Source organism: Coregonus lavaretus (assembly GCF_964263955.1).
Source record: "Coregonus lavaretus genome assembly, chromosome: 24".
In the NCBI taxonomy this organism is placed as follows: domain Eukaryota; kingdom Metazoa; phylum Chordata; class Actinopteri; order Salmoniformes; family Salmonidae; genus Coregonus; species Coregonus lavaretus.
This window is the reverse complement of record NC_140011.1, coordinates 7,107,841-7,252,019: the sequence shown is the minus strand read 5'-3', so window position 1 is coordinate 7,252,019 and position 144,179 is coordinate 7,107,841. Positions and strand designations below refer to the sequence as shown.

The window sequence follows — 144,179 nt, the reverse complement described above, 5'->3', positions numbered from 1 at the left end:
GAATGATTTGTCCCAAATACAATGCTTTTAGTATGTACATATGAAGTGGGTAAAACAGTATGTAAACATTATTAAAGTGACCAGTGTTCAATGACTATGTACATAGGGCAGCAGTCTCTTAAGGTGCAGGGTAAAGTACAGGTTGGTAGCCAGCTAGTAACAGTGACTAAATTCAGGTCAGGGTACTGGGCGGAGGTCGGTTAATAGTGACTATTTAACAGTCTGATGGCCTGGAGATATAAGCTGCTTTTCAGTCTCTCGGTCCCAGCTTTGATACACCTGTACTGTCTCCGCCTTCTAGATCAGGGCTCTCCAACCTTGTTCCCAGAGAGGTTTTCACTCCAACCCTAATCTAGCACACCTGATTCTAATAATCAGCTGGTTGATAAGCTGATTGGAATTGGAGCGAAAACCTACAGGAGGGTAGCTCTCCATGAACAGGGTGGGAGACCCCTAGATGGTAGTGGGGCGAACAGGCCGTGGCACGGGGGGGCTGAGGTCCTTGATGATATTCTTGGCCTTTGTGACACCAGGTGCTGTAGGTGTCCTGGAGGGCAGGCATTGTGCCCCCGGTAATGCGTTGGGCTGACCGCCCCACCCTCTTGAGAGCCCTGCAGTTGTGGACGGTGCAATTGCCGTACCAGACGGTGATACAGCCCGACAGGATGCTCTCAATGGTGCATCTGTATAGGTTTGTGAGGGTCTTAGGGGCCATGCCGGATTTCTTCAGCCTCTTGAGGTTGAAAATACGCTGTTAGGCCTTTTTAACCACGCTGTCTGTGTAGCTGGACCATTTCAGGTTGTCAGTGATGTGCACGCTGAGGAAATTGAAGCTTTTCACTCTCTCCACTGCGTCCCCATTGATGTGGATAGGGGCGTGCTCTCTCTGCTGTCTCCTGAAGTCCATGATCAGCTCTTTCACTTTGTTGACATTGAGAGAGAAGTTATTTTCCTGGCACCACTCCGCCAGGGTCTCTTCGTTGTTTGTAGTCAGGCCTACTACTGTTGTGTAATCTGCAAACTTGATGATTGAGTTGGAGACGTGCGTGACCACACAGTCATGGGTGAACAGGGAGTACAGGAGGGGGCTAAGCACGCACCCTTGTGGGGCCCCTGTGTTGAGGATCAGCGTAGCGGAGGTGTTGTTGCCTACCTTTACCACCTGGAGTCGGCCCATCAGGAAGTGATGCAAAAAAATGTTAAAAAAACAAATCCATGTCCGCGTGATCAAAACAATCTTGAAACATAGATTCCGATTGGTCAGACCAACATTGAACAGTCCTTACCACGGGTAAGGTGAGCTTTTGACCACTGAAGTCGGTTATGACCCTAGTGAGGACGACGAGCACACAGATGACCTTCCCTGAGACAGTTTCTTTGGTTGTGCAAACTCAGTTTCATCAGCTGTCTGGGTGGCTGGTCTCAGACAATCCCGCAGGTGAAGAAGCCAGATGTGGAGGTCCTGGGCTGGCGTGGTTACACGTGGTCAGCGTTTGTGAGGCTGGTTGGACGTACTGCCAAATTCTCTAAAACGGCTTATTGTAGAGAAATTAACATTCAACAATCTGGCAACAGCTCTGGTGGATATTCCTGCTGTCAGCATGCCAATTGCACGCTCCCTCAAAAGTTGAGACATTTGTGGCATTGTGTTGTGTGACAAAACTGAACATTTTAAAGTGGCCTTTTATTGTCCCATCACAAGGTGCACCTGTGTAATGATCATGCTGTTTAATCAGCTTGCCATGCCTGTCAGGTGGATGGATTATCTTGGCAAAGGACAAATGCTCAGTAACAGGGATGTAAACAAATTTGTGCACACATTTTGAGAAATAAACTTTTTGTGTGAATGGAACATTTCTGGGATCTTTTATTTCAGCTCATGAAACCAACACTTTACTTGTTGCGTTTATATTTTTGTTGAAATAAAGCGATTACAAATAAGCGATTAAATTTTTTGTTGACCAAATTAAACACACTCATTGACCTCCATGCAAAAACTACTCACTTCGTGTGCTTATTTTCGTGGACATATTTTGGGCGGAGTAAAACCTCGCTTCGCCTTTTCCTCTCTGGCTTTAACAACTTCAGTGGAATAACGAAAGGACAAAGGGGATACGATCTAGACAAACCTTCTTTATAACCAGAAGAATCGTTAAACAGTTGGAAGGGCGAAGCCAGAATCATGAATCTTCCGGTAATGACAAAGAAAATGGCTTGTTGACTGTGAATAATCATTGGCTAGCTAGCTAAATGTAGCAAGCTAATTTAGCTAGCTATTAGCTAAAATAATGTAATCTAGCTGCCCTCCACATTTTATGATATTCACGGATGATGCAGGATAATGATGATTTGATAGTACCTCTCGAGAACCCAAGGGGGGTTAGCCCATTCAATACTAAACGGTACAGCATGTCCCATTACTGTTTAGTATTGAATGGGCTAACTTGATAACAGATAAGCTATTGATGAATCTGGTGATATAATGTGTCAGCTAATAATGGTAATGTCAGCAGCCAGGAAGTCGTCGAACTGTCTATGCATGCTAGATAGCTAATTTATGTCGATTAGTTTCCTGTAACTAGTGGTTAGGATTAGCTAGCTAACGTTAGCTAAATAACATTAGCGAACTAACTAGCTAACGTTAATTAGCTACTAGCTAACTAGCTAGCTAGTGAACAACTGGAAGTTGAATCATTATTAGATTTACTTTCATGAAGAAGAAAAAATATTCATCGAAAACCATGTGTTTTAGTCTTAGTTATATATTACCACGTTCTGGTCTTCATTTTGACAGTTCGTTGCAAAAGTGATATATTTTGGTATTTAAGTAGTAAATCGAACTATTTTTTGCCCCTAGCGGTTAAATTATACCATTGAAATCGTGATGTAGAGTCACAAGGGAGGGGGTCGATTGTTGGTACTTTCAATAATAATAATATATGCCATTTAGCAGACGCTTTTATACAAAGCGATTTACAGTCATGCGTGCATACATTTTTGTGTATGGGTGGTCCCGGGGATCGAACCCACTACCTTGGCGTTACAAGCTTTCAAGACATTTACATCATTTAGCACAACTGGGAACATGTAAAATCATGACGTGGGTGATCTTCAAGGAAGGAAAGTCGGATCTTTTAGAAAGAGCCCGAGTTCCCGACTTGGAATTCCGAGTTGGATTACCTTTATAAACTGTTTTTCCCCTGTCGGAGTTTTCCGAGTTCCCAGTTGTCTTGAACGCAACATCTGGAATACCGTTTTAATTCGTTCTTTGAGTGTCAGAAAGATACGTCACATTTTAATTTTATTTAACTAGGCAAGTCAGTTAAGAACAAATTCTTATTTACAATGACGAACAAATTCTTATTTACAATGACGGCCAACACCGGCCAAACCCGGACGACGCTGTGCCAATTGTGCGCCGCCCTACGGGACTCCCAATCACGGCCGGTTGTGATACAGCCTGGAATCGAATGCAGTGGCTTAGACCGCTGCGCCACTCGGGAGCCCTATCTGAAGCGTTAAATAAACTTGTTGACCAATGAGGACCTAACTATGACTGACTGTACGTAACATAGTAATTTAACACGTTCATAATTTTATTATGACATTGATTACACTATCACTCGTATTTCAAATGTCACAGCGATTAACCGAACATATGCTATCATGCTGTTAAAGTTGTCTCTAGCACCTGCAGCACGAGGCAGAGACACTTCCCAAAGCTCTGGGACAGTGCTGGTCAGAAAAAAGCTAACTAGCTGATGATGCAAACAATCTTCTCCCCCACAAACATAGCAAAACGACACCATCTGTTTTAGTAGCTATAGTTAGCTAGCTAATTATCTAACTAGGTGTCATCTAAAATACCCCTAATTTATTAGACCGTTTTTGTATTTTGTTGATAATGGTTGGACCCACCTATGTGGATCTAGCCACAATAAGGATTAGCCACATTAGTGGAATTTGCTGTTCAAAATAGCAGTCCCGAATTGAAAGTGATGCAAATGGTTAGAAATAGTGGAAGCATGCCATATTTGGACTAGATAATGCTGAACAAGTTTGAAATATATAAATTCAACAAAATACAATAATTAGTTAATTTGACAATCTGTTGAAATCACACTGTGGATAGACTTCAGAATTTACACATATTAGCATCGTAGCACTTATTGCGGGACTGAAACCATTGTGAAAGGAGCCATATTAAGCTTACCAGGCTCTACAGTGAAATAAGTATGCCCCCAGTGCAATTCTGAGGCGTATACATCCACAGTGTGTGCAAATCTGTCGTCAAGGCAAAGGGTGGCTATTTGAAGAATCTCAAATATAAAATATATTTTGATTTGTTTAACACTTTTTTGGTTACTACATGATTCCATATGCATTATTTCATAGTTTTGATGTTTTCACTATTATTTACATTTTAGTCATTTAGCAGACACTCTTATCCAGAGCTACATACAGTTAGTGAGGGCATACATGTTTCATACTGGCCCCCCGTGGGAATCAAACCCACAATCCTGGCGTTGCAAGCGCCATGCTCTACCAACTGAGCAACAGGAGGCCTACAATGTAGAAAATAGTAAAAAATCAAGAAAAACCCTTGAATGAGTAGGTGTGTCCAAACTTTTGAATGGTACTGTATATATATATTCCAGACTCTGACATTGCTCTTCTGATTTGTACTTTTTTTTTTTTTTTAACAAAACTTGTCTTATGTTGCATTTATATATCAACATTCCAACCTTGATTAGCATTTTCTAGTCCAAATATGACATGATTCCACTATTTGTGTCCATTTGTATCACTTTCCAAGTGAAGCTAGCTGGCTGCTTATAATGTTAGCTTGGGGCAACAGGGCTAGGTAGGTGGCTAGCTTGTTTAGTTTGTTATTTTAGTTATTTTAAAGGTGCACTATATGCAGGAATTGCTCCGCCATTTCCTGGTTGCTAAAATTCTAATAGTTCGCCTAATTTCAGTTTGTGACAAAACAAGCAAGTGTAGTGTAGAGAATCATTGTACCATCTAAACCACTGTGAAATATATTTTCCATGACCAAAAATATTGTATTTTCAGTTGTTTGAAGCTGGTGTACAAAACTGAAAGTAAAAGACGAAAAAACTAAACTTAAGCACGGGAAGCATAGAAATACCACACATAAAACAGATCTAAAGCTTCTTAGACTTGCTTTCAATGAGAATGACAAATCTATAATTTATATTTATTTGTGAATTTGGTCGGGTTGCCGAAAAAGTTACATATTGCAGCTTTAATGAACTGAAGTTCGATTTCAATAGGAGAACAACAAGTGGCTGCCTAATTAATACTTGTCACATGGATTCCTAAATCATCATTGCTATGATAAATGATTGCAGTTTCTGGTCATTGTTTTCAGGCTGGTTGCATTGGTGCTAGCTAGATACCACGCCTACCCCAGAAGTTGCTAACAACATCTGTATCAAAGATATTTGTGACTAACTTTGTCGTACTGCAATCCGAAGTCAATGTATTAGGGAGACTGCCTACCTCCAGTTTCCAAACTATCATCAATGTTCACAAAATGCTTGATTATTATTCTGTATTTTGACTAGCTAGGATGAATCAGGTGCATCTGCTTGGGATGTGGCTGGCTGGCAGGCAGAAGCAGTAGGATCATCTCCCCTGCCTCTGGGATGGTTGCATGTCGGACAGAATGTTGGACTGCCTAGCTAAAATCTTTGATCCTGCTCGTTTGATCCTGATCTTATTTCAAATGCTCACAGAGGTTTTCCCATTCGGTCGAACAAATAATGACTTATTACCAACGTGGTATTGAAATCACAATGTATAAAATTAAAAGCTTATTTGACGTGTCAAATAGTGTTATTTGACGTTTATCTTTTATGACACGCAAAGACCCAAACGGCGTTCCACCTCAAGGCTTACTATAAAAGCAGGTGACAGCGTGGCTTATTTTGCAATGGTCTTGGTAAGTGGAGTCTGGCAATATATTTTGCATGATTCTTCCTTGACTAGACTACTGACATTACACAAAATTCAAAAGGCAGTAATGGTACGTTCAAGACAACTGGGATCTCGGGGAAAAAAACAAGGTCAAATCATGACATCAGTGATCTTCAGGTCGGAAAGTCAGAGCTTTAGAAAGAGGCCCGAGTTCCCGACTTGGAATTCTGAGTTGGATGATCGTTCAAAACAATTTTTCCCAGTCGGAGCTCATTTTTTTCCCAGTGTCCAGTTTTCTTGAACGCACTAAAGTCGGAAGTCTGAGTTTTCCGAGTTCCCAGGTTTTTTGAACGCGCCATTAGGCACATTGCCGCATATGACGAAATTTAAAGTTTTTGCTTACTGTTTCATACACATATATGTGCTTTTATGAATAAAAAACCCAACACGTAGGCTTTGAGGATTATACATTTATATTCGTAGCTACATCCATCGTAACAAGAAATAGATTACATTGGTGGTGAATTCAACTCGTTGTATTATTTCCCATCCGCTGTGATTGGTGGCGCAGTCCGCTAAAACAGTTGGCTTGTAGCTCAATGGTTGTGAGTTGTAGTCCCTCATGTATATGTTTTTCTTCAAATCCTTTATTTAGAATATTCATTCTGTTGCCACACACTTCTCATTCTGAAAAGTGAAAACATACCTGTGAGAGGGGTCTCCCTGGTACTAGGTGTAGGTTTCTAATACAGTACCCAAGACCAATCTGTGAGTGAGTTTTTTTTACCGCTTTGGTACCATTTTCACAAGTATGTGGTACATTTTCACAACTCTTAGTATTAAACTCCAAACAGGTCATACTTGTAACACAGCCAGTCTTTCATTCAAAACCTGTCATTGTGTATTCATTTGGATTGTAAACATCTCTCACCACACAACCATTGATTCATAATATAAGTTTATTGTGAAATGTAATGAGAACATTGGTTTAATCACCAAAACACAACATAATGATATCTTTTCAATTTAGTCGTTTTAACTACCAGTTAATCCAATAGCAAACAGTGCAAGATAGGTCTTTCAAATCGCCCTTACTTGCTACCCAGGCCACATGCGCGCAAGTTGATTAATTAATCCACAGATAAAAGGGTAAAAGTTTGTTTTCTAGTAATCTCTCCTCCTTCAGACTTCTTCTTCTTTGGACTTTATATGGCGGTTGGCAACCAATTTTATGGTGCATTACCACAACCAACTAGACTTGAACGTATACCTCAGTTCATCTTTCAATCACCCACGTGGGTAGATGCTCCTAAAAACCAATGATGCATATCGGACAGAGTTCTATTTTAGCGCCTGGCCACGCAGACGCGTGCGAGCAGTGTGCGAGCAGTGTGCGAGCAGTGTGCGAGCAATGACTGAATAACATGTACAGTGGGGAAAAAAAGTATTTAGCCAGCCACCAATTGTGCAAGTTCTCCCACTTAAAAAGATGAGAGGTCTGTAATTTTCATAATAGGTACACGTCAACTATGAATCCAGAAAATCACATTGTAGGATTTTTTATTAATTTATTTGCAAATTATGGTGGAAAATAAGTATTTGGTCACCTACAAACAGCAAGATTTCTGGCTCTCACAGACCTGTAACTTTTTCTTTAAGAGGCTCCTCTGTCCTCCACTCGTTACCTGTATTAATGGCACCTGTTTGAACTTGTTATCAGTATAAAAGACACCTGTCCACAACCTCAAACAGTCACACTCCAAACTCCACTATGGCCAAGACCAAAGAGCTGTCAAAGGACACCAGAAACAAAATTGTAGACCTGCACCAGGCTGGGAAGACTGAATCTGCAATAGGTAAGCAGCTTGGTTTGAAGAAATCAACTGTGGGAGCAATTATTAGGAAATGGAAGACATACAAGACCACTGATAATCTCCCTCGATCTGGGGTTCCACGCAAGATCTCACCCCGTGGGGTCAAAATGATCTCAAGAATGGTGAGCAAAAATCCCAGAACCACACGGGGGGACCTAGTGAATGACCTGCAGAGAGCTGGGACCAAAGTAACAAAGCCTACCATCAGTAACACACTACGCCGCCAGGGACTCAAATCCTGCAGTGCCAGACGTGTCCCCCTGCTTAAGCCAGTACATGTCCAGGCCCATCTGAAGTTTGCTAAAATGCATTTGGATGATCCAGAAGAGGATTGGGAGAATGTCAGATGAAACCAAAATATAACTTTTTGGTAAAAACTCAACTCGTCGTGTTTGGAGGACAAAGAATGCTGAGTTGCATCCAAAGAACACCATACCTACTGTGAAGCATGGGGGTGGAAACATCATGCTTTGGAGCTGTTTTTCTGCAAAGGGACCAGGATGACTGATCCGTGTAAAGGAAAGAATGAATGGGGCCATGTATCGTGAGATTTTGAGTGAAAACCTCCTTCCATCAGCAAGGGCATTGAAGATGAAACGTGGCTGGGTCTTTCAGCATGACAATGATCCCAAACACACCGCCCGGGCAACGAAGGAGTGGCTTCGTAAGAAGCATTTCAAGGTCCTGGAGTGGCCTAGCCAGTCTCCAGATCTCAACCCCATAGAAAATCTTTGGAGGGAGTTGAAAGTCTGTGTTGCCCAGCGACAGCCCCAAAACATCACTGCTCTAGAGGAGATCTGCATGGAGGAATGGGCCAAAATACCAGCAACAGTGTGTGAAAACCTTGTGAAGACTTACAGAAAACGTTTGACCTGTGTCATTGCCAACAAAGGGTATATAACAAAGTATTGAGAAACTTTTGTTATTGACCAAATACTTATTTTCCACCATAAATTGCAAATAAATTCATTAAAAATCCTACAATGTGATTTTTCTGGATTTTTTTTCTCATTTTGTCTGTCATAGTTGACGTGTACCTATGATGAAAATTACAGGCCTCTCTCATCTTTTTAAGTGGGAGAACTTGCACAATTGGTGGCTGACTAAATACTTTTTTTCCCCACTGTATGTGTACATTTATTTTGCAACGCACGCGACGCGTGCGGTGTGGTCATCATGTTAGAAGTGCTGAAAGTAATATGCTACAACAGTACTGTAAATTACACTTACATTACCCAACAACATTTACAGAAAATCTATTATTTCCATAATATCTAGCCAATGTGTAATCAAAAGGGTGATCAATGAAGACATCTTCTACAATCATTCATGCAAAAAACATTTTATTTCTCAGATATAATTGCAAAATAGGTGTACTGTCTGTAATGAAATGTAAGAACTGAAATGAAACAAATGAAATTAATGAAAAAAAAAAAAACGTTTAGCATGCATTAACTTACCACTGAGCTAACTGTTCAGAAGTGTATATGTTTGCGATATACATCATTGTATTGTCAGAGCATGCCAGTGGACTTCTAGTAAGTATGCTTTAGTGAGAAAGTGTTGGGATCAGGTAAAACTACGTTTACCCACCTCCAAAATTAATATTTATGAGCATTTCCCCCCACCCACAACTTCTCACCTGAATTCATTTTTTTGTTAATTTGAAGGAGTTGGGCAAAGGCTGAAATTGGGTTTGAGAGTTACCCTTTAATCCTAATTAAACAAATACCTAGCTAATGTTAGCCATTTCACCTCTAGTTATAACCTACTGCTAGCGAACTAATATTAGACTTACCATGGCCTTGATTAGGAAATATTGGTCACCATGGATGCTAGCAGTATAATTAGCTAGCTAATAGTAAGCTAGCTGATCATACATCAGCCTGGTCTCATAGACTAGACGTAACATAGTAAACGTAAATCCAGGACAGTAAAATTAGTATGATATGTTACGTTTGGTATGGTTACATAAGACAGCTGGTTAAAGGTAGAGTGGTTGGTTGGGGTGGGTATAACACGAACGTCTAGCAAGTTCAAATCTCTTCACTGACAACTTTAGCATTTTAGCTAATTAGCAACTACTTGCTGCTTTGCAACTACTTAGCATGTTAACTAACCCTAAACTTAACCTTTTTAGCTAACCCTAACCCTTTTAGCTAACCCTTCCCCTGACCTTAAGCCTTTAGCCTAACTCCTAAACTTAACCCTAACCCCTAGCCTAACTAGTAAAATTAGTCACCACTGACATAAGCTAGGCCCATAGTTAGCTGACCAGTTTTATTTGATTGTATTATTAGCCCAGCTGCTAATATTGGCTCCTGGCAAGCTACGCTACCTAGCTGGGCCTGGTGTGTAGTCTTTAACCAATGCAAGGTGATTCAGGTCATACAGGTGGAGTATCACAATATAAATTGTGATGCCAGTTGACATGTCATAATAAAGTTATTACACTGAAACTGGAGAAATGCTCTCTAGTAGATCTTTAATTAGATTTCTCCACAGACATGGAGAGCAGGGGTCAGAGTCTGAAGTACACAATCACGCATAGCTGGAGAAAGTTTGAGGTGATGCACTAACTGTTTGGTCAACAATTGATATGTTATTCATTCTTCAACTTGTCTGGGGATTGGGGACTGTGGATGAAAGCTTCATAGCCAATAACTACAGCATTTTTACACTGATGTGGAAACTGAAATGTCGATCAAAATGCATTCATCCTGTCCACATAAGACCAATAGATAAAGATGACAGATAACAATACAGCCTCTTGTTTCTCTTCTCCAGCTGGCAAAAGCGTGAGTGGAGCCGGTCTCCCACGGACAGCCCAGCATGGACAGCTTCTTTAAGGCTGCTGTGTGTGACCTGGACAAGCTGCTGGATGATTTTGAGCTCAATACAGGTTGGACACGGGTTACTACAGTCTGAAACAATGTATTCGGGTAGCATGTTTGTCTTTTCTGTATGTGGGGGGGAAGGTCTGAGGGGTGTAGTGTTAAGTGAAAATAAATATATTTTAAAAACTAGTTGAAACTTGTGGTGTACTTTGTAGTTGCTGACTTAAAACTTGTTGCTCACTTGTTATGCTGAGATATTAACAACAGAACTGATTAACGGATACTTATCTCTTCCCTTCCCCACAAGATGAGCATGAGTGCAGATCAGTCTCCCTGTCGCCTCCCTCGTATCCCGGCCACTCTCTGGGCGCCCAGGGTTTCCTTCCGGAACCCTCCAAAGTTCCAGTTCTACACTCTCTCCCTGACCTCAACTCCCTGCACTATGGCTCTGCATCCAGCTGCACCGACCATCCTAGCCCCAGCCCCAGCCCCAGTCCTGGGGAGCGCGAGACCAAGGGCCGGCCCCTCACTGGGGTGGACCTGCTCTCCTCTGTAGACGGCCGGGGGTCAGCTAAGAGCTCTGCACCGCCCTGCCCAGACCGGGCCCTGAAGCCTGTGTGTGATCTGGTCAGTGACACAGGCTCAGCCCACCTCCTCCTCCGGGCCAACAGCCACAACGCCTTCAGTAAGCTGGACGTGGCAGAGAGGCAGCTGGAGGAGGAGGAGTTGCTGGTGGACTTCACCATCCCCGTGGTGGCTCTGCCTAGGGATGCCTCAGCAGGCCTGGGTCTGGGTCCCGGACATGGGAGGACTGAGGGGAGGGAGACTCTCGCCGGGGGAGGGGAGGTGCTGCTGGGGCTGGACTCTGGTGGTTACGCTGCCTCTCTCAGGCTGCTCGATGTGATTCTGCCCGCTGCTGTGGAGAGAGCCTGTGAGCCCACGGATCACCCCTCGCTGAGAAACTCTGAGTCTGGAGAGACGGAGGGAGAGATAGACAGAGAGGAGGCAGGCATAGAGGTGGCCCTCATCAACTATCAACTGGAGAACTCACCTGATCACCAGGACCAGCCTGTAGTCCTGCCTGTTGCCATGGACACCAAGACAGAGGACACTCCCATGTATGATATCGCCACAGATGTCAGGGATGAGGGTGAGGGGTCTTTGGAACGCTCTGAGCTGGCTGAAGCAGAGAGCTCTGGGAGCTGCACTGGACAGGAACCTAACTCTGAGGACTGCAGTGGTGGTGTGTCCGAGAGCCCCTCAGCCCTGTCCTGCCTGCCCATGGCCGTGTCCATGTGCAGGGCCTTGGTGGCCTCCAAGAACCCTGAGGAGGCCATTGGAGGAGGGGTAGAGGAGAAGGCTGAGGCTGTCCCAACTGAGACCTTAGCGGCAGAGTCCCTGTCTGCCTCCAAGGTGCAGGAGGAAGTGAGTCTCCCAGAGAACCCTGGGACTGTTGAGGACTGTACCAGCCCTGATTCTGTCCCTGAAGACCACTCTGTCCAGTCACCTAATCCAGAGAGCCAAGAGATGATGACCATGCCTTTCCACCTGGCTGTCTCAGCTCCCCCCGTCTCCCAGCGGTCATTTCCCCCCGTCTCCCAGGTCAGCTTCTCCCCAGTGGAGGTCCAGCCGGCCCCCATGGCTGCATCCCCTCCCTCAGAGCCCAGCCTAAGCCCAGTGGACCCCCCTGAGTTTGGCTTTGAGTACCTGCCGGAGAGCGACCAGGCTGGGCTGCTGGTGACGGATGAAGAGCTGGATGCTTTCCTCCGGGGGGAAGCCCAGGGCCAGGAGCACCAGGGGGTCCCTCACTGCGAGAGGCCCGGGGAGAACCTCCAGGACGAGGGCTTCTCTGAGCTCAATGGGGACCTGGAGGAGCGGCTGGTGGAGGAGGAGCTGGAGAGCTACAGCCGGAGCCGAGGGGAGGGGCTGGCCTCCCCGGAGAGCGACAGGACCTTGTCCGCTTCTGCAGAGGGGAGTGTGAGCCCAGCCCTCTCCATGCCCTCCCAGGACCCCAGTAGTCCCAGTAACCTCCCACCACCCTACTTCGGAGGGGCCCGACCCAAACAGCTGCACTGCCAAGTACCCAGGGCACCTCCAGCAGTAGGGGAGGACCAGGGTCCCAGTAGCCCCACAGACAGCACCGACCCTGGGGAGGAGGTCGACCAGAGCCCCTCTCCTCCCAGCCCCATCCCTGCTCAGGACCCCGCTAAACTGGGTGTGCCCTGCCCAGGGTACTCCCCACCGGAGCGCTATGAGAGCAGTGTGGGGTACAACGAGCTGTCGGAGCCCCCACCCTACCCTGCTGAGGAGGGGTCCGGGTCCTCAGAGGGTAAGGAGGTGGAGGATGAGAATGGGCTGGGGTGCAAGCAGCCCCCCTGGGTGCCAGATTCAGAGGCTCCCAACTGTATGAACTGCTGGCAGAAGTTCACGTTCACCAGGAGGAGGCATCACTGCCGGGCCTGTGGGAAGGTAAGTAGCTAGATCCGTCCATGAAGGGACTTTTCTTTACCCTAATTTCTAGGGTCATATTTTGCCCTATTGATAACATTTGTGGTGTTTTGACGATACAGTGGGGAAAAAAAGTATTTAGTCAGCCACCAATTGTGCAAGTTCTCCCACTTAAAAAGATGAGAGAGGCCTGTAATTTTCATCATAGGTACACGTCAACTATGACAGACAAATTGAGAAAAAAAATCCAGAAAATCACATTGTAGGATTTTTAATGAATTTATTTGCAAATTATGGTGGAAAATAAGGATTTGGTCACCTACAAACAAGCAAGATTTCTGGCTCTCACAGACCTGTAACTTCTTCTTTAAGAGGCTCCTCTGTCCTCCACTCGTTACCTGTATTAATGGCACCTGTTTGAACTTGTTATCAGTATAAAAGACACCTGTCCACAACCTCAAACAGTCACACTCCAAACTCCACTATGGCCAAGACCAAAGAGCTGTCAAAGGACACCAGAAACAAAATTGTAGACCTGCACCAGGCTGGGAAGACTGAATCTGCAATAGGTAAGCAGCTTGGTTTGAAGAAATCAACTGTGGGAGCAATTATTAGGAAATGGAAGACATACAAGACCACTGATAATCTCCCTCGATCTGGGGCTCCACGCAAGATCTCACCCCGTGGGGTCAAAATGATCACAAGAACGGTGAGCAAACATCCCAGAACCACACGGGGGGACCTAGTGAATGACCTGCAGAGAGCTGGGACCAAAGTAACAAAGCCTACCATCAGTAACACACTACGCCGCCAGGGACTCAAATCCTGCAGTGCCAGACGTGTCCCCCTGCTTAAGCCAGTACATGTCCAGGCCCGTCTGAAGTTTGCTAGAGTGCATTTGGATGATCCAGAAGAGGATTGGGAGAATGTCATATGGTCAGATGAAACCAAAATATAACTTTTTGGTAAAAACTCAACTCGTCGTGTTTGGAGGACAAAGAATGCTGAGTTGCATCCAAAGAACACCATACCTACTGTGAAGCATGGGGGTGGAAACATCATGCTTTGGGGCTGTTTTTCTGCAAAGGGACCAGGACGACTGATCCGTGTAAAGGAAAGAATGAATGGGGCCATGTATCGTGAGATTTTGAGTGAAAACCTCCTTCCATCAGCAAGGGCATTGAAGATGAAACGTGGCTGGGTCTTTCAGCATGACAATGATCCCAAACACACCGCCCGGGAAACGAAGGAGTGGCTTCGTAAGAAGCATTTCAAGGTCCTGGAGTGGCCTAGCCAGTCTCCAGATCTCAACCCCATAGAAAATCTTTGGAGGGAGTTGAAAGTCCGTGTTGCCCAGTGACAGCCCCAAAACATCACTGCTCTAGAGGAGATCTGCATGGAGGAATGGGCCAAAATACCAGCAACAGTGTGTGAAAACCTTGTGAAGACTTATAGAAAACGTTTGACCTGTGTCATTGCCAACAAAGGGTATATAACAAAGTATTGAGAAACTTTTGTTATTGACCAAATACTTATTTTCCACCATAATTTGCAAATAAATTCATAAAAAATCCTACAATGTGATTTTCTGGAAAAGAAATTCTCATTTTGTCTGTCATAGTTGACGTGTACCTATGATGAAAATTACAGGCCTCTCTCATCTTTTTAAGTGGGAGAACTTGCACAATTGGTGGCTGACTAAATACTTTTTTCCCCCACTGTATATATATATATATATATATATATATATATATATATATATTTTTTTTTTTACATTAGGTCCAATTAAATATAATATATATATTTTACATAGCAACACATAATAAGGAGGTCTAACTAAACTTAAATGAGTGACGCAGTCACAAAGACCCTGAATATGAATGGAAACGGAAGAAATGCAATGATAAAGGGGGCAATATCTTGCCCGGATAATTGCACATTCTGGGGGCATTACCTTACTACTACCCACTCAGTGAACTTCAATAAAGCAGCCTTACTGCGGTTTCCAATGCAGCACATTTCTGTATTGACTTAATCAGAGGATTCAAATGTAAATGTGGATTCAAATGTGGAGCAGTGACCTAGCTGTGTTTCAGCTAATCCACGACTCTTATCTGACTTCGACCTATCGTTCTCCTTGTAGAGAACACTGAGCAACACAGAGAGCTCCCGCTCACATACGTCACACTTGAACACATAGTATGGCATGATATAGCCTATATGCCCCCCCCCCCCCCCCCCTCCTCTGCTGCTATATATAGCTAGCTCAAAACGAGAGCTATGAGTCAGCGATTCAGGTTCCAGCTCCTCTACAGATCTCCACCTCTCTGAAGTATGAGCCAGGGGCAAAAACCAGAGCTAAGACCTTAACAGCCCAGTGATTAAAGCAGTCCCAGGGGCTTTGACTCTATAGTCTACTTACTGGAGCCCAACGGGATACAGAAGAGTAGTGTAATGTACTTTACAACCTGCTTTGATTTCTCTTATTAATTGCTGCAGAATTGAATGTATCGATTTCCCTTGTATTTTCCTGCTCTTCTTTATGCTTGGGCAAGATGTGGGTCAGACACTTAACATGGCATGAATCACTTAATGTACAGTGTATTCGGAAAGTATTCAGACCCCTTCACTTTTTCCACATTTTGTTACATTACATACTTGTTCTAAAATTGATTAAATCGTTTTTTCCCCCTCATCAACACAATACCCCATAATGACAAAGCAAAAACAGTTTTTTTGAAATTTTAGCAAACGCATATAAAAAAAAACTGATATCAAATTAACGTAAGTATTCAGACCCTTTACTCAGTACTTTGTGAAGCACCTTTGGCAGCGATTACAGCCTCAAGTCTTCTTGGGTATGACTCAAGCTTGGCACACCTGTATTTTGGGGAGTTTCTCCCATTGTTCTCTGCAGATCTTCTCAAGCTCTGTCAGGTTGGATGAGGATCGTTGCTGCACAGCTATTTTCAGGTCTCTCCAGAGATGTTCGATCGGATTCAAGTCCGGCCTCTGGCTGGGCCACTCAAGGACATTCAGAGACTAGTCCTGAAGCCACTCCAGCGTTGTCTTGGCTGTGTGCTTAGGGTCGTTGTCCTGTTGGAAGGTGAACCTTCGCTCCAGTCTAAGGTCCTGAGTGCTCTGGAGCAGGTTTTCATCTGTACTTTGCTGATTGGTGGAGTGCTGCAGAGATGGTTGTCCTTCTGGAAGAGGAACTCTGGAGCTCTGTCAGTGAACATCAGGTTCTTGGTCACCTCCCTGACCAAGGCCCTTCTCCCCCAATTGCTCAGTTTGGCCGGGCGGCCAGCTCTAGGAAGAGTCTTGGTGATTCCAAACTTCTTCCATTTAAGAATGATGGATGCCACTGTGTTCTTGGGGACCTTCAATGCTGCAGACATTTTTTGTTACCCTTCCCCAGATCTGTGCCTCGACACAATCATGTCTCGGAGCTCTACGGACAATTCCTTCGACCTCATGGCTTGGTTTTTGCTCCGACATGCAGTCAATTGTGGGACCTTATATAGACAGGTGTGTGCCTTTTTCAAATCATGTCCAATCAATTGAATTTACCACAGGTGGACTCCAATCAAGTTGTAGAAACATCTCATGGAGGGTCTCCTATCAAAGGGTCTGAACACTTATGTAAATAAAATTTACCTGTTTTTGCTTTGCCATTATGGGGTATTGTGTGTAGATTGATAAGGCCAATTCTTTTAAAAATCCATTTTAGAATAAGTCTGTAACGTAACAAAATGTGGAAAAGGGGAAGGGGTCTGAATACTTTGCGAATGCACTGTAGATTGTCAACGTATAGTGTAGAGTGCTGTGTTGCAGTATAGTGTGTGTCTCTTGCCTGACGGTTGTCCTCTCACCCGTGGCACAGGTGTACTGTGCCGTGTGCTGCAACAGGAGATGCAAGCTAAAGTACCTGGACAAGGAGTCCCGGGTGTGTGTCATCTGCTTCGAGACCATACACAGAAGTAAGACCCAGGGGGTGTGTGTCAGGGTTTTCGATAAATACAATTGTTGCTGGCCAAAGTGTCCGGGAGGAGAAAAAAGTCCCATTGCAAAATAATGCTTATTATTAATTGATGGAAATACTGTACCAGTCGATGTGCTCAATTTTCAAAGCCAAATATGATTATCCCTGTTTCCAGTGTGCCCGCCAAGAGGGGATTCTCTCTCTAAAACAGAGTAAAGACGGCTTCAAGATCACGCCTTCTTGACACTAGAAAAGCCTGGCCTTTACGTACTCCCCTTCGAGCCAAATACCAATGACGCGTCTTCTGGACGTCAACATTCTAACAGTCTAGTAAATACATATCATATATGCTATCGGAAGAATAATAATTTGGTTGTGTTTTATGAAGGTCTTACGTAACATTAGAATACATTAGAACATAATAGCTTATTCATTAGTTTGTTACTGTAGCTGTATGTAGAAACAAGAAGTGAGTTTGTGTTAAATTCATCATAAAGAAATACATTCTAATTTCGTTTTGGCAGGTCTTTAAATATATTTTTAAAGTTGTATTATCTTACTGATCTTTGCTTAGTACCCTGAGCAATGCTGCTGTGAGTGCTCAGACATTGTACGCATGGAACAGCACGGTTATTCTTGGAAAAAGTAATATTTTGAAATAGAGCTCACCTCTTGAATTTTGAGTAATTTGACAAAGGTAAGTGTTTTAGAAGAGCAGAATCTGCTCTTTCTAATTCTATATAGACATCAAATGTCTGTATAGGAGGATTTGAAAAAGTTATACTCCTTTCCTCTGTGTAAATTCCAAGCTGTACAATTTGACAATTTATAATATTGTCACCTATCAGACTATTGTCAATTGAATCTGGTCTTTAGGCTAACTAGAATGAACAAAAATATAAACGCAACATGCAGAAATTTCAAAGATTTTACTAAGTTACAGTTCATATAAGGAAATAAGTCAATTTAAATAAATAAATTAGGCCCTAATCTATGGATTTCACATGACTGGGCAGGGGCGCAGCCATGGGTGGGCCTGGGAGGGCATAGGCCCAACCACTTGGGAGACTGACCCACCCACAGGGGAGCAAGGCCCAGCCAATCAAAATTATTTTTCCCCCACAAAATGACTTTATTACAGACAGAAATACTCCTCAGTTTCATCAGCTGTCCAGGTGGCTGGTCTCAGACGATCCCGCAGGTGAAGAAGCCGGATGTGGAGGTCCTGGGCTGGCGTGGTTACACGTGGTCTGCGGTTGTGAGGCCGGTTGGAAGCACTGCCAAATTCTCTAAAACAACGTTGGAGGCGGCTTATTGTAGAGAAATGAACATTCAATTCTCTGGCAACAGCTCTGGTGGACATTCCTGCAGTCAGCATGCCAATTGCACGCTCCCTCAAAACTTGAGACATCTGTGGCATTGTGTTATGTGTGAAATTAGTTTCGATATAGTTTAGGTGTAGTTTTGATGGGCCATCAGCTGCGCTGGTTGACTGGCAGTGAATAAAGGACACAAGAAGAAAAAAAGAAAAACAGTTTGTTAAGATTCTAACTTCTATAAGTGTTTTCTTCCTAGATGTCATACACCCATGTCACAGATGTAAGAGTATGTTATCTGCTATGCTACAAGACCACCATCAGATGTGTGTAGCTCAGCTGACTGCTCTGTATGGCTCGGAACCACCATTGTCTGGCTCCTCTTCCCAGAAGAACATGAAAGAAGCCTTTGATGTCTGAAGAACACACTAGAGTATTCACAGCCTGGTGTTTGTTGCTGTTGTGTAGTTGGTAGACGTCAGCCTAACTCAGACCTGGGGGCATATTGAGCTCTGTGGTGAATGATGCTTGGAAGGTATCCCAGTTTATGTTCACTCTGAACTTTAAGGTCACTTAGAAAGAATGTCAGACAAGGTCTCTAAACTATTTCAACTTGGAGTGCTTACTGAACCGAAGTAATATGCATTTAGAGAACAACTCTGAAGAAGAAGCAAGACGGAGGGTGTGTTACAAAAGTTGCCGTCAATGTTCCCTCAAAAAATTGCCACTGAGCAAATGTCAGGTCTGCTGAGCGCAAATTGTAATGTTGTGAAAATTCTGTGCAACTTCCTACTGTGAACACTGAGGCTGTACCCACTTTAAGTTACAGTTTTAACAGTGGCCAAGTAGGCTACAGTGGCGATTTGATCATAATGTAGGCCTACCAGAGTGGCCTACCATAAAAAACAATGGTGATAATGCATCCCATAACATGTTTACATAGACATAGCTGTTCTATTATTCAGCCTACAGCAGCAGCCAATATGTGGTGTTCCATGTAGGACTACATTCCATGAGACCTTTGAAAAAAACATGCAGCGCTTAACATTAACCTGTTTATCCACTTGTCCTTCAGACAAGGAGGTGACTGAAAATGTTGTTGTTGTTTGATGCAAGAAACCCCTTTACCAATAAAATGCATTATTATTCTCATACGATTTACAGAGAATCAGACAAATTATGCTACCCTCTACCTATTAGCTACTTAGTTTATTCAAGCCTGTCTCAAAACACAACACTGCCCCTTTTAAGACAAAGCTCTTTACCTGTCTTGCTTTTCAAAGATGTCTAGAAATGTACACGTTTTGTGCTCTTGTAGGAAGCAATCACTCCCCATTGCTGACTACAAATTATCTATAACTGGGCTAATAACTCACTAACTAGCAGAGGATATGAACAAAATGTGCACACGTGGCTACATGCAGCTCTCGCTTTGATCTCAAAACAAGCGCATCTACTCACGACCGCTCATGCTGTTAACACAGTCCAGATCAAAGTAAAAGGCACAGATCCATATATGGCAATGGTCTATTTGCATATACAGTTGAAGTCGGAGGTTTACATACACCTTAGCCAAATACATTTAAACTCAGTTTTTTGCAATTCCTGACATTTAATCCTAGTAAAAATTCCCTGTCTTAGGTCAGTCACCACTTTATTTTAAGAATGTGAAATGTCAGAATAATAGTAGAGAGATATTTATTTCAGCTTTTATTTCTTTCATCACATTCCCAGTGGGTCAGAAGTTTACATACACACAATTAGTATTTGGTAGCATTGCCTTTAAATTGTTTAACCTGGGTCAAACGTTTCGGGTAGCCTTCCCACAATAAGTTGGGTGAATTTTGGCCCAGTCCTCCTGACAGAGCTGGTGTAACTGAGTCAGGTTTGTAGGCCTCCTTGCTCGCACACGCTTTTTCAGTTCTGCCCACAAATGTTCTATAGGATTGAGGTCAGGGCTTTGTGATGGCCACTCCAATACCTTGACTTTGTTGTCCTTAAGCCATTTTGCCACAACTTTGGAAGTATGCTTGGGGTCATTGTCCATTTGGAAGACCCATTTGCGACCAAGCTTTATATTCCTGACTGATGTCTTGAGATGTTGCTTCAATATATCCACATAATTTTCCTTCCTCATGATGCCATCTATTTTGTGAAGTGCACCAGTCCCTCCTGCAGCAAAGCACCCCCACAGCATGATGCTGCCACCCCCGTGCTTCACGGTTGGGATGGTGTTCTTCGGCTTGCAAGCGACCCCCCCCCCCCCCCTTTTTCCTCCAAACATAACAATGGTCATTATGGGCAAACAGTTATGTTTTTGTTTCATCAGACCAGAGGACATTTCTCCAAAAAGTACGATCTTTGTCCCCATGTGCAGTTGCAAATCGGTCTGGCATTTAAATGGCGGTTTTTGAGCAGTGGCTTCATCCTTGCTGAGCGGTCTTTCAGGTTATGTCGATATAGGACTTGTTTTACTGTAGATATAGATACTTTTGTACCTGTTTCATCCAGCATCTTCATGAGGTCCTTTGCTGTTGTTCTGGAAGGAGACAGAATGCGTCTCCTTCCTGAGCGGTATGACGGCTGCGTGCTCCCATGGTGTTTATACTTGCGTACTATTGTTTGTACAGATGAACGTGGTACCTTCAGGCGTTTGGAAATTGCTCCCAAGGATTAACCAGTCTACAATTCTTTTTCTGGGGTCTTGGCTGATTTCTTTTAATTTTCCCATGATGTCAAGCAAAGAGGCACTGAGTTTGAAGGTAGGCCTTGAAATACATCCACAGGTACACCTCCAATTTACTCAAATTATGTCAGTTAGCCTATCAGAAGCTTCTAAAGCCATGACATCACTTGCTGGAATTTTCCAAGCTGTTTAAAGGCACAGTCAACTTAGTGTAAGTAAACTTCTGACCCACTGTAATTGTGATACAGTGAATTATAAGTGAAATAATCTGTCTGTAAACAATTGTTTGAAAAATTACTTGTCACCAACTTGCCAAAACTATAGTTTGTTAACAAGACATTTGTGGAGTGGTTGAAAAACAAGTTTTAATGACTCCAACCTAAGTGTATGTCAACTTCCGACTTCAACTGTATACTGAACGAAATATATAAACGCAACATGCAACAGTTTCAAAGATTTGACTGAATAACAGTTAATATCAGAAAATCTGTCAATTGAAATAAATTAATTAGGCCCTAATCTATGGATTTGCATCTGTTGGTCACAGATACTGTACCTTTAAAAAAAGGTGGGGTGTGGATCAGAAAACCAGTCGGTATCTGGTGTGACCACCATTTGCCTCATGCAGCGCAACACATCTCCTTCGCATAAGGTTGATCAGGTTGTTTATAGTGGCCTGTGGAATGTAGTCACACTCCTCTTCTACTGGCTGTGCAAAGTTGCTTGATATTGACGGGAACTGGAACACGCTGTCGTATACGTAGATCCAGAGAATCCTAAACATGCTCAATGGGTGACATGTCTGGTGAGTATGCAGGCCATTGAAGAACTGGGACATTTTCAGCTTCCAGGAATCGTGTACAGATCCTTGCGACATGGGGCCGTGCATTATCATGATGAAACATGAGCTGATGGCGGTGGATGAATGGCACAACAATGGAAAGTGGCTAATACTGCGTTGATTTCGATCACAATTGCCACAGTAAAGGGAAACGTTGATAGTGTTAACTAACAGGGAAAACTCTAGAAAGTTGAGTGAAGTTCAATCTCGTGCTTCTCTCCATGGACTGATATGTCTTCTGCTTGGCAGTCCTAGGGTAACTTCCGCGGCAGTCTCGGGGCTACTGCGCACCTGCTCAGCTTAGAAGGAACATTGGTTGCAGTCCTCTAGGCTCCATCCCAATGGGCCCTGGTCAAAAGTAGTGCAGTGTAGTGAATGGGGTGCCATTTGGGACAGAGCCTTAGACTATCTAGAGCAGCACATGACCGATGAATAGCACTTTGTTAACTGGTAGTTGTGCTTGCTTGTGGCTTGGTCACGGTGTAGGCTAATGAGTTGCATAAGGTTGTCTGAAAATGTCACTAGTTGTCAAATCCTTGTTTCCTCAGTTCCTCTCAAAAACTCATTGGAGGAGAGAATCCAAGGTCCCTCCCTCGGACGTCATCTAATTGACCTTCCGAGGAATTGAGGAAACGAGGACGGAGGAAGCAAGGACTTGACAGCTAGTGAAGTTTTTAGACACCGCCTGAGGGGGCTCTTTTTAAGTTAGCCAATTTAGCCTTGAGATCTATCTTATGTTAGTGTATAGTGCCTAAAGTGCTTTCTTTCACAGCCTGCGTGAAAGTGTCTCATTTGTTTTAGTGTGTGGTGGACTGTGTAAAAGCAGAAGACCAGCTTGTGTAACTGTGTGTAATACACCGGTTTCTGTGCTTTTCCCCGTGCTCCTGCTGTTTTTCACAGATAGAGGTCTACCTGTGCCCGAGCACCTGCCCCTTTGCCCTCCCAGTTGCCAAGTGCACTTTTGGATGGTGATATATATTTTGTATTTTTTGTGTCCAGTTTTTGCAATTGTTGTTCTGAAACCACGGCCCCCAAGTTGTCGTAACGTCGTAAAGTTCGTCACCCCCCACCTGTTGTGCGCCTGGTTGTGCCTTTTTGCCAGTCCCTGTACAGAGATTGCGCGTGCCCGGGATCCAAACATGCATGGCTTGAAATGCGGTCACTAGTTGAGTGTGTGTAGCAAGCTACCTAGATTAAATATCAACAGTACTGCCACAGCAGCATAACTCTTGATTTACATCATCAATATTTGGTCTGGTTGGCTGATAGCCTACGGGCAGCAGCACTTCATCATGTATTTCCTTATTGAATCATAGCCGTGGGAAAGGTGCTGGAGGTGCTGCAGTACCTCTGATAAATTGAAATACATTTGCTGAAGTTATTGAACAGGCAGCAGTAATTCTATAATTCAGAATAGCCTACTACACCATACGTAGGCCTATACTTTAGCCACAGAGGATCGATAGCTTCTTTAAACAAATAGCCGAGCTGTGGATTGTGTGTAGCCCAATAACAAGGCATAGGTACAGTCGGGAACGTGCGGTTAACTCTGTCAGTGAACAGCATGCAGACAAAACAGGCCTTTCGCAATATTTCAAATACAATCACGGTAAAACACAGGTTGGAAAGCAAATGGCTCCCGCTAAAAAGAGAAGACTAATCTGTCTGCTGTAGACTACCGAAATATTCTATCAACTTCCAAATAGGCCTATTGAGTGAACATTGTTTTACAAAGTAGAACAAGAGAAAGGTAGGCTTATGGCACGAGCGCAACGGCCATCGCCAACGAGTGAGCAGCGCATCATTGGGTGAATCAGTGAAATTGGAAAGCTTTCTTAGGAATATAATCTCCTCCTCATATTGTGCAATATGTGGGTCAAGGGGGGGATGCCTTTTTTTTCATTTTGAGCACCTGCCCCCTGAAAGGTCTGTGCAAGGCCCTGTGTTTCGCCCTTCTGCTCGCCCTTCTGCTCTCCTGAACAACGACTTTGGCCTTCCACTGAGCTGCACATAGAAACACAATGACTAGAGCATCCATCCCCATTGAAAACAATGCTTTCTTATTTGCTCGCCGATGGTGTTGTTGCTAGGAGGCCAGGGTATCCTGTCTTGCTTAGTGCCGCTATAGGCAACTAACCAGTGATTTATGTTGCTTTACAATGTTATTGGTGAGTGGTGATAAATGAGGTGGAAGGAGAAGCGTTTCTGTTCTATGTATTCCATTTCTATGGTTCTGCTTCCCTGGTCAGGCGATGGATTTTCTCCTCTCTAGAGACAGAGCTGAGGTTAGAGTCAGGACAATATGACTGGTGCAGAGAGAGAGGGGGAGATAGAGGTATGTAGTTATGGCTGGGATGAGTCAGGATGTTAGTGTGTGTCCTTGACTGTGTGTGTGGGACGGGAGCCACCTGACGCAGTGAGCACGTGATGCACACACACACACACACTGCACATTGACTCCCTCTCTGGCACGGACACACGCACTGAGAGCATCTCTGCGGTCCAGGGACAGGCTGGTGTGACTATTCTCGGCTCCTTGTCTGCTGTGTGTGTGTGTGTGTGTGGGAGAGATGGTGTGTGTGTGAAGGAGAGCGGGAGAGAAAGAAAGGGGGCCATCCACTTTGATTGGGACTGAGGGCTGGAGCAGAGTGATGCGATGCTCCATCCTTCCCTCCCTCGCCCTCCATTATTCTCTCCATCACTCTCATCAGTATGGGGAGCAGCCTGTGAGGCTCACAGTACACCCCCCTGCCTGCCTGGAGTCTGCAGCTAACACCAGCGGGGCGAACAGAGCTAGCTTTAGTCAGGTTAGCATAGGCTAGCATCTACTGTAATAAGGCTAATATACTTTGCTTCAGTTAGGCTAATACAGCCCATTTACATTCAGCCAACAAGGGCTAACGTCAGTAAGGCTAAGTAGGTTAGCGTGACTAAGGGGACCTACAGAGCTCAGAGTTTGGAGGATTGAAGGCAAGGTAAGATGGGACGCCTTTTTGAATTTTTAAAAGAGAAGAACAAGAAGCCTGGTGCTTCTAGCTCACACAGGTTTATCTGTTACGATCTGATTCTGTGTTTATGTTGTTGTGGTGCGCAACACACACACTGGATTCATTTCCGTTGATTTCTCTGTTGATCTGTATTGGCTTGTTGAGTGCTCCTAGAGGACACAGACTGCTGGGCTTTTCATGCCATGTCATTCTCTCCTCTCAGATCAAGGTGAAACTATTTCCTCAGTCTCTCTCGCTCTTTGTTGTACTATTGATCTGTTGTTGTGAGTAGTGCTCTTAACCCATGCTAATAGCCTAACTAGTGTGTGTCTGTGTGTCTGCGCTCGTGTGGCTTCGTTCACGTGTTTGTATATTCCACTGTGTGTGTGTGTGTTGTTCCAGCGTGTGTTGTGCTTTATGTTTGTGTTCCAGTGTGTGTGTGTGTGTCCCTCTGTGCGTGTCATGCAGGTAGTCTGACAGACTGTGCTGGCTCGGGCCAGTCCAACCAGGCCAATAAATATGACATAATGTTTAATCAATATAATGCAGGCCAGTGCCCAGTCAGCTCGCTCTCGCTCTTGCTCTCTCAGCTAGCGGACGACGCACGGCATCGGGTGTCCAGTTAGGTTAGGGGTGTCAAACTCATTTTACACCTAGGGCCACATTCGGTCTGCAGGGCTGCACTGGAAATGTGTTCTATTTCCTTGTCGTCAAAATTTGCTAAAGATAGTCCTCTATCCATTGTTTTGGGAATGTTTGATATTCCCTGATTGTCTGGCTTTAAAGGGATACTTCACGATTTTGGCAATGAGGCCCTTTACCTACTTCCCCAGAGTCCGACGAAATCGTGGATACCATTTTTATGTCTCTGTGTCCCGTATGAAGGAAGTTAGAGGTAGTTTCGTTAGCCAATGCTAACTAGCCTGGCCTGGCCGGATCTGCGTTAGGTCATCACTCGCTTTCCTGGAATCAGCTCCTCCACTCTTTCTCTCTCGCTCTCTCCATATCTCACTCTCTCGTTCCCTCACTCTCTTGATCTCTCCATCATTTTCTCACTCACTCTTGCCTGATTTACAATAACAGAGCCAAACTGAACCATACTGTGCTGGCTCTGATGTTTTCATTTCACATTGTCTTTTCCAGCACAGTTCCAGTAACTATGATGGATGCATAACCAGGCCAGCGCAGTACAGCTTGCCTTGGTTTTTCTCTGTAGTGTGAAAAGGGTAGCTCACATTTAAATGTGTTTTTGGGCCTCCATCTGTCCACGGTAGATTTCTGTATAGATATTGGAGTGTCTGTTAACTTGGCCAAGAGAGGTGGTGAAACGGTTGTTTTGATTACTTTTCACCATTATGTTTACATAGGCTATTTACAATAAATGTTGTGTATGCATCTGTGTGTACAGTAAACAATGTCCAGATCTAGATCTATGTGTACATATACAAATAGTGTGTACTCTTTAATAGCAGGAACCGGGTTACCGAGATTTACAGAGATATCCCGCCCAAACCCACTCCTGTTTCCCGGGATAAATACCAGCGAGAAACCGGTATATTATAATACATTATTTATATGAACAGCATGACGTGAAATGGAGCATTTACGTGCAATGTCTCAGTGTGTGTTTGTGGGTGTCTGCGCTGTTGTAATATTCTATCATATTTACTGTAGTCTATTGTTTATGCAGATTGTTTGTGTTGAAACTGTACACGCGACCTTGAAATGCAGTTAGTAGGCCTACGGTAACAAAAGTGGCTCCCAACTTTTGAGCTACCGGTATGGTAGGCCTACCTACTTTTATTCATCAAATAAATGTCGGCTGTGTAGCAGAGCTTCACTAAAACGAATGCCAGAGAGGGGGCTTCAGCAAATGCGTACGGGGGGGGCTTTAGCAGCAAAACATCCTAGAATGATGCAATCTTACCTCAAGCCGACGCAAGCACTGGATGAAATTCTAGCAGAAATGGCTGCGAGCAACGGTTCTCCTACCATTGCAAACAGCATTGTGCTACACACCAGGGGCGGTGTGTTCAATAGGGCGATATGGGCGACGCACTGCCAAACGGGAAAAGGAAGGGATTTTTTTTCTAATCAATTATATCACGGCAACAGTAGTTATCAGTGTTCTAATCTAGACGTCTGATCTGCCACAGTGCCACACTGCCACTAAATGTCCAATCAGGCTAAAGTCGTGCTTCAAATGGCTCCCCCCCCTTTTGGGGCGATTTCAGTCAGGTTGAAAATCGCCCAGAAGTCTGTCATAGACTCCCATGTAAAATCTATTTTTTTCAAATTTCAGAGCTTTCAATACAATCTCTATGGGTGTCTGAGGGCTTGCACTTACGCGCTTTCGTCATACGTAACGTAACCATGAACGTAACTAAGAAAATAGCGGGTAGCAGCGTCAATCAATTCACTATTACTGTCAAAATGGCTAGGCTTCAGTGCAACTCGATTGTGTCTTTGAAAGAAGTTCCTTTTTGTCGGTGAACAAATGAAGATAAATTGGCAACGAAACAATTAGGACCTCCCAGACCAAATTTAATAATTCAACAGGTTTCTACTAAAGGCGGAAAGTCCTACACCCGAGGATTTTCCAAAAATTGGTACGAACGAAAAAATAACATTGCCACTCAACTGGATGAGGGATACAGGCTAGCTGTCCGCCGCCACAACGATGAGGTTAGTGTTGATAATTACAAGTTTACTGGAGAACTGAGACCAAGTAGAGACTTTGGACAGGGTGGATATGGTATAATAAATGCAGTTTATTCAGAGGTAAAGATATCTGGAATCGCGTGCACGGACCCGTTCGTCAAACTCTTAGGGAGCTATACATTAAGCCCCATTACTTACCATATCAGATAAGAGAAATTGCTGCAGCTACATATATTTTACATCCTGGCCCTACATAGTTCACTATTTGCATCACTTACCAAAATATTACATGTGGTCATATATGCTTGGAAAGTGGAGATGCCATAGAACGTCAAAAAAGTAAACATTGCTGGAGACACATTGCCGTTTTGGAGAAGACATCGCGTTTGCTAGCGAAGAGATTTGTTGTGGCAAATGAACTTGGGCTGGGAATTGCCAGGAACCTCACGATAAGATATATGCATTGCGAGTCTCATGATTCTATACGTATTGCGATTCGATACTGTGATTTTATTGCGCACCATATGTCTGTTGCAGAGGGATCAGAAAGCCATGAGAACGAGTTTTGATCAGTCATGGAAATAAAAGTGCTGAAAACAAATTGGCTCCCAATGTGAAAAGATTGAGAACAAGCTATGAAGGAACAATAATGGTGTTTTGGTGCAGGTACAGCCAACTAGCGCTAAAATATTGCGATATTGTCAATACAGTATATCGTAAAGTATCACTATGTAACTCGATTTCTTTCACCCCAATCCCTCAAATTAACGGTAAATAACTGAATTGTTTGCCCCACATTTAGCTAAGATGATTAGCTAGCCAGCTAAAATGTTTTATTTAGTTAGCAGTCGCATCTACAATAGTTTACTGTCAATAACATGTCTCCAAAAATGACGTGGTGTCTCCAATTGTGTTGACATTTTACAATTGCGATGCGCATCCATGAGTATCCACTTTCTGTAGCTCAGCTGGTAGAGCACGGCGCTTGTAACGCCAAGGTAGTGGGTTCGATCCCCGGGACCACCCATACACAAAAATGTATGCACGCATGACTGTAAGTCGCTTTGGATAAAAGCGTCTGCTAAATGGCATATTATTATTATTATTATTATTATCTGAAGAGAGCCCCGAAACATTGTGTGCAGACATTTTATGCAATAAATGAAGTAGGTTGAATCTAGTAGTTCTGATCTTCTGATTGGTCCTGATGAGTTGGGCGAGGTCCCCTCCAGGCTACTGTCACTGTTGCATTGGCTCTGAGTCGGGTTCTCTGTCTTCAAATGTTCAGCCTAAGAGAGGGGATTTTTGTGTGTGTGTGTGTGTGTGTGTGTGTTTAACAGTGATGATGTGTGTGTGTGTGTGTTTGTGTGTGTGTGTGTGTGTGTGTCCTCAGAGCAAGAACTCGTGAGTTGGAAGAACTGAGAGGCCTATGGCGTGGGTGTTGTCCTTGGCCACCTGCTGACAAGGCTGACAAGATAGGACCCTTTTGTCCATTGTTATTGGATAGGAACAGAACTTATAAGCAGCTCCTGACCTAAATAGATCTTAGCACAACATTTTACTCAACATATCATATTCCATATTCACTATAACAAATATATTTACTACGACATTAGCAAGAACCGCCACATCCTCAGCCGGCTAATCCAGTGTGTGAAGTTTTGCGGAGTGTTTGAGTTAGCTTTGCGAGGCAAAGATGAAACTGAGGGCTCCACCAACCCTGGTAAGCCAACACTTTTGAGATCAGTCAATAAATGCTTCTGGTATTGACTTATATGCTGCCCCTGTCTTCATGTTGTTGCTGGACATATCTTTTTTTAAATGTGTGTAGGTCACCTAAATCATCAGAAAAATTGCCCCCCCTGAGAATTTTTTCAGGAGCCGCCACTGCTACACACCATCTACAGATCTGCTAGACTGTTCCACCGCGTGCGGCAGTCCAATTTCTTTTTGAGCTCTTTCCCAAACTGTTGCTTCACGTAGTCTACCCCTGTAGCTTGTCATCACTGTCCCCTGACTTGCGAAAGTGACACACAATCTTCTTTACACTTTGATCACACCGACAACGTCATTGCGCAAAATGGTACGCAGCATCATCTGAATATGTGTGCAACAAATGTTCAAAATTCACCTTCTGCTACCATTTCTGTCAAGTCGTCAACGCATACAGTTTGACACATACGTTAGATACAGTGCATTCGGAAAGTATTCAGACCCCTTGACTTTTTCCAAAAACAATTGCGTTACAGCCTTATTCTAAAATTGATTAAATCGTTTTTTTCAATCTACACACAATACCCCATAATGACAAAGCAAAAACAGGTTTTTAGAAATTTTAGCACGTTTATTAAAAATAAAAAACGGAATATCACATTTACATACAGTACCAGTCAAATGTTTGGACACACATAATAGTACAGACATCAAAACTATGAAATAACACATGGAATCATGTAGTAACCAAAAAAGTGTTAAACAAATCTAAATATGTTATATTTGAGATTCTTCAAAGTAGCCACCCTTTGCCTTGATGACAGCTTTGCACACTGTTGGCATTCTCTCAACCAGCTTCATGAGGTAATCACCTGGAATGCATTTCAATGAACGGGTGTGCCTTGTTAAAAGTTAATTTGTGGAATTTCTTTCCTTCTTGATGGGTTTGTGCCAATCAGTTTTGTTGTGACAACATTTACATTTTAGTCATTTAGCAGACGCTCTTATCCAGAGCGACTTACAGGAGCAATTAGGGTTAAGTGCCTTGCTCAAGGGCACATTTACGTAATTTAGCAGACGCTCTTATCCAGAGCGACTCACAAATTGGTGCATTCACCCTATAGCCAGTGGGATAACCACTTTACACATTTTTTTGGGGTGGGGGGGTAGAAGGATTACTTTATCGTATCCCAGGTATTCCTTAAAGAGGTGGGGTTTCAAATGTCTCCGGAAGGTGGTGAGTGACTCCGCTGTCCTGGTGTCGTGAGGGAGCTTGTTCCACCATTGGGGTGCCAGAGCAGCGAACAGTTTTGACTGGGCTGAGCGGGAACTGTGCTTCCGCAGAGGAAGGGGAGCCAGCAGGCCAGAGGTGGATGAATGCAATGCCCTCGTTTGGGTGTAGGGACTGATCAGAGCCCGAAGGTACAGAGGTGCCGTTCCCCTCACTGCTCCATAGGCAAGCACCAGGGTCTTGTAACGGATGCGAGCTTCAACTGGAAGCCAGTGGAGTGTGCGGAGGAGGGGGGTGACGTGAGAGAACTTGGGAAGGTTGAACACCAGACGGGCTGCGGCGTTCTGGATGAGTTGTAGGGGTTTAATGGCACAGGCAGGGAGGCCAGCCAACAGCGAGTTGCAGTAATCCAGACGGGAGATGACAAGTGCCTGGATTAGGACCTGTGCCGCTTCCTGTGTAAGGCAGGGTCGTACTCTCCGAATGTTGTAGAGCATGAACCTGCAGGAGCGGGTCACCGCCTTGATGTTAGCGGAGAACGACAGGGTGTTGTCCAGGGTCACGCCAAGGCTCTTCGCACTATGGGAGGAGGACACAACGGAGTTGTCAACCGTGATGGCGAGATCATGGAACGGGCAGTCCTTCCCCGGGAGGAAGAGCAGCTCCGTCTTGCCAGGGTTCAGCTTGAGGTGGTGATCCGCCATCCATACTGATATGTCTGCCAGACATGCAGAGATGCGATTCGCCACCTGGTTATTAGAAGGGGGAAAGGAGAAGATTAGTTGTGTATCGTCAGCGTAGCAATGATAGGAGAGGCCATGTGAGGATATGACAGAGCCAAGTGACTTGGTGTATAGGGAGAAAAGGAGAGGGCCTAGAACTGAGCCCTGGGGGACACCAGTGGTGAGAGCACGTGGTGCAGAGACAGCTTCTCGCCCCACGCCACTTGGTAGGAGCGACCGGTCAGGTAGGACGCAATCCAGGAGTGAGCCGCGCCGGAGATGCCCAGCTCGGAGAGGGTGGAGAGGAGGATCTGATGGTTCACAGTATCAAAGGCAGCAGACAGGTCTAGAAGGACAAGAGCAGAGGAGAGAGAGTTAGCTTTAGCAGTGCGGAGAGCCTCCGTGACACAGAGAAGAGCAGTCTCAGTTGAATGACCAGTCCTGAAACCTGACTGGTTTGGATCAAGAAGGTCATTCTGAGAGAGATAGCAAGAGAGTTGGCTAAAGACGGCACGCTCAATAGTTTTGGAAAGAAAAGAAAGAAGGGATACTGGTCTGTAGTTGTTGACATCAGTGGGATCGAGTGTTGGTTTTTTGAGAAGGGGAGCAACTCTCGCTCTCTTGAAGACGGAAGGGACATGGCCAGCGGTCAAGGATGAGTTGATCAGCGAGGTGAGGTAGGGGAGAAGGTCACCGGAGATGGTCTGGAGAAGAGAGGAGGGGATGGGGTCAAGCGGGCAGGTTGTTGGGCGGCCTGCAGTCACAAGTCGCAGGATTTTATCTGGAGAGAGAGGGGAGAAAGAAGTCAAAGCATAGGGTAGGGCAGTGTGAGTAGGACCAGCAGTGTCATTAGACTTAACAAACGAGGATCGGATGTCGTCAACCTTCTTTTCAAAGTGGTTGACAAGGAAGGGTTAGTATACAGAAGATAGCCCTATTTGGTAAAAGACCAAGTCCATATTATGGCAAGAACAGCTCAAATAAGCAAAGACAAACAACAGTCCATTATTACTTTAAGACATGAAGGTCAGTCAATCCGGAAAATTTCAAGAACTTTGAACGTTTCTTCAAGTGCAGTCACAAAAACCATGAAGTGCTATGATGAAACTGGCTCTCATGAGGACCACCACAGGAATGGAAGACCCAGAGTTACCTCTGCTGCAAAGGATAAGTTCATTAGAGTTGCCAGCCTCAGAAATTGCAGCCCAAATAAATGCTTCACAGAGTTCAAGTCACAGACACATCTCAACATTAACTGTTCAGAGGAGACTGCGTGAATCAGGCCTTCATGGTCGAATTGCTGCAAAGAAACCACTACTAAAGGACACCAATAAGAAGAAGAGACTTGCTTGGGCCAAGAAACATGAGCAATGGACATTAGACCGGTGGAAATATGTCCTTTGGTCTGATGAGTCCAAATTTGAGGTTTTTGGTTCCAACCAGCGTGTCTTTGTGAGTCGCAGAGTAGGTGAACAGATGATCTCTGCATGTGTGGTTCCCACCGTGAAGCATGGAGGAGGAGGTGTGATGGTGTGGGGGGGCTTTGCTGGTGACACTGTCTGTGATTCAATTGCCATACCAGGTGGTGATGCAACCAGTCAGGATGCTTTCGATGGTGCAGCTGTATAACTTTTTGAGGATCTGAGGACTCATGCCAAATCCTTTCAGTCTCCTTAGGGGGAATAGGTTTTGTCGTGCCCTCTTCACGACTGTCTAGTTGTGCTTGGACCATGTTAGTTTGTTGGTGTTGTGGACACCAAGAAATTTGAAACTCTCAACCTGCTCAAATACAGCCCTGTCGATGAGAATGGGGGCGTGCTCGGTCCTCTTCTTTTTCCTGTAGTCCACAATCATCTCCTTTGTCTTGATCACGTTGAGGGAGAGGTTGTTGTCCTGGCACCACACGGCCAGGTCTCTGACCTCCTCCCTATAGGCTGTCTCGTCATTGTCGGTGATCAGGCCTACCACTGTTGTGTCATCGGCAAAGTTAATGATGGTGTTGGAGTCGTGCCTGGCCATGCAGTCATGAGTGAACAGGGAGTACAGGAAGGGACTGAGCACGCACCCCTGAGGGGTCCCCGTGTTGAGGATCAGCATGGCGGATGTGTTGTTACCTACCCTTACCACCTGGGGGCTGTCCATCAGGAAGTCCAGGATCCAGTTGCAGAGGGAGGTGTTTCGTCCTAGGGTCCTTAGTGATGAGCTTTGAGGGCACTATGGTGTTGAACGCTGAGCTGTAGTCAATGAATAGCATTCTCACATAGGTGTTCCTTTTGTCCAGGTGTGAAAGGGCAGAGTGGAGCGCAATAGAGATTGCATCGTCTGTGGCTCTGTTGGGGCGATATGCAAATTGATGTGGGTCTAGGTTTTCTGGGATAATGGTGTTGATGTGAGCCATGACCAGCCTTTCAAAGCACTTCATAGCTACAGACGTTAGTGCTACAGGTCGGTAGTCATTTAGGCAGGTTACCTTATTGTTCTTGCACACAGGGACTATGGTGGTCTGCTTGAAACATGTTGGTATTACAGACTCAGACAGGGAGAGGTTGTAAATGTCAGTGAAGACACTTGCCAGTTGGTCAGCGCATGCTCGGAGTACACGTCCTGGTAATCCGCCTTGTGAATTTGACTAGTTTAAAGGTCTTACTCACATCGGCTACGGAGAGAGTGATCGCTCAGTCGTCCGGAACAGCTGATCCTCTCATGCATGTTTCAGTGTTACTTGCCTTGAAGCGAGCATAGAAGTAATTTAGCTTGTCTGGTAGGCTCGTGTCACTGGGCAGCTCGCGGCTGTGCTTCCCTTTGTAGTCTGTAATAGTTTGCAATCCCTACCACATCTGACAAGAGACAGAGCCGGTGTAGTACGATTCGATCTTAGTCCTGTATTGACGCTTTGCCTTTTTGATGGTTCGTCGGAGGGAATAGGGGGATTTCTTATAAGCTTCCGGGTTAGAGTCCCGCTCCTTGAAAGCGGCAGCTCTACCCTTTAGCTCAGTGCGGATGTTGCCTGTAATCCATGGCTTCTGGTTGGGGTATGTACGTACAGTCACTGTAGGGACGACGTCATCGATGCACTTATTGATGAAGCCAGTGACTGATGTGGTGTACTCCTCAATGCCATCTGAAGAATCCCGGAACATATTCCAGTCTGTGCTAGCAATACAGTCCTGTAGCTTAGCATCTGCTTCATCTGACCACTTTTTTATTGACAGAGTCACTGGTGCTTCCTGCTTTAGTTTTTGCTTGTAAGCAGGAATCAGGAGGATATAGTTTTGGTCAGATTTGACAAATGGAGGGCGAGGGAGAGCTTTGTACGCGTCTCTGTGTGTGGAGTAAAGGTGGTCTAGAGTTTTTTTCCTCTGGTTGCACATTTAACATGCTGGTAAAACGGATTTAAGTTTCCCTGCATTAAAGTCCCTGGCCGCTAGGAGCACTGCCTCTGGATGAGCGTTTTCCTGTTTGCTTATGGCCGTATACAGTTCATTGAGTGCGGTCTTAGTGCCAGCATCGGTTTGTGGTGGTAAATAGACAGCTACGAAGAATATAGATGAAAACTCTTGGTAGATAGTGTGGTCTACAGCTTATCATGAAATACTCTACCTCAGGTGAACATAACCTTCCTTAGATATCGTGCACCAGCTGTTGTTTACAAATACACATAGACCGCCACTCCTTGTCTTACCAGAGGCTGCTGTTCTATCCTGCCGATACAGTGTATAACCCGCCAGCTGTATGTTATTCATGTCTTTGTTCAGCCACGACTCAGTGAAACATAAGATATTACAGTTTTTAATGTCCCGTTGGTAGGATATTCGTGCCTGTAGTTCGTGCCTGTAGTTTGTCTTCTTGGGTATGACGCTACAAGCTTGGCACACCTGTATTTGGGGAGTTTCTCCCATTCTTCGCTGCAGATCCTCTCAAGCTCTGTCAGCTTGGATGGGGAGTGTTGCTGCACAGCAATTTTCAGGCCTCTCCAGAGATGTTAGATCGGGTTCAAGTCAGAGCTCTGGCTGGACCCTCAAGGACATTCAGAGTCTTGTCCCGAAGCCACTCCTGCATTGTCTTGGCTGTGTGCTTAGGGTCATTGTCCTGTTGAAAGGTGAACCTTCACCCCAGTCTGAGGTCCTGAGCGCTCTGGAGCAGGTTTTCATCAAGGACATCTCTGTACTTTGCTCCCTTCATCTTTGCCTCGATCCTGACTAGTCTCTCAGTCACTGCCGCTGAAAAACATCTCCACAGCATGATGCTGCCACCACCATGCATCACCGTAGGAATGGTGCCAGGTTTCCTCTAGACTTGACGCTTGGCATTCAGGCCAAAGAGTTCAATCTTGGTTTCATCAGACCAGAGAATCTTGTTTCTCATGGTCTGAGAGTCCTTTAGGTAACTTTTGGCAAACTCCAAGCGGGCTGTCATGTGCCTTTTACTGAGGAGTGGCTTCCGTCTGGCCACTCTACCATAAAGGCCTGATTGGTGGAGTGTCTCAGAGATGGTTGTCCTTCTGGAAGATTCTCCCATCTCCACAGAGGAACTCTAGAGCTCTGTCAGAGTGACCATCGGGTTCTTGGTCACCTCCCTGACCAAGGCCCTTCTCCCCCGATTGCTCAGTTTGGCTGGGTGGCCAGCTCTAGGAAGAGTCTTGGTGGTTCCAAACTTCTTCCATTTAAGAATGATGGAGGCCACTGTGTTCTTGGGGACCTTCAATGCTGCAGAAATGTTTTGCTACCCTTCCCCAGATCTGTGCCACGACACAATCCTGTCTCGGAGCTCTACGGACAATTCCTTCGACCTCATGGCTTGGTTTTTGCTCTGACACACGCTGTCAACTGTGGGACCTTATATAGACAGGTGTGTGCCTTTTTCAAATCATGTCCAATCAATTGAATTTACCACAGGTGGACTCCAAGTTGTAGAAACATCTCAAGGATGATCAATGGAAACAGGATGCACCTGAGCTCAATTTCAAGTCTCAAAGCAAAGGGTCTGAATACTTATGTAAATAAGGTATTTCTGTTTTTTATTTTCAATACATTTGCTAAAATAAAATAAAAAAACACTGTGTTCACTTTATCATTATGGGTTATTGTGTTTAGATTGATAAGGAAAACATTTGATTTAATCAATTTTAGAATAAGGCAGTAATGTAACAAAATGTGTAAAAAGGGAAGGAGTCTGAATACTTACGAATGCACTGTAAATCCAATGTATGCACAACACAGAACTCACTGCAACTGCCTCTCCAACACAATGCTGCAAGGCAAACGCATCGTTCCATTGTAAATGAATGTACTTCTGGTGTACCAAAATCCAATGACGCTGTCGGTGTGATCGAGACGTTACTTTTTCCGTTGTGCTCCGCAGCTACCCACTCATCTCGTAGCCTACTGGGTGTCTGTTTCTTCACGCTCCCCATCTTCTTCAGCGTCAACACCAAGTTTATGTAGCCAGAAGGCTCACGTTTCATTTATATTATGATGTGGGTATATTTGAATACGATGTAGGCTACCCATGTGTTGTTCCCAACATTTTATTTTGTGAAAAGCCAGATTTATTCTTGTCCTACTGTATGTCAGCTGTTGATTTTATTTATTTAACTATCATAACATTCCTATGAATAGCCTATGCCTACGTTAACAAATAAGGCCTAGATGTACCCTAAATAGAGTGGTTTGTTCATTTGAACCTGTTATATTTTTGCCTCGGTTATTCAGGCTATTTCAAACCCCTACAACACAAATACACATTTTAAAACAAGACCTTGTGAGATGATCAATGACTTTATATTGCTTTAGAATTATTATTATATGTTTATGCCAACGAATGATAATGAATGCAATAAGAATATATTAAATGTTATGGATAATACACCTTAGAAAGGCACATTATTCTGTCCGATGGTTTTATATGCTTTATTATAAACTGGGTGGGTCGAGCCCTAATGCTGATTGGCTGAAAGCCATGGTATATCAGACCGTATACCACGGGTATGACAAAACATTTATTTTTACTGCTCTAATTACATTGGTAACCAGTTTATATTAGCAGTAAGGCACCTCGGGGGTTTGTGCTATATGGCCAATATACCACGGCTAAGGTCTGTTTCCAGGCACTCCGCGTTGCGTCGTACGTAAGAACAGCCCTTAGCTGTGGTATATTGGCCATATACCACACCCGCTCAGGCCTTATTGGTTAAAAATGACACTTTAAAGAAAAATCGGGTTACCTGGGAGAAAAGTGATTTATTCTCGGGATGGAACATTTTGTAAAATACCGATGTTAATATGCCAACTCTCCCCCTCTCACTGACTTACTCTTTAGCTGCCGCACCTCTTCCTCTAACTCTCTCTCTCTCTCCCTGCCTCCCCCCCCTCTAGCCCAGGCGCTGGAGCGTATGATGAGTCCGACAGGTCCGAGCCCCAACCCCAACGTCCCGTCAGAGTACTGCAGCACAATCCCCCCCCTACAGCAGGCCCGGGCTGCAGGCACCCTCAACTCCCCCCCGCCCACCGTCATGGTGCCCGTCTCCGTGCTCAAAACCCCCTACAGCGACGGTACTTATGCACCCCTTGAACTCGTATCAAGGGTTGCTGTTGTATAATGGTGGTCCCAAAAGCGATAAACATCTGGTTGCTCTCCATTGGATAGCCTAGCCAGCCACAGTTTGGCTATAATGAAAGATTGTGATTTCTTTTTTACCATATCCATTTCCCTTGATTCTCATTTGTATTCAGTGTTTCCCCTAGGCTTTCTTTCAGCAGTGGCGGTAAAGATTGTGTGTTTGGTAAGGGAGGGGGGTTGCAGTTTTAAAGCGAATTTCCTGCAATTCTACACATTTTGCCATGGCTTATGCCGCCGTCTTATGCTATCTGAGTGACTCTAACATTATAACAAAATCAATGGGAATTTTAGATTCTCCCTGACTCAAGTTTTTATTTTGGTGGTTGTTAGTTCTCAAAGATCTTATTTAAAAAATATAGCTCCGTTATCTTTTCTACATACTTTAAATTTGGTTTAAGTTAACACTGAAAACGTTTTAAAATCCCTAAAATGATTTCCCCCAAAATGTGTATTATATATATTTTTTATCATATTTTTGGGAAGTGGCCCAACGATTTAGCAGCGGAGGCTAAATTTAAATAGGGAAACACTGGTATTAATTTAGCGCTCTAAACAACACTTTAAATTGGGAAATGGGGAAAATGACAGAAGTCCCTGTCCCTGTGTGGTGGATGTGTCAGGTTGTCCTCGTGAGCAGAAGCGTGTGTGGTTTGCAGATGGCATCTTGCCCAACGGCGAGGTGGCCGACACCACCAGGCTATCTGTGACCGGCAGGAGGAGTTCCCAGGAGTCCAGCCCTGTCACACCAGACCCCCCTACGGTAAGAGGAGGAGCTATATACACACATATATAGACACACACACAATGTGAGGGACACACACCCACGGTAAGAGGCACTGTATACATATACATATACATACATGGCAAGATACACACACACACATACAGACTGCACACACAACCACACATAGTGAGACCACATATACACACACAGACATGGTAAATCATCTCTCTTTTATCCCATCCATTTCTCATCCGTCGGTCTCCTCCAGGCTGGCAGCAGAGTATCCCCTGGCTCTGCAGCGGTGTCTGAGGGTGGTGTTTCGGCCCCTGTGGTCCCAGCAGAGTTGGAGGTGGTGGGCCCCACAGTGTCGGGGCCCTGGGACTACAGCCTGCTGTGTGGGCTAGGGAGCTGCGTAGAGAGGAGCCCCAGTCTGCTGCCTGAGGATGATGAGGGCCTGCCACCTCTACTCATCACCACCGGAGAGGAAGAGGGGGGAGGAGATCTATTGGTGGAGGAGCGCCCAGCCCCCTGCCAGATCCTGCTCCTGTTGGAGGAGGGAGGCCCGCGACCTTTAACCTTTGTCCTCAACGCCAACCTGCTGGTCAACGTCAAACTGGTCACCTGTGAGTAGAACACCCATCTCTACCCTCCTGTAAAATGGCTTCCTCACCTCTCCGTTCCTTCATCTGTACTGATCTGAAAAGATGGGACTGGTGAAAGCAATATGGTGGATGCCTACTTGGAACATTCCCTGTCCACTTCAGTTCAGATGATGGGAAGGTGAAAAAGAGATCAAATTCAAACCTCCTTATTCCTAGTCCCAGTCCCAAACGAATGTGTTTCCTCACTGTGTGTGTCTCTACTCTCCTGTAGACTGCAGTAGGAAGTGTTGGTGTTTGGGCTCCAGTGGTCTACAGACTGTAGGGCAGAGGGAGATAGTGTTCATCCTGGAGTGTCTGCCTGAGGAGCGATCTCTGCCCAAAGACCTGTTCACACTGTACCTCTCCATCTACCAGGACGCACAGAGAGGTAGACGCACACACACACACACACACACACATCCTGTACCTCTCCATCTACCAGGACTCACAGAGGTAGGCGGAAAAAAAACACACACACACACACAGGCCTGCCAACCTGCAAGCATTTTGCGTACCATTCATGCAATTTGAGGTCAAAGTACGCTGGTACGAAAAATGACCCTAAAATAGGCTTCTAGTTGGCACATTGTGGTTTTTGACTCAGCCATCTGAAATTGGAGCTGAGCCAATCAGAGGACTTGGCTGAGGAGAAAAAATCTCTAGCGCTCTGCTCCAGGCCAGCCCCCAAATTATTTTTGATGTGATATGAAAGTAGAGGGCTGTATGTTTCTAGAACTGTACCGCAATTGAGAATAGATTCACGTTTAGATGGAGTATTTGGCTGTTTTGGTTTCCAGAGCCAATTTGCCTCTTAACAGAACATGTAACGTCCTTGGACTATAAGGAGTAACATTAGGCTCCTTTAGTCCATTATTGGGCTACATTACCCCTCAAGTTAACCTAGAAAAATGTGAAAGTGTCATTGAGGCCACCTCCAATATCCTTTAGGATCACACAGAAGACTTCTGTGTTGGCTACATTGTTTGTAATCATTTAAGACTCAAGGGGCTCTATTTTAACAAACCTAACGAAATGGTAAATCTAAGCGCAGGCGGTAGCGCTATAGGTTCAGGGGTGTGTCAGAAATATTTTGGCTATTTTCACTATCACAGTTATCCCCGCACTTGCTGGCGTTGGCGCGAAAGGGCTGGGTTTTGATGAATAAACAAGTTGTGGGTGTGTCAAGGCTTGGCCCCTCACTGGCCAATCAGAACGTGCTCCATGGCAAAATAATATGGTTGCTTCAAGTTGTGTATTTACGATCTTTTATGTAGTGCCTTGGAATCAACTCCAATTCCAATTTTAGTTCGTTAAAGGGCTTACAGAAATGAAATAACAAAATGTAGACCTATCTTTGCTAAATATGTTAACTTGAACCCATTTGCAGTCCACAAAACAGGACCTGCATGGCTAAAATAATGTGGGCCTGCCTACAATATATAGATAAAAAGGGAACGTCAGCTCACTGTTTTACTCCTCTCAAACGTGATATTTTAATAAAGCTTTGGTGATTTTACGATTTATTTCCAAGTGGTCTCAGGAGCCAAACCCTTTATCGACAGTCTCGACTACTTTGCGATTGCATTGGCAGACAAAAAAAAAAGGCTTCATTGAGAGGAGGTGAGGCTATGCTTGGTTTTTAATCAAATAAAACGCTATGGGAATGTTTTTTTAGGTTTCTAAATATTAGGCTACTCTTGTTCCATGCGCATATGGGCAGTGTGCGTCACGGCTGGATAGGCTGCGTTTCGGCTGTCAAAAATCATGCCATAACTAACTGCGTTATCGCTAAAACCAGCTTTTGGTTGGTCTTAAATATTCCTATCAGCGCTGATTGAAATTAGCACTTTGGATCGTGTTTTTAAGGACACGCCTAAAATAATTCCACCCCGCCCATCTGAGCGCAAGCGAGTTGATATAAGACAGGTAAATTGCCGAACCTGCCATTAGGGCTGGAAAATGGCAGTGCCAGTTTTTACATAACGAAATTGCAAACTAACGTGCTTTTGACACTAGCGCAGCCTTAACTCCAGCCAAAAATAGAGCCCTAGGTTTCAGGAAATGGCAGTTACAGGTTCTTCAAAAATACAAAATGCTCCAGCTTCCTGATGGTGGAAGTTGACTGACCCCCTTGGTACCTCCCCCCTACCCAACTAAGGCCTACATCAACACCACCTGGTCAGAAAATCCTGATTGTACACTACCAGTCAAAAGTTTGGACACACCTACTCATTGAAGGGTTTTTCTTTATTTCTACTATTGTTTACATTGTAGAATAATAGTGAAGACATCAAAACTATTAAATAACACATATTGAATCATGTAGTAACCAAAAAAGTGTTTATATTTGAGGTTCTTCAAATAGCCACCCTTTGCCTTGATGACAGCTTTGCACATTCTTGGCATTCTCTCAACCAGCTTCATGAGGTAGTCACCTGGAATGCATTTCAATTAACAGGTGTGCCTTCTTACATTTACATTTTAGTCATTTAGCAGACGCTCTTATCCATATGAGCCAATCAGTTGTGTTGTGACAAGGTAGGAGGGGTATACAGAAAATAGCCCTATTTGGTCCATATTATAGCAAGAACAGCTCAAATAAGCAAAGAGAAACGACAGACCATCATTACTTTTAAGACATGAAGGTCAGTCAATACGGAACATTTGAAGTCGCAAAAACCATCAAGCGCTATAATGAAACTGGCTCTCATGAGGACCGCCACAGGAATGGAAGACCCAAAGTTACCTCTGCTGCAGGGGATAAGTTCATTAGCGTTACCAGCCTCAGAAATTGCAGCCCAAATAAATGCTTCACAGAGTTCAAGTCACAGACACTTCTCAACATCAACTGTTCAGAGGGGACTGTGTGAATCAGGACTTCATGGTTGAATTGCTGCAAAGAAATCACTACTAAAGGACACCAATAAGAAGAAGAGACCTGGTTGGGCCAAGAAACACAAGCAATGGACATTAGACCGGTGGAAATTTGTCCTTTGGTCTGGAGTCCAAATTTGAGATTTTTAGTTCCAACTGCCATGTCTTTGTGAGACACGGGGTGGATGAATGGATGATCTCTGCATGTGTAGTTCCCACCGTAAAGCATGGAGGAGGAGGTGTTATGTTGTGGAGGTGCTTTGCTGGTGACACTGTCTGTGATTTATTTAGAATTCAATGCACACTTAACCAGCATGGCTACCACAGCATTCTGCAGCGATACGCCATCCCATCTGGTTTGGGCTTAGTAGGACTATAATTTGTTTTTCAACAGGACAATGACCTAACACACCTCCAGGCTGTGTAAGGGCTATTTGACCAAGAAGGAGAGTGATGGAGTGCTGCATCAGATGACCTGGCCTCCACAATCCCCCGAGACTGTTGGAAAAGCATTCCAGGTGAAGCTGGTTGAGAGAATGCCAAGAGTGTGCAAAGCTGTGGCTATTTGAGAAAATAGGGTGGCTATTTGAAGAATTTCAAATATGAAAAATATTTTGATTTAACACTTACTACTTGATTCCATATGTTATACAATTTAGAAAATAGTAAAAATAAAGAAAAACCCTTGAATGAGTAGGTGTGTCCAAACTTTTGACTGGTACTGTACATTTTAAACGTATTTCTAGTTATCTACTGAAAAGCAACCAATTTAAGTACCCAGAACAGTCTATAGCCTACCATTCCTACTGAGGCGGTCTTCTGACAACATCGTTATTAGGCAAAAAACTGTGCATATGCCTATGATTTGAGCCGTGTGGGTGTTGCACACGTGCCGTCGTGGGGGCTGGGGGTGCTGCCGCCGCGCTGAAGTGGTACTCTGCACACACTGACCTCTGTCTCTCCCTCCTCAGGAAAGTTTGTGGAGGAGCTGGGCAACGTGGCGTTCACAGGTAGTTTCCTGGGTAGTAAGGAGCACGGCGGGGTGCTGTTCTTCTCCCCTACCTTTCAGCCCCTGGAGGGCCTCTGTCTGCCTCCACAGCCCTTCCTCTGTGGCCTGCTCATCCAGAGGCTGGAGGTGCCCTGGGCCAAGGTCTTCCCCCTTAGGCTGCTGCTACGGCTGGGAGCAGAACACGGTGGTGAGCCCCCAACAGTTACTAGCCTTGTCTGGGTTCAGTGGTAATAAATGCATGGTAAATAGTTTCAGAAGGATTTACACTTTGACTGGTTTTCAAAGCTAAAGGGTAGGTAGCATAAACTTAACATATGGATTTTCATTAATATCCACATCAAAAGTCCCAGTGCAAAATTACACCACTTTTCTATTTTTCCAGTTATTACATACAGTGGCTTGTGAAAGTATTCACCCCCCTTGGCATTCTTCCTATTTTGTTGCCTTACAACCTGGAATTTAAATTGATTTTTTTTTGGTTTGTATCATTTGATTTATACAACATGCCTACCACCTTGAAGATGCAAAATATGTTTTATTGTGAAACAAACAAGAAATAAGACAAAAAAACAGAACTTGAGCGTGCATAACTATTCACCCCCCAATGTCAATACTTTGTAGAGCCACCTTTTGCAGCAATTACAGCTGCAAGTCTCTTGGGGTATGTCTCTATAAGCTTGTCACATCTAGCCACTGGGATTTTTGCCCATTCTTCAAGGCAAAACTGCTCCAGCTCCTTCAAGTTGGATGGGTTCCGCTGGTGTACAGCGATCTTTAAGTCATACCACAGATTTTCAATTGGTTTTAAGTCGGGGCTTTGACTAGGCCGTTCCAAGACATTTCAATGTTTCCCCTTAAACCACCCGAGTGTTGCTTTAGCAGTATGTTTAGGGTCATTGTCCTGCTGGAAGGTGAACCTCCGTCCCAGTCTCAAATCTCTGGAAGACTGAAACAGGGTTCCCTCAAGAATTTCCCTCTATTTAGCGCCATCCATCTTTCCTTCAATTCTGACCAGTTTCCTAGTCCCTGCCGATGGAAAAACATCCCCACAGCATGATGCTGTTACCACCATGCTTCACTGTGGGGATGGTGTTCTCGGGGTGATGAGAGGTGTTGGGTTTGCGCCAGACATAGCAATTTCCTTGATGGCCAAAAAGGTACCAGAGTACCTTCTTCCATATGTTTGGGGAGTTTCCCACATGCCTTTTGGCAAACACCAAACGTGTTTGCTTATTTTTTTCTTTAAGCAATGGCATTTTTTTCTGGCCACTCTTCCGTAAAGCCCAGCTCTGTGGAGTGTACGGCTTAAAGTGGTCCTATGGACAGATACTCCAATCTCTGCTGTGGAGCTTTGCAGCTCCTTCAGAGTTATCTTTGGTTTCTTTGTTGCCTCTCTGATTAATGCCCTCCTTGTCTGGTCCTTGAGTTTTGGTGGGCGGCCCTGTCTTGGCAGGTTTGTTGTGGTGCCATATTCTTTCAATTTTTTTATATTGGATTTAATGGTGCTCCGTGGGATTTTCAAAGTTTCAGATATTTTTTTTATAACCCAACCCTGATCTGTACTTCTCCATAACTTTGTCCCTGACCTGTTTGGAGAGCTCCTTGGTCTTCATGGTGCTGCTTGCTTGGTGGTGCCCCTTGCTTAGTGGTGTTGCAGACTCTGGGGCCTTTCAGAACAGGTGTATATATATATACTGAGATCATGTGACACTTAGATTGCACACAGGTGGACTTTATTTAACTAATTATGTGACTTCTGAAGGTAATTATTTAGGGGCTTCATAGCAAAGGGTGGGAATACATATGCACGCACCACTTTTCCGTTATTTATTTTTTAGAATTTTTGAAACAAGTTATTTTTTTCATTTCACTTCACCAATTTGGACTATTTTGTGTATGTTCATTACATGAAATCCAAATAAAAATATATTTTAAATTACAGGTTGTAATGCAACAAAATAGGAAAAACGCCAAGGAGGATGAATACTTTTGCAAGGCACTGTAAAACCAATCAGAATGAAGTCATGCCGGAAAATGTTTTTGCAGGGTGTGACGTTATATGGAGGACCCGGCAAGCCAGCCTGTGCCCTATAATGTAATCTCCAACAGAAATAACTTCAAATGTATAACTTCAAATTAAACCAAATCATTTACACTCATGACTACTGGTTTCAATGTAATTTCCAACCAATGTACGAGCAAATACTCTATGAATTTATTGTTACAAATCAGCTTGCAAGGTTGCTAGCCAAGTAGCCTGCTAACATTAGCCCTACCAGCCTGCTAATGTTACGTTAGCACTGCATGAGTCAGCCAGTTGCTATCAACACCAAGCTTACAGCTACATTAAAGTAAACCAAAGTTTTGGAAATACATAGTGCCATCTAACCATCTAATAATGTTACCAATATATGTAGTTATCTAAAGTAGAGAGAGCGGAGACTTACCGATTGACGGCTGAGTTAGCTACCAAAGAAGAGCCGAGGAGAGAGGCGCTTCAGAGGGAGAGGCCGTTTCACCGGCCGAGGGAGAGTCAGCTAATCCAATAGCGATATAGTGAGGTAAATCCAAAGTAGATAGATTCCAGAGTCAATCATCCAGAGGTGGCGTTGGGCACAGGAGACGAGGGGAAGAGTCAACAATAAGACGGCGATCGGAGGAAGGCTCCAGGCAGATGGAAATGATCACAACAGGACAGTCAGTCAGCTACTGTAGCGTGCTAGTACTAAGCCCAGGTTGAAAAACTCTGGTAGCCTACTTCACGGAGATCATTCGGCCCCCACTTGTGGGGAATCTGATTGCTTGTTTACATCACACCTCCTCGTGATTGGTGGATTGTAGCTCACCACTGCCAACATTCGGTCTGCATGGCTAGTGGCTAACGTTAGCCAGCTCGAGCTAGCTAAGGCAGAGTAGATTCTCAATATGACGTTGAGAAATTGTATATTGTGGGTAGTTTTAAAAGATATCTGGAAATAAGTTAATAAATATGTAAAAAACCCAAAACATAACTATGTTTGTAGGTAATCAGATCGTGACCTCAACTAAGTTACTAAGCCTTTGACAACACTGTGTTGTTACTTTGAGTAAATCTCATACTTCCTACCCTTTTAAATCAGTTTTTCTGATAGCCGTTTCAAACTTTTGAACTCGGCCAAGACCTAGATATGTGCTTTAGCCTGTAGGCTATTGAGATCACTTCTACTTTGACTCTACTTTACAAACATGGCCGTAGTTTACAGTAATGACATGATGAAATAATAATGAAATGATTACAACAAGTGTTTAGACGGATGTCGAGCCTGATTCTAGTGACATTTGACCCTATGTGTGTTGTGTTACAGTGTACCCCATTACGCTGGTCAGCGTCCGCTTCAGAGAGACTGTGTTCAGAGAGACAGGACACACCATCATGAACCTGCTGGCTGTAAGTACACACACACAAAAATTATTTTATTGTAAATTTCAGAGTATTTTTTTCTTTTTACAATTTGATCAATCAAAACTTTGGATATAACAATTCACATCAAACCGAAGCAAAGCAGTAAAAGTAGGTCTCCAGCCCTGATTTAAAGCAGAGTTAAGAGATATCTCCCTGATCCTCTGTGATGATCACTGAGCCAGCATATGCTGTGCAGTGCTGCTGAGTTCAGCTGAGGGCCAGCCGACAGAGGACTGAGATGACACACACAGAGCTAGATCAGGACTCCTGTGGGAGAGACACTGCAGTAGTTTGGTTCCCTGCCAGCTGTTCACTGCTGGGAGAGAGGATCCTGTGAGGGCAGGTCTGACTGGGTTATCATACACTGTCTGTTACAGCTCTGAAACCTCTAAGATACTGTGTGTGTTAGTCTTTGCAAAAAGGATTGTCTATGAGGCATGTCATATGTCAATGAGAGAATGTAGTAGGTCACACACTATGTGTGTGTTCTGTGTTGTGTTTTTGTCTCCAGGACCTGAGGAACTACCAGTACAGTCTGCCTGCCGTGGAGGGCCTGAGGATCCACATGGAAATGGGCCACAGCTACATAGACATTCCCAAGAGTAGCTTTACTGAGGTAAGACACATAGCATTACAGGACTTTGGAGTTTTTGATGGTATTTGTCTATCTGTACCTACTGGTCATGTTCCAGGACAATCTGTTTTCTTCTGGCTCGAAGGACAAGTTCAAGTTTCAACTTTATTGTCCCAGAGGGCAATTGGTTTAGCAGCAAATGAGCATAAAAAACAACGTTGAACATATAAAATCCACATGGATCACAATGACACACAGTGAATACAATGAGCTAGTACATCAAGTCATAGGGCTGACAGCCATCAATACAAATATACAGTGCATTCAGAAAGTATTCATACCCCTTGATTTATTCCACATTTTGTTGTTACAGCCTGAATTCAAAATGGATTAAATGATTTAATTTTTCTCACCCATCAACACACAATACCTCATAATGACAAAATGAAAACCTATTTTTGGAAATGTTTGCACATTTTTGGAAAATGAAATACTGAAATATCTCATTTACATAAGTACTTACACCCCTGAGTCAATACTTTGTAGAAGCACCTTTGGCAGTGTTTACAGCTGTGCGTCTTTATGGGTAAGTCTCTTAAGCGCTTTCCACACCTGGATTGTGCAACATTTGCCCATTATTCTTTTCAAAATTCTTCAAGCACTGTCAAGCACTGTCAAATTGGTTGTTGATCATTGCTAGACAACCATTTTCAGGTGTTGCCATAGATTTTCAAACAGATTTAAGTAAAAACTGTAATTCTTTTGCCACATCTTTTACAGTATTACTTTTGTGCCTTGTTGCAAACAGGATGCATGTTTTGGAATATTGTTTTATTCTGTACAGGCTTCCTTTTCACTCTGTCAATTAGGTTAGTGTTGTGGAGTAACTACAATGTTGTTGATCCATCCTCAGTTCTCTCCTATCACAGCCATTAAACTCTATAACTGTTTTAAAGTCACCATTGGCCTCATGGTGAAATCCCTGAGTGGTTTCCTTCCTCTCCAGCAACTGAGTTGCCTGGATGCCTGTATCTTTGTAGTGACTGTGTGTATTGATACACCATCCTAAGTTTAATAGCTTCACCATGCTCAAAGGGATATTCAATGTCTGCTTTTTTTTATTTTTATAATAGGTGCCATTCTTTGCGAGGCATTAAAAAACGTCCCTGGTCTTTGTGGTTGAATCTGTGTTTGAAATTCACTGCTCGACTGAGGGACCTTACAGATAATTGTATGTGTGGGGTACAGAGAAGAGGAAGTCATTCAAAAATCATGTTAAACACTATTATTGCACACAGAGTCCATGCAATTTATTATGTGACTTGTTCAGCAAATTGTTACACCCGATCTTATTTAGGCTTGCCATAACAAAGGGGTTAAATACTTATTGACTCAAGACATTTCAGCTTTCATTTTTAATTAATTAAAAAATAAATCGAAAAACATAATTCCACTTTCACATTATTGTGTGTAGGCCAGTGACAAAATAATCTCAATTTAATCAATTTTAAATTCAGGCTGTAAAACAACAAAATGTGGAAAAGTCAATGGGTGTGAATACTTTCTGAAGGCACTGTATGCAGTAGGCCTGTGATCGACATTAGCAGCAGCAGAAAAGTATAGCAAGCCAAAGTTGCCTAATAAGTAAAGTGCTGTGTGCATTCTTAGTTCATCTCGTCAACAACATATCAACAATGTGCTGACGAAAACATCAACATCACCTTAATCATCAACAACATTACCATCGTCAACATCATCCTCATCCCTAGCCTATCAACTCCTCTTCCCTGTATTCAGAAGGGCAATGGCCATTGGGGTGAAGGAGTGCTTGTACCCGTTCGTCTTAACAGTGGGTAAATCTAAACCGGGAGCCAGAGAGTAGGACCTTGAACTGGTGGTGTAGAGGGTGGGCACAGTCAGACAGGATGGATTCTGTCAGACAGGATAGATTCTGCCAGACAGGATGGATTCTGCCTTCCTCACCTCTTGTCTGTTGTACTTGTCTGCTGGACTCCTGTGATCATACTGCCCACTTTCACTATTCTAGTTAGTGTATTTTTAGCTTTTACACCAAGGTTGCAGTACCAGCAAATAAAATACAATTTTAAGACAAACTCTATGTACGACTTATAAAAGAGAGTCAATCATCAAGGTCCTGTCTACCTGGAACTTTGCCAGTTTCCTGACAAAAAAGGCATTGCTGGCCTTTCTTACACAACATGTCAGTGTTACTCAAAGTTCAATTTATTATCAATCATTGTGCCAAGATACTTGTAGTTGTCTACAGTGTCTACCACCTGGCCCTTGATGATAGTGTTCTGAGGGGTAGGGGGTTGACGCCTGAAATTCATACAAAACATATATTTGTTTTTTGTCACATTCAATTGTAAGAATTCACTGTCACACCAAATGTACAAAATCATCAACGACAGGGTCATGGGCAGTTTCGTCGGCATGAAGGAGACTGACTATTAGTTGTCCGCAAACTTCAGGACCAGTAGCATTAGCGCTAACTAGCATGGTTATGCTAATGCTAGGTTATGCTAATATGCTAAGCCAGGTTGCTATATGCCATTTGCTTTGGATTATAAATTCACTACCTGAATCTGGGGATGGGCGTATAAAAGCCCACCAATTCGCCATTAGTAGGTGTTAGAAATAGTTATTTGTCTTTCGATGCGAGTATCACCTTTTGTGTGTTTTCTAGATGCTGAAGGTGGTGAATGCGTCTAACGAGCATGTGATCAGTGTGGGTGCTGGCTTCAGCTCGGAGGCTGACTCCCACCTGGTCTGTTTCCAGAACGACGAGGGCAACTACCAGAGCCAGGCCAACAGCCAGCCTGGCAAGACACGCACAGGTCAGTACTAAACCAGATTGCCCACTAGAGGTCAGAAGAGACTGTGTTTTTTGTTTTCAAATAACAGGGTTGTATTCAATAGGGCACAACAAGTTTAGTTGTGGACAAGTTCAGGTAGTCCCTCCCTGTTTCAGTCCATTTTCTTCCTTTTCGTGCCTAATGAATATGACTCCGATAAGAAGCAGGTGTGTCATGACCTTAGATCCTAGAGGTCACAGGCCAGTGACTCGAGCCAGTGCCTCCATGTAACCTGAATAGAACTGAACTGTTTATATACATGCTGTGTTACTCAGTCTGTGATCTTATTGTCTAGTTACGGGGGCCAGCTTCGTGGTATTCAACGGTGCTCTGAAGGCCTCGTCGGGCTTCATCGCCAAGTCGAGCATTGTGGAGGACGGCCTGATGGTGCAGATCCCCCCAGAGACCATGGAGGCCCTGCGCGCCGCCCTGAGGGGGCAGACGGACTTCCACATCCCCTGCGGCAAGGCCGACGGAAGGGAGCTCCGGGACAACATCACCGTGCGCTGGGTCAACTGGAGTGCTCCCGTCAACGCTGGGTAAGGGTGATGCACACAAACACACACACACTGTTGATCTTCTCCCTGGTGCATGATTGGTGAATGAATTTGTGTGTACGTTTTGTGTGTCCTTACAGTGTGACCAGTGGTGTGGACGGGAAACCTCTGGAGGGGGTCCACAGTGTGAGGATGCAGCAGAACACAGAGTTTGAGTTGGACGGACGCACCATCAGGTGTACTGAGGTAGGAGACGCACAGTTCATACCATACGCTAGTGTTATTGTCCATTTGCATGGACATTCATTTTCTGGGGTCAACAATATATTACAATAACAATTGACCTACATGTAAAGACATCGAGTTCTGTTCACCTTCTCTCGATGATCACTACTCTCTGAAACATTGTTTCACTTACACTGGTCTGTCTGTCTGTCTGACTGCCTGTCCCTCCCTCCAGGTGTTCTACGTGTTGAAGACTCCAGACATGTCCCTGTCTGCGGTGCTGCCGTCCTGCAGTGTGTTCCAGAGGGAGATGGCTGTGGCCAGCTGTAGTGCTCTGACCCCTCACCTCTCGGTCCTCTCAGCCAGCGGCATCAACTCCCTCGCCCTCCGAGTCTCCACACAAACAGACATGGTAAGTAACATACTATAAAGGGTCAAGCAATACACTATGAAAGGGACTGGGCAGTGCCCCTCTTCTTACCAGGCACTTGCTAACAAATGTGTTTATGAAAATATCTATATATATTTTATTGATTGCTGTATAAATAAACTATTGTACTAGTCTGTGTTACTGTTCCATCTCTAAAACTTAGCGATCGTATGCCCGTTGTACAGTACATTCCAGTCATACTGCCTTAATGTATTATATCACTATAACTGTCTGTGTGTGTGTGTATGTGTGTCTCAGGTGGAGTACCAGGCTGGTTCGGGAGGCAGGCTCCTACCCCAGCGCTATATGAACGAGCTAGACAGCGCTCTGATCCCCGTCATCCACGGAGGCTCGGCCAGTGTTCCACAGACAGCCATGGACATGGAGTTCCTCTTCTACATCACACACACCATCTAACACACACGCACACACACACAGATGGAAACACACAAACTTTTTAAACACACACAGTACGTGCAAATACAAACACGCACATAAACACACAAGTTCAGTTGCACACATGCAAACTTTTACACACACGCAGCCTGGATGTCTTTGCACAGAGAAAAACGCTGGAGCTCAGAGGACCTTGGACAAGCTGACAGGACCTGAGGACACAAACAGCCAATAAGACACGGCTTGTGACCGGGCGACACGCACAGCCAATCAGGCGTAGCTAACGACTGAACTAAAGACACACGCCTCCAATGGCAGGACATTCCCACATAATCTCCTACTGAAGGCCTTGGAGGCCAGAGGTGTAGGCCTTTGTTCCTGGACGGACAGTGGAGAAACTGGAACGCTGACGCGACTTTCTGTCTGAGAAATGTCACCAACGCTGCTTTAACCCACAAGGCCAAACACTAAACACACAACAACAACGACAACAACCAAAAAAACAAACCAAATTATCAAACTGACTATTCTCTTCTCATCTCTTCCTGCTCTGCCTTCTTGGCTCCTTGCTGGTATCTGTCTGTCAGCCAGCCAAGGAGCACCTCGATGAATGTTTCCAACAAACAAATCTGTATTTACTGTATATTAAGAAATTATGAATTATAATGAAGTATGTTACTTGATTGACCGCTGTATACCAAGCTTGAGAAGAGCAGCACGAGATGCTGTTGATGTGAAACGTTTATCGTAATTTGAGGATGTGAATGCTATTTAAGAATGAGGAAATAGCATATGTGGCAATTTTGAAGTAGCTTCTTGTAAGCCTGCCATTCTAGAATGACTTTTCGAACTTCCTCTCTCTTCAACAGCAGAGTGTGCAGCCGCGTCTTGCATGTGGCAGACCAGTGGTCTCTATGGATGTGGGAAGTTCCCTGACACAATTCTCACTGTCCCGTCTTGTCCAAATGTATAGAAGGTATACGTCGCATATAGAAATTATATAGAGATTTTTTTTAAGCTTAAAGTACTATTTTTGGAACAGTTCCTTAAATGGAATCAAAGTTCATATTTTTGATAGGACGTTGGCTAGCTGAGTCACTTTCGCAGGTGTAGTACCGATAAATTCAGAGGAGCACAGAGAAAAGATTAGTGAAAAGAGTTTCCTTTAGTCCCCCTGATGTCAACTGAAATGTAACATACCAGTGGGATTAGTCCACCAAGTCAAACCAAATACTGCTGCAAAATATGAAAAGGTGCAAAATAAAATGTAAAATTGCATTGATTAACTAAGGTTGATGCCCACGCCCTCTGCGGAAATCATTTTTAAATCTGTCAGTTTAAGCTAGATTTTCCTCTATGGAAAGATGCAACTCTCACGAACACGATGGTGTTCTCCGTTTTGCTCTACGACCCCCACAAGCGTCTTGGGACTCGTCTGAAGTCTGTACTGCCGATCTGCCAACTTCTGTCTGTAGCGTCCGAACAATTTGGGCTACACACTAATATGACCCCTATGTGTAAAGGTGAGACTCTCACGAACACGTACATGTCAGTTGTTTTGCTCTAGGATGTCTGAAGGTCCCCCGGTACCAGTCCAAAACAATTATGGGGGTATATATGGAGACTGTTTAGTGACAAAAATAAGGGGTTAAATACAAAAGTTTCCGGATCTTTCTTATATCTCTCAGACATAGGATAGACACTTCAGAACAAGCTTCCTTTTGGGGGGGGGACTATCTGTTGTTCCATGTAGTGAATCTGTTATTCAATGCATTTGTATAGGCTAATAAGTCCAAATACATTTTTTATATATATTTTTTGGATACTCCAAGGGTATCCAAAAAAAAAACTCAAAATCAAATAGTAAAAGGATCCTTGCTATGACCTTCTTAAAACAATTCCATATAGCTTAGTAGAACCCCCTCCCCTGGCTTAGACGGGGCTTAGACTGTTTAGTGCCAAAAATAAGCGGTTAAATACAGATATATGAAAAATACAGAAAAATCACAGATATGACAGACACTTCAGAACAAACTTCCTTTCGATTTATTTTTGGGACTATCTGTTCCATGTAGTGAATATTTTATTCAAAAGGAAACACTGTAAAGGTATTTAGAAAACGACCCTACACATTCCGTCTGGCCTTAGTTACTAGCCTGCCAATATTGCTGATATTGACTGGTGTTATTGATATGGTCCAATCTTATCTTATTGATGAAGGTTAGTGTTAATGTTGTTACAATGATCTATATAAATTCCAGTTGATACAGTTAAGGCATTGATGTATATGACTGACGTTGATTGAGCATACCTTCATTTCTCCTGCTGTTGTGTTGCACTGCTCTATAGGGGTTGGAAACACTAAATGACACAAAGATGCATTTTGGGGGCTAATATGTCACAACATTTTAAAGGCACTCTTCAAATTAGAAAAGCAATTGAAAGCTTTAATTGGCATCACCACAAGGAACACATTAAAGACATGGTACAGCTTTGATCTTTCATACATACAGTAACATCTCCCACACACACACATTGCGTCACCTCAATGCTTCCATATATGGTAGTGTTATATGTTCTAGTGCTCCTATCCTGTCCAGCAGTAACAGGATGTGCTGCATAAATGACAGGTTAAAGGTGGCTGCTGTATCCTCACTAGCACATTGCTTACCTTACCTGATAGTTTCTGTCCTCTTTGATTCTACATTTCCTATTGCGAGGACTGTGCCCTGTCTTGTTGAAATGTCCGTCACTTACAGAATCTTATGTACAGTATTTAGGCCCCAGACCTGGCAGAAATGGGTAGTTCACCTAAGAGTGATTTCATAAGAAAACGTTGCCATTAACCACCAGGGTAAGGTACTGTTTAATCTTCTAGTGGTTAAGATTGGGGTTTGGGTTTGGTAATCTTATCTGTGGTTAAGGGCAACTGCTCCCATGACTCATGTATGTGCTACAAGCTGACTGTGAATCGGGGGCTAGTCAACATATTTTGATTTGATATGCAACAACTGAGGGCTCTGAGGTCATGTTAGGGGCTCCAAATGTTGGCTAAAGCAAACGCTCCATTTATGTGAACTTCCACATGAGAGATGGAGAGTGTGAGAATAGTTTCCAAGAAATGTACATGATGATAGATTTTCTCTCATTTGTATCAGGAGTAAATGTATTGTTTTTGGAATAAATTTGTTCTTCTCACTATTAGTGATATAAGAGAACTTTCCAATTTAAAAACCTTCCAATTCAAAAAATTATAATCAAATTCCAAAGTATATTTTTGCGCTTTTTTTTTTTTTTACTTTAAAATGTATTGTTTTGTGTAATTCACCTGTATTTATTCATTAACACCAGCTTTATTTGGTAAACCTGGTATCTGGGTCTCATTGAGCTCTTCAAACAATATTCATTTATAAATATTTCACCTTTACTAAATAAAATCATAGCTTTTATGTAAACTGATTTTTGTATTTATGATTTTGTTTTGTTAACTGATGGATTGATTGCTGGAATTCCGTTGCAGTAGGCTACAGCCATCGGAGATGGTAGTAATGCTGTTAGTACTACAGCATCCTGATACATCTATGAAGTTCTGATAATACTTATGACAGAGGTTCCCAACCTTTTTTGACCCGTGATCCCATTTTGATATAAAAAATGTTTTGCGACCCCACCATGTAAGAAAACTTGATGTAATCCACAGCCAATTTTATGTTTTTTATTTGGGTCCCTGACAGTTGTCATGACTTGCCCTCATGGGTTGAGGATCAAACATTCCTGCTAGGCTAAGGTTTGAACACCCCCTTTCCTGGGGGGCAGTTTTATGACTTAACAGCCGATCATAAATAGTTTGCAGAAAAGTACTCCTTTTTGTCTCTAGTATGGGAAGAAAGAATTTCCCTGTGAGACAAAGGAAGTCTTCCCGCCAAGACTCCAACATCCAAAAGTGGATAATGAAACAATATTCCTACTTAAAAGAATGTGGGAAATGGTCAGTGGGGATCTAAAGAATAATCATGTCATATTGTTTATTATTTTGTGATGTCATTAAGGATGTTATCAAGTAATAACTGTAACTCGGAAAGTGTACAAATTATATCTATCAAGTTTACATCTAAATGTTGTATAAAATATATGGTTAAGTATGAGAGTATTTTGGTGAAGATAGGAATGTGATTTTAGTCTTCTAATGAGATAATAGTTTTTCATATAAACTATGCACAGTGACTAGCCATGCCCCGAGTGACATCAGAGATCGTGTAAACATGATGGAACGCCCCTTTTACCCCGAGTGACCAAAAAGCGGGAAGCGGGAGCTAAACGGTACAAAATGGTTTAAAACTACAACTCCATTACCAAAGGAAGACCAGCAGACGTGAAGCGTGAGCCAAACATTGCAAATGGTTTAATTTCTACAAGACCAGAAAGACCAGAAAACGTGAGACGTTAGTCCACACGTTTGAAATGGAGAAACTCTCAACCTCTACACGAGGTGAAGAAGAAGACAATACACTAGACCTTATTATTTCAGTCTGCAGCTGGCATGTATAGTCGTGGTCAAACGTTTTGAAAATGACACAAATCTTAATTTTCACAAAGTCTGCTGCCTCTGTTTTTATGATGGCAATTTGCATATACTCCAGAATGTTATGAAGAGTGATCAGATGAATTGCAATTAATTGCAAAGTCCCTCTTTGCCATGAAAATGAACTTAATCCCCAAAAAACATTTCCACTGCATTTCAGCCCTGCCACAAAAGGACCAGCTGACATGTCAGTGATTCTCTCGTTAACACAGGTGAGAGTGTTGACGAGGACAAGGCTGGAGATCACTCTGTCATGCTGATTGAGTTAGAATAACAGACTGGAAGCTTTAAAAGGAGGGTGGTGCTTGAAATCATTGTTCTTCCTCTGTTAACCATGGTTACCTGCAAGGAAACACGTGCCGTCATCATTGCTTTGCGCAAAAAGGGCTTCACAGGCAAGGATATTGCTGCTAGTAAGATTGCACCTAAATCAACCATTTATCGGACCATCAAGAACATCAAGGAGAGAGGTTGAATTGTTGTGAAGAAGGCTTCAGGGTGCCCAAGAAAGTCCAGCAAGCGCCAGGACCATCTTCTAAAGTTGATTCAGCTGTGGGATCGGGGCACCCCCAGTGCAGAGCTTGCTCAGGAATGTCAGCAGGCAGGTGTGAGTGCATCTGCACGCACAGTGAGGCAAAGACTTTTGGAGGATGGCCTGGTGTTCTGAAGGGCAGCGAGGAAGCCACTTCTCTCCAGGAAAAACATCAGGGACAGACTGATATTCTGCAAAAGGTACAGGGATTGGACTGCTGAGGACTGGGGTAAAGTCATTTTCTCTGATGAATCCCCTTTCCGATTGTTTGGGGCATCCGGAAAACACCTTGTCCGGAGAAGAAAAGGTGAGCGCTACCATCAGTCCTGTGTCATGCCAACAGTAAAACATCCTGAGACCATTCATGTGTGGGGTTGCTTCTCAGCCATGGGAGTGGGCTCACTCACAATTTTGCCTAAGAACACAGCCATGAATAAAGAATGGTACCAACACATCCTCCGAGAGCAACTTCTCCCAACCATCCAAGAACAGTTTGGTGACGAACAATGCCTTTTCCTGGAGCACCTTGCCATAAGGCAAAAGTGATAACTAAGTGGCTCGGGGAACAAAACATCGACATTTTGGGTCCATGGCCAGGAAACTCCCCAGACCTTAATCCCATTGAGAACTTGTGGTCGATCCTCAAGAGGTGGGTGGACAAACAAAAACCCACAAATTCTGACAAACTCCAAGCATTGGTTATGCAAGAATGGGCTGTCATCAGTCAGTATGTGGCCCAGAAGTTAATTGACAGCATGCCAGGGTGGATTGCAGAGGTCTTGAAAAAGAAGGGTCAACACTGCAAATATTGACTCTTTGCATAAACGTAATGTAATTGTCAATAAAAGCCTTTGACTCTTATGGAATGTTTGTAATTATACTTCAGTATACCATAGTAACATCTGACAAAAATATCTAAAAACACTGAAGCAGCAAACTTTGTGAAGACCAATACTTGTATCATTCTCAACTTTTGACCACGACTGTATAGTCGTCTAGAGAACTTTTACTAAAGACACGAAGTGGGAAGGACAATCCCTCTCAGACAACCGCTGGTACATCTGAAGTACCCATTCTAACCAGCACTACGACCAGAAACTCTACCAAGGACATTGGGATCTCTGGTGGGCAAACCAGAGTCCTACATCATCAACTCAACTATCGAGGACAGCTGCACGTAAATACATGTTGCATTTCTAAAACGAATGTGCGTTATTAGGGTGCATAAGTATTATGATTACTGTGAGCATAGTCTCCAAAGTAACCACGATAGTTTGAATCTCTGTCTCTCCCTTCCACTCTGACCCTCCTTCTACCCAAGCAGTGATGCGATTGTTAGTCCAGTCCACTAGGGACCTGTTTTCATTGTATTACGTTAGTAATCAATAATCTATGTGTGTTTGTATTGTGTTATTATTTAGTTAGTTAGTAAATAAATAAATAATTAAGCCAATTTGTGTATTGCTGATTCATCAATAAGGTTAGGGTTCTTGCAGGTTCAAGGATTATGCGACGTTCAAAATGAGACTGATAAGAGGTAATTATTTAATAAGTGTCTGTTATGGATATATAACATATCTTCTAAGAGTTTAATTCGGGAGATGGTAACTCGTTAAACAACTTCTTCCGTGGTGCCCCAAATTCCTAATGAGTTAATTGTCACATGATTAATTTAATTGAGTGACAATTAAACATAGATGGGTGATTCGATAAATAACAGTCATACATTAAAGTAAGTCACGTCACGACACAGTCGATTACAAATCAAGACAGTACTTTCAAAGTATTTCAATCTGCAGAAGTATGGTTTGAAGTGACTAAAATGCATCAGAAAGGTCATATGGCAATAATTGTGTATGATCATCTGTGTAGAAAATATTGTCATTGCTTTCTTTTTTCCCCGTGTTTGATTTGGGGCCTGGTCCTATCCACTGTTCTAACAAGACTTGTGAGCAGGGAAACCGTTCAAAAGTTAGAGACACATTTGTAGGAAGAAAACATAAACCGCTCCGTCACAACCGCATTTAGCGGTTACTCACGTAACCACGGATCTATGAACCAAACAGCACATTTTCTCTCTCTAGAGTTTCTCTTGCGACCCCATTTTCCAAATCAGGCGACCCCCAGTTTAGAAAACGCTGACTTATGAGTTTATAATGTAAATTAACTTGAAAAATGTTTTTTTTTTTTTTTAATGTGTATGTATTTGCCAAATCTGATTGGATCAAGACTATTGTTAGTTTGTGTATGCCCTCCCTAGTGGCACTAGTGATACAAATAGAAAGTGAAATGTTCTCCAGTGCAAGGGTGCAGTACAGGCAGTAAGTAAGCATTTCACGGTAAGGTCTACCTGTTGTATTCGGCGCATGTGACAAATAAAATTTGATTTGATATGAGTAGTCTAGAGCTGGGTGCACATGAGAATTCTGCTGAAACTGAACAGACCTGTCATATTTTGTAGGACTTTTTATTTGCTTTTGTTGCAATTAGTTTACCCCAGAAGGAACACCTGGTGATCTTTTAGTATTTGATTTAGGTTCTGGCAGGTTTCTTCTGTCCCTCATGAAGATATGATGATTTCTCTGGTGGTGTTACTGTGTGCGACAATACTGGCTCTTTTCCATTCTACAGTCAATGGACAAGGTAGGCTACAGCACTCAACTTAAAGGCCCAGTGTTATGGAGTGATTTCAGGGCCAACAGAGATTGTATTTGAATTCCATACTTTTTTATTTGTATTAGGGTATTGAATTAGATGTTTTTTTTTCTTCCACAAATTGAATCATTGAATTCATAAATGTAACTTTTATTTCATGTTTTGAAACTGAAATGAATGAATATTACATAAAGTTTTAACATTCAATTGAAATGTAATCGAACATTTATATTCAATATTTATACACTGAGTGTACAAAACATTAGGAACCCCTTCCTAATATTGAGTTGCACCCCCGTTTGCCCTCATATCAGCCCCAATTCCTCCGGGCATGGACTCTACAAGGTCCCTGGCCCATGTTGACTCCAATGCTTCCCACAGTTGTGTCAAGTTGACTTGATGTCCTTTGTGTGGTGAACCATTCTTGATACACACAGGAAACTGTTGAGCATGAAAAACCCAGCAGCGTTGCAGTTCTTGACACACTCAAACCGGTGCACCTGGCACATACTACCTACCATACCCCATTCAAAGGCACTTAAATCTGTTGTCTTGCCCATTCACCCTCTGAATGGCATACATACACAATCCATGTCTCAATTGTCTCGAGGCTTAAAAATCCTTCTTTAACCTGTCTCCTTCTCTTCATCAACACTGATCGAAGTAGATTTAACAAGTGACATCAATAAGGGATCATAGCTTTCACCTGGATTCACCTGGTCAGTCTATGTCATGGAAAGAGCAGCTGTACCTAATGTTTCATACACTCCGTTTCAATGTGGTAGATATTGCATTCATTTTCTGTGTAGGTCTATGTACGTTTCGTTATTTTGATTTCCGAGTGAAAACTAAGAGTAGAAAATTGGAAAACGGCTAGTTTTCGTTTCTGAATTTGAAAATCAGAAATATACTTTTCTCATTTATTGTGTCAATTGGACGTGGAATAACAGAAAACAACTAACAAAATTGATAAAAACTAATCATTTTCGTTTTGTTCATAACCGAAAGTACACGCCCCCTCATAGAATATTCACCGGGCTTAGGGGGTGTGTTTACAGACTAGTTTGGCAGCACAAAAAATGGATTAGACTGTGTGAGTCTGACAGGAACATAAACATACTCATGTTAGCTAAGATGCAGAACTTCTAAAGTTAGCATGCCAATAGAACAAACTCAACCATTGAATAAAGTTGGCTTGCCCTAGCTGGCTAGCTAGCACTACCTGGTTACTGGCTGTAGTCATGCTATCTAGTAGTAGCTATTGGAAGTAAGTTAGTCCCTCAACCTGCTCCAAGATTAATCTGCCCGGCCAGAGCTACCTGCTGCAGAAAGGTCAGATTTCTCAATTTCACCCGCTGGTATTCTGGTGGACCCTCTGCCTGGCCCTTTAGGCACTATGATGAGTTCTGTGCCCACTCACACGGCCTGGCACCCCAGGAGGCTCTGGCATCAGGTGGAGAGTGTGGGCTCCTGCATTATTTCTGAAAACATATATTCACAAGCACGTTGATCAGCACTATGCCCTGTTAGAAAATGTATATTAACATCTGTTTCATTGGTTGTAATATTTGATGCAACTAAAGATGCATGAATTCACGTTCTCCCACATATATTACTGCAATGCCCTACTCAGTGGTCTCCCCTCACATAATCAACTGACTCCAACATGTACAAAAAGCTGATTCTCATCAACACCCACCTGTTACCACATCATCCGGGACTTACACTGACTCCCCATGAAAGTAAGGATTTACTTTTAGGTTCTGCTCCTCATGCACAGAGTTGTATAAAACTCAGCACCTGCCTACCTGTCAGAGCTCAGGGTATTTCTTCAATATTCCAAACCTCCCATTGTTAGATCAACAATGACTTCACACATTCTATCCACTAACAGCTTTTCAATCATATCAACCACACAACCGCATATCTCCTACTATTCCTACTTCCTCCAACCTTTCTAGACCAACCAGATTGTAGACCAACTACACTATAGACCTTAGAGACCCATTACATTATTGATCCAGACAAATGTTTCCTTTTCAAACTCCTCAGGGATTTAAACCTTGGTCAAAAAAGAAATTACAAATATTTTCTCACATCCTGAGCAGAAAAGAATTAGGGTCAATGTCTGTATTGAACTCCAAACTTGACTCATTAAAGACTTGCCGGATTAAAACCTGACTGAAAGCTTTGTTCATTCACTTAGTTAACTCACTAATAAAACCAAGTGTATTATTGCAATTAAGTATGACTTCACAAGAACTTCAGAGGATCTGTATAATCTGGGATATAACTCATAATGGTTAATTTGTAATTGTTTTGGTGTTTGATATATCTGAAGTTTTATGTTTGTTACGTTTACTCATTCATACCACTTATTTAACAGGCAAAGGAATTCCAAATCTGCTGGCCCAAGGTACGAGCAAGAAGAGAATTTCTGAAGAGCTACTGCTAGGATCTTTGGAAGCAGCACCCCTCTACCATCAGCACCTGGGAGCCTCAGATCCATTCCACTCTGAGGAGGAAAGTTAACACGCAGAGGAAGTTTAACACCCTGTACTCAGACCTGGCAGCTTTGTTTGACAGTACAGTCAATATGTTCCATTATGGGCCATATCAAGATGCATTGTCACAGCTCAGTGATAGACTACATGGCCAAAAGTATGTCGACACCTGCTCGTTGAACATTTCATTCCAAAATGAGCCTCCACTCTTCTGGGAATGCTTTCCACTAGATGTTGGAACATTGCTGCGGGGACTTGCTTCCATTCAGCCACAAGAGCATTTGTGAGGTAGGGAACTGATGTTGGGCGTTTAGGCCTGACTCGCAGTCAGCGTTCCAATTCCTCCCAAAGGTGTTCGATGGGGTTGAGGTCAGGGCTCTGTGCAGTCCAGTCATGTTCTTCCACACCGATCTCGACAAACCATTTCTGTATGGACCTCGCTTTGTGCACGGGGGCATTGTCATGCTGAAACAGAAAAGGGCCTTCCCCAAACTGTTGCCACAAAATTGGAAGCACAAAATCGTCTAGAATGTCATTGTATGCTGTAGCGTTAAGATTTCTCTTCACTGGAACTTAGGGGCCAAGCCCGAACCATGAAAAACAATCCTAGATGATTATTCCTCCTCCACCAAACTTTACAGTTGTCACTATACATTGGGGCAGGTAGCGTTCTCTTGGCATCCGCCAAACCCAGATTTGTCCGTCGGACTGCCAGATGGTGAAGCGTGATTCATCACTCCAGAGAACAAGTTTCCACTGCTCCAGAGTCCAATGGCGGCGAGCTTTATGCGACACCAGCCGACGCTTGGCATTGCGCATGGTGATCTTAGGCTTGTGTGCGGCTGCTCAGACATCGAAACCCATTTCATGAAGCTCCCGACTAACAGTTCTTGTGCTGACGTTGCTTCCAGAGTTAGTTTTGGAACTTGGAAGTAAGTGTTGCGATTTTTATGCGCTACTCGCATCAGCACTCGGCAGTCCCATTCTGTGAGCTTGTGTGGCCTACCACTTCGTGGCTGAGCCGTTGCTCCTAGACGTTTCCACTTCACAATAAGAGCACTTACAGTTGACCAGGGCAGCTCTAGCAGGCCAGAAATTTGACAAACTGACTTGTTGGAAAGGTGGCATCCTATGATGGTGCCATGTTGAAAGTCACTGAGCTCTTCAGTACGGGCCATTCTACTGTCAGTGTTTGTCTATGGAGATTGCATGGCTGTGTGCTCGAATTTATACACCGTTCAGCAACAGGTGTGACTGAAATAGCATAATCCACTAATTTGAAGGGGTGTCTATCAACGAATTGGCAGTCTGCAGCACCCGGCCTCACCCTACTAGAATCTGAAGTCTACTGTTTGCTGATGATCTGGTGCTTCTGTCCCCAACCAATGAGGGCCTACAGCAGCACTGTGATGCGTGTGATAGGAGTCAGGCGCAGGAGAGTAATACGCATCCAAAGAGTTTATTCCATCGATAAGCATGCAACAACAAAACTCAGGCACAGGGGAAATATCTACCCTGGCAACAACAAGGTAAGGGTAGCTCAACCGAGCTACACACAGCTCACTACAAACAATCACCCACACAGACAAGGAAGCAGAGGGAACACTTATACAATGACTAATTGGGGATAAGGACCAGGTGTGTGTGATTAATAGACAAGACAAGTGGAGTGATGATAAATGGATCGGCAGCAGCTAGTAAGCCGATGACGACGACCGCCGAAACATGCACGAACAAGGAGGGGAGGCAGCCTCGGCGGAAGTCATGACAAGCACATAGATCTTCTGCACAGATTCTGTCAGCCCTGGGCCCTGACAGTAAAAATAATGGTGTTCCAGTTGCCAGGACCACAAATACAAATTCCATCTAGACACTGTTGCCCTAGAGCACACAGAAAACTATACCTACCTCAGCCTAAACATCAGCACCACAGGTAACATCCACAAAGCTGTGAACGATCTGAGAGACAACGCCATCAAAAGGAACATAAAATTTGACATCCCAATTAGGATCTGGCTAAAAATACTTGAATCAGTTATAGAACCCATTGCCCTTTATGGTTGTGAGGTCTGGGGTCCGCTCACCAACCAAGAATTCACAAAATGGGACAAACACCAAATTGAGACTCTGCATGCAGAACTATGCAAAAACATCCTCAGTGTACAACGTAAAACACCAAATAATGCATGCAGAGCAGATTTAGGCCGATACCCGCTAATGATCAAAATCCAGAAAAGAGCCGTTAAATTCTACAACCACATAAAAGGAAGCGATTCCAAAACCTTCCATAACAAAGCCATCACCTAAAGAGAGATCAACCTAGAGAAGAGTCCCCTAAGCAAGCTGGTCCTGAGGCAATGTTTACAAACACAAACAGACCCCACAGATCCCCAAGACAGCAACAGCAACACAATTAGACCCAACCAAATCATGAGAAAACTAAAAGATAATTACTTGACACATTGGAAAGAATTTACCAAAAAACTGAGCAAACTGGAATGCTATTTGGCCCTAAACAGAGAGTACACAGTGGCAGAATACCTGACCACTGTGACTGACCCAAAATTAAGGAAAGCTTTGACTATATACAGACTCAGTGGCATTGCTATTGAGAGAGGTCGCCGTAGGCAGACCTGGCTCTCAAGAGAAGACAGGTTATGTGCACACTGCCCACAAAATGATGTGGAAACTGAGCTGCACTTTCTAACCTACTGCCAAATGTATGACCATATTAGAGACACATATTTCCCTCAGATTACACAGACCCACAAAGAATTCGAAAACAAATCCAATTTTGATAAACTCCCATATCTATTTGGTGAAATACTACTGTGTGCCATCAAAGCAGCAAGATTCGTGACCTGCTGCCAAAAGAAAAGGGCAACCAATGAAGATCAAACACCATTGTAAATACAACCCCTATTTCTGTTTATTTATTTTCCCTTTTGTACTTTAACTATTTGCACATTGTTATAACACTGTACATAGCTATAATATGACATTTGAAATGTCACTATTCCTTTGAAAATGTTGTTAATGTAATGCTTACGGTTCATTTTTTATTGTTTATTTCACTTTTGTTTATCTATTTCACTTGCTTTGGCAATGTAAACATAGAGGGAGAGAGATCTATAATCACTGTAGAGCATTCCATTTAGAAATAGTGTAGAACTGTTCTAGAGTCAGATTGTCTCAGCACAGTAGGGTACAGCAGGATTAGAGAGATATGCAAATTTACAGTCATGGGGCCAGGCTTATGCTTCTCATCAGGGTGTTGTTGGAGGAAGTAGTGTAGGACCTTGAGAGCTTCTGGATAGGGCTGAGTGACTGGACTGTGTGAATGGTCCTGTGAATGAGAGAGAGGGCGAGAGAGTGTGGGGGGAATCAGTAATCAAATAATATCAGACTGCCTCCGTATCATTGATCATCAGCCCCCTGAAAGGTGGTAGGTATTCTGTAAATTTTAACTTACAGTATTTCCTGATGTAACTGGATGAAGTTCATGACGATTTGCTCAGATGCCATACTGAGCCCTTCTCCTACAGGTACATTCCGAAGCCCCCCCCCCCCCCCCCCCAGATAGGTAACCATTTACAGTAACTGCAGTTCATTATAAGCCTACTCACTCAATAAGCATGCAGCAGGTACCTCTGGCCGGGCAGCTTCATCTTGTAGCAGGTTGAGTGACTAACTTACTTCCACTAGCTACTAAGCTAGCATGATTATAGCCAGTAGCCAGGTAGGGCTAGCTAGGTAGCCTGCTAGCTAGTCAGTTAACCAGCTTGCTAGCAAATCAGCAGTAACTTTAGCCAGCTGATGCTAGCTAGCCAGGTAGTGCAAGCCAACTTTGTTCAGTTGTTGTTGAGTTCATTATCCCCGAGCCGACTAGGTGAAAAATCTGTCGATGTGCCCTTGAGCAAGGCACTTAATTACCCCTAATTGCTCCTGTAAGTCGCTCTGGATAAGAGCGTCTGCTAAATGACTAAAATGTAAATGTAAATGTAAATATCGGCATGCTAACTTCATGATAAGTTAAGCATCTTAGCTAACATTACTATTTGTATCTTCCTGTCACACAAATGTCTAATCCTTTCTCTGTGCTGTCGACACTACAGCTCAAACCAGACTGCAAACAAACACCACTATGCAATCTTTTTTCGTAAGGGGTCTGATTTCATGGCAATGCTAATATGGCTAAAATTCACTATCTAGCTAACCAACAACTCTGACGATGTATTTGAGAGACAACAAGAGCTCATTGTGCAAATGTATTTATGTTTTCAATAAACATTGGAGACTAAATATAGTTTGCAAGTTGTCAACAATTTAAGCCACCCTTAGGAACAAATATTGCAGTCAGAGTGCAGTATAACTGCAGTACACTACAGTATAACTGCAGTTAGAGTGCAGTATAACTGTAGTTCAACTTACATTGCAGTTATTCTGTAATTACTGCGTCCAAAATAGCACAGTCGACTGCAGTTACTGCACTTTTACTGCAATCTTTTTTTGTCTGTTTTGCCCCATAGTTGCGCAGATGTCAGTTTTGTTGCGAAACAATCAACCTGTCTATAGAACCTGAGTTACGTCAGTAACCTCCGGTAATCCCTAGATTTTTACATTTTAGTCATTTTAGCAGACGCTCTTATCCAGAGCGACTTACAGTTAGTGAGTGTATATATATTTTTTTTCATACTAGATGCAGTTGTAATAAACAGAGCAGTTTCTCCTTTACAAAAAAGATTGCAGTTTTGAAACTGCAGTAAAAGTGCAGTAACTGCAGTCAACTGTGGTATTTTGGACGCAGTAATTGCAGAATAACTGCAGTTATACTGCACTCTGACTGCAATCTTTTTTTGTAAGGGCTGTTTTCCTCCTACAAATGTGGCTCTGTCTTTTGAATGGTTTAAGCTACAACATACAACCCATCACTGAAGGATAAGACTCTCAGGAACACGTACTTACATACTATTTCCCTCTACGTTCTGCCCTTAAGCAAGGCAGTTAAACCCCAAAAACAACTGCTCCCGGGGCGCCGATGATGTCGATTAAGGCAGCCCCCCGCACCTCTCTGATTCAAAGGGGTTGGGTTAAGTGTGGAAGACACGTTTCAGTTGAATGCATTCAGTTGTGCAACTGACTTCCCTTACAAAAAATGTGTTTGAACATTTGAAAACAGTTGGGAATTTTTGTAGTGAATGGGGAGGCCTGAGTTTGAACTGTTTGAAAATGTGAAACAGTTGGGAAAATTGGTAGTGAACCTATGGAGCTGCTGTGTAGTGAGCTTGTGACCCCTTGTAGAATAAAAAAGTAATTTCTGGGTAGGTCTGCCTGAGTATAAGTACAGTTGAAGTCGGAAGTTTACATACACCTTAGCCAAATACATTTAAACTCACAATTCCTGACATTTAATCCTAGTAAAAATTCCCTGTCTTAGGTCAGTTAGGATCACCACTTTCTTTTAAGAATGTGAAATCCCAGAATAATAGTAGAGACAATGATTTATTTCAGCATTTATTGCTTTCATCACATTCCCAGTGGGTCAGAAGTTTACATACAATCCATTAGTATTTGGTAGCATTGCCTTTAAATTGTTTAACTTGGGTCAAACGTTTTGGGTAGCCTTCCACAAGCTTCCCACAATAAGTTGGGTGAATTTTGGCCCATTCCTCCTGACAGAGCTGGTGTAAGTCAGGTTTGTAGGCCTCCTTGCTCGCACACGCTTTTTCAGTTCTGCCCACATATTTTCTATAGGCTTGAGGTCAGGGCGTTGTGATGGCCATTCCAATACCATGACTTTGTGTCCTTAAGCCATTTTGCCACAACTTTGGAAGTATGCTTGGGGTCATTGTCCATTTGGAAGACCCATTTGCGACCAAGCTTTAACTTCCTGACTGATGTCTTGAGATGTTGCTTCAATATATCCACATAACATTCCTTCCTCATGATGCCATCTATTTTGTGAAGTGCACCAGTCCCTCCTGCAGCAAAGCACCCCCACAACATGATGCTGCCACCCCCGTGCTTCATGGTTGGGATGGTTTTCTTCGGCTTGCAAGTCTCCCCTTTTTCCTCCAAACATAACAATGGTCATTATGGCCAAACAGTTCTATTTTGTTTAATCAGACCAGAGGACATTTCTCCAAAAAGTACGATATTTGTCCCCATGTGGAGTTGCAAACCGTAGTTTTTTATGGCGGTTTTGGAGCAGTGGCTTCTTCCTTGCTGAGCAACCTTTCAGGTTATGTCGATATAGGACTCGTTTTACTGTGGATATAGATACTTTTGTACCTGTTTCCTCCAGCATCTTCACAAGGTCCTTTGCTGTTGTTTTGATTAGCACTTTTTGCACCAAAGTACGTTCATCTCTAGGAGACAGAACGCGTCTCCTTCCTGAGCGGTATGACGGCTGCGTGGTCCCATGGTGTTTATACTTGTGTACTATTGTTTGTACAGATGAACGTGGTACCTTCATGCGTTTGGAAATTGCTCCCAAGGATGAAACAGACTTGTGGAGGTCTACAATTTGTTTTCTGAGGTCTTGGCTGATTTCTTTTGATTTTCCCATGATGTCAAGCAAAGAGGCACTGAGTTTGAAGGTAGGCCTTGAAATACATCCACAGGTACACCTCCAATTGACTCAAATGATGTCAATTAGCCTATCAGAATCTTCTAGGGCTCCCGAGTGGCGCAGCGGTCTAAGGCACTGCATCTCAGTACTTGAGGCGTCACTACAGACCCCCTGGTTCGATTCCAGGCTTTATCACAACCAGCCGTGATTGGGAGTCCCATAGGGCGGCGCACAATTGGCCCAACGTCGTCCGGGTTTGGCCAGTATAGGCCGTCATTGTAAATAAGAATGTGTTCTTAACTGACTTGCCTAGTTAAAATATAAAAATAAAGCCATGACATAATTTTCTGGAATTTTCCAAGCTGTTTAAAGGCACAGTCAACTTAGTGTATGTAAACTTCTGACCCACTGGAATTGTGATACAGTGAATTATAAGTGAAATAATCTGTCTGTAAACAATTGTTGTAAAAATTACTTGTGTCATGCACAAAGTAGATGTCCTAACCGACTTGCCAAAACTATAGTTTGTTAACAAGAAATTTGTGGAGTGGTTGAAAAACAAGTTTTAATGACTCCAACCTAAGTGTATGTAAACTTCCGACTTCAACTGTAAATGTTAGACCTGTGAACACTACGAGCGACAAGAAACCTCAAGAGAGATAAACCACAGAAAACTACAGAATACATGTCTCCTAGACCATTTCTAGGTGTATTGTGTCCTTCATGTCTGGGCCACAATGACAAAAACATTGATGCCATTCTTTGTGATGCACCTGATTGTTTTAATGGTGTGATTGATATGAGTGAAGGCCATATGGGTTACATTTCCCAACCGGACGATTCAACAGTGAAGATTTTCACACAGCTGCCTCAACACACTTTTTTAGCCAAAAACCGGGAGTTTTTCTCCAGCGTTTCACATGAGAGAATGGCTTAAGATAAGACTTGCTTTATGTCAGATCGAACAGGCCCTGAGTGGAACATCCCTGCCTGGGTACGCATTGGAAGAGGAAGTCTGTGGTCGAGATGATTTAAAAGCCATACGAATCTCTTCAGTAGCATATACAGTGAGGGAAAAAAGTATTTGATCCCCTGCTGATTTTGTACGTTTGCCCACTGACAAAGACATGTTCAGTCTATAATTTTAATGGTAGGTTTATTTGAACAGTGAGAGACAGAATAACAACAAAGAAATCCAGAAAAACGTATGTCAAAAATGTTATAAATTGATTTGCATTTTAATGAGGGAAATAAGTATTTGACCCCTCTGCAAAACATGACTTAGTACTTGGTGGCAAAACCCTTGTTGGCAAATATAGATTGCAAAATAGTTGGGAAGAGATCTTTGATGTACCGATCCCATGGCATAGTGTTTATGAACTGACACGCAAAACGACACCGGATTCAAAAATTAGAATCTTTCAATTTAAATTATTATATAAAATCCTTGCTACCAATAGAATGTTATTTATATGGGGGATACAATCTTCCCAGCTCTGCAGATTTTGCTGTGAAGAGACGGAATCATTGGACCATTTGTTTTGGTTCTGTCCATTTGTAGCTTGTTTTTGGACACTGGTCCAGGAATGGCTAAAGGATTGCAATATTTACCTGGAACTAACCTTGCAGATAGCATTACTGGGTGATCTGAAAAGTCATAGTCAATCAATCAATAATATAATAATACTTTTAGCAAAACTGTTTATTTTTAATTCACAATCTGTAGCAGCAATGAGAATAGAAAGGTTCAGAACTTTTGTAAAACATCACAGTACGGTTGAAATATATATGGCAAATAGAAATCCTATATGGATGGTGTTAAGAGATAGATGGGAGGTATTGAATAGAGTTGAAGGATGGGACTAATAACAAATAACAACAAATAATAACAAAGATAGCTAATAATGTAAAGCATACTGTGTCCATAATAAGTATATAGGTTGTATGTTGGGAGCTTTTGGGAAAGAGCACAGTTAGAAAGATATGGAATATAGAAGCAAACCGGATGGACATCATGAAAACGATCGGAGAGGTTGAGAGTAGAAGAAGTTCAGGAGCAAAAAAAATTAAAATTAAAAAAATAATGTGTATATATATATATATATATATATATATATATATATATATATATATATATATATATATAATAGAATTATTGTAAAAGTAACTCTGTCCATAAGGTGTAGATAGTAAGTATAGACCGGAAGTAGAGGCCTGGGCATTGTTGTTCACTAATTTACTCCAAGTAGGGAAAGGATGGTGGGGTTGAAAAGTAATAAAGGGGAGTATATATATAAAAAATATTTAAAATATTTAAAAAACATGGGGGATTGGAAGTGATGCAGACAATTACATTGATAGAAGATACAATCTATCTGCAATATTAAGCTGATCCATTCCCCCCCAAAAAAAAAAGAAAAAAAAAAAAAAACCTTGTTGGCAATCACAGAGGTCAGACGTTTCTTGTAGTTGGCCACCAGGTTTGCACACATCTCAGGAGGGATTTTGTCCCACTCCTCTTTGCAGATCTTCTCCATGTCATTAAGGTTTCGAGCCTGACGTTTGGCAACTCGAACCTTCAGCTCACTCCACAGATTTTCTATGGGATTAAGGTCTGGAGACTGGCTAGGCCACTCCAGGACCTTAATGTGCTTCTTCTTGAGCCACTCCTTTGTTGCCTTGGCCGTGTGTTTTGGGTCATTGTCATGCTGGAATACCCATCCACGACCCATTTTCAATGCCCTTGCTGAGGGAAGGAGGTTCTCACCCAAGATTTGACGGTACATGGCACCGTCCATCGTCCCTTTGATGCGGTGAAGTTGTCCTGTCCCCTTAGCAGAAAAACACCCCCAAAGCATAATGTTTCCACCTCCATGTTTGACGGTGGGGATGGTGTTCTTGGGGTCATAGGCAGAATGCCTCCTACTCCAAACACGGCGAGTTGAGTTGATGCCAAAGAGCTCGATTTTGGTCTCATCTGACCACAACACTTTCACCCAGTCTTTCCTACAAAAATAATGATTATACATGTAAACATTTATTGGGTATTAAAGTGTAGTATTGTGTGATAATATGTATGATTTATATAAAGGTTTAGTAAAAAAAACATCATATCTCGCCACCTGAAGCTAAAGACAGGCACAAAGTAGTTGACCTCTGTGCATGCTTTTGAAAATACATAAGAACTAACAGATTTGGAGGTATTTGCGCTATTGAATTCAGAACAACCTAAAATGTTCACTTTGGAGTCTGGACTATATGCCACTGAAGAGATTCGTATGGCTTTCAAATCATCTCGACCACAGACTTCCTCTTCCAATGCGTACCCAGGCAGGGATGTTCCACTCAGGGCCTGTTCGATCTGACATAGAGCAAGTCTTATCTTAAGCCATTCTCTCATTCGAAACGCTGAAGAAAAACTCCCGGTTTTTGGCTGAAACAGGGTGTTGAAGCAACTGTGTGTGAAAATCTTCACTGTTGAATCATCCGGTTGGGAAATGTAACCCATATGGCCTTCACTCATATCAATCACACCATTAAAACAATCAGGTTCATCACAAAGAATGGCATCGATGTTTTTGTCATTGTGGCCCAGACATGAAGGACACAAAATACACCTAGAAATGGTCTAGGAGACATGTATTCTGTAGTTTTCTGTGGTTTATCTCTCTTGAGGTTTCTTGTCGCTCGTAGTGTTCACAGGTCCAACACTTATTTATACTCAGGCAGACCTACCCGGAAATTACTTTTTCATTCTACAAGGGGTCACAAGCTCACTACACAGCAGCTCCATAAGTTCACTACAAAATGTCCCAACTGTTTTCAAATGTTCAAACACATTTTTCTTTAAGTTCAACAAGGTCACTACACCACACATCAATCACCAGGCCATTACTTTTTATTTCAAACATTTGCTTTACTTCAAAGACACAACTGCACTGTCAAGTTACATAAGTACACCCTAAATAGCATGAGAACATCCCGACAGGATGTCCTTAAAAGGGCATAAACACATTACATTTTTCATAACTTCTACATGACTTTTAACCAAATTTCCATTACCAATAATTGGTGGTGTCTCCATGTTGCCTACATGAAAAAGTCAGCATAGAGTAAATGTAGTATTGACACTAGAAGGCTACTATCTCCTGTCATTGGACCCTTGATCAAGGCACTTATCCCCCTACAAAGTAGAATAACTGCACTGTCGGTCAACCCCCCCATCTGGAGAGATACTGGGTGTGCAGGCTTTTGATCCAGCCCTGAAACACACTGAGTCTGCTTATCAACATTGCAACCAAATACTTTTATGTCTTTATACAATTATTCCCTCATTCAATGGATCAGGTAGGTTACTTCAAAGCAAGTTAGCTAACTAAGACATGTTTATCTATAACCTTATGAGGCTAAAATAGTCACGTTTCAGGGGATATCTATGCACAGCATGGAAGTTATTTGTCAATTAGGCTTTTCCTCTAATATTTTTAACATTGTCGGAATTACATGGCTAGCCTACTGTTTAATAGAGGTGAATCCCAGCTTTCAAATAACGGTGTCAGATGTATTTCTCAACAGTCAACGACAGTTATGCTTATAGCTAAATAGTTAACTAGCAGCAAATAAACTCGAACAAAGTGGAATCAGGATATGAATGCCCACTCTCCATTGCTATTCATTGCAGATCCTGCCTTCATTACACTTTGATCAACATTTTTGCAGGGGTATAGACAGAAATTCGTTGGTGGATAGGCCTGCTGAGGATATATATCTTAATAATATTATTAATATATATATTAATAATAATGTATTTTTTGTTGTTTTTTGATCAATCTGATTGGGTGGGCCTGTGTCCACCCAGGCCCACCCATGCCTAAGCCCCTGCCTTTCTGTGTGAATCCGGGCTGGTGATATCCCTCTTTGTTTTATAGAGGAGCCTGTAATAATAATAATAATAATATGCCATTTAGCAGACACTTTTATCCAAAGCGACTTACAGTCATCTGTAAGCAGTTCCCCAAAAGGAAACAATGGGGGTGCGGGTACTGGTGATCTGGACAGCTCCTGCCGAAGTCAAGCACTGGATAAAACCGTCCCTGTCCACTCATTATTTAGTAGATTATATAGTAAGACATCATAAGGCTTTAGCGTTTTTAACCTGCCTCTCTACTAATTGCCTACTAGATTATATAGCTAGATATCACAAGGTTATTCGTTTTTTCCTGTCATCACACTATACCTATTTAGAAACAGAGACAATTAATTGATAAAAGCATTATTGACCGTCAAATATTGGAGATCTTTATTTTAAAACTTGCTCCATTCAAAAATGAAAATCACTCATTCATTTGCGTTATGGCAGCATTTCCCAAACTCGGTCCTGGGGACCCCAAGGTGTGCACGTTTTGTTTTTCTGCCATAGTACTACACAGCTGATTCAAATAATCAAATCTTGATGATGAGTTCATTATTTGAATCAGCTGTGGGCAAAACCCAAAACGTGCACCCCTTGGGTCCCCAGGACCGAGTTTGGAAACGCTGTGTTATGGTAACCTCAAATATTGTGCCTATAAAAACAGTGCACAGGAAGATAATGATTCAGGACTACAGAGAGCTACTGGTCTGCAACAGAGACAAATGGAAAGTCGCTCACCCATGATTCAGCACCATGGCAAGAGCAGTGTGCAAGTTTTTATTTTCTCAAGTTTATGCTCCAATAACAACAAGGTTTAATGATGAAATAAGCATTAAATAACTATAAAATAAGCTTTAGTCAAACGAAATTAACGGTTCACACGACATCGATGAAAATTAAAGCTGCCAGTCTGCACTTTAACATCATGGTCATTGTATCATTTAAAATCCAAAGTGCTTGAGTACAGAGCCAAACCAAACAAAAAATTGATCATTGTCCCAATACTTTTGGAGCTCACTGTATAATATGCTATATTATATGATTTCATTAAATCCTGTAATTGGTCTGAGCTGGTGTTGCTTATTTTATAAAGCAATGCACAGCTGTGCCTGTCACTATACCCCCTTGAGGGGCCCCCTGACCTGGGACTAGCGGCTGCTGCTGCTGCTTGTTGGCTGCTGGTGGGGGACCTGTCATATTTGATTAACGTGTAGCCTACCATGTCTGTTGCATGAGCTCAACTTGTCAGGTAATATCTAGCTAGCTAGCTAAGTTACATTCAGGCGAGAATTTGATAGAAAGCACAAATCACCTGCGCTAAAACACAAGGAGCGACAGAATAAGAAAAGTTGAATTGCTTCCTGTGTTCCACTTACAACCTACTTATCCATGTCGTCTTCCTTGCAACAAGACAACCGTGATGATGGTGATGATGTCATGATGATGGCAACCACTTGTTGCTTGTTCTAGCGCTACCTCTAGCCTGACAGCAATTAATGAGGCGGGTGTTGATGTAAGCATGGCCTCGCGACCGTTGCAATAAAAAACAACAACAACAAGGCGTTCTATGTGCATTGCTGCGCACACAACATCAAATTCATTCCAATGGATGCTGCATGTTCCCTGTATAGCGCAAAAGTGTTTTGGGGTACACTGCTTTTTGACTTCTAGCTTCCCAAGGATTAAAATACTTGAGGAGGAACAGGAAAACATGCAGCTGGAGAGAGCCGTTCTCACGCTGAAGAGCATATCAGACACAAGGTGGGCCTCCAGGAAACAGGCCACAGAAGCGGTTATACAGAGCCTGCCCGCGATCCTTGAAGCCCTGCGCGGAATAAAGCACCATAACCATACTGCACCAAAAACGGCCTCTGAAACCAATGGCCTGCTATAAAAAATGAGCACATTTGAGTTTAAAATTATGTTGGTGTTTTGGAACAGTTTACTAAAGAAGACGTACATGCTTTCTAACTATCTGCAAAAGGATTCGATAGATGGCGTGGATCTAATTGATCTAATTGGCATCTGTATGGCAGAGATCAGACAGATGCGCACAGATGAGGCCTATGACAAGATGGAGAACACTGCGAAAGAGATGGCCCGACAAAACAACGCAACAACTGAGTTTGCAGAGGAGAGAGCGCGCAAGAGGAAAAGGTTTCATGACGAGGGAGCAGAGGACGAGCCAATCCAGGAAAGCAGAAGGCACTTAAAGTTTTATGGGGCAGTTTGAGAATCGATTTACCGACTTCAGAGAAATGGAACGAGTATTCTCTGTGCTCAACACAAAGCCTCCTGGTGCAGAAAATAACATGCTTGAGCTCGCACATTTCTACTCAGAAGACGCAGTCCTACCATTCCTCATTGCCAACGACATGCACCGAGCATATCCAAATCTGACTATTCTCCATATAATCTACAAAACCATTCCCATCAGTGCCAGTGCCGAGCGAAATTTAAGCCGCCTGAAGCTCACCAAGAGCTACTTGCTTGCATGCATGAATGACCCCAGCCTATCCAAACTCACTTTGCTTTGTACTGAGCGGGACATAGACATTGATAAAGACAAAGTGGTTGGCAGGTTTGCCAACATGAAGGAGAGGGGGATGACGTTTTAAAACGGGACCTTGAGTTGTACATATAGTTCGTTCACCTGTTGGGATTATTATTTTTGTTCTATTGACTGCATGATGATGGAATTAACAAATGGACTAGACTTAATCAAACTACAACATCGCTACATCGGCTGGGCAGAGACAACCTGGTGAGTGAAACATCCTTTTTTATTGGTCTTTGGTTAAGATGAAAGCAGTCAGAATGTTATTACAGGCCCTCTTGCTTATCACATCTCGGCACCTATAGGCAGTGTGTGTGTGTGTGTGTGTGTGTGTGTGTGTGTGTGTGTGTGTGTGTGTGTGTGTGTTGTGTGACACTGCCTGCCTAACTCATGTGCTGCTTACGCTGTGACTGTTTTATAGTTGTAGACCGCCGTGTCTACTTTATCTATGAATGTTCGTAGGCCTATTTGTCTGCTAAACGAGCGCCTCATGCGCTGCAATGAATGGTTTTGATGAATCACCGCTTGGGTGCTGCTGTCCATGGTGCTGACTACCTGCAGTTACCACCGCCACCCGCTCGCACCTGTAACACATAGCCTGGACGAATTTGGTTTGCATTAAAAATGAATAAGCAGGCATACAAAATGAAATCTTACCTCAATGTATGAAAAATGTATGCACTCACTTAACTGTAAGTCGCTCTGGATAAGAGCGTCTGCTAAATGACTAAAATGTAAAATGTAATGTACTGTTCGATGAATAATATATTTCTTGCTTGAAAATGCGGCGTCCAGTAGAGTCTTCTCCATCAGGACGTGTTGTAGAACTCCTGTCAGGATAATCTGAAGTTCACTTTCACCTGAATTTCACTCTTCACTAGTTTCACCCTGCACCTGTTCCGCTGGTCTGTCATAAGCGAGAACAGTCTCTCCACAAAGGTGTTGGTTACAGAGATGCGAAGAAGAAATGAAGCCAGCATGGTCATGTTTGGCGCCAGTGCCTTTCAACAACATCTTCCACTTCACTCCGACAGGGTCTCTACTCACAATCACTTCCTTCTGGCGTGACAGAGTGATGCAGTATTCGTCATAGAGTGGATCCATGTCAATTACTCTGCTGATTTTGAGGCCTCTGCTCTGTCGGACAGTTCGGAGAAGCTGAAATCCTTCTTTAGTGCCATGACTGCCAAAGGCTTGAGGTAGTTCTTGTATGAGAAATCAAACCACTTCTACAGGTCTTTATGGCTGGCCAGTTGTCATGCAGCCTCACCACTGCTGGCCATATACTTAGCCATCTCATTGGGACATGTCTTCATAAACAAATGCAAACATGTCCTTCAACGCATGGATAAAAAATATATATATATTTTGTGGAGTGTTTGAAGATTTTACTGATTGTGCTTTCAATATCAATCTTCAGCCTGTCCCCTGCCTGGCGCACGCAGTTGTGGACTACTCTAAAAAATACTGGGTTAAAAACATCCCAGCGCTGGGTAAATAGTGGACAAAACACACGTTGGGTTATTTTTGACCCAGCCAGTTGGGTCACTTAGTTGGGTTATTGAGCTATGATCCACCAGGTCAGATCAAAAGACTGGAGGCATGGCTTAGTAGGGGCGTGGCTTTCATATAGTTGTTTTTGGCCACCTGTGAGATAAAATGTAATTCCGGTTAATCTGTTCTGTTGTATTGTCAACACATGTTAAGGTTGAGGACTGACTCTTTTGTAGCTTTATGAGGCTTACACAAGTTGAGTTCCTCAAGTGCTTATGCGTATCCCAATGTTGGGATAGTTACAGCTTTGTTATTAAAATATAAAAATGAACCTTCTGATGCATACGATCACATATTTGTGATCATTGTTGAGTGGTCCCTGCAGCGTACCATCGCAAATATGCTATTGGAAAAGTAGCAACAGAACGTCTACATATGATGCAACGAACGTGTCTAAATAGCATAGTTGTTTAAAAAGCATCTAAACAATGTTTTGTACTGATGGAAAATAAAGGTTTTCACAACTTTATTTCTCAATTTCACCTTTTATTGTAAAAGATAAATGTGAACTTCATCATCCAAGCATTACACGGAACACATCCACAGCCAAACTCATTCCATAAACCAGTTTAAATAACAGGTTGCGCTGACAGAAAAAAAAAAAAAATTAGCGACCTAACAGCTAGACTTGTTTACAATGTACCACATCTCTGGTGAGCACAAGGGAGAAATGTAATATTGTTTAGAAAATAGATACCTGTCAGCTAAGCTAACAGCAGCTATGTTTATGATGGCAGCCATGTTTGTTTATGTTTGACAAGCGAAAACTCCCTAATCCCAAAATGCCATTCAATAAAAGACGCAAATAATCAAAGTCAAAGATAGCTGCGCCCATTGCCCGAATAAGATCAACTTAGTTTGGGAGAAACTCTTGACAGACACTGATAGCTATTGAGTATAGAAATAATGTACGGTTTAAAAAAGAAATGCCTCACTGATGAGGAGATACGAGAAATATTTTGTAATTCTGATGAAGTATCTTTGCATGAGAGTGAGTTGGATCAATCAGATAATGACAAGGAATATATGCCCCCCAACCTTCTGGACTGTGATCATGAGATGTCTGAGGACAATGGTGCCCACCCCAACCTTGCAGGCAATGAGCATCCCTCACCTTCCCAAGATGCTGGTGCTGCTGCCAATCTTGTAGGCTGTGAGGGAGAAGAGGTTGAAGTTGAGGAGGGATGCAGGAAACCAACAGGAATGCATATTATCATATTAGAGAAAATCCCAAGGCTGTCTTCAAATGTATCAAAATTCAGAATGCCTTTTCCCTTCTAAATATGCATATTTATTTGCAGGTACGCTCATGAACTGAAAGAGAAGACTGCCCCTGGCGTTTAAGGGACGCTCTCTAAATGGGTGAACAGTACCATCAGTGAAATGTATGCCTTCCTAGTCACGGTGCTGCTGATGGGGCTAGTGAAGAAGGGCTCTGTGAGGGACTACTGGACCACTGACCCCATGCTGCAGAACCCTTTTTTCCCAACCCTTTTCTCCCCGGACCGCTTCCTTGACTTGCTGAGAGCGCTCCACTTTGTGAACAACACCACTGCCAACCTCACCGACCCCCTTCACAAAATGTTGAATTTCCTTGGCAGCTTGACCACGGCATTTGGAAGAGTGTTTGTGCCTCACAAGGACTTGTGCATTGATGAGTCTCTCATGGCTTGGAAAGGCAGGCTTGCATTCTGCCAATACATCCCATCAAAGCGTCACAGATTTGGAGTCAAGTTCTTTGTTTTATGTGACTGTCTGACAGGATATGTACAGGAACTGATCATCTACACCGGCACCACCACAGATATAAGGCATGTTGAGGATCTTGGCATATCTGGATCAGTTCTGATCACCATGCTGCAGCCTTACCTCGGAAAGGGGCACACTGTATTTGTGGACAACTGGTACAGTAGCCCTACCCTTTTCCAGTACCTTCTGAGGGAGAACGCAGGGGCCTGTGGCACAGTGAGATCCAACAGGAAGGGGATGCCAATATTCAAAAAGAAAATGAGTGAGGTGGAGTTCCAAACAAACGGGGAGAAAATGGCAGTGAAATGGCACGACAAACGCCATGTCCATGTTCTGTCCACTGGGCACACCTCCAAAAAGAACAGGAAAACTGGACTATGTCACCGGAGAGAGGAAAATGAAGCCAGACTGTGTCTTGGAGTAGAACAAGAAGATTGGAGCAGTTGACAAAGTGGACATGCAGAACAGTTTTGTTGAGTGTGCCAGAAAGTCCCTTAAATGGTACAAGAAGCTATTTTTTTCCACCTAATAGACATAGCTCTCCTCAACGGCCACATTGTCCACCAGCAGGTCACAGGACAGGTGATCTCGTGGCTGTAGTACAGGATAAACCTGATGCGGCCGCTCCTTGAGGACCACCACACTCCTCGTCGTCCGTCTACTCGGGGCCAGCCAGCCTCTGACAATCCTCTACACCTCAGTGGACACCACTTCCCAAACGATGTACTTCAGACCACCCTGCTAGGGAAAACCTTCATGTCTTAAAGTAATGATGGACTGTCGTTTTTCTTTGCTTATTTGAGCTGTTCTTGCCATAATATGGACTCAGTCTTTTACCAAATAGGGCTATCTTCTGTATACCCCCCCCCCCCCCCCCCACCTTGTCACAACACAACTGATTGGCTCAAACGCATTAATAAGGAAATAAATTCCACAAATTAACTTTTAAGAAGGCACACCTGTTAATTGAAATGCATTCCAGGTGACTACCTCATGAAGCTGGTTGAGAGAATGCCAAGAGTGTGCAAACCTGTCATCAAGGCAAAGGGTGGCCAAGGGTCCATCAGTACCTTTGTCTGTCTGATGATTGTGTATACCACACATATCTGACATTTAAAAAAAACAGCTTGATTCTCAATCTGTGTAAGACCTACTAATTCTAACTGTATTATGTGGTTTCCCAGGTGCTGGAGAGGTATGTGTCCGGGGTAATGTGTGGGTACGACCTTGAGGGCAGTCCCATTTGGTACGACGTCATCAGGTCCCTGGACCCAAAGGTCTGCTTCTGTCCTGCAATAAACAGGACTGACACAGAGCTGCTCCGCAGAGAGTGCCAGAAACAGACAGAGAATGTACACTTTGAGTTACTATCCTTTATTAGATATGTATTACAATATTACCAGAATTTTGTACATACAGTGCCTTCAGAAAGTATTCATACCCCTTGACTTATTCCACATTTTGTTGTGTTACAGCCTGAATTCAAAATGGATTAAATAAAAAAAAAATCTCACCCATCTACACACAATACCCCAAAATGACAAAGTGAAAACATGTTTGTAGAATGTTTTTACAAATTTATTGAAAATTAAATACAGAAATATCTTGTTTACATAAGTATTCACACCCCTGAGTCAATACTTTGTAGAAGCAACTTTGGCAGTGATTACAGCTATGAGTCTTTCTGGGTAAATCTCAGTAACACTTTATGACACGGTCATAACTATGTCATTAAATGTCATAACAGATTACATAACTTGTCATAACCTGTCATAATATGATCATAACAATGTCATGACCCATATATTTACACCTAGTGACATATATTGTGTTATTTTATGTCTGGTAATGACACCTACATAAGTGTGTAAAAACTCACATTGTAATGACCATATTATGACAGGTGATGACCGTGTCATAATGTGTTATGACGCTAGGTGTCAAGTAAAATGTGACCTAAATCTCTAAATTGTGGTCCTCTGTAGCTCAGCTGGTAGAGCACGGCGCTTGTAACGCCAAGGTAGTGGGTTCGATCCCCCGGGACCACCCATACACACAAAAAAAAAATGTATGCACGCATGACTGTAAGTCGCTTTGGATAAAAGCGTCTGCTAAATGGCATATTATTATTATTATTATTATTATTATTAAATTCTTTCCAAACCTGGATTATTCTTCTCAAAATTCTTCAAGCTTTTTCAAATTGGTTGTTGATCATTACTAGACAACCATTTTCAGGTCTTGACATAACTGTAACTCAACCACTCAGGAACATTCACTATATTCTTGGTAAGCAACTCCAGTGTAGATTTTGCCTTGTGTTTTAGGTTATTGTCCTGCTGAAAGTTTCATTAATCTCGCAGTGTCTAGTGGAAAGCAGACTGAACCAGGTTTTCCTCTGGGATTTTGCCTGTGCTTAGCTCCATTCCGTTTCTTTTTTATCCTGAAAAACTCCCCAGTCCTTAACGATTACAAGCATACCCATAGCATGATGCAGCCACAACTATGTTTGAAAATATGGAGAGTGGTACTCACTAATGTGTTGCATTTGATTTGCCCGAAACGTAACACTTTGTATTCAGGACAAAGAGTTAATTGCTTTGCCAAATTTTTTGCAGTATTACTTTAGTGCCTTCTTGCAAACAGGATGCATGTTTTAGAATATAATTTATTTTCACTCTGTCAATTAGGTTAGTATTGTAACTACAATGTTGTTTATCCATTTCCATGTTTCTCCTATCACAGCCATTCAACTCTGTAACTTTTTTAAAGTCACTCACTATTGGCTTCATGGTGAAATCCCTGAGTGGTTTCCTTCGTCTCCGGCAAATAAGTATCTTTGTAGTGACTGGGTGCATTGATACACCATCCAAAGTGGAATTAATAACTTCACCATGCTCAAAGGGATATTCAATGTCAGCTTTTTCTATTTTTACCAATCTACCATTAGGTGTCCTTCTTTGCGCACTGGAAAATCTCCCTGATCTTTGTGGTTGAATCTGTGTTTGATATTCACTGCTCGATTGAGGGACCTTACAGATAATTGTATGTGTGGGGTACAGAGATGAGGTAGTCATTAAAAAATCATGTTAAACACTATTATTCCACACAAAGTGAGTCCATGCAACTTATTATGTGACTTGTTAAGCAAAGGTTTACTCCTGTACTTATTTAGGCTTGCCATCACAAAGGGGTTGAATACTTATTGACTCAAGACATGTCAGCTTTTCATCTTTTATTAATTTGTAAACATTTCAAAAAACATAATTCATGACAAAAATCTCAATTTAATCTATTTTAAATTCAGGCTGTAACAACAACATGTGGAAAAAGTCAAGGGGTGTGAATACTTTCTGAAGGCACTGGATGTATTACAGTACTTTCTGAAGGCACTGGATGTATTACAGTACTTTCTGAAGGCACTGTATGTATTACAGTACTTTCTGAAGGCACTGGATGTATTACAGTACTTTCTGAAGGCACTGTATGTATTACAGTACTTTCTGAAGGCACTGTATGTATTACAGTACTTTCTGAAGGCACTGTATGTATTACAGTACTTTCTGAAGGCACTGTATGTATTACAGTACTTTCTGAAGGCACTGTATGTATTACAGTACTTTCTGAAGGCACTGGATGTATTACAGTACTTTCTGAAGGCACTGTATGTATTACAGTACTTTCTGAAGGCACTGGATGTATTACAGTACTTTCTGAAGGCACTGTATGTATTACAGTACTTTCTGAAGGCACTGTATGTATTACAGTACTTTCTGAAGGCACTGGATGTATTACAGTACTTTCTGAAGGCACTGGATGTATTACAGTACTTTCTGAAGGCACTGTATGTATTACAGTACTTTCTGAAGGCACTGTATGTATTACAGTATAACAGCATTCTATTCTTATACAATCTCAGTGCCAGAAGCAGGCAGAGAAGGTAAACTTTGACTGAGGATGATTTATGACATACTGTATACTGTATATTACAGTATGACGAGGCGTATGACAAGGCTTTATTCTTTTACTAACCCAGAGAGTGTTAGAGACAGTACAGGCAGACATTTATTAAAGAGATGTATCTCTGTACTCTATAAATGGCTAAGTCGGTAGTGCATGGTGCTTGCAAAGCCAGGAGTTGTGCGTTTGATTCGCGCTGGGGTCATCCATACGTAAAAACTATGCACCCATGACTTTGGATAAAAGCGTCTGCTAAATTGCATAATATCATTATTATATACAGTAGGTCTGAGAAAATGAGATTTGACTTAACATCTCTCTTTCTCTCTCCCCTCTTTCTCTCACGCCCCGCCCCTACCCACCGCCTCTCCTTTACCCTCTCACAGTTGGGGAAGAATGTGGAGGTGATAACCCTGATCTATTACTGTGAGGGGGTGGGCCTGAAGCACATGTGGAAGCCTGGAGAGGTGAGACCACATAATTATATAGATTAGAACATAATATATATATCAATCTCTATGTGTGAGACCACCGTGAATAGGCATAGAAAATAAAAACTGTATTGTCCACACAATGTGTCTGTTGTCTGTCTGTCTGTCTGTCTGTCCCTCTCTCTCATACCGCTGCAGATCCTCACCATGTTCGAAGAGAACTATCCTGAAGGACTCAAGAGGGTGTTTCTCATCAACAGTCATCTAGAGTCTACACAGTAGAGTGTGTGGCTGTGTATGTGTGTGTGCTTTTGTGTGTGTAGTATCTACGGTATGTCTTTGTGCTTGTGTGCGTGTGTGCGTGCCTCTGTGTGTGTGTGTGTGTGTGTGTGTGTGTGTAAGTGTGTGTATTTACAGTGCCTCTCTAAGCTGTTCACAATGGCCTTCAACCAGGTCAAACACTTCATGAGTGAAGAGACACACCGTAATATCATCATTCTGGGATGTGAGTATTGTGTGAACCCATACATAATACACAATAGGGAACCATTATATGTGAAGTATTTTCCTTATCAATATGTAATATAGGAATATTGCCTCTGTAAATGAAAAACCATAATGTTGCTCTTTGTTATGGTATGTGTCTGTCAAGTCCAAGAGAGAGAGTGAGAGAGAATGAGAGCGAGAGCGAGAGCAAAAGAGAGAGAGAGAGAGAGAGAGAGAGCTGTTGTGGAGGTTTCTTTCTGAGGTTTTCAAAAGACAGTTATAGCTGGACACTTGACCCACCAACATTTGAATTGAGACTCCCCCCTAGTGGGCGAGAAGTGACATCCCAACTCGACACAGACAATCGTTTCCCATCGTTTCCCCCTCGGTCCTCGGGACCCGAAGGGGTGAACGTTTTGGGTTTTTCCCTAGCACTACACAACTGATTCAAATAATCAACTAATCATCAAGCTTTGAGGAGCTTTGTGGAGTCTCACGTCAGAGTCTCCACTCTTTTTCTCTCTCTCTCTCTCTCTCTCTCTCTCTCTCTCTCTCTCTCTCTCTCTCTCTCTCTCTCTCTCTCTCTGTCTCTCTCTCTCTCTCTCTCTCTCTCTCTCTCTTCTCTCTCTGTCTCTCTCTTCTCTCTCTCTGTCTCTCTCTCTCTGTCTCTCTCTCTCTCCCTCTCTCTCTCTCATCTCTCTCTCTCTCTCTCTCTCTCTCTCTCTCTCTCTCTCTCTCCTCTCTCTCTCTCTCTCTCTCTCTCTCTCTCTCTCTCTCTCTCTCTCTCTCTCTCTCTCTCTCTCTCTCTCTCTCTCTCTAGCTAACTGGCAGGAGGTGTTGCGTAAGCATATTGACCCGGAGCAGCTCCTGGTGGCGTACGGAGGGAACCCTGACCGAGACTCCTACCTAACACTGGAGTATGGTCCTCTGTAGCTCAGCTGGTAGAGCACGGCGCTTGTAACGCCAAGGTAGTGGGTTCGATCCCCGGGACCACCCATACACAAAAAAAAAAAATGTATGCACGCATGACTGTAAGTCGCTTTGGATAAAAGCGTCTGCTAAATGGCATATTATTATTATTATTATTATCACCACCCCCAGCAGCGTCCTCAGGTAACCAACCTAACATTTACCCCTGACAACTGGCCCTTAACCTTACCTTACTTCCCAACCCTGGCTGTAATCTTTGACCTTAAAGCTGAAATCCGCATAAGGTGAAACAACGCCACTGTTCGCCCCAGCGCCTTGGTTATTGCTTTTGTTTTGTTGATGAAACAGAGGAGAGGAGCATCCGGCAGCGTGTAAAAAAAAATCTGCGGTACATATTCTGGTGTCCTATCGCGCATGCAATGATGTCCAAAGGAAAAGAACAGTGTTGGTTGTTTGAAGTAACTTCTTTGTTTTTGTAATATCTCAAACAGACGTGGCAGTTTCACCAAGTACAGATTCCACCTTTAAAGATGCACTATGCAGAAATCACTCCGCCATTTCCTGGCTGCTAAAATTCGAATAGTTTGCCTAATTTCAGTTTATGTGACAAAACAAGCAGTCATTGTGTAGAGAATCATTGTACCATCTAAACTGCTGTGAAATATGTTTTCCATAACCAACAATATTGTATTTTCAGCTGTTTGAAGCTGGTATACAAAACCGAAAGTAAAAGACGCAAAAACTGAACTTCAGAACAGGAAGCATAGAAATAGCACACATAGAACAGATCCACCGCTTCTTAGACTTGCTGACCGAACACACTAGAGTTACCCCTGACCCCTAATCCTGGAATGGGTGTTTTCCATATTGATTTCGCCTACCCAGTGATGATTTCAGATCAGTGCAGATGAAGGATAGGAGAGGAAGCCACTTTACAGACTCGCCCCTCCGTTCTTCTCCATCTTCCTTCCTCCCTCCCTTTTTCTCCCCACCTTTTTCCCAATTTCTCCCCTCTCCCTCCCTTTCCTCCACCCTCTCCTCTATAGGTGGCAGTTTTCCAGTGATGGGGCAGTCATTTGCTTTGGGGTGTTCATGCGGACCCAGGAGGGGGGTGGGGATCAGAAAGTGGGAGGGTACATGCTGCAGGTGTTGCCTAGTGAACGCTACAACGCACACATGGTCCCAGAGGACCGCTCACTCACCTGCCCCGAGCCTGGAACCTGTGAGTACACACATACACACACACACAAATACAAGTAAAGATACATACACACACATGATTCACAGATACACACGCACATACAAACAAACACACACACACCAGCACATACAAAGTGCACATACTCTCATACATACAAAGATACAGCTGTACAGATACACAGTACTAATTGTGTATTGTGTCCTGTGTGTAGAGATACTGCGTTTTGACAACACCTACAGCTTACTGCAGTCTAAGAAGATCAGCTACACTGTGGATGTTCTACTGCCAGACGACATGTCCAGAGTCCTAGGAGTAACATAGGGGATGGACGGCTGGAGTGACACACACACACACAACACACACACACACACACACACACACAAATATGAGATCTGGGATAGTGAAGATAGTAATGTAATGCCATTTAAACACCACTGTTCTCAGTTATGGGCATTGATATGACAAGTAACCCACAGTTATAACTTTTCCTATTTTCTGTTGACACAAATAATAATTTGTGTAAGCATTTCATACAAGAGTCAGAATTGATTTGAGTTAGGACTATATGGCTTTGTTTTGTTGTAGCCTATTGTGTGAATGTAATACCAATTTTCAGCACAGAAAATACACTTTCCCGGTACTTTCTCAGTGTGTTTAGTGACTTCTGTGTTATTTAGGCTTTATTAGACCAATGTAAAAAGACAAATTGTGCAAATAGGGATATAATTAAGCAATAACGCCCGAGGGGGTGTGGTATATGGCCAATATACCATGGCTAAGTGCCTGGAAACAGCCCTTAGCCGTGGTATATTGGCCATATAGCACAAACCCCAGAGGTGCCTTATTGCTATTATAAACTGGTTACCAACGTAATTAGAGCATTAAAAATACATGTTTTGTCATACCCGTGGTATACGGTCTGATATACCACGGCTATAAGCCAATCAGCATTCAGGGCTCGAAGCACCCAGTTTATAATAAAGGAATGATTATGAAGTGGGCAATTAATATCCTCGCTATCGTTTTGTGTTTTCACTAATGATTTCTCTCATTAACTGTTTCATTAACAGTTTCATTAATGACAGCTGATGGATAGGCTAGATATCTTTATAGGTTGTTTTAGCATAAATAAAGAGATTATTCTTACCCAATGTTAAGATGCACTCATTGTCAATGGATAAAAACAAATTGAATAGTTTTAATATATCAGTAATTCTAGAAAGGCTTTATGTCATAATTGTAAAGTATTTATTTTCAAAATGCAGATGGTCGAAATCTGAATTTTGTACATATACAAATGTTGTATTATCTCGACTTTTAAATGTTCTTGTATCATGTTCTTTTTTTAAGAATAAATCATCACTTGAAAATACATTCGAGTTAATACTTTATCTCTGTAATGAAGCTCATCCCACCCCACTTTTCCAGGAGCGCTGCACAATCAGGGATATTCCGTTTTTGTTCACTAGATGGCAATGTGAGATAAAAACCACAGTCATGGATTGGATTTCTACAGTATGACAAGAGATGAAGCGTTATTATTACATAACTCCAGGTCCCCGCAAAGTCAGAGGGAAAAAACAAACAAATCACAGATCAAAAAAGAAGTAAATCACATCTAGGCCTCCCTCAATATTAAACGGTGACATATTTAAAACTGATGCACACAAATTGAATGACCTAAAGCATTTCATAAGAGATTATATTATTTTATTCACTACACCAGTCTATTAGGCTATATTTAAGACTGTTTAAACTGCATATGGAGCGTAGACTGAAAGACATTTTGTTTTTGTTGTTGTCCACCCTCTGTTGGTTCTCTCAGCTCAAATGCCGCATTCAAAACAACTGGGAATTCAGAACTCAGAAATATCTGAATTCAGTCTGTTCAAGACAATTGGGAACTCGGGGGAAAAAAATAGCTCCGACTGGAAAAATGGTTTTGAACAGTCATCCAACTCAGAATTCCAAGTCGGAAACTCCGGCATCTTTCTAGAACTCTGGCTTTCCGAACTGAAGATCACTGACGTCATGATTTTACCTATTTTTTTCCAGAGTTCCCAGTTGTCTTGAAAGCACCCAAAGTCGTATCCAGTGACCTCGAGGCGTTTAGATATAATGCTGCGTTCAAAACAACTGCGAACTCGGAAATATACGAGGTCAAATCATGACCTCTGTGATCTTTAGGTCGGAAAGTCAGAACTCTAGAAAGGCCTGAATTCCCGAGTTGGAATTCCGAGTTGGATGACCGTTCAAAACTATTTTTCCCAGTCGGACCTCGTTTTATTGCGAGTTCCCAGTTGTTTTGAACGCACTGACGTCGGAAGTCTGAGATTTCCGAGTTCCCAGTTCTGAGTTCCCAGTTGTTTTGAATGAAGCATAAACCCTGGATTGCTGCGGTCGGCCACATTGGCACTCCCGAGAAGGAGTAGTCCTCCATAGGAATTAATGGAATTCTACATTATTTCAATAAAAAACTTCAAGGACTAAATTACATGTATTCAAGTATTTTTGTTGTTGTAGAGGGGACAGTAAGAGTACTTTCAAAAAAGTATACTTTAAAGACATTTATATATATGTGTGTATATATACATATATATTATGTTTAGCTCACATAATTTCATTTCAAAGTATGCATTAAAGTGCCTGTAATAGAATAAACGTGGCAAAAACAAATGTAGACGTTAATAAATGCATTTCTATAGCTTCCAAAATGGTTTTTACAATGGTGGGGGAGTACCAAGATGGAGGCGCCGGTGGTTTCAAAACAGCGCCCCCAATTAGTCATCTAGTGTATATATAAATCATGGTTACATCACTGACAGTGACCGCAGCTGTCTCAATGACACAAATGACCATCGACTATCCATCTGCATCCCCACTTGGCACAGACATCACAGCATTATCCAGATCTGCCTTCGGTTTGGCTGAGTTCAATCTGAAAACAACTTTTAGCTACTGTTGAAACATATTGAACTGAGACCAAAACTGTGTTTCCCACACTGACATTGATGACCTTTTACAAATTCAACCAAATAGTCACGTTGAGGCATTTAAGTTAACTAATTAAGTAAGCCTAAACTGAAAAAGTAATTAACAAACAATAAGTTGATTCAGCCCTTTTTTATCAGGAGCCTCTGGTTTCTCGGAGGAGGCTGGTGTGAGGAGCTCTAGGAGGACAGGCTCATTGTAATGACTGGATTAGAATGAATGGAACGATGTCAAACACATCCATCATATGGAGGATTGAAATGGCTTTGGGGAGGCCCATCCTGCTGACCAACAGTTTTGCCCACCTGATTCCAGAGACTCCTGCTCCTTTATCCTTTATCCTTTACCCTGTCTCCTGAGGGTCCAGCGCAGGGGCACTACCACAGGCCGGTACCCCATGGGCTCCCTCTCACATCATGCCTCGACCACAGGCCCACCCCCCTCTTGCTCGGGCTTCTATTGATGATGGGGTCCTCCATCACCCATCTCCCGTCGGTTCTCAAGGAGGCACAGAAAAAGCCGGACGTCCACGGCCACTCACCTTCCTCCAGCCATCATCATTGGTAGCTCCATGGTGAGGCACACCTCAGTTCCTGGAGCAGAAACCTTGTGGTGAAGGATATCACAGGATTTATTCAGTCCGTCCTACATTAGCAGCCAAGGGCTGCTGCTGTCGTAGTGCATGTGGGATCAAATGATATCAATAAGGGTAAATCAGCGCTAATGAAACAGGATTTTATTGAGCTGATCAACACCCTGAAATGCTCTGAAAAGCAGCCGATTATCTCTGGCCCCAAGGTTCAGCAGGCTCTTAGCACTTCATAACCGGCTTAAAGACTACTGCCACTCTGTTGGCTTAACTTTTATTGACAATTCCGACACTTTTTGGAAACAAAAATGCTCTACAGAGATGATGTGCTCCATCGAAACCATCTAGGAGCCTGGACCCTCGTCACATTTCAAGGCTGCTTTAAGATATTGACTCAGAAACAGACCAAACCCCACTCAGGTGTTACCCACAAGATTCTTCAGTGTGAAAATGTTGCCAAAGTCCCGCTCAGGTGATCCCAACCATAGATCAGCATTGTCATCATACTGCAGGCCCGCAACATGTAACCCTCATTGACTCTTGTTTTAACCCACGTCCTCACTCGAGGCATAGGCCCATTGGTTCAGTTCTAGACAATCCTATAACAATTCAAACCAATCTATGGTATTTTCTAATAAGGGGTTGTCTACTGGTCATAGCATGCTTGTATTATAGGTCCCCTGTAGCTCAGTTGGTAGAGCATGGCGCCAGGGTTGTGGGTTTGTTTCCACGGGGGGCCAGTATGAAAATGTATGCACTCACTAACTGTAAGTCGCTCTGGATAAGAGCGTCTGCTGAATGACTAAAATGTAAATGTAAAATGTATTAGAGACTCTATCTGACCTGAAATCCTGCAGCTGTGGCTTTAGATTTGTTCATGTAAATGCCAGAAGTTTGATTTCAATTATGGATGTTATTAAAATTCGGACTTCTCAGTCCAACGTGGACATTTTGGTAATTTCTGAAACTTGGTTGAATAATTATGTGCTGGACTGTGATGTGTCTCTATCTGGTTATAATGTTTACAGATCGGACAAAATTGGCAGAGGTGGGGGTGTTGTCATATTTACCAAGGACAATTTAAATGTTTCTGTATATCTTGCTACCTCTGTCCCTAAGCAGTTTGATTGTCTTGTTCTTAATGTGGTTCTTGGTCATAATAACCAGCTGATACTAGTAGGAGTGTATCGTCCTCCCTCGGCTCCCTCGTGTGCTCTTAACAATTTATCTGAATTACTATCCAAGTATGATAAATCTGAACTATTAATGAAGGGCAATTTTAATATTGATTGGAGGATGTCAGTGTCAAATACGCTGAAAGATATTTGCTCTGAGCTAAACCTGTCTCAGCTGATAACTGAGCCAACATGGCCGAATCCTAAACATCCGTCGGAAATCTACCTTGATTTATCTTATTTTGACGATAATCCAGATAAATATGTTGCTAGTGGGGTTTTCCCGCTGGATTCTAGTGACCATTGCCCAATTGTCTGTGTCTGAGATGTGAAAATGCATCAATCTAAGTCTCGTGTCATCACTAAGAGGAACTTTAAAAACTTTAGTGAACAAGCTTTTTTACATTATCTTTATTTTATTGACCTTGATTGTATCTCAGCTATCCCTGAATCTGATTTAGCTTTAAGCTTTTTTGAAAATGTCTTCAATACCTTTGTAGATAATCATGCCCCCTTCAAATCTCTGAGAGTTAAAGGTAGATCGAATGCCTGGTTCACTCCTGAATTATCCAAAGTCATTCATAAGAGAAATGTTGCCTGGGTCAAGGCCAGGAATACAGGATTAGGCTCGGATTGGCAATAATTTAGGCAACTGAGGAATCAATGTGTAAGACTGATCAGAAAGGCTAAATCTGATTATTATGTAACCACTCTTACAATCTTTCTGATTGTAAGGGGAACCCAGCTAAATTCTGGAAAACTGTCAAATCTCTAAAGGGTTGCACTTCCTCCTCTCTGCCCCAACAAAGTAATTGAGACTCTGGTCCCATTACAAAACAAATGCCATCATTGATGCATTTAATCGTCATTTTATTTCAGCAGGCTATCTTTTTGAAAGCGCATCTGACCCTTCTATCTCTAAGAATGGGCTAAACGCTGATGTGGAAATTTTGCAGATTGACTCGGAATAAGGTAGTCAAGTTTTTGCATTTCGGCAATTCACAGAAAAATAAGTCCTTGATGTCTTACTTACTATAGATGGCAAGAAATCCACAGGGGCTGACCAATTGGAGCCGGGTCTGCTCAAGTGTGCTGCCCCCCTCATTGCTGGCTCAGTAACCCATATCTTAAATCTAACATTGTTATCAGGAAATATTCCAAAAGTATGGAAAACAGCATTTGTGCTGCCACTCCATAAGGGTGGAGATAGTGGTAAATAAGCAACTTTTCTCTTTTTTATCTGAGCATGGTATTTTGAATATAAATCAATGAATTGTGCTGCCTTGTTTGTGGACCTGTCAAAAGCATTTGATACTGTTGATCATGCTATTTCATTCAAGTTGTCCTCGATTGGCCTGGGCTCTGACGCCTGCTCTTGGTTTCATGATTAGTTAAGTGACATAACTGAGGCCATCGTGATTGGTGGGGTTAAGTCTGAATTTCTTTAAGTACATAAAGATGTTCCACAGGGGTCAATTCTAGGACCTGTTCTTTTCACTATTTACTGTATATAAATGCTATTGGTCAATCTGTTAAAAGTTGTACATTTCATCTATATGCAGACAATACTATTATGTACACAATTGCCTCGACTGCTGACCTGGCTGTGACAAGGCTACAGTCCCATTTTGCAGCTGTGCAAGAAGCCCTTACTGATTTAAAACTTGTGCTTAATACAGGCAAAACTAAATACATGTAGTTTTCAAGTTCTCGTAAGATTGTCTGAGATGGATTACATCTTCACTCATCGGATGGTTCTATAATCCAACGATTCTCTGCATACAAATACCTTGGTATTTGGACTGACAACAATAATTTATCGTTCAAAAAACATACAAATTAGCTTGTTAAGAAACTAAGATTTAAAGTGGGCTTTTTTCACAGAAACAGATCTTGTCTCTCTCAGCAGGAAGCAGATTGTGCAGTCAATCTTTCTACCTGTTCTTGATCATGGTGATACTATTTATCAAAGTGCAGCTGCCTCTATCAAAGTGCAAATGCTGTTGTTTATAGCGCCCTTTGTTATATCACAGAAGTCCGTTGTATTACTCATCACTGTATTCTTTACCAATAGGTTGGCTGGACCTCTTTGAAGTCATGTAGATCACATCATTACGCTCTTTTTGTTTACAAAGCCCTGCTCCACAAGCTTATGACTTACCTAACTTCACTATTAAGATTTAAAATGACAAGTTACCAAACCCGTTCACAGGGTTAGTTAACTCTGGAGGCTCTGGTGTAAATCGGCCTTTAGTTTTTCTGCTCCATATGTTTGGAATGATCTCCAAACAACAGTACACAGCACCGCCTTAGTGTCCCTGGGGCAGTTTAGAGAGTGGACAGAGGAATTATATAATGAAGAACGTGTTTGCTTTAGTTGATCGTGTTTCGTGTATATTGTGTATATTTATGTTTGTCTGTGCAATTTGTGTCGTGCTGTATTTTACTTGTTTTATATTGTGTTACATTTTTTAGTTCTATGAAATTGTATAAGCAGGGCTCCCTTTAAAAAGAGATACTGGTGTCAGTGGTGACTCACTGCTAAAATAAAGGTAAAAAAATAAAATAAAATGGAAACCACGTTTGACTCCGTTCCATTAATTCCATTCCAGCCATTACAATGAGCCCGTCCTCCTATAGCTCATCCCACCAGCCTCCTCTGCATCCTACCTTAGGAGCGGGCACAGAGCCAGATAGATGCGGGTGAGACGCACAGATGCAGTGTGCGGTCACGTTACATAACAACTGGGTCTCTGACTGAATACAAACCGCTGGGCACCGCAGGATTCACTTTGCCGCATTGCCTTGGGCCTTTATGGCAAAATGTGAGGATGCCAGTTAATTGTGGATAATATACCTTGGGCTGATATGAAGATGCAAGATATTAATAATTGATTATGTGCATTGATAGGCTTTATAATGTACAATTTGATGTGGCTATAAAGCCTATATAAACACAATCATAATGGTGAGCCTAATAAATGACAGATAAACTACAGAATGCAATTAGCAAACACAAAAATTGCTCAGCATAAAGTGTGTGTAGGCTACAGCTTAGTTACATAGAAATATAATGAGTCATTCTATTTCTATGGTTAGTTCTACATAGCATTATGCGTGCCTTAGAGTCTCCCATGCACGCGCACGACCATGCGACATGAGAAAAACTGCAGCGCGATCCCGCGTGAACGTGCAGCTCAGAATATTGCCCGACAGTAGCCAAACATCAACCCCAACAGTAGCCTATAAAAAAGATCCTGCATACTATAGGGTTCAGGATGGTGTGTGTGTGTGTGTGTGTGTGTGTGTGGGGGGGGGGGGGGGGGGGGCGTGTGTGGGGCGGGGCGCAATACCTGCCGTGTCCGATAGGCGGTGCTTTAAGGTTATTATGGTAGTAGAGGGGCGGGGCCGGAGGGACATGAGTAAGTGACGTTAGCTCCCAGTTCGCCAGCAGCAGAGTGAAACAAACATGGCGACAGAATGGACCGGGCAGCAAGGCTACGTTCTAACTTTAATCGTTTTCCTTTGGAGTGCAGTCGGGGGACGCACCGAGACAGCCACGTCGAGTGTCAGCAACAGCGGGACCCAGGTGCTTGGTATGCGGCTGGAGAGGAGCGACAAACCGGCCACGACCACTGACGACGGGGTCATACAGGTAACGGAGGAGAGCACAGTACAGCTACGGTTCTACGGTGTGCAGCTCAACTCGGGCACCTGGGCGCAGATCCGATTCACGGAACGAGGGGATGGGAGCGAGGAGGGGGGGGACAATAACATTATTGACGACACACCTAACAGGACTTGTGTTGACTTCACCAAAGACTTCAGCATTGCGACCTATATGAACATCAGTAGCCGGGGGACCACGGGGGTACTCAGCATAAACATTAAGCCCCTTCGTAAGAGCGAGCCATACAAGGAATACGGGTTGTGCATCAGGAGTTTGGCCAATGGCAGGTGGGCTCTGCTCGGGGATAGCGACGGGAGACTCCGGGTGGTAGAGGGGGAGAAAACTCTCCTCCCCCTGTGGTTCCAGATCATCCTTATCTGCTGTCTGTTGGTGCTGTCTGGCATGTTCAGCGGGCTGAACCTGGGGCTCATGGCTCTGGACCCCATGGAGCTCCGTATAGTCCAGAGTTGTGGCTCAGAGAAGGAAAAGAAATATGCCCGCAAAATTGAGCCCATCCGCAGTAAGGGGAACTACCTTCTCTGCTCGCTGCTGCTTGGCAACGTCCTGGTCAACACCACACTCACCATCCTCCTGGATGACTTAATAGGCTCTGGGCTGGGCGCCGTGGTCGCCTCCACAGTGGGTATCGTGATTTTCGGCGAGATTGTCCCCCAGGCGCTGTGCTCTCGCCACGGGCTGGCGGTGGGCGCCAACACCATCCAGGTGACCAAGTTCTTCATGTTGCTCACCTTCCCCCTCTCCTTCCCTGTCAGCAAGCTCCTAGATGTGCTCCTAGGCCAGGAGATCGGCACTGTGTATAACCGCGAGAAGCTGGTGGAGATGCTCAGGGTGACAGAACCGTACAACGACCTGGTCAAAGAGGAGCTCAACATGATCCAAGGAGCTCTGGAACTCCGGAATAAGACGGTTGAGAGCGTGATGACACCGTTGGCCCACTGCTTCATGATCCAGAACGATTCGGTCCTCGACTTCAACACCATGTCAGAGATCATGGAGAGCGGCTACACGCGTATCCCCGTGTTCGACGACGAGCGCTCCAACATCGTGGACATCCTGTACGTGAAGGACCTGGCGTTCGTGGACCCAGACGACTGCACCACGCTGAAGACCATCACTAAGTTCTACAACCACCCGGTCCACTTTGTGTTCCATGACACTCGACTGGACTCCATGCTGGAGGAGTTCAAGAAAGGTGTGTGTATCTGGAGGATGGTTGTGTCTGCGTGTATGTGTGTCTCTGCACGTGTCATACATCACCATGCTTACATACATGGTTGATGTATTTCAAATGCATTAATCTCGCTACATAATCAATAGGCTACACATTACACACACACACTCTTTGACATACACAGCGATGTGCCTGCCATATGGTGTGGACACACCCCCCTGGCTGTATTGACGTGTGTATCGACGAGTGGAATATCTCGACGCAGTTGTCACGGCAGGGAACAAATGTGATACACACCACAATCTAGGGGTCAGCAACTCTGACCCTGGAGAGCTACATGGACATGGTGTGCATGTTTTAGTCCCAGACTTGCTCTAATCACACCTGGTTGATTAGTTGAATCAGGTGTGTTCGTGATGGGCTGGAATTAAAGCATGTATAGGTAACCTAGCTCTACCGTTACCCCTCCCATAATTAGTTCTGGGTAAATCCGTTTGAATTCAATCACTTTTTGACTGCATCCCTTTTAATTTAAACAAAACTTTCCATACATGTTTACCCATGGAAGAAGGAGTCAGAAAGTGACTTTTTGGACCTGAATGGCAAAACATTCAGGAGATAGAGGTGCTCAAAGTTGACCAATTTTTTTGCAAACCCCACCATACCATGAGATATCCATGTCTTCATCATTGGAAAATATAAACGGTTGAGTTTGATATCATTTAAAAGCTTACAAACAGGGTTGTCAAGCTATTTTATAATTTCCTGCAAAAAAAGAAATACAAAATAACCTTTAACGTCAATTATCTAACCCATAATTTTTTTTTTTTTTTCATATTCCCATATGTTGTAGGTTAGACCCTACTTTACATACATCTGAAGTTTTTATGTTGTGCCTGCCATCGGTTGAGACACAACATGCTCTTGAATACAGAGTGGGTGTCATTTCAATCATAAAAATGGAATTTACCTATCCATTTAGACCACTGCAATTTAGCTGGTACACCATGTTAACTTCTCATTAATGCCACAAAGAAGGCCGCCGGTCCACCAGCCGTCGAATGTCAACTTAAATGGTCATGTCTATTCTATGACCTATATTTCTATGATTTCCTATGGACTAGTGACAGTATAATTTAAAACAACAGATATTCCCATTCAAGTCAACATTCTCTGATGTGTGGATCTCCAACCATCTTTGTGGTACCATTTGAAAGTCGAAATTTCTATTCAATTCCCATTTTAGTACATTTATCAACCGAAACATGACACCCACCCTGTATTCAAGAGCATGTTGTGTCTCAACCGATGGTGGGCACAACACAAAAACTCAGATGATGTAGCTCAAATACGGTCTAAGCTACAACATATGCAAATATTTAAAAAGTCGGAGTTTACAAGTTTTCAGATAATTTACGTTTAAGGTTAAAAAATGACCAATTCTTTTATTAAAAAACATCTCTCAACCGTTTAACTTTTCCAGTGATGAAGACATGGATGTCTCTTGGTATGATGGGGTATGAAAAATGGGTTAACTTTGAGCACCTTTATCTATGGAATGTTTTGGCCTTCTGGTCCAAAAGGTCACTTTCTGAGCACTTCTACAATGAGCAAATATGTATGGAAGGTTTTGTTCAAATCAAAAGGGGTGCTGTCAAAAAGTGATTGAATTCATTTGGATTTACCCTTCTGTATCGTCCATTCTGTTGTCATTTGGCTCTTAAGGGTAGAAGGTCCGCACAGGAGAGAGCATTCATTGGGCAAGGGCTGCTATCATCACTCAGCCTTAGGGCTATACAGGGGCTAGGATGTTGTTGAAACACTTATTTATTAATTTTGTATTTTTGTCATTTAGCAGACGCTCTTATCCAGAGCGACTTACAGGAGCAATTAGGGTTAAGTGCCTTGCTTAAGGGCACATCACTTCAATCAAAAGCTCTGTACACTGAGTGTACAAAACATTAAGAAAACCTTCCTAATATTGAGTTGCACCCTCCCCCCTTTTGCCCTCGGAACAGCCTCAATTTGTCAGGGCATGGACTCTACAAGGTGTCGAAAGTGTTCAACAGGGATGCTGGCCCATGTTGACTCCAATGCTTCCCACAGTTGTGTCAAGTTGGCTGGATATCCTTTGGGTGGTGGACCATTCTTGATACACACGGGAAACTGTTGAGCATGAAAAACCCAGCAGCGTTGCAGTTGTTGACACAAATTGGTGCACCTGGCACCTACTACCATACCCCGTTCAAAGGCACTTAAATATTTTGTCTTGCCCATTCACCCACTGAATGGCACGCATACACAATCCATGTCTCAATTGTCTCAAGGCTTTAAAATCCTTCTTTAACCGGTCTCCTCCCCTTCATCTACACTGATTGAAGTGGATTTACGAAGTGACATCAAAAAGGGACCATAGCATTCACCTGGTTAGTCTAGGTCAAGGAAAGAGCAGGTGTTCTTAATGTTTTGTATAGTCAGTGTATATTAATACACTCGTGGGAATTGGCCTATATGGATTGGGATAAGTTGAAATGTTTCTTACAGTGCTGGAGACCTACAGAGTGCAGGCGTTTGTTTCAGCCAAGCATTAACACATGAGTAAGGTTGGGGGTAAGGTATGGGTGAGGGTTAAGGGTGAGTGGTTGAAGTAGGCTAGTTTTTGTTGTTAGACCGCATGGTGAGATAGTGGAGGGATATTGATAGTTACAGGCCAGTCCTGATCCTGACATCACACAGACAGTCTGAAATCAAAGATGGCCGACACTGACCGAGCGTAACAACCACGCGTTCAGGTCGTCGTCACGGCTATAATCACCGTGTGACCTCACTCTTCTGACCCAGTGGTGTCTCGACTCTTCTTTTTATTGGCTGGAAGGTGACGGCAGTATTTGAGGTCATTAGTATTTGAGATGTCAGCAGTGTTGTCAGTGGAATGGGCATTTGTTTTCTTGACTCTGTGATGTTTGTTTGTTAGATTGACTTGACAGCCAATCACTTCCCAATTTGTGTTCACCTCCCCTTTAAGTGAAGGCTGACAATACAATAGGCTATATCTGAATATTATACATCGTGACAAAAATTGGGAAATACACAGGACAGTGTGTTCCCAACTCTCTTAACACTTGGAGAGGAGAGGGGGTATAGTAAGCCAAGAGTGAGTGGATTACCCCCTTCTGTCTTTATTCCCATCCCCCTTTCTTGTTATGGACTTAGAGCTTAAAGAGAGGAAAACTGGGGGAACTGCCAGAGGGAGATGAGAGAGAGAGAGAGATCATGTGACTTATTATACAGTACACTTAAGTACCCCCAGGGACCAGGCACAGTCTCTCCTCTCAACCTTCAGAAATTCCCCCCGACAGTACTGACTGACTGACCACAGTCTTGTCAGACTGGCCACAGTTTTCACTGACTGACCACAATACTGACTGACCGCAGTACTGACTGACTGCTTGATTGACTGATCACAGTACTGACATACTGACTGGCTAACGACAGGACTGACCCCAGTACTGACTGATCTTGGTCTTGTCACAGTCCCATTGGTATACACTAGGTCTGGTTGTGGACTGGGTCTTGTGGGTTTTAGTCTTGACTCTAACTCTGGTGCGTTACTCTTCTAGGTAAATCCCATCTGGCCATCGTTCAGAAGGTGAACAACGAGGGGGAGGGGGATCCCTTCTACGAGGTGCTGGGATTGGTCACCTTGGAGGACGTAATTGAGGAGATCATCAAATCAGAGATCCTGGATGAGTCCGACCTTTATAGTGAGTCAATTCTGAGTCAAACTACACATCGACAATGGATCAATCCAGAGTCCATTTACTTAAACTGTAGTGAACTGTGTGGAGTGTAATGAGTTAAATCAGGGATGGCCATTAGTAAACCCTACTCTTGGAGAACTACCCTCCTGCAGGATTTGGTTCCAATCCTATTCTAACACATCTGATTCTACTAATCAGCTTCTCCTCAGGACCTTGATTAGCTGAATGAAGCGTGTAACTGTAGGGTCGCATTTGGGCATGGCATTTTGGAAAAATTAACGTAATTCTTCTAGATTTGTTTTTATTTAAATGAATTTGGGTACATATTCCCATTCTAAATCAACTAATATGTGTAGGGCTAGAGAAAAAGCCTACCTATTAGCTTCCCAGGGGAGCGTTGGCCACCCCTGCTAAATATGTTATTTTTTTATTGAAAATGTTTGACGATAGTGAATTCACTAGTGTCATGTGCACATGCTGTAACGGTTTTAACTTGAGGTTATTGTTTGTTTAGGGGTGCCAGGTAGGTCGGCCTACCAGATAAATTGTATGATTTCTCCTTGTTGTTTGTGAGGGAATGAGTCCTGTCTGATCCGTCAAATCTATACCAATACAAAGGACTCATAAAAAAGTCAGAATGGAAAGTAAACTTTTCATAAACCCTTAAAAACATTAGAAATAACTTCAAAACAATAATTATTTTTGCAATTATTTTATTATTCCCGATAAATGATGCCACAAACATAATTGTCTCAAAATAATAATATCTGAGGTTCCTCAGGCCTAGGGCTGTTACGGTGACCATATTACTGCCACATCGGCGGTCACGAGTCATGACGGCAGTCAAATTCCACATGACCGTTTAGTCACGGTAATTTGGCTTCTCCAAGCTCTGATGCTGCTGATGGTCATTAGTAGCCTACCAAACTTGCTAACTGCCTGGTACTCAGCACTCTATTGTCCCTCTAATCACTCTGACATCAATGCAAATGTGAACGAAAATCGAATCAAACACTTCATGAGCTCATGTTGCGCAACATTTCTAATTGCGTGAGAAAACAGAGTGATGGCCTCTTAAAAAGAGTAGGATCCCATCAGCTTTCTATAGACTAGGCCTACTATATTTATTTCTCAACTTTCCTAATATTAAGCACATTGCTTATCTTTACAACAGGAGTATAGCCTACCTGGCTGGTATGAAAATGAACCATGGGAAAAGTGTCCTCCATTCGCTATTTAAGTGCATAGATTACATGTATTTTTCCCCTGCCCCTGTTTCGAGACAGGTGCATGATAATGGTCCATACTAAATCAAAACAAATTTCACACATATATTATTTAGTATATGTAAAGACAAGATTAAATCAATAATAGTCTGATGGGTGACAATACTAGCCTATCACTTGTGAATTATATATTAACACTTGTGAATAATGCCCAGCATAAGAAACAATGCCTTTTTCTTGCGGCTTTTTCAAATCATAGTCGCACACCTCATGTAGCCTAGCCCATAGGCCTATATGTTTTAATAAGGTTTGTATTACAACTGAAGTTGCCAAATAACTTCTTAAAATTAAACACATTAATCCGCTTTACAATGGGTTTAGAGCCTAACTGGCATACATAAGCAGCGCGTGAGTTTCAAGTTTGGGGAAGATAATTTTCACCATAAAAATTGACCTTTATAATAAAAGCATTACATGCATAATCTCATTTGCGGTCACTTTTGATAATGGTGTTTTCCCGCTTACAGCCTACTGCCATGTGTGCATTGCTGTGCTTATAATGTGGAGAAATAGCCACATAGTTTATCACATTTTAAGCTAAACGTTCTGATCTGTTGCATCAGCCTCATGCTAGTGGTTGTATTAATTTGGGATCTATCGCATCCCACAACTGTCCCAGGAATATTTATTTCTTCAGCATTTGCTGTTCGTTAGGCCTACTCATCTTGTTGGCTGACAAAAAGTATATGTGGACAGTTCTTCCAATATCTTCAATATGCACCTTGGAATTGGATAAGGACGCGTGCAGTTGCGTCCCCGAAGTGTCTGTCTTTTCTTGTAGCCTGTGAGAAAGACCCTATCATGTGATGGAGACCCAGGGAGAAGGGAACAACGGCCACTGGCCGCAAAAGGCATGGATTCTTTTAGGGTGCATTACGGCCACTCAAAGGGGATGCCGCCGGGATATTCGAGGCATTATCAAGTGCTTGTAAAATTGTGAATGAGAGACTGATGAACTGTGTACAGCCTGAGTAAGTGACAGAGCTCATGCATTTCAAGCAACTTTTTTCAAATCATCATTAGAGTGGGATCATGCAGCCTTACAATGTATTAAAAATCAAAACATATAGCCCAACGTTTGTAGAACATTAACTCTAAATTAAGCATGTAGGAGTACCTATTTCTTTGTTAACTGCTCAACACAGAACTCCCTCAAATCGTTTGGAAAAAATATCCTTTCTATTTTATTCAGCTTTGTTCAATTGTATTCTTCATACTATAAAATAATTCCACAGAATTCTAAGCAGATCTTGTCTTCTAAATGAACTAGTGTAGCCCACAGCCATATGGCATAACCAGATCAGGACCTAACATAAGGACAACTCAGAGTATGCTATTCTGTTCTTCTGAAATAGACTAAATTTTCTTCGTTTCTTTAGACCTCTCTAAAATAAATAATGGATTTATTGTGAAGGTGTAGGCTATATTACACAGATTTATTATACTTTTTTAAATGTAGATGTTCCAAAGGTCTGCATCAGTGGCTTGTAGGCTGTGTGTGGAAGCCAGGAGATGCTAAATGTGTTTATGTTGATTTACGGTCAATTACCGTGAGACCGACAGTTATTTGCTTGACAATCACCGGTTGATTAAATTTCGTGACCGCCACAACCCTACTCAGGCCTAAAAAGTCCAGCCCGGTAAATCAGCAGATTGAACCCAAATGACCTTAGTCAACAACTGTCTGTTCACAAAGTGTAGCGTAAACCCAGTCTCAACCACCCTGTAGCACTCACGTCGGTAGCCATGAAATGCTTTGAAAGGCTGGTCATGGCTCACATCAACACCATCATCCCGGAAACCCTAGACCCACTCCAATTTGCATGCCGCCCTAACAGATCCACAGATGACGCAATCTCAATTGCACTCCACACTGCCCTTTCCCACCTGGACAAAAGGAACACCTATGTGAGAATGCTGTTCATTGACTACAGCTCAGCGTTCAACGCCATCATGCCAACAAAGCTCATCACTAAGCTAAGGACCCTGGGACTAAACACCTCCCTCTGCAACTGGATCCTGGACTTCCTGATGGGCAGCCCCCAGGTGGTAAGGGTAGGCAACAACACATCTGCCACACTGATCCTCAACACTGGGACCCCTCAGGGGTGCGTGCTTAGTCCCCTCCTGTACTCCCTGTTCACCCACGACTGCGTGGCAAACCACGACTCCAACACCATCATTACGTTTGCTGACGACACAACAGATCACCAACAACGATGAGACAGCCTATAGGGATGAGGTCAGAGACCTGGCAGTGTGGTGCCAGGACAACAACCTCTCCCTCAATGTGAGCAAACAAAGGAGCCGCACCATTGAGAGCATCCTGACCGGTTGCATCACCGCCTGGTATGGCAACTGCTCGACATCCGACCGTAAGGCGCTACAGAGGGTAGTGTGTACGGCCCAGTACATCACAGGGGCCAAGCTTCCTGCCATCCAGGACCTATATACTAGGCGGTGTCAGAGGAAGACCCAAAAAATTGTCAAAGACTCCAGTCACCCAAGTCATAGACTGTTCTCTCTGCTACCGCACGGCAAGCGGTACCGGAGCGCCAAGTCTAGGTCCAAAAGGCTCCTTAACAGCTTCTACCCCAAGCCATAAGACTGCTGAACAATTAATCAAATGGCCACCTGGACTATTTACATTTACCCCCTCTTTGTTTTTACACTGCTGTTACTCGCTGTTGATTATCTATGCATAGTCACTTTACCCCAACCTACCTGAAGACATAAACCAACACGGTGTAAATCACAATAAAACAAATGAAATAACGGTTGGAAAAAGTTGTAATCACTCAATCGAATCCGCCAAGAACAGAAAGGCCACGGAGAACAGTGGAGACCAACGGAGATGGGTAGTCCAACAATAGACATTAGTTGATCCGATCCATGTTGTTACACACTTTCACGCTTCTGAACTGAGGGTTGAACACTACCTCATTCCCACCACTGTCAACCGCCTTTTGTGCAGCTGATGCTGGCTTTTTAATATGGAATTAAAAGGGAAGCGCCCCATCGGGAGATGAAGCACTGAGACGGTTCACTAAACATGTTAGTTGCTGTTTTCTCTCTCCAGCTGACAATAGGAACAGAAAGAAGGTGGACCCTAACAAGAGAACACGTGACTTCTCTGCCTTTAAACACACGGAGAACGAGTGCAAGGTGAAGATCTCTCCCCAGCTGATGCTGGCTGCTCATCGCTTCCTGGCTACAGGTGAGTGGGCTATAATAAAGCACGTATGAGCCTTTATAATGTCTTATAATCATGTTTATAATAAATGGTCTCTCTAAATCAAGGAAAGTATCTATTTGTATCAACCAAACGGCCGGTATTTAGGCTGGATGATTGAGATTAGACATAATTCTCATAACAAGTCTTATGATGCATTATAACCGCATCCTAATGCAAAATACAGCCTTTAAGTGTTACCGATCTGTCTGAATTGAAGGCACTATCTGTAAGTCTGATTTCCGGGTGTGTCTCTCTCCCCATTCAACCCTTACCCCTTCTCTCCTTTCCTACAGAGGTGAGTCTGTTCAGTCCCTGTCAGGTCACTGAGAAGGTGTTACTGAGGATCCTGCGCCACCCTGATGTCATCCAGGAGATCAAATTCAATGACAGTGACAAGCGCTCCGCTCTGCACTACATCTACCAGAGAGGCAAACCTGTCGACTACTTCATACTCATACTGCAGGTACGCAGTGCATGCTCTCACTCTCTCACACAAACTCACACACTCACACACTTACACCTCTACATCTAGCAGAGAGGCAAACGTATATCAACTCCTTCATACTCCTACTGCAGGTACACTCACACGCGTGCAAAAACACACACGCACTTCAACTCCAATACCACATTGTGGCATCTATCCTTATCTTACAGGTAGACTGCTCACTTACAACTTGAAACATGCACACGCAATCTGTCCGAAATCTGACTTGCCTACTACTTAATAAAACGGTGTACTAATTGTACTACATACTATTTAGAACGTACTGTTTAGTAAAATCGAATGCAGTAAGTGACAAATATCAACATACTACTCATCCATACTGAGAATGCGTCATCTAATGCGTAATTGCGTTGATTCCTGCCATTTGTTCATTCTGGTAAAGCTTGTCACCATATCTGATTATCAGCTGTTGTCAAACACACGTGGGTCTCGAAAGATTATTCTCTTCCTCGATAGTGTGCAGCAAATTCTACTAGATGAAAAGCCGAAATGAGTATGACATCCTTGCATTTAAAGCATAAAACATTTTTGAAATTTCACATACAGTAAAATGTTCTATTTTCGCATACCCAAAATCTCTACTATTTAGAACGCAGGTACCGGTATTCGGACACGGCCACAGACTTCTTGACTGTGAATTAGAGTCTACTGTGTGGTTCCTGTGGTGTAACTCAGCCTACTGGCTCTAGCTGATTAAGTGTACAGCACACGTGTACAATGTACAGAGCCCGGTAAAAGTCTACACACCCCTTGTACAGTGTTCAGATTTTTAGAAAATGATGAATTATGAGTTCTTTCCCCCTACAGATCTACTCCACACATTCAAAGTGCAAGAAAGTTAGAGAAATGAATGAAATAACACCCCAGAGTTAATATTTGGTAGAAGCGCCTTCGGCTGCCACACAACTCTCAGGGCAACCTATGTCCATTGGTTTTGACAAAATTGCCCAAGCTCAGTAAATTTGGTTGGGAATAATTTATGGACAGCAATGTTTAAACCTTGTCTGTTTTTTTTCAAGCAGATTGAAGTGCTTACGGGTGTGTATGTACTCTTGTGTGTATGCGCTTGTGTGTCAAGTGACCTTGTGTGACACTTAGCTGGGGGGCAGACCTGCCCTTCACTAATTGATCGCTTTTATGTAAGGAGAAACCGAAAGGGAGGAGGGGGAGGGAGGGAGGGAGGGAGGGAGGGGGGGAGGGAGAGGAGAAGACATGAGAAGAGTCAAGTGGAGAAGAGACGATTAGAGAGAGAGAGAGAATATTCTCATAAGAATCACATCCCTGTTTAAGTCAGCACTGTGCTGCATCAGGCACACACACATTAGTCTAATCTGACTGCAGACCGTCAAAGCCTTCAGTGTTTAGACTAGTATGTTTACCTAACCCACACACACAGACACACTGCCCCACAGAGCACATCATTAAATCATAGCCTGGAGTTCCGCTCCCTTAATGTCGGTCGAGCCAAGGTTACCCCTCCCCCTCACACACACACCCTACCCCGTGCTGATTCGCTGGGGGGATTACCCAGATCACCCTGGGGAAGAGATGGGGGCGATGAGTCTTAAACGGCCCTGGGTTATTAGTCATTTCAGCATGACTGTCAGTGTGTGTAATTGTGCAAGGTTTTAATCTCTTCTGAGAAAGGGCAAAGCACTACAAGTGTACATACCATAGCCTACCACAGTACACACAGACAATACATCAACACAACACATAGACCAGGGGTACTCAAGTACTATTTATTGTTTACGTAGCCCCCCCCGCTGACACCCAAATAGCTGCCGACGTGATTCATGATCTTGTATCCCAGGCTGAGACCGAGTCACCTGAAGCAGAAACGCTAATCATGGGAAACTTTAACATGTGCAGTCTATCTGAACATTTACCATCATATCAGCAAAATGTTACATGTCCTACCCAAAATGAAGCCTGTCTGGACCTCTGTTATGGTAACATCCCAGGTGCGCATTTTCCCAAGGCGCTACCCAATCTTAGGGGTTCGGATCATAACATGGTTCAGCTCATCCCAGTCTACAAACCTCGTTTGCAGTGAGAGAAGGCTAAAAAGGTGGAGATTGAAAGCTGGACTCCTGAAGCTAGTGAAGTCCTCCAGGACTGTTTTGAGTCCACTGACTGGGCGGCCCTGACGGACAGCGCCAATGACCTGGAAGAGGCAGTGGATACTGTCTCAGAGTACATCCGTTTCTGTGAGGATCTCGTTATTCCCAAAAAGAAAGTCAACATCTTCCCCATTAATAAACCGTGGGTAACTCGGGAATTAAGAGCTCCTCAACCAGAAACAACGAGTGTTTTAAATCAGGTGGCAGTAAAGAGGAAAGGAAAAAGAATCAGAGGTGACTCAAAAGCAAAGTCAACGAGTGCAAGGCAGCATACAAAGACAAATTAGAAAACCTTTTCATGGACAAGGACAGCAGGAAAGCCTGGCAAGGGCTACAAACCATCACAGGCTACAAACCAATGAGACATTGTATGACCGTCGAAAATTTGAAAAGTTTCTATTATAGGTTTGACGTGTGATTTTACTTCGCAGCAGAAAGTGGCCTTGGACTGTACAGACAGCATACCAGCTGTTGATATACAGATCTCTCTGAATGACGTCAAGCAATACTTTCAATGTGTCAACCCACGAAAATCATATGGTCCAAGCGGCATCAGCAGCAAGGCACTTCAGGCATGTGCAGACCAGCTCGCATTACCGTTCCAGAAGCTGTCCCAGCTGTCACTGAACTGTGGGAGAATTCCAGACTTATGGAAGAAGTCTGCTGATTGTCCCAGTACCTAAAAACAACAGGCCAAAAGAAAAGAACAAAAAGATCTGTACCTATGAAATGTTTGGAAAAACAAATTCAAAAACAAATTCTCTCTGGTCTCCCATCCCAATTAGATCCAAACCAATTCGCCTACCGTGCCTCCAGGGGTGTTGATGATGCGTTACTGGTCATGCTGAACAATATCTACAAACGTTTAGAAAAGGCAAATAGCCTAGTGAAAATTGTGTTCATTGACTTCAGTGACGCGTTTAAAACCATCCAAACCCACCTACTGGTGGACAAGCTGGTGAATTTGGGTGTCAACTCTCTACTGATCGAGTGGATTAATAGTTTCCTTGTGAACCGTACTCAACAAGTGAAGTTGAACACTGTCATCTCTAAATCTGGAACGGTGAATACGGGATCCCGTCAAGGTTGCATACTTTCACTGATACTGTACACACTGTACACAAACGATTGTCAAGCCTTCGATTCAGCCCACAATTTCTTTAAATATGCAGATGACATCACTGTTGTGGGTTTTCCTCACCCAGACCAAGCCTCTCTTCAAGGTTTCACAGAGAAACGACAAAATTTGTCCTGTGGTGCGCAGATAACTTGAAATAAATTTTAAGAAAACAAAAGAGATGGAAATTGATTTCGGAAGGAGCAAAACTCCCCTACCCCCTACGAAGATCAATGGGGAATCAGTCGATTGAGTGACCACATATAAATACCTGGTAATCGAAATAGACAATAAACTGAAATTCAATGACTGCCTTTGCAAAGATAAAGACATTGCAACAGAGAATGTTTTTTTTACAAAAACTGAACCATTTTAATGTCCACCACCATATCTTAAAAATGTTCTATAAATCTGTCCTGCAGAGTGTGCTGTCCTTTGGTCTGATATGCGTGTTTGGAAACATGTGAGTGCAAGACCAAATCAAGCTTCAGCGCTTGATTAAGACGGCGGCAAGGATAATTGGTATAGATCAAGAATCAGCCATCAGTACACAAACCTCCTAAAACTTGAAAGCATTTTACAGGAAAGATCCCCTTCACATCGGCAGCCGGACAAGGGGAAAGAGACTTCTTAAAAATACAATTACAACAGATAGATATGGGGACTCTTTTATTCCAACAGCCATTAGGTTGTATAATAGATAGTCTGTTGGTCCCTCGAGTGTATAGCATATTACACTTTCACTTTAAATGTGTAGCTTTGGCACTTTTAATGAATTCTGTTGTGTGGTTTCTGTGGTTTTCATGTTTATGTACCGTCTTTTTAAGCACATGGGATAATAAAGTTGACCTGAATCTGAAGTATTTGAGAAGGTCCTGTCACACACATTTCCTAGGTGGCAAAGGTCCGGATGGATAATGTAATTTATCGGCGTAGTAACAAACCTCCACCTCGCAACCCATGCGACCTCAAACTGTTCACACCTCTCTTGTTGGCAGAGAGAACATTTTGTAGTTTTAAAGCTAATTTCCTGCAATTCTTCACATTTTGCATGCAGCAGAGATATTTTTTGCTGTTTTTAAAGCTAATTTCCTGCAATTCTACACATTCTTCCATGTCTTATGTGTGTTTACAGTGAGGGAAAAAAGTATTTGATCCCCTGCTTATTTTGTAAGTTTGCCCACTGACAAAGACATGATCAGTCTATACATTTAATGGTAGGTTTATTTGAACAGTGAGAGACAGAATAACAACAACAAAAATCCAGAAAAATGCATGTCAAAAATGTTATGAATTGATTTGCATTTTAAAGAGGGAAATTAGTATTTGACCCCTCTGCAAAACATGACTTAGTACTTGGTGCAAAACCCTTGTTGGCAATCACAGAGGTCAGACATTTCTTGTAGTTGTCCACCAGGTTTGCACACATCTCAGGAGGGATTTTGTCCCACTCCTCTTTGCAGATCTTCTCCAAGTCATTAAGGTTTCGAGGCTGACGTTTGGCAACTCGAACCTTCAGCTCCCTCCACAGATTTTCTATGGGATTAAGGTCTGGAGACTGGCTAGGCCACTCCAGGACCTTAATGTGCTTCTTCTTGAGCCACTCCTTTGTTGCCTTGGCCGTGTGTTTTGGGTTATTGTCATGCTGGAATACCCATCCACGACCCATTTTCAATGCCCTGGCTGAGGGAAGGAGGTTCTCAACCTAGATTTGACGGTACATGGCCCCGTCCTTCGTCCCTTTGATGCGGTGAAGTTGTCCTGTCCCCTTAGCAGAAAAACACCCCCAAAGCATAATGTTTCCACCTCCATGTTTGACGGTGGGGATGGTGTTCTTGGGGTCATAGGCAGCATTCCTCCTCCTCTAAACACAGCGAGTTGAGTTGATGCCAAAGAGCTCGATTCTGGTCTCATCTGACCACAACACTCTCACCCAGTTCTCCTCTGAATCATTCAGATGTTCATTGGCAAACTTCAGACGGGCCTGTATATGTGCTTTCTTGAGCAGGGGGACCTTGCGGGCACTGCAGGATTTCAGTCTTTCACGGCGTAGTGTGTTACCAATTTTTTCTTGGTGATTATGGTCCCAGCTGCCTTGAGATCATTGACAAGATCCTCCCGTGTAGTTCTGGGCTGATTCCTCACCGTTCTCATGATCATTGCAACTTCACGAGGTGAGATCATGCATGGAGCCCCAGGCCGAGGGAGATTGACAGTTATTTTGTGTTTCTTCCATTTGCAAATAATCGCACCAACTGTTGTCACCTTCCCACCAAGCTGCTTGGCGATGGTCTTGTAGCCCATTCCAGCTGTGTGTAGGTCTACAATCTTGTCCCTGACATCCTTGGAGAGCTCTTTGGTCTTGGCCATGGTGGAGAGTTTGGAATCTGATTGTTTGATTGCTTCTGTGGACAGGTGTCTTTTATACAGGTAACAAGCAGAGATTAGGAGCACTCCCTTTTAAGAGTGTGCTCCTAATCTCAGCTCGTTACCTGTATAAAAGACACCTGTCCACAGAAGCAATCAAACAATCATGTAAATCAATTCATAACATTTTTGACATGCGTTTTTCTGGATTTGTTTGTTGTTATTCTGTCTCTCACTGTTCAAATAAACCTACCATTAAAATTATAAACTGATCATGTCTTTGTCAGTGGGCAAACGTACAAAATCAGCAGGGGATCAAATACTTTTTTCCCTCACTGTATATGATACCATGAGTCGAAGCCCGACCGTGTAAAAAAAACGGATTATTTTCTGTGCCTTTGTTGTTGACCCCCAAGCTGACACAGTGCAGATACAGGTACAGCAACATGAGCACAGTTACTTTGGTTTCACCATTCAGGATGGTGTGCGTGCGCGGTTGTGTGTGTGTCATCTGTTGGGGGTCATTGGGATGTGTTTTGCCAGGGCACATTGGCATTAGACTGTGTGTGTGTGTGTGTGTGTGTGTGTGTGTGTGTGTGTGTGTGTGTGTGTGTGTGTGTGACACTGGAACCTCAGCATGCACACCTGCACTGTGATATAATATTGATGAGACTGCCAGGGTTTTCTTTTACCTTGGTAGGAGGACTCAGTCATAGAATCATAATAATAAATAATTATCATGTTATAATAATCCTGGTCAGAAATCCTGTCTTCAGATTTTCAGGCTTAACTTGACGACTGCATAAATCATGTATTGATGTCAATGGAGTTAGGATTCGGCCCTTTGTGGATAGATCAATGCTAACACAGCATACTTTAAAAAGTTGAATGTAGAAACATAGTAGAAACGCTGCATCTTGTATGTTCACTTTGTCCAACTGAGATCTGTGTGTGTGTGTTAATGTATATGAAATAAAGGTAGAGACCTGCACACTGATGAATGCTCTCGCAGTTTTATTGTGCAAACTACTCATCAGTGTGCGGGTATCTATCTTTATTTCATTGGTTTACTTTTTCTTCCCAGCACCTGCAAGTCACTGGTCACTGCTTTGATGCTCTTCCTGTGTGCTCCTCAGGGGCGAGTGGAGGTGGAGGCTGGAAACGAGAACATGAAGTTTGAGACAGGACCCTTCTCCTACTACGGCGTCATGGCTCTTAGCTCTCCGTCACTGGGTGAGCACACACACACGTAATGTATATATGATTAGACCACAGACACAAGCAATGCACATAAACATTGGCACAGAGATACACACAGCCTCTCTCTCTCTCCCCCTTTTCTCTCTTTCTCCCCCCTTCTCTCTCATACACACTTGCAGAAACACAAACAATGTGATAACTCTCTGCGCGCTTGCCTCTCTTTCTGTCTAAACTTGTTTCAGTCAGACAGTGTTTCTAGTCTTTAGCATTTCGAGCCTTACATTTTCCCAGTATGGTTCAGTTTTATTCCTAAAACACCAGCTTCATTGACCAACATCCAGAAATGCTCAACTCAAACACACACACACACACACACACCAGAGGGGATAGGGTAACTGCTCCTACTAGCACTGTGCACAGCTCACAATGAGGTGTGTGTGTTGGCAAAGCTCACACGTAGGTGAGTGTGTGTGTGTGTGTGTGTGTAATCACTTAGGTTTTAGGAGATCCAACAGACAGAAATGTGATCCACAGCTGATGTAGTAAACAGGTAAGAAACGCACACCAGTGTTACCTAGGGCTGTTGCGGTGACCGTATTACCGCCACACCGGCGGTCACGAGTCATGAAGGCAGTCAAATTCCACGTGACCGTTTAGTCATGGTAACTAGGCTTCTCCAAGCTCTGATGCTGCTGATGGTCATTAGTAGCCTACCAAACTTGCTAACTGCCTGGTACTCAGCAATCTATTGTCCCTCTAATCACTCTGACATCAATGCAAACGTAATCGAAAATCTTATCAAACACTTCATGAGAGCCCATGAGATCATGTTGCGCAACATTTCTATAGGCTATGCAATTGCGTGAGAAAACAGAGTGATGGCCTCTTAAAAAGAGTAGGATCCCATCAGCTTTCTATAGACTAGGCCTACTATATTTATTTCTCAACTTTCCTAATATTAAGCACATTGCTTATCTTTAAAACAGGAGTATAGCTTACCTGGCTGGCATGAAAATGAACCAAGGGAAAAGCATCCTCCATTCGCAATTTTAAGTGCATAGATGACATGTATTTTTTCCCCTGCCCTTGTTTCAAGACAGGTGCATGATTATGGTCCATTCTAAATCAAAACAAATTTCACACATATATTATTTAGTATACAGTGGCTTGCGGAAGTATTCACCCCCCTTGGCATTTTTCCTATTTTGTTGCCTTAAAACCTGGAATTAAAATTGATTTTTGGGAGGTTTGTATCATTTGATTTACACAACATGCCTACCACTTTGAAGATGCAAAATATTTTTTATTGTGAAACAAACAAGAAATAAGACAAAAAAACAGAACTTGAGCATGCATAACTATTCACCCCCCCAAAGTCAATACTTTGTAGAGCCACCTTTTGCAGCAATTACTGCTGCATGTCTCTTGGGGTATGTCTCTATAAGCTTGGCACATCTAGCCACTGGGATTTTTGCCCATTCTTCAAGGCAAAACTGCTCCAGCTCCTTCAAGTTGGATGGGTTCCGCTGGTGTACAGCAATCTTTAAGTCATACCACAGTTTCTCAATTGGATTGAGATCTGGGCTTTGACTAGGCCATTCCAAGACATTTAAATGTTTCCCCTTAAGCCACTCGAGTGTTGCTTTAGCAGTATGCTTAGGGTCATTGTCCTGCTGGAAGGTGAACCTCTGTCCCAGTCTCAAATCTCTGGAAGACTGAAACAGGTTTCCCTCAAGAATTTCCCTGTATTTAGCACCATCCATCATTCCTTCAATTTTGACCAGTTTCCCAGTCCCCGCCGATGAAAAACATCACCACAGCATGATGCTGCCACCACCATGCTTCAGTGTGGGGATGGTGTTCTCTGGGTCATGAGAGGTGTTGGGTTTGCGCCAGACAGCGTTTTCCTTTATGGCCAAAAAGCTCAATTTTAGTCTTATCTGCCCGGAGTACCTTCTTCGATATGTTTGGGGAGTCTCCCACATGCCTTTTGGCGAGCACCAAACGTGTTTGCTTATTTTTTTCTTAAAGCAATGGCTTTTTTCTGGCCACTCTTCCGTAAAGCCCAGCTCTGTGGATTGTACGGCTTAAAGTGGTCCTATGGACAGATACTCCAATCTCCGCTGTGGAGCTTTGCAGCTCCTTCAGGGTTATCTTTGGTCTCTTTGTTGCCTCTCTGATTAATGCCCTCCTTGCCTGGTCCGTGAGTTTTGGTGGGCGGCCCTCTCTTGGCAGGTTTGTTGTGGTGCCATATTCTTACCATTTGTTAATAATGGATTTAATCGTGCTCCGTGGGATGTTCAAAGTTTCAGATATTTTTTTATAACCCAACCCTGATCTGTACTTCTCCACAACTTTGTCCCTGACCTGTTTGGAGAGCTCCTTGGTCTTCATGGTGCCGCTTGCTTGGTGGTGCCCCTTGCTTAGTGGTGTTGCAGACTCTGGGGCCTTTCAGAACAGGTGTATATATACTGAGATCATGTGACAGATCATGTGACACTTAGATTGCACACAGGTGGACTTTATTTAACTAATTATGTGACTTCTGAAGGTAATTGGTTACACCAGATCTTATTTAGGGGCTTCATAGCAAAGGGGGTGAATACATATGCATGCACCACTTTTCCGTTATTTATTTTTTTGCATTTTTTTGAAACAAGTTATTTTTTTCACTTCACCAATTTGGACTATTTTGTGTATGTCCATAACATGAAATAAAAATAAAAATCCATTTAAATTACAGGTTGTAATGCAACAAAATAGGAAAAACGCCAAGGGGGATGAATACTTTTGCAAGGCACTGTATGTAAAGACAAGATTAAATCAAGAATAGTCTGATGGGTGACAATGTTAGCCTATCACTTGTGAATGATGCCAAGTGTAAGGCAAGAAACAATGCCTTTTTTTGTGACTTTTTCGAATCACACCTCATGTAGCTTAGCTCATAGGCCTATATGTTTTTGATAAGGTTTGTATCACAACTAAAGTGGCCAAATAACTTCTTAAATTAAGCACATTAATCCACTTTACAAGGGGTGTAGAGCCTAACTGGTGTACATAAGCAGCGCGTGAGTTTCAAGTTTGGGGAAGATCATTTTCACCATTAAAATGCACCTTTTATAATAAAAGCGAAACATGCATAATCGCATTTGCGGTCACTTTTGATAATGGTGTTTTCCCGCTAATGTAACATTCGCGCTTATAGCCTACTGCCGTGTGCGCGTATCTGCGCTTATAATGTGAAGAAATAGCCTAATAGTTTATCAACATTTTAAGCTAAACATTCTGATCTGTTGCGTCAGCCTCATTGCTTAAAACAGTTTTTTTGACACTAGTGGTTGTAATAACTTGGGATCTATCGCATCCCACAACTGTCCAGGCTATGTTTGGAATATTTATTTCTCGCACAGAATAGGTCAACTTTTGTACTATGGGGGATAGTAGATTGACATAGGCTAGTGCTTTTGCTGTTAGTAATGCCTACTCATCTTGTTGGCTGACGAATAGTAAATGTGGACATTTCTTCCAACATCTTCAATATGCGCCTCGGAATTGGATAAGGCCACGCGCAGTTGCGTCCCCGATGTGTCTGTCTTCATTTGTAGCCTGTGAGAAAGACCCGATCACGTGATGGAGAGCCATGTGAGTGAGAGGTGCTTCAGAGTATGCAGCACTCAGGACCAAGGACACAACGGCCACTGGCCACAAAAGGCATGTATTTTATTAGGGTCCATTGCGGATGCTGCCTAGGAAATTTGTGGCATTATCAAGTTCTTGTCAAATTGTGAATGAGAGACTGATGAAGTGTGTACAGCCTGCGCAAAAAACTAAGCAAAGCTCATGCCTTTCAAGCGACTTTTTTCAAATCATCATTAGTCGCATCATGTAGACTTACAATGTATTAAAATTCAAAACATACAGCCCAACATTTGTAGAACAACTAAAGTTACATTAATAACTCTAAATTAAGCATATAGGAATAACTATTTCTTTGTTAACCTCTCAACACAGAATAGCCGCGTGTGCGCACTCCCTCAAATTGTTTGGAGAAAATATCCTTTCTGTTTTATTCAGCTTTGTTCAATTGTATTCTTCATACTATAAAATAATGCCACGGAATTCTAAGCAAATCTTGTCTGCTAAATGAACTAGTGTAGCCCACAGCCACATGGCATAGCCAGATCAGGGCCTAACATAAGGATAACTCAGAGTATGCTATTCTGTTCTGAAATAGAATACATTTTCTTCATATCATGTTTCTTTAGACCTGTCTAAAATAAATAATGGATTTATTGTGAAGGTGTAGGCTTTATTACATTGATTTATGTAGATGTTCCAAAGGTCTGCATCAGTGGCTTGTAGGCTATGTGTGGAAGCCAGGAGATGCTAAATGTGTTTATGTTAATTTACAGTCAGTTACCGTGAGACCGACAGTTATTTGCTTGACATTCACTGGCTGACGAAATTCCATGACCGCCACAGCCCTAGTGTCACCTATAAAGGAGAATGTGTGTGTGTGTGTGTGTGTGTGTGTGTCTGTGTCTGTGCCAGTGCCAATGACGGGGGTGTGTGCATATCTGAAAGAGCTTAGTTGGCAGGAGGGTGATGATGCCACAGTGCTGGAACTGTGATGCCAACCATGGGTAGTGTCGGATCCTAATGGGTGTCACACACACATTCTGATACATAGAGCAGTGTTTAGTCCCAGGTCAGGACACTTTAGCTCTAGAAGTTTAGATGGGAGAGAAATGGATTGCTGAGGCCAGATGCTTTAGAAACACGGATGACACCTAGTGGCCAGATACCAGTATGACCAGCAGCCATAGCTGCTCTGAAAGATATTGCAGTATAATCAATGCAGAGATGCTGTAAGTCATAGAAATGGATGGAGATATGCTGTCAGTAGTGTAATACTCCTGTAGATGGTGCTACACATGCAGGCATTAGCAGAGTAGGTTCTGGTTGTCAAAAGCCTTTAAATGTTAAATCCTGAGATTACAGTTACATGACAACTGGTTCTCTTCTCTTTTCTCTCTCTCTCTCTCTCTCTCTCTCTCTCTCTCTCTCTCTCTCTCTCTCTCTCCACCTCCAACTCTCTCTTTCTCTCCATCTCTCTCTCTGTGATAGTCTTCTCTGTGCTTTGTGTGCGCAGCATCAATGTAATGTGTGTGTGCATGCGCTATATGACGTGTACTGTACTACTGCCTACATGTGTCAAACTGTGTCCAACTCATGTCAGCGTCTGATGTCACTCAGCTACGCCCCTCCCATTGGTCAATCTGCCTCTTCCAATCTGACAGCAGGCCTTCGTTGACCTGTGAAAATGACGAGTCACCCGGGGCAAATCTGAAATTGCATTCTATCCACTATGTAGTGCACTACTTTATGCCATAGCCATATGTGGCTAATCCTGGCCAAAAGTAGTGCACTATAATAGGGAATAGAGTGCCATTTTGGACGCAGCCTCAGTGTATGGTTCATTAAATGATGTATTCAGGTGATAATGTCAAAGTGCTCTTTGAAGGAGAAAGGTGTGTCTTCAGGTCACAGGGCACCCTACAGTGCTGTTCGATGATTAAACGAGAGTGTCTCTCTCTCTCTCTCTCTCCCCTTCTCCCACCCCTCGCTCAGCCGTCACTCCCCCTCTCTCCCCCTCAGTGGCGTCCCCCCCTCCACGACGTCTCTCTTTAAAGAGATTCTCTCTGTTCTCTCGCTTCCCAGGTAAAGAACCAACCACCCTGAGGGAAGGGTAACATGAGGGAGGGAGGGGGTTTTCTGCCATGATCACCGTTTTAATTTCCCTGCCATCCTCTTCTTTAGAGCCCTGCTCCAGCAAGTACAACCTGATAGACAGACAGCCTAGAGATCCACTAGAATATCAATACTTTACAGTTATACCAAGTGTTTGACTTACCTGGTTTTCTTAGAAGTAGAATAAAATACGAAAACATTTTGCTCTTAACTCCCAAGATCTTATCCTTCTCTCATTCTGTGTTTGTTTTATTCCCTCTGGAAACCAAGGGGTGCAAAGCCTTAGTAATCTATTCAGGTCCTACTGTGAGTCGGCTATCGAGCTCTGGAGGAGAGCGTTAGTTATAGCAGGGTTTCCCAAACTCGGTCCTGAGGCCCCCCCTGGATGCACGTTTTGGTTTTTGCCCTAGCACTACACAGCTGATTCAAATAACCAACTCATCATCAAGCTTTGATGATTTGAATCAGCTTGGGAAACCCTGTTCTAACTAACGCTCTCCTCCAGTGCTCGATAGCCGAATCACAGGAACCCGGTTAAACCAGACTGAACACTGCGCTCATTATTGTTTCAGTTAACGTTACAGGACTGTAATGGTTAAACGTTGAATGCCGCACGAGATGACAGTCAGCTGCGCTAATGCTAGCTAATAACGTAATGTTAGCATAATATTTGCGTAAATACTATTTAATTTACGCTCCACTATACCCTCTGGTGGAGTAGGATGGTATTGAATGAATAATAGTTTGGTGGACATGCCGGTCCTCTGCAGTGGTCTCTCTCTCTTAGTGACTGACTGAGGTGGTGTGGTGTTCTAACTGCAGTTCTTACTTGGCCGATAACTGCTGATGATGACAGCTGAGCCCTATGTGCTTTTGACAGATTGTATGCAACATCAGGTCACATCAGTGGGTTTGTCCTCAGTCAGCAGGACAGGACAGGGCAGAGCAGCCTGGGACAACGTCACTCAGTTTGACAGGCACTGTTCCTATAAGGTAAGGGTTAAGTTGGGGTTAAATGCATATTATGCATCTTTCCTTTCTTCCTTCCTTTCCTTCCTTCCTTGGTCTCTTCCTTGGAATACTCACTGATCTGGTTTCCTCAGTACTGCTTTCACCAATCAGTGACATGGAAGGATGGAAGGAAAGGAAGGAAGGATGCATTATCGTCATATTGCAGCAGGGTCAGGGACTTGACATTTTTCCAATTTCTTCAGACCTTTGGCAGAGCTGGACTACACAGTACAGATTGAGGAAGAGGGGGAATAGAGGAGGAAGGAAGAAACTTGCTGGATGGGGCTCTAGGTGGAGCCACTCTGCTCCACGGCACTACCTCTCATCTCTGACCTTTAACCCCTGACCCCTACTACCTAGTTGCCCTAACCACTGGTCCAGGGTCAGATGTTTCCTTATTACCCCATTGGTTACATTTTGGGTAATCTGATACTAGGTCTGTGGTTAAAGGCATCTTCTACCTCGTGCGACTACCTGATCCTGTCACTAGCATAGAATTAGAGTTCTATGGTCACTACTCACTCACTTCACATAAATCACCAAACTACTTCTGACCCACTCACTACTTCCTATACCAAATAGTTCCCTAACCCCTTCCCCTAGGCACTAGATCTGAAAAGAGCATCTACATATAGGCAATATGATGACAGTTCAACCCAGCCTACCAAAAGACAAGGTGATACTAGTACCATTTTGCCAATACCTATCCAATGTTTTTAGATGTGTGCCTAGAAGGAACGAGCTAGGGGTCGAAATTGGAACTGGGCATGCCTCACTCACTACACACTCCTTAACCCCAACTTACCCAACCACAAACTCACACACACAATTACGACCCCACCTCCCCCCATGCCAATCAGAGCCTCATTTGCATGGCAGGCCTGGCGAGCCACGGTGAATGCTCAGGAACACCAAACGCCCACAGGTGACTCGGTTAAGCACAGAACCATCGCTCTTGATCAAGGCTGTTGATTGGTTGCCATAATGCCATTTCTCCTGATCCTGGCTGTTGATTGGTCCCCATCACCCCCTATCCTATCCTTGATGTGATATGGGGAAGCCTGGCACCTGATATAATCACTCCCTCCCAGCATATACAGTGAGGGAAAAAAGTATTTGATCCCCTGCTGATTTTGTACGTTTGCCCACTGACAAAGACATGATCAGTCTATAATTTTAATGGTAGGTTTATTTGAACAGTGAGAGACAGAATAACAACAAAGAAATCCAGAAAAACACATGTCAAAAATGTTATGAATTGATTTGCATTTTAGCGAGGGAAATAAGTATTTCACCCCTCTGCAAAACATTACTTAGTACTTGGTGGCAAAACCCTTGTTGGCAATCACAGAGGTCAGATGTTTCTTGTAGTTGGCCACCAGGTTTGCACACATCTCCGGAGGGATTTTGTCCCACTCCTCTTTGCAGATCTTCTCCAAGTCATTAAGGTTTCGAGGCTGATGTTTGGCAACTCGAACCTTCAGCTCCCTCCACAGATTTTCTATGGGATTAAGGTCTGGAGACTGGCTAGGCCACTCCAGGACCTTAATGTGCTTCTTCTTGAGCCACTCCTTTGTTGCCTTGGCCGTGTGTTTTGGGTCATTGTCATGCTGGAATACCCATCCACGACCCATTTTCAATGCCCTGGCTGAAGGAGGTTCTCAACCAAGATTTGACGGTACATGGCCCCGTCCATCGTCCCTTTGATGCGGTGAAGTACTCCTGTCCCCTTAGCAGAAAAACACCCCCAAAGAATAATGTTTCCACCTCCATGTTTGATGGTGGGGATGGTGTTCTTGGGGTCATAGGCAGCATTCCTCCTCCTCCAAACACGGCGAGTTGAGTTGATGGCAAAGAGCTCGATTCTGGTCTCATCTGACCACAACACTTTCACCCAGTTCTCCTCTGAATCATTCAGATGTTCATTGGCAAACTTCAGACGGTCCTGTATATGTGCTTTCTTGAGCAGGGGGACCTTGCGGGCACTGCAGGATTTCAGTCCTTCCCGGCGTAGTGTGGTACCAATTGTTTTCTTGGTGACTATGGTCCCAGCTGCCTTGACATCATTGACAAGATCCTCCCATGTAGTTCTGGGCTGATTCCTCACCGTTCTCAGGATCATTGCAACTCCACGAGGTGAGATCTTGCATGGAGCCCCAGGCCGAGGGAGATTGACAGTTATTTTGTGTTTCTTCCATTTGCGAATAATCGCGCCAACTGTTGTCACCTTCTCACCAAGCTGCTTGGCGATGGTCTTGTAGCCCATTCCAGCCTTGTGTAGGTCTACAATCTTGTCCCTGACATCCTTGGAGAGCTCTTTGGTCTTGGCCATGGTGGAGAGTTTGGAATCTGATTGATTGTATGCTTCTGTGGACAGGTGTCTTTTATACAGGTAACAAGCTGAGATTAATCTCAGCTCGTTACCTGCATAAAAGACACCTGGGAGCCAGAAATCTTTCTGATTTGAGAGGGGGTGAAATACTTATTTCCCTCATTAAAATGCAAATCAATTTATAACATTTTTGACATGTGTTTTTCTGGATTTTGTTGTTGTTGTTCTGTCCATTACCATTAAAATTATAGACTGATCATTTCTTTGTCAGTGGGCAAACGTACAAAATCAGCAGGGGATCAAATACTTTTTTCCCTCACTGTAATCATCATATAACCCCATCCTCCTCTGTAATCACCAATCATACTGAACCTGCATCTTTGGGTGTGCATACGTTTGTGTTGCTGTGTTGTGCATATACTTGTTGCTCTGTGTGATGCTGTGTGTGTATGCATTTGCATTGCTGTGTGTACAATGTGAAAAGGTATTGACCCCTTTCAGACATTCTCTATTTTTGCATATATTTAACACTGATTGTTATCAGATCTTCAACCAAAACCTAATATTAGATAAAGGGAACCTGAGTGAACAAATAACACAAAATGGTGATACTTATTTCATTTCTTTAATAAACAAACTTATGCAGCACCCAATGCCCCTGTGTATTTGCACCCTTACACTCGTGAACTGGTTGTGCCACCTTTATCTACAGTGGCTGCCACCAAACGCTTCCAGTAGTCTCTCACATAGCTATGGAGGAATTTTTGCCCCCTCTCCCATGCAGAACTGCTTTAACTCAGCGACATTTGTCGGTTTTCGAGGATGAACTGCTTGTTTCAGGTCCTGCCACAACTTCTCAATCAGGTTTAGGTCTGGACTTTGACTAGGCCATTCCAAAACAAAAAAATTCTTGCTTTTCAGCCATTCTGGTGTATACTTGCTTGTGTGTTTTGGATCATTGTCTTGCTGCATGACCCAGCTCTGCTTCAGCTCATGGACAGAGTGCCTGACATTCTCCTGTAGAATTCTCTGTAAGGGAGCAATTGCTTCTTCACACAGGGGCATTGGGTGTTGCGTAACTTTGTTTATGAAGTAAATGAAATAAGTATCAAAATGTTATTTGTTCACTTTTTCATGGCGTTTTGTGTTTTCACTAACCTCCAGTATCCATCTAGTGATCTATACCATACTGTGGTGTTTTTCACTAACTTAATATGTCTCTGAGTCGTTGCTGTCAGCCATGCCATATACTGTTTGTATTGCTCTAGCTGCTCTCACTACAATCATATCCTCCTACTGTCTCTATCCCATCAATAGAGAATCTCATTCTCTTTCATGTTGATTTCTCTGTAATTCACTGTTCTGAGTGTGCATGTGTGTGTTTATGTACTGTGTGTGCGTGCTTGTGTGCATGCATGCAAATGTGGTTGTGTGCGCCCGTGGGAATGTGCGTGTTTGTGTACTTTGTGTGTATGGGTTATCCCCAGCTCACCCGCTCTCTACCTTTCCGTATCTCAGAGTTCCGTTCTCCTACTCACGGGAGTAGTCTGAACCGCTCGGCGTCGCTAAGCTGCACTGAGCGCAGCGCTTCCGGAGAATGCGGCTCTGTAACCGCTAGCAACATGCAGCTCACCACCTGCCAGTACACACCAGACTTCTACGTACGGGCTCTCACTGACCTGCAGTATGTCAAGGTAACACACTCACTTTTAACCTCTAACCCCTGCCAGTGCCATAGAAATGGGAAAAACTACAATGGGAAAGCCGCTATTTCTACAATTGTGCTGGTTAAAAAGTTACTTCTCAGATGCCTGCGCTGCAAAAATTGTAAGTCGTTAATGTGACAAACTCTCTCGCAGAGTGACGCCGCCAGCCGCCAAATTTTGTTTACCATCATCTAAGACTAACCCATGTAATGAAATGTGACCTGAAATATTTCTGAAATGAGCCCAGAAATGTCAGCCCACTATTCAGCTCTGCTGAGAAACTTTTTACCAGCCCAACTGAATGGCCAGCAGTGTAGTGGAGGGTAAGCACACATAAACGCTGTTTATGCACCTTTTTATTTTGCGAGAGCGTTTACCCACCTTTCGAGGAAGAACGCCTTCAAAGTATAGGGAGCGAATGGCGATCAGAATTTTCCCACCTATTTTGCCAAAACTACATCTCTGATGGCCAGTGCACCCTGTGTTGTCCCTGTGATGATTGGCTGTTTATTACCTCTTATACCATGACGCCATACTCTCTGAAAGCACGCTTTGCTCTCTCTCTCATATACTTGTTCTGCCTCTTCTTTCTCTTCCTAACACTGTCTCTTTCCTCTCCTCAGATCACACGTTCCCAGTACCAGAACGGTCTGCTGGCGTCGAGGCTGGACAGCACCCCCCAGTCCCCCGAAGGCAGCCACCCCCGTCTGGACAGCACCTCTGCTCTCCCACCCCCCATCACCCCACCAGCCCCTCCCCGCACCCCCCTCCCTCTGGCCACCACACCTTTCAAGCGCCCCCTTGCCCTTACCCAGCCCACCCCCCCTCCCACCAACCGTACCCCCTTACCCCAAACCACCACCCCCACCCAAGTCAACCCCCGCCCGGCCCTGCCCCAATCCACCCCTCCTCCCACCAAAGGCACCCCTCTTCCTCAAACACCTCCTCCCCCCTCCTCGGGTGCACGCACCACTCACCCGCCTCCTCCCTCCACCTCCTCTCTCCCCCACCCACCTCCTCCCTCTACCTCTCTCCCCCCCAAATCCCCCTCTTCCGCGAGGCCAGGGGGGGAGAACGGGCCGGGTGAGAAAACCTCTCTGCTCTCTGAGCAGCTGCAAAACTGCCTAGGTGGCACACGCAGGCCCAGTTACCCACAAACACACACACAACACCCTCACACACACCAACACCCGCACATACAGGTGCACACCATCAGTCACGCACACACAGAGAGCACCATCTGACAACAACCCCTGCGGGGGGGGGGGGGTTTGTTAAGATTAGTAAAAAATCAATACACATACACACACGCTCAAGTTTTGTTGGCCGTGGACTGACACTACCCCTGGAGCACTGGAAGATTCTAAGGAGTAAAGTGCATTGTGGGAATCCTCATGTCTCTGTCCTCCTTCTATCCGCCCACCTACCTCTCAAGATGGGGAGAAGAGAGAGACGGGGAACACTGGTGCATTACACACTTGTGCAGAGGTCCGTGTGTGTGATGTCTCGTCTCTGTCATACGGTGTGTGTATGTGTGCGTGTGGATACAACGTGTGTTTGTTCGTTTTACGGTGGCTGCAGGCACAGCCTGGGATCAGCTTTGTTGATGAGGAGGACGGGGGAGATACACCACCACGTATAGCATGTTTATAATATGTGTTAATTCTCTGCACTTAGGTTTTGGGTATAAATACATATAGGAAAATGACCTGTAGTGACAGCAAAATCTTTTTAAAGAGAAATATACCGATATTTAGAGATTAATGCATTTTAGCTTAGTGTTCACTGTGAACCCTCACCTACACGCACCTGTGTTCTCTCTAAAACACTTCCTGTCCCACTTGCTCTCCCACATACCCCGTTTACATGGCAATGACATTCGAAGGGGATTGTTAAAGATGGTGAATCTTGAGTTTGGGGACTGTTGACACAGGGGCTCGACAGGAGTGTAGCGGTTTGTGTGTGAACCTCCTGAGCTGCGTCTCATTTCGGAAAGTTTGTGAAATGAAACAGCCCTAGGAGTGGTTGACCACCTGACCCTGTCAGGCCTATCAGGCTGCGGTGGGGGGGTGGGCTTGCTGGAGGGAAGGAGTTGGCTGGCTAATTGACTGACAGGTGGGTTTCTTTACCATGAACCCACCTCCTGACCAGAGATGTGACGTATATTATATGATGAATTATTTAAATATAAATATATTTATTTTGCATTACAGATTACTTTATGTATTTTGAGATTAATTTGATGTCAATGTTTTATATTCTATAGATTTTATTTTTATTTTGTTGAAGACTCAAAACTCCATGTACTGTGACTGATGACACTGACACTCCTGAACAGAGACTTTGCTACTGTACCGCAATCAACTCCCCCAGAACCTACAAAGTCTCATACACACCTAACTGAACAGAGCTCAATTCAACTATGATACTAGATCCTCTTTCTGTTTGTATTATTGTATAATTTCACTATGATACTAGCTCAACTTCCTATTTGTGAACAGAGCTCAATTCCACTACAATGCTAGCTCATTTTCCTGTTTGTATCATTTCACATAATAAGCAGTGGACTATTGCAGTGGTTTAACATGATTGGCTGCTTTGGTGTGATGTCACAATGGAGTTTAGAGTTCTGAGTGTTACTGTGTGATGTCACAATGGAATATAGAATTCACTGTTTTCAGGGGTGATGTCACCATGGAGTTAAAATTCCACTTTGTGATGCCACAATGGAGTTGAGTTAAGAGTTTTAGTGTGTGATGTCACAATGGAGTTCAAAGTTCCATTTTGTGATGTCACAATTAAGTTTAGAATTGAGAGTTTTACTGTGTGATAATACAATCAGCGAGGTGTTGTTGCTAATGACATGAAAAAAGGCACGCCACCTCCACCATAATGTTCCCTTACCATTTACATTGTATGTACTCTAAAAAGACATTCCAAAACAGGGGATCCACAATTTACCCTTCAGATTCAATCTGATGTAGGATTTATTGTGTGTATAAATGAAACTGTTACACGCACTGTGCCCAGGCGTTGCTGTCTTAGAGATTACTACGTGTTTCCCTCACCGTGCATTTGCTATGGATGGAGGGCAGACCAGACATATAATGCTGTTAGCACCTACCTATCTTGATCCCCATAAATATATTATAAGTGACAATTAAGTAACTCAAGCAACGGTCAACATGAAGAAAAACAATTTTTGGGGAATAGTTTTTTTTACGCATACAAGTTTATTTATAAGTAAATCACTTTAGAGCGACGAGGTAGAACTGAGTATTTATTCCAAAGCATTTCAGTAAGATCTGTTCCACAGGGAAGAGTTCCTACCTGCATTTTAAGAGTATAGCAGCTCCTTAGAATTGGAATTAATAGAACTGACGCCCCTCAGTACAGGGTATTGAATGGGGTCGTCCATTCTAGGATTTCTAAGTCTATGGTGGGTGCAGCCTTACACACTACTACACCCAGAAACACTAGACCTGACTGCTGGTTCACATAGGTCCCTTATAGCATTGGGTCTTACTGGTTCCGTTACATCACTGTGTTAGTTCCCAGTCTAGCCACTGGTTGGCTGCGAGGCTCCTAGTATGTACTGGGAACGGTCATATAATGAAAGTGTTGTTCGACTACTTAGAAATGTTGTATTTATTTAAAAAGTAATAATATTCTGTTCTTTTTGTTCTGTGTTCTCTCATGTGAAACGGGCTTTCATTTTTGACGAGCAATTTCATCTGTCAACGGGTTACTGGGACAAAGGAAGAGATTTGTTATATATTTCCTGCTTGTACTATGTTACTGTGAATACTACTGTATATGCCTATATGGAACACATGTATAAAGTAGCCTCTGTGAGAATACTTACCGGAGATAACAACTCCTCCTTAAACTGACATTTTACTAGGAAGATATTGAATGAGCAATAAAAACATTGCTCTGTTTTGACCTCAAAGAACATTTCTATCTTTCTCTCAAATTCATTTTTTTCCCGTTGAAGTAGCGTTCTGTAGCATGTAGTAGCATTCTGACCATGATTTGTCATTAGACATGAATGACCAAAGTCGCAGCACTGTGTTAGTGTAGCTGTTAGCTTATGTTCTGTCTGGGCAGACTGAACTACCTTGCCCTTCACTAGCACTCCTCCTTTCCCTCATATCCTTTCCTTTCCCATTCTTCTTTCCTCTCCTCTCCTCTCTTCCTCCCTACTCTGCTACTTTCCTTACCCTCTCCCCCAGCTTCTCTCCCCTCACACCCCCTCTTCTCCCCTCCTTCCCTTTCTTCTCCTCCTCTCTTCCCTCCTCTCCTGCCGTTCAAGTAATATTGAAATTCCTTGACTGCTGGTCTAAACAGTCCTATAAGCTCTTTTTAATGTCCAGATCCTTCTAGTTGGTGGTTGGTTCCTGGCGGGAGGGCAAGGCTTAACTGGCAGCCAGGCTCTGCTCTGCTGTGTTGTTAGCTCAGCCCCAGTGTGATTATTCGACCTAAGCGAGGAGGGTTTAAGATTTCTGGTGCTCTATTCTCAGACCAGGGACAGCTTTTCCACTGTGGATGATTAACTCACCTGTGTATAGTAGAAGTGATGACTGAGGAGACAAAGGGGTGCCATACTAGCCTGGTCCCAGATCTGTTTGGGCTCTCCGCCAACTACTATATGGCCATTGTCACGTCGATGACCATACAGGAGTTGGCAAGATGGCACAAACAGATCTGGGTTCAGGCCAGTGCCATACAGGGCGGCAGGTAGCTTAGTGGGTAAGAGCGTTGTGCCAGTAACCGAAAGGTCGCTGGTTCTAATCCCCGAGCCGACTAGGTGAAAAAATCTGTCGATGTGCCCTTGAGCAAGGCACTTAACCCTAATTGCTCCTGTAAGTTGCTCTGGATAAGAGCGTCTGCTAAATGACAAAAAAATTAAAAATATATATTTTTTAAATTAAATTAAATTATACTGCTAGCCTGGGTGCTTGGGAACCAGAACCCCCACAATGGAATAGAACACTGTCCTCCAAGAAGGATGTTTTTTGTGTACATTGAATTAGAATGAGTTCAATGATTATAGACACTACAGTCTAATACAGGTTACTCAGACAGAGATAAGCACACTATTCCAGGGTCAACCCCATATGTAAACACACGCACTGTCAGTCTGACAGAGACTAGGGGTCTGGCCTCCAGGTACACACACAATCTCTTTCTCTCTGCTAGAGTCTTCCACGAGAAGCTGGTCAGTGATCAAGTTCTAAAGGTTATATTATTTATTTATTACATGAAGTTAGTTGTGGAAAACAAGCACTCCAAACCCTATGACTTTCATGTTTAGTGACTGATCAGCAGTAAGTTCCATGGTAGAGACTCAGATGTTTCTTCCTTTCTGTTATTTTCTTTTCTTAGAGGGGGATGTTGATTGAAGAGTAAATGCCTGTAACTCCATCTTACCCCTGGGTTGTTTAACTTAAAGCAATATGTACATACTGTTTTATAATAATGACTTTGGATGGAGCTGTGAAGAAGTCGATATAGGGTTAATAAACCTGAGTTATATTTCTCTACATAAACTACCATGTCTCTTTTTATTTAACTGTCTGTGTTCACTGTTTTTCCCACATAGTTGAGTCAAACGTACATAACGGATGAAGAATTTCCCACAATTGTAATGTCAACAGTAGGCCACAAAGATTAGTGACTGTTGGCAAACAGTAGAGGTATGTGACAAAGTAGGCTAAGTAGCAAAAGGTAAACAAAAATGCTCTGTGGTGCATAACTTCACAACAGCACAAAGTCATCTAGTTCAGTTTGTTAGGAACAAAGTATGCAGGTGCAGTAGATGCAGATAGGAATTTAACTTCCACTGCGTGTCCATGCTGTGTTTTCATTTGGGTTACATGGTAGCTAGAGTTTGGCTCAGTGACAGATCCTTCACAGGAATCCTTAATCAGTAGCCATGTTTTAACTGACCCAATGTGTGTGACTGTTTAGGATTCTCTTGTGGTGATTTTATCCCAAAGTACATGGCTATGTATCAGAGGTAGCTGTCTGTGCACAGAGTTTGATGACTGTCCCTATTAGGCGCTGGTCTGCAGTAAGTTGTGTGCCCTCCCCAAAATGGTTGAGGTTAGGATATAGGGAGGGAGGGTAAACTGATCCTAGATCTGTGTTTTCATTGCACAGAACAAAGCTGATGATAACAATATACATCAAACGAAAGAAAACAAAAAAAGCCAGGCAACTCTGGATGACTAAATAATGCATTTTCAATAGTTCCATAGTCATTAGGCTGCCTAAATCATCTCTATTATGCGTCAAGGAATATTGACGAATCCCCTTTAATTTTGACTTGTTTTCAAGACTCCCAAACAAAGATGGGCGTGGCACGATCCTCATTTTCACTGCACCCATTGGATGTCAACAGCCATGGAATCTCATTGGTTAATTTCTGAGAAACTGGGTTAAGTTTACGAAGAAACTGCGTCCATTGCGGCTCCGAACGAGAGCAGCGGATGACACTAAGCCAATGCACTTTCTCCACAAAATGGCGTCAAAAGGGAACCAGTTTCTCTCTGAGCGCTGTGTGGCTCGCAGCGGGGAGCTGCGAGGGCAGGCAGTCACATGATTCGCGCAGAGCCCAGCTGCCCAATTCCAATATGGTGGCCAGCTTGGCAGACCTACGGTTCTTGTTGATGATATTGTTGCTCTGCGGGAGGATCGGGGACGGCGCCTCCAGCCAGCAAGCCCCGCGAGTTCTGGGGTTGCGACTGGAGGACCCAGAAGGCCGTGTGTATATGAAGGAGAGGATCATCTCTGCGCCGCAAGGGGCCAGTTTCATGCTCCGGTTGTTCGGCTCGGATCTGAATGGGACATGGCCGTGGGTGGCGTTCGCTGGGGTTAGACGTGGGGAGGCTGGTGCGGTGGGGGATGCAGCCGACCCGTGCGGGCAGGAGACCCGCCGTGACACCTCCGCCTTCCAGATTACCGGGGAGTTCACGGCAGACGAGGAGTACAGCGGGCTGATAGAGGTAAAGGTGCGGGACAAGAGCAGCATGTCTCCCGCTGCATCCTCCACGGGAGGAGGGGATGATTCCAACCCGACCTACCACTTGTGCGTGAAGAGCGGGAGTTGGGTGTCAGTGGGACCGGACAGGCTGCGGATCAACAACGACAAAGGTCTCCCGGCGGACTACATCCCTCCGTGGGGTGTGGCGGTGCTGAGCGTGCTGCTGATCCTGGTGTGCGGGGTGCTGAGGAGCGTGAACCTCAGCCTGCTGTGGCTGGACCCTCTGGAGCTCTATGTCCTGCACAGCTGCGGCTCTGAGGAGGACAAACGGGCCGCCAAGCGCCTCGAGCCCATCCGGAGAAGAGGCAACTTCCTAGTGGGTCCCTAACACACACACACACACACACACACACACACACACACACACACACAAATAAACACCAGGATTTGGGGGGTCTCCAATTTACACCAGTCCTGTAGAGCTATACTTCTGGGTATATAGGCTTTTGTTCCATGCCAGCACGAACACACCTGTTTCAGATAATCAGTTCGTGTCTGGATTGGAACAAAAGCCTACACACCCACCCAGTAGCTCTCCAGGACCGGAGACCCCTGCACTTCCCTCAAGAATATTCAGATGGATGACATCCCTCTGGCTCCACACTATCTAACTCCACATCGCTCCACTCTTGGTTCTAGGTGTGTTCCCTGCTTTTCCTGTGCGCTCTGGGTCATTCGGTTATAGGTGTGCTGCTCTACCGGGCCCTGGGTTCCATAGCGCCCGCAGTCTTCACCAGCGGGTTCCTCATCTTCCTGGTGTCAGAGCTGGTACCACACATAGTGTGTTCCGGCTACGGCTTCCAGCTGGCCCCGGGCCTCACCTGGCTGGCACAGGTCTGTATGGAGAAGTTTTTAAAAAGCAAGGGTTGTGTTCCTCTGCTCAGACATGCAGGATCTTACAACACATGGATAGGTATTCTATCAGCTAACCACATCATATGTTATAGCAATCTAGTGCCCGACGGCACAGTCGATGACGTGGCACTCAACCATTGGTTGATGCGTGCAACGTCTGAGCAGGGGAACACGACCCTTGACTAGGTGACTCAGGTGAGCTACTTCAGGGCTACAACAAAATTGTGAAATGTCTGGGGATCCCTGAGGAAAGGTTTGAGAACCACTGCCCTAATGAACACAACCTAATTTTCCTTTAGCATCTAGTGGGACGGGTGGCTTCTAGCACCCTTTATCATAGTTTTTCTTAATACAATATAATTTAACAGGCTCCTTCTTTCTCTAACTCCCAGGTGTGTATGGTGCTGACGTGCCCACTGTCGTGCCCACTGGGCCTGGTGCTGGATCTAGCACTGAGGCGTGACATCAGCACCTGCGGCGTGAGGGAGAGGGCCATGGAGATGATACGCACCAATGTCAACGACCCCTACAGGTACCTGACACACACACACACACACACATACAGATGACCGTGTATTTGTGTTGTGTTCATGGGTGGCACACACTGCTCTATGGATGGGGTGGCCAACAGGTGCAGGTTTTTGCTCCAGCCTAGCATTAACCTGATCATGTTGGTGAGTGCTGGGCTGTAACAAAATCTTATACTCTCATAGGGCTCTAGCACTGTAGTTATCCTTCCTCTGCCTAGGGTTTTTGAGCATTTGTAAAGTTCTTTTGAAGGCGCTATATATGATATACATGTAATCCATCCATTCTCATCATTGTGATTCCATTGCAGTGAATTTGTGAAGGAGGAGTTTAGCCGTGGTGCGCTGCGCAGTAAGACAGTGGAGGACATCCTGACTCCGCTCAAGGACTGTTTCATGCTGTCTTCCACCGCTGTGCTGGACTTCTCCACCATGTCAGAGATCATGCAGAGTGGATACACACGTGTCCCCATCTACGAAGAGGAGAGGTGGGCAGATGGACCACACACACACACACTGACACACACATGAAGGGACACACACCAATGACTGGTTAGATGAACGGACAAAGCCATCGATCACGTGACACCATTCATTCTTATGTGAAGACTCAATAGTGCATTGAAGAAAAATGAAGTCGGTTAAGATGGCGTCTCATGGAGACATAACATGTGCAGTTTGAGCTACTCCAGGAAGTGACGTTGCAGTAACTCAAGTTGAAGGCCAACCTGGTTACTGCAGCAACTAAATTATCCTTATAACTTCTTCTGTGTGCGATTTTTAAAATAATCGGTGCGTCATGCATCTGGTCTATCATAAGCAATAATTGGTACCGCTGGTATAAAACTTTTTTTTTTACATAATGCTTGACCACGAAGATCGCCATTTTTCTATTCACTATAATGGGGGATCCTGTTACTGCTAACAACGCCTGCAGGATCGCGGTCGGCCTTGAACTTCTGTGTTTTGAATGAGGGTAGGGGGGGGGGGGGGGGTTGGGAGTCATTCTCCCCTGATTCACACATGCATACACGCACTAACAGGTATCTAATGTAATTTACACAGATCCAATATCGTGGAGATACTGTACGTGAAGGACCTGGCTCTGGTCGACCCTGACGACTGTACTCCCATGACAACTATCACCAAGTTCTACAACCACCCTCTGCACTTTGTCTTCAACGACACCAAACTGGACGCCATGCTGGAGGAGTTCAAGAAAGGTGAGACTGTGAGATCCCGAGTGGCGCAGTGCTAGCTGTGCCACTAGAGATCCTGGTTCGAATCCAGGCTCTGTCGTAGCCGGCCGTGACCGGGAGACCCATGGGGCGGCGCACAATTGGCCCAGCGTCGTCCAGGGTAGGGGAGGGAATGGCCGGCAGGGATGTTGGTAGAGCATGGTGTTTGCAACGCCAGGGTTGTGGGTTCGATTCCCGCGGGGGGCCAGTATGAAAAATAAATACAAATATGTATGTACTCACTAACTGTAAGTCGCTCTGGATAAGAGCGTCTGCTAAATGACTAAAATGTAATGTAAAATGTGATAGCCAATAAAGTCAAGTCATTTCTTTAATGTCACCTACATAGGCCTGCCTTGTGAAAAGCCAAAGTTGTGATCGGTTTATGAATTCACCCTTGATGGGCCCAGCTCTCCTGACCTTTCACCCCTTTCTCCAGGAAACTCAGCCCTGGCCATCGTTCAAAAGGTGAACAATGAGGGGGAGGGAGACCCGTTTTACGAGGTGCTGGGATTGGTCACCTTGGAGGACGTCATCGAGGAGATCATCAAATCAGAGATCCTAGATGAGTCCGACGGATACAGTAAGAGACAGAGATTTTGTGCGTGTTTGTGTGTGAAAATTAAGAGAATGTACAAGAGTGTGTGTATGTGAAATTAGATACAGAGAGAGTATGTGTTTGTGTAATGGGTTACTGGGTAAGAGGACAGTATTTGTATTTAGTATCGTTGATAGAATTTTCTTCTGTCTTCCTACAATTGATATCCCTCCTCTCCTGCCCTCTCTGTCCTCCTGTTCTAACCCCTCTCCCTGTCCCCTAACCCCTCTCCCTCCACCCTGTCTCTCTGTAGTCGACATGAAGGTGAAGCGTCCTCTGGCCCCTCTGGAGATTTCCCTGGAGCCTCGCAGTGTCCACGAAGAGTTCTCTCTGTTCAAACTTCCTGAGGGCGAACCCAAGATCCGCACCTCACCTCAGCTACTGCTGGCCACACACCGCTTCCTGTCCAGAGGTGAGGGTGGGAGTATGTGTGTGTCTGCGTTAGAAAGACTCCTTAAAATGAGTAAATGAAACACACAGAGACACCCACACTCCTCTCATGTATCCAGCCTGTTGTGACTCGAACCCTCCGACTCTGTCAGTGGTTTACCAGGACAGCGACAGTTTAACACCACTAGTAATGATTCCATCACTGAAATAGAAGTAAATGGAAACACAAGCTAAATACTCACAGTGGAAAATATGCAGGAATGGATATTCAACAGGCATAGTTCATCTGCATGTGTTGTAGGGCGTAGTCTTTGGATGTGAGTCTCTGTTGTTTGACCTTTCTCTGTCCTCTTCAGCTGCTTGACATGGGTCAATTTAAGCCCCTAAGGTTTGGACTAAAAATAAAACAGAATGTAGACTACAATAGACTAGACTAGCTAGTTACAATAGCTTTTCTTTTCTAATTACAATTGAGTATACTTTTGAACAGTGATGAAACCATAGGCCAGGGGTCAACAACCCTGCTCCTGCATAGTTGCGTGGTGTGCAGGCTTTTGTCCCAGCCCAACACAAATGTATTGGATAACGAAAGCAACACAGACCTGTGTATTTGGCAACACGCTTGTGTAAAGCAATGACAATGTGTGTCCTGGAAAGGTCCTGAGGAGGTGCTGTTCCAGTGGGTGTGTTTGTGTCCTCTGCTGTAACTGTGTGTGTGTCTCCTTACAGAGGTAGAACACTTCAATCCAGCCCGCGTGTCAGAGAAGGTGTTATTCCACCTGCTGCGTCACCCCAGTGTCAACCAGGAAGTCCACTTTGACCCCTCCAACCGCCTGAGCGCAGACCACTACCTTTACACACGCAACCACCCCGTAGACTACTTCATACTGCTACTACAGGTCAGTGTGTGTGTTTTGTCTGTCTGTGTCCATGTGACCATTACTTCAACCACCCCTTATAGTCCTTCATGCTGCTACTACAGGTCTGTGTATATGTGTGTTACTACAGATGTTTGTGTGTGTTGTCACATGCATATGTTTTACTTTAACTGACTATCTATGTAGGGCCGTGTGGAGGTAGAGATCGGTAAAGAGGGCTTGAAGTTTGAGAACGGAGCATTCACATACTACGGTGTGTCTGCACTCACAGCGCCAACCTCAGGTAAGCCACAGAACTGCAGGACACACGAGTACTGTACCTCACTACCATTACCTGGGTCGAGCTCATTAGGGCTCTCGATGGAATAAGAAAATAATAAACGTTTCACAACGGGAAACAATAATGAGGGGGGGGGGTTTTTGGGGGGGGGGGGGGTGAGTCCAGTCCATTTTCTTCCGTTTCATACTCTGTGATGTATCACACCACAACATTCGCAAGCTAGTGCTTTTATCTTGAGTTCCAGGCTACCAGTGTCATTTACATATAATCTGTTATTTGATTTCGTAATGCAAAGTTGGTGTCATAATTTCATGCTGTATTTCAACGAGGTGGCACAGTTTGACAGGGAAACACAAAATGAGCTGACACAGGGGTTCTGTCCCTTGAGATTCCTGTGAACTTCAGTGCAACACCGTCGTAGCATAAGTGTACTGGGTGGCACAAAATGAGCTGAGGCCAGTGTTAGTGTGTGTGCGTTTGTTTGATGCACTTGTGTGTGTCCAGTGCACCAGTCTCCAGTGTCGACCCAGCGTCGTTCTCCCAGGGATCCGTTTGAGTTGGGAGACGCCACCAGCCCGTCCAGCTACTGTCCCGACTACACCGTCCGTGCCCTCACTGACCTGCAGCTCATACGGGTGAGAGTGTGTCTGTGTTAGAACCTGTGTGTGAGGGTGAGTGTCATGAGTGCCTCCGTATGTGTGTCTTCCTCTGTGTGTGTGTTTGTCAGACTCACAGTGCCCTCCCTCTGCCAGGTGACTCGCATGCAGTACCTGAATGCTCTGATGGCGTCACGTGTTGGCCAGAGCCAAGACCCTTCTGAAATCAAGATCCTGCCCAACAGTCAGACCAAGCTGCTCAACGAGAGGAACATCACCACTCAAGGTAGGTCACATACACATACAGTACCAGTCAAAAGTTTGGACACACCTACTCATTCCAGGGTTTTTCTTTATTTTTACATTGTAGAATAATAGTGAAGACATCAAAACTATGAAATAACACATATGGAATCATGTACAGTGAGGGGGAAAAAAGTATTTGATCCCCTGCTGATTTTGTACGTTTGCCCACTGACAAAGACATGATCAGTCTATAATTGTAATGGTAGGTTTATTTGAACAGTGAGAGACAGAAAAACATCAACAAAATCCAGAAAAATGCATGTCAAAAATGTTATAAATTGATTAGCATTTTAATGGAGGGAAATAAGTATTTGACCCCCTCTCAATCAGAAAGATTTCTGGCTCCCAGGTGTCTTTCATACAGGTAATGAGCTGAGATTAGGAGCACACTCTTAAAGGGAGTGCTCCTAATCTCAGCTTGTTACCTGAATAAAAGACACCTGTCCACAGAAGCAATCAATCAAATCAGATTCCAAACTCTCCACCATGGCCAAGACCAACGAGCGTGACAACAGTTGGTGTGATTATTCGCAAATGGAAGAAACACAAAAGACCTGTCAATCTCCCTCGGCCTGGGGCTCCATGCAAGATCTCACCTCGTGGAGTTAAAATGATCATGAGAACGGTGAGGAATCAGCCCAGAACTACACGGGAGGATCTTGTCAATGATGTCAAGGCAGCTGGGACCATAGTCACCAAGAAAACAATTGGTAACACACTACGCCGTGAAGGACTGAAATCCTGCAGCACCCGCAAGTTCCCCCTGCTCAAGAAAGCACATATACAGGGCCGTCTGAAGTTTGCCAATGAACATCTGAATGATTCAGAGGAGAACTGGGTGAAAGTGTTGTGGTCAGATGAGACCAAAATCGAGCTCTTTGGCATCAACTCAACTCGCTGTGTTTGGAGGAGGAGGAGGAATGCTGCCTATGACCCCAAGAACACCATCCCCACCGTCAAACATGGAGGTGGAAACATTATGCTTTGGGGGTGTTTTTCTGCAAAGGGGACAGGACAACTTCACCGCATCAAAGGGGACGGGACCATGTACCGTCAAATCTTGGGTGAGAACCTCCTTCAGCCAGGGCATTGAAAATGGGTCGTGGATTGGTATTCCAGCATGACAATGACCCAAAACACACGGCCAAGGCAACAAAGGAGTGGCTCAAGAAGAAGCACATTAAGGTCCTGGAGTGGCCTAGCCAGTCTCCAGACCTTAATCCCATAGAAGATCTGTGGAGGGAGCTGAAGGTTCGAGTTACCAAACGTCAGCCTCGAAACCTTAATGACTTGGAGAAGATCTGCAAAGAGGAGTGGAACAAAATCCCTCCTGATATGTGTGCAAACCTGGTGGCCAACTACAAGAAACGTCTGACCTCTGTGATTGCCAACAAGGGTTTTGCCACCAAGTACTAAGTCATGTTTTGCAGAGGGGTCAAATACTTATTTCCCTCATTTAAAAAGCAAATCAATTTATAACATTTTTGACATGCGTTTTTCTGGATTTTTGTTTTGTTATTCTGTCTCTCACTGTTCAAAATAAACCTACCATTAAAATTATAGACTGATCATGTCTTTGTCAGTGGGCAAACTCAGCAGGGGATCAAATACTTTATTCCCTCACTGTAGTAACCAATTTGAGGAGCCACCCTTTGCCTTGATGACAACTTTGCACACTCTTGGTATTCTCTCAACCAGCTTCATGAGGAATGCTTTTCCAACAGTCTTGAAGGAGTTCCCACATATGCTGAGCACTTGTTGGCTGCTTTTCCAGCACTCTGCAGTTCAACTCATCCCAAACCTTCTCAATTGGGTTGAGGTCGGGTGATTGTGGAGGCCAGGTCATCAGATGCAGCACTCCATCACTCTCCTTGGTCAAATAGCTCTTACACAGCCTGGAGGTGTGTTTTGGGTCATTGTCCTGTTGAAAAACAAAGAATGGTCCCACTAAGTGCAAACCAGATGGGATGGCGTATCGCTGCAGAATGCTGTGGTAGCCATGCTGGTTAAGTGTGCTTTGAATTCTAAATAAATAACAGACAGTGTCACCAGCAAAGCACCATCACACCTCCTCCATGCTTCACGGTGGGAACCACACATGCGGACGTCATCCATTCACCTACTCTGCATCTCACAAAGACACGGCGGTTGGAACAAAAAATCTCACATTTAGACTCATCAGACAAAAGTACAGATTTCCACCGGTCTAATGTCCTTTGCTCGTGTTTCTTGACCCAAGCAGGTCTCTTCTTCTTATTGGTGTCCTTTAGTAGTGGTTTCTTTGCAGCAATTCGACCATGAAGGCCTGATTCACGCAGTCTCCTCTGAACAGTTGCTGTTGAGATGTGTCTGTTACTTGAACTCTGTGAAGCATTTATTTGTAGCTCAGCTGGTAGAGCACGGCGCTTGTAACGCCAAGGTAGTGGGTTCGATCCCCGGGACCACCCATACACAAAAATGTATGCACGCACGACTGTAAGTCGCTTTGGATAAAAGCGTCTGCTAAATGGCATATTATTATTATTATTTGGGCTGCAATCTGAGGTGCAGTTAACTCTAATGAACTTAACCTCTGCAGCAGAGGTAACTCTGGGTCTTCCATTCCTGTGGCAGTCCTCATGAGAGCCACTTTCATCATAGCGCTTGATGGTTTTTGCGACTGCACTTGAAGAAACTTTCAAAGTTCTTGAAATGTTCCGGATTGACTGACCTTCATGTCTTAAAGTAATGATGGACTGTCATTTCCCTTTGTTTATTTGAGCTGTTCTTGCCATAGTATATTTTACCAAATAGGGCTATCTTCTGTATACCCACCCTACCTTGTCACAACACAACTGATTGGCTCAAACGCATTAAGAAGGAAAGAAATTCCACAAATTAACTTTTAAGAAGGTACACTTGTTAATTGAAATGCATTCCAGGTGACTACATCATGAAGTTGGTTGAGAGAATGCCAAGAATGTGCAAAGCTGTCATCAAGGCAAAGGGTGGCTACTTTGAAGAATCTCAAATATAAAATATATTTTGATTTAACACTTTTTTTGGTTACTACATGATTCCATATGTGTTCTTTCATAGTTTTGATTTCTTCACTATTATTCTACAATGTAGAAAAGTGTAAAAATAAAGAAAAACCCTTGAATGAGTACTGTACATAGGCACATACTGTACACACACAAACTACACACACACACCTTCCCAGATCCCCATATGCCAACAATATGGGCTAGAACGATGACATAACTGAAGATTGAAGTATGATAATACTTGTTGTTCCTGTTGTTACGTATCTCATGTATAACCTTTACTGTGTACTCCCTTTGGGTGAACTAAGATTTCTCTCTCTTTTTTCTCTTCCTTTTCTCCCCTGTCCTCTCCTCTGGCCACTCCAGAGTTCCCTGTAAACTTTTCCTTTTTTGACAACATTGACAACTACTGTTAGTGTTTTCTGTGTGCATGAGGTAAATGAGTCATGAGCTGTGTTCGAATACTCATACTAACCGCACTAACTACTATTTGTGACGTAAATTGAATATGTAGAATGTGTATTGGTCATAGTATGGATATAGTTAGTATGCCAAAAGTTCCCGGATGTCGTACTAAATTCGCCAAAATACGAAGTATACAAGCAGTGGACACTTTCCGTAGTTTTAGGGCCCATAATGCAATTCTTCAGGAAATGGGCGTGGCTTCACAACGTGTTCAGATTAGAAGAAAATGGCGGAAAATATGCAGGCGAAGTCCAACGAGAGCGGATACAAATTCATTGCTTTAACTAATTATGACAAATGTTGAGCAATGTAATAAAGTAATGACTTTTCAAATAAGTTACGTTACACGTTATGTCGGCTGACAATTTGTTAGCTATGCTATCCTTACGAACCGCATAGCATTACAGCAGTAATATGTACCGGTATGTTAGCTAGTTACCTAATGTCAGTTGGCGAATACATCGCATTTGCCAGGCAGTATATTAACTATATGCTATCTATCTAACTACCCAACGTTTATTGAGTTGATTATTCACGTCATTCTTAGCTAAGTGGTATAGTCGTTGTGCGTTCTCAATGGACATTGTTAATTTTGTCTATCAACTCCGATTTCAGAGCACTCTCGTCTGAGTGTGCTAGAGCGCAAAATAACTGGTGAATTTACGAACGCTCAACACCGGTTGAATATGGCCGGTGTCAGTAAACGTCGCCCAAAAAAAGCGTAATTCAATTGTTGCCAGCAGCACAGTTAGTCACCAACGCCCTGACTAACATGAAAACAACCTAACCAGCTCTGATGGGCGAGTAAAATGGTCAGAGTGAGGTGTTCTCTCGTTTGTGTCTGGAAGTAGCTAGCCAACGTTAGCCAGTTAGCTTGACTGCCGTTGTAAGGTCAGAACGCTCCGATCAACCCAACTCCTTGGCCAGAGCGTCCTGTGTGCGCTGTGAACTCTCCGAGAGCAAAACGCTCTGAATTTACGAACGGACAATCTGACAACGCTCTGAATTTACGAATGCCCAGAGCGCTCTCTGGCACTCCAGATTGAATTTACGAACACACCCGAAATCATAAAATGTCTAGCAGGTCATTTGTTATGCTAGCAAGAGGTTGCATAGCAACAGCATCAACTTCCGGTAGACAGGCGAAGCGCTATTATGCTCAACTGAAACGATACCGTTCGTTTACAATATACTAAAATGAACTAATAGTATGTAGTGTATATACTCATTAAGTATGTAGTATACAGTATGTTAGTATGGGTATTCGAACACAGCTATGGTCTTCTCAGTGGCATGACGTCAATAGCGCACACATACATACATGCATACATACTGAAAGGGTACCAAGGCATTGAGAGAAAATGAAACAGTCTAGTCATTGTCTTTACAAACCACCTGTCATTTAGGGCTTTATTCATATCCACACACTACACTTGAATATTCAGACTTCTCCCATTGACATCAATTAATGGTTTATGGGAAAGTTATGCGTGCAGATTTAATGTCTGAATACGGCCTTTAGAAAGGTTTGTCTCTTTGGCAGATCCTTCTCAGACACTAGAATAAAGGTTGCTGAGTGGAACCTACTCAGATGGAAGGGGTTTTGTAGACCATTTCCTCTCAATACTTAGTGCCCTTTTATTTGTATCACACAGATGGTGAGATACAATCAGGTCTGGGTGAATGAGAGGGTGTGTGTGCAGTTTGGAAAGAGAGGTGTGTGTGTGTGCTTGGAAAGCCCATTTGTTTCCTTGTACTCTCTCGTCCCATCTTTCTGTCCTTTTCTGCCTATCTCATCCCTCTCTACTGGGTACGTATGTCGCTATTTTCCCACCCTTCTCCTTCATCTGCTGTGTATACAGTACACCCACAGGAGGTAAAGACTAAATGCATTGTGACTTCATAGTGGGCTGCATTGTAATTTGTGACATCGGTGCCATTGCAGAAGTCATAACAGGTGGCATTGTGATGTCATTGTGTGATGCCATCTCCCCACTCACGCCCTCCCCCTCTCTCTCATTGGCTGGGTTCTACAGGTGGCAATAAATCCCAGGAGAGTTCCACGGAAGAGGAGGCTCATGGGTAATGCTGTTCTCTCCCTCAGAACTACGTGTGTTACTCAGACAACCAACCAACCGACCCAGCCACATGAGGCTGTTTTAGGAGTAGACTTCAAATGTTTTTAACAGTGAATCACTTATCTCTGAAATGCAGTGATTTGAACCTGGTTGGAGTGAGGGTGTGTGTGGTGCTGCTGCACTATCCTCAGCCGTACTTCTCATTCATTATAAGTTTTGCATTGAATCATCAATGGTAATTGTGCGTGTGTGTGCATACGTGTGTGTGCCTCTCCTCCCTATTGTAATTTAGCCTCCTTTCCTAAACGTTACATTGCCTGTTCCTTCATTATTATTTGTGTGCCAAAGCGACTCAACCCCCTGTGGGTGTGCGTGGGTTGTCAAAATCCATCCATCCAAGCATTAGACAGAGGGTGCAAAAAAACAACGTTGATTTGCTTTAGTTGTTCAATTATACGTCCATTTTTTGTTTTATACACTCCTACATTTCAGTTGCATACATATTTGTATGTAGAGCCAAATATTGCTTGTTTTTGTTGTTTTTACCATTCAATGCAGTACTTATTGATGCCTAATGGAAGGCCTGTATGTTTTCTTTAGTGAAAAGGGATAGATCGCCCAACATTAAATAAATATCGATTTGAAAATGTTCGTATTTGAACATTTTCGGTGAACTATCCCTTTAAGAGCTGATTCAATGCTCATGTCCATTCCTTTGCACAGTCAGATGTTTAGCTTTAGGTCTGAGCTGTGATGAGAGAGGCAGATTACGTGTGTGTGTTTGCTCTCTGACCTTTCACAGAGTGCCAACCCTGACCCTGTCTGCTTTCATGCATTCCTTTTATGTGACCAACAAGATTCATGAAGTTACCATAGTATGTGTGTCACATCTAAAGCACCTTGTTGATTTTCTCATCCTTGATAGCCCAGTAGGTTGAGTTCCATTAACATTCCACATCACTTCTGTGTCCAGGTGTGGGAGTGTGTGTCTGCTGTTTGACTGGCCGTGTGTGCGCGACTAACCATGTGTGTAACTCTTAGCACTTGTCCGTCAGTATTCAGTCTTAAACTCCTTCAGGAAACTCCATTTCCCATGTTGCAGTGTACCTACCCATGTGTGCAAGGAACACATCTCTTACCCACTGTAGAGACTGGAAACCAAGAGAATGGCCTGGTCCTGAATCAACCCCTTGGGCCTTCCCCTAACGCCTTCCCCTGGCCCCTAGCTGTCTACCCTTTGATCCTAGGCCCTAGTTCTTGTATTAATGTTGGTTGATCTAAAGGAAAGGTGGTGGCCTATCCTTTATGTCAGGTTTAGGGGACCTTTCGCCATGCTGCGCACACCTATCTGATTAATTCAGATCTGCAAACATCAAAGGGATAGGGGCAAGGAGTCTTTGGAGTGGATCAGAGTGCACAGTGCAGACCATAGCAGAAATGTTTGCAATGGAAAACCAAAAACAAGCATTTCTTATTGGACAAGTTCGGGTAGTCCAATCCTGTTTCAGTCGTGTTCTTCTGTTTGGTGCCTAATGAACATGACCCCGTGTTTCCCAGCGGCCATGTTAGGGGTCGGCCATCTTGGTTGCCTCAGTCCTTCACCCCTCTGAGGGACGGTCTCGTTTTTGTTTAGTTGATCTAATTACGTACATATGCTAATTAAGTGATTCACCGTTTGATTCAAAGTTAAGCTGTTTTAACAATATTGTTTTGTTGTATCAAGTCCATTTATATTGTATCAAAGACTGAATGTATATTGTAAAAAAGGTAATCATTACATGTGCTACTTATACTGATCTGGATGAAAAAAATACTGTGGGATGAGGTAGAGAACTGTATATTATATACATACTTATATAGAAAGAATATGATTTAAGCTTGTAGTTTTAATCTCAGTTTTCAGGTACAAATGTATAATACTGTTACCATGATGATAAAGGCCGGACCAGGTCTACTTTCTCTCCAGGTTTTGTTTGTATAGATTCTTTCCCAATTCTTCTCTGGAATGCTGAGTTGTGGGTGCAGAGAACATTGCATTGAACTCTTTTCAATATCTGCTGTTTCTTAGTAATAAACCCAGACCTGGTATACATCTGTCTTTTAAAATTTAATTTTTGTATTTTTTTTACACTGATTTCAGTAGATGCTGGTGGGAGGAGCTATAGGAGGATGGGCTCATTGTAATTGCTGGAATGGAACAGTCAAACGTGTGGTTTACATATGTTTGATACTGTTCCATTGATTCCATTGCAGCCATTACAATGAGCCTGTCCTTCTATAGCTCCTCCCACCAGCCTCCTCTACCTGATTTGTTTCTTAGTTAGAAAGCAGCTTTACTCCTTCATTTCGGGATTAGGGGGTGGGGGGGAATTAGGAGTGTCTGGAGAGCATCGTGCATGGTGAGGTGAGGAGGAAAAAGGACAACAGAAGCGAGGAAAGGGGATCAGAGTAAAGGAGGAGAGTCTGAAATTATTTTTATTTATTTACCTCTGGTACAAGCTGGTGGCTCGGTGCATGACGTTAACCAGATCTTGAGATCTCGTCAATCATTTGAAATGTCTTTGCGAGTGATGTGTCAAGGGCTGAGTCTGCAGCTCTTTTCTCCCCTCTACTCACATCCCTGCTACTACTGCTGCTGCTCTGTGGTATCGGTGAGGAGCAAGCCAGTGGAGTAGATCTTGGAGGTGGGCCCAGGATAGAGCTTCCCAGGTCCTGCATGGAGATTGTTTCTAATTCTGCACTGCAGCTCAGTGCGGGAGATGGGCTGGGGGCCGATGACCGGGCAGAGGTAGTGCTTGGTGCTGGTGAACAGGCAGTGCTGGGGCGCAGAGAACAAAACCAGGTGCTGTCTCCATTCACTGGTGTTTGTGCCTTGAAAAATAAAAAAGTAGGGGGCTAGTACACATATCCAAACCATCCAAAACGATTAATGAACAAAAGTTGTAAAGATGTTTAGTTGGTTGGCTTGCTTTTTCTGCAGGAGTATGCTGCTAGGCTAGCTAGCCACTAGCCAGCCAAGTATATAGCGCTAGCCACTAGCCAGCCAAGTATATAGCGCTAGCCACTAGCCAGCCAAGTATATAGCGCTAGCCACTAGCCAGCCAAGTATATAGCACTAGCCAGCCAAGTATATAGCGCTAGCCACTAGCCAGCCAAGTATATAGCGCTAGCCACTAGCCAGGAGAGTATATAGCGCTAGCTAATGTTGGCAAAACATGGCTACCCTTCTCGTCGACCACAATAGAAAACACCTCATCCTTTGGTGAAGACGGCATGTTGCTTTCAGCCTTCCCATGCTTCACTTGTCGAACAAGCCAGCCGGAACATTTCTGGAGTAGCCTTTCCACTGGCATCTCCACTGTAGCCCTTGTTTATTTTCTTTGCCTTGATGAACTTGTCGCGAACCCTACCCCACTTTTTCGAACCAGTGGTTGGGTCACACCCTAGCGTCTCCACAATATCCCTCCATGAATTGGCATTTTCATGCTGGTCTTTATATAATGCATGGCTAGAATCATAGTGGTAAAGGTACGTCTGTACCTCCTCGGTCAATCGATGCTTGAAGTTGTCGTTCGCCATGTTGACTTCACTGAGTTTTGGGCTGAATCGACAAGAAGAAGAAACTTGCGTCACCCCTACAGTTGATCAATCACGGACGAAGGGGCGTAGACTTTGGCTCCCGAACTTTGGCTGGCCTTGAGGAAAAATGCCC

General features: G+C 43.5%; 3 protein-coding genes and 1 pseudogene across 4 annotated transcripts; all 4 read left to right on the top strand.

The window, feature by feature from the left end:
• The first annotated feature begins 2,104 nt into the window (after positions 1-2,104).
• LOC311100270 (zinc finger FYVE domain-containing protein 16-like) lies at positions 2,105-52,787 on the top strand. The gene is made up of 16 exons (XM_084141116.1): positions 2,105-2,194; positions 10,605-10,719; positions 10,962-13,123; positions 16,986-17,082; positions 37,616-37,792; positions 38,480-38,619; positions 38,852-39,206; positions 39,457-39,612; positions 43,070-43,294; positions 46,452-46,534; positions 47,061-47,165; positions 49,831-49,981; positions 50,295-50,538; positions 50,637-50,742; positions 50,957-51,133; positions 51,410-52,787. The coding sequence occupies exons 2-16, from the start codon at positions 10,650-10,652 to the stop codon at positions 51,566-51,568; spliced, it is 4,407 nt and encodes a 1,468-aa protein (XP_083997242.1). The 5' UTR covers positions 2,105-2,194; positions 10,605-10,649; the 3' UTR covers positions 51,569-52,787.
• A 26,010-nt stretch (positions 52,788-78,797) lies between these two features.
• Positions 78,798-86,512, top strand: LOC311099379 (SEC14-like protein 2; annotated as a pseudogene). Its single transcript has 9 exons — positions 78,798-79,379; positions 80,348-80,515; positions 83,510-83,590; positions 83,753-83,797; positions 83,960-84,059; positions 84,861-84,969; positions 85,127-85,153; positions 86,017-86,192; positions 86,383-86,512. The product of its transcript is annotated as an SEC14-like protein 2 (transcript).
• A 7,883-nt stretch (positions 86,513-94,395) lies between these two features.
• Positions 94,396-123,426, top strand: LOC311099279 (metal transporter CNNM4-like; the record flags this gene model as incomplete). Its single annotated transcript, XM_084139989.1, has 7 exons — positions 94,396-95,809; positions 99,409-99,552; positions 103,915-104,052; positions 104,364-104,533; positions 111,319-111,415; positions 121,995-122,170; positions 122,806-123,426. 7 exons carry the CDS (start codon positions 94,396-94,398, stop codon positions 123,424-123,426), a joined length of 2,760 nt encoding a protein of 919 aa, XP_083996115.1.
• A 5,359-nt stretch (positions 123,427-128,785) lies between these two features.
• Positions 128,786-142,557, top strand: LOC311099280 (metal transporter CNNM3-like). The gene is made up of 12 exons (XM_084139990.1): positions 128,786-129,546; positions 129,870-130,064; positions 130,478-130,617; positions 130,924-131,100; positions 131,678-131,835; positions 132,290-132,433; positions 132,702-132,860; positions 133,568-133,737; positions 133,903-133,999; positions 134,501-134,631; positions 134,749-134,878; positions 140,426-142,557. The coding sequence occupies exons 1-12, from the start codon at positions 128,821-128,823 to the stop codon at positions 140,473-140,475; spliced, it is 2,277 nt and encodes a 758-aa protein (XP_083996116.1). The 5' UTR covers positions 128,786-128,820; the 3' UTR covers positions 140,476-142,557.
• Positions 142,558-144,179: the final 1,622 nt, after the last annotated feature.

Bases quoted from the DNA above. Each gene is read 5' to 3' on its own strand.
- LOC311100270 (XM_084141116.1), top strand. From the start codon at position 10,650: ATGGACAGCTTCTTTAAGGCTGCTGTGTGTGACCTGGACAAGCTGCTG. The intron at 13,124-16,985 runs GTAAGTAGCTAG...CCCGTGGCACAG, and splicing joins ACTGCCGGGCCTGTGGGAAG to GTGTACTGTGCCGTGTGCTG. The intron at 38,620-38,851 runs GTAAGAGGAGGA...GGTCTCCTCCAG, and splicing joins TCACACCAGACCCCCCTACG to GCTGGCAGCAGAGTATCCCC.
- LOC311099280 (XM_084139990.1), top strand. From the start codon at position 128,821: ATGGTGGCCAGCTTGGCAGACCTACGGTTCTTGTTGATGATATTGTTG. The intron at 132,434-132,701 runs GTAAGAGACAGA...GTCTCTCTGTAG, and splicing joins AGATGAGTCCGACGGATACA to TCGACATGAAGGTGAAGCGT. The intron at 134,632-134,748 runs GTGAGAGTGTGT...TCCCTCTGCCAG, and splicing joins CTGACCTGCAGCTCATACGG to GTGACTCGCATGCAGTACCT.